The sequence below is a fragment of the Choloepus didactylus genome, chromosome 19 (genome assembly GCF_015220235.1).
Source record: "Choloepus didactylus isolate mChoDid1 chromosome 19, mChoDid1.pri, whole genome shotgun sequence".
Lineage (NCBI taxonomy): Eukaryota > Metazoa > Chordata > Mammalia > Pilosa > Megalonychidae > Choloepus > Choloepus didactylus.
The window spans coordinates 47,961,694-48,104,914 of NC_051325.1; the positions used below are offsets into that span (position 1 = coordinate 47,961,694).

A 143,221-nucleotide genomic window follows, 5' to 3' on the forward strand; every position below is an offset into this window, starting at 1 on the left:
CCTATGCCAGGTAAACCCCAAAACCCAGAGGCAATAGCCTCTTCAAGAACATCAACCAGATGTGTCCCCTTTTCCCATAATGTTGACACCCTTTTCAACATGAACAAGTTAGGGTGGTCACTCCCTAGACATCCCTGAAGGTCAGGAAAGTGAATAAACTGGAGAAAGGGGTAACAACAGACAAGATGGAATTTAACAAAGGATTATGAATACTGAATCTCTGTATAATTTTTTTTTCTTAGTTGCTGGGGTATTGGAATAGCAAGAAAGAAAAAAATGAAATGGCGGAACTGTAACACATAGCATCCTTTGAAATTTGTTCTATAGCTATTTGTTAAATTGTATTTTGAAAGTTATCACCTTTTTGTATATGTTATATTTCACAATAAGGAAATAACAAACTATGGTATTGTAACTCATAACATTTTTGGACATTTCCTATATAACTACTTGTTAAATTTTACTTTGAAAGTTATTACCTTTTTGCATATATGTTATATTTCACAATAAGGAAATAATTGAAACTGTGGAAATGTAACCCATAACATTCTTTGAAATTTGCTCTCTACTTGTTAAACTGCACTTGGAAAGGTATAACCTTTGTGTATATATGTTATATTCCACAATAAAAAAAAATGATTATTTTTAAAAAAAGAAAAGGATCAATGAGATGAGAAATCTGTGAGGGTGGGGGTTTGGGGGAAGGTTTCTTGGGTGATAAGAGAAAGAAGGAAGAGCTTATTCTCCTTATCTGCCTCTGGACCTAGAGGTACGGAGACAGGCAACCTGGCCTGGCAGCAGCCATCTTGTATCGCTGAAGAAGTTTCGCCCAAGTACACATACCTTGAGGGGTCAGAACAGAAAGATGGAAGGACTCTCCATCCCTGGTACGCTCACTGCACTCCTACAGTGGCCTACCTCCAAACTTCATATGCAATATGGTTTTCTTCAAATTATACTGTTAAGGCTTTTTATAAGTTGGGTTTTCTGTTACATGCATCCAAAACCATCTTGACACTGTGTGTGCTCAGAACTCCTGGTTTTTATGTAATACACTTGACGGAGCCTTTGGTCAGGAGATGAATTCTGAGAAAGTGAACAAAGGGAAAAGAACGAGGCTGTGCCTTTTCCTCTGGGGAAGTTGCCCCTTGATGGTCCCTCTCCCCTCTCACCCTCTTTTCTCACTGGAAGCACATAGGAAACACCAGCCTGGCCTGGGCCTCAGCGCCAGCAACCAGGCAGCCCAAATCCTGGGCCCTTCACCAGAGGGTGACGTGGTGTAGTTGTTACAACAACACCTCTGAAGTCAGACTGCATGGGTTTAAATCCTGGCCCTGTCTCACTCAGCATCTTTGACTATAAAATGGGTACAGTAGCAGTGTGTCCCTCACAGATAGGTGCCTGGCAACACTGAGTCTCCAGGAGATGGTAACAGGACCAGTTACATAATGCATGGGACCCAGTGCAAAATGAGAATGTGGGGTTCCTTGAACAAGAATTTATTAAGAACTTCAGGACAGCAACAGCAAAGCATTAAATGAAAATGCAGGGTCTCTGAAAGCCAGCACTGAATGTTGGCAATTTTTAGATTTTTGGATTAGTCTCTGAGCCTCTTGGCAGCTCTGATGGTTGTTACCCAACACGTTAATCTTCTGGCCCCAAGGCCTTGAGCAAGGTAGGGGCAGAAAAAGAGGGAGGAAGGCAAAAGTTCAGCCTCCATGGACAAATGCAGAATTGCACGCAGAAAAAAAAATCTTCAAGCTATTTTAATATCAGCATGTACGCAAGTTTTGTGTTTTACAATTTACTTATGATTTTTATTTTGAATTATATACTTGGGGATGCTTAATATAATGTTTCGGGCTTGGAGCCCCCAGGGTCGCCATCTGGACCTACATCTCTCCCAGCACAGCTGAATCCTCTGTGAGACTGTCAGAGATTATGAAAATGTCCCTCTTGCTCTGAATCCTGAATCTGACTCTCTGAGTTGCTGGGCCCCCTCCCTTTCCCTGCCTGGAAGAGTCTTGCAGAGAACCGAAGGTAGTGGTCAGTGGTCACAGGCCCCAGTAATGCCACAAGGCAGTTTCAAGTTCCGCCATGGTGCAAAACACCTTAAACGAATCCAGGACATGGCAGAGGAGCCACCAAACTTCCTAGACCTGTCGGTTGCTGAGACTGGACGGATGGGCACCAGCCAGGCTGTGTCCTGCGCCTGAGCCACCAGGGGGCGCCAGACACCAACCATCCTTACCTGATTCTGGGTCACCGTCCAGCGATCTGCCTTCTTTTCAAACCATCCAGGGTGATTCAAATGCAGCCACCTACCTCCTCAGCCCTCTCTCCACAGCCAGTCTGCAGACCAGCCAACTGGACTGGCTGCTCATCCCCGTCCCCCTACCCCCTCCTTCTCTATCCCACCACCCCTCCTCCAAGCCCATCCCTCTTCCTTGGGATCCCTGCATCATTTCAGTTTTGAAACCTCCTTACCATCCATAATCAACCTCACTGGATTCTCACAACTGCGCTGCCTGTGAGGAAGGCATTGGGGCAGGGATTACAGTCAACTAGTCAGAAGAGGAAACTGAGGCACAGGAAGGGGGGACACACAGCAAGTCTGGCAATGTTGGGGAGAGAACCTGGGGCTCCTGATTACCAGATCACTCCAGGACCAGCCTTAACTCAGCCTACTCTCCCCAGAGCACCAGCCCTCTTTGAGAGAGGTTTTGAGAGAATCTTGGTGGAAAGTGCTTATCCACAAACAAGCTGAGAACTTCCCCCACTGACCCTGCCGTGAGTTGCTGTGTGGCCTTGGGCAAGTCCCTTCTCCCCTCTGAGCCTCTGTTGAGTAAATGTGAACATGGCCTCTGGGTGCCCTGAGTGAGGCACGCTGGGACTCTACAACTGGTGCCTGAAGCATCTCCACCTGTTTGGGGCTTCCAGAGACCTCAGTCAGAGCACAAGAGGGCTTGGGAGAGAGCTAATGATAGTTTTAGAGTGTAATAATAATGCAAGTCTCCATTTCTCAACTACCAACTGCTGGGCTTTACATGAACTTCCAATATTTAATGTAATCCTCATTACAACCCCATGAGGTAGGTGTATTATTATTTTCATTTTATAGAAGAGAAACCTGAGGCTCAGAGAAGCTAAATAAGTGGCTGCACCAGCACTGGAGACCTGGGTGACCTAATCTCAAAGGGCAGCCTCTTTCTCCTTCCATACACTGCTCAGAGAAGCCTCTGGAAGTAGGCTTTGGAAACTTGGGGGTTCTACCTTGGAAGGTCTGTGGCCTGAGATCTTCCCCTCCAGGACTGAAGCCCCCCCAGCTGTCCCTCAAGAGTGTTATGGGAACTGCAAGAAAGAGAGGACCCCAACCAGCAGGACCCAAAATCTCCTGCCTATCCCTGGACCACTTTCAGCTGGTGCCTCATCCTGGGCCCACAAGGAGACACTGCAGCCCAGCCAGAGCCCGTGAGCAGATGCGGGTTTATTATTGCACAGACTGCAGCATCCTGAACCAAAGCTGGGCCCCGGAGCCCCAACAGCCAAAGGTTTGTCCCAAGCACTGGACCAGACCAAAAGCTGCAGACAGTGACCTCAGTGTGGAGACCTGGAGCCACAGCTCTGAGCAAGGCTCCCTCCCCACCCTCCCCCATCCCCTCATTCCCTAGGAGTCCAGAAAATCCCACAGACCCAGACGCAGAGCCACAGCTCTGATGGGCCGAGGATGGGAGAATCCACAGGCTCCTCTCCGCAGAAATGCAGCCAGGATTCCAACGAAGCCATGAGGCCCAGATGGTGCTTGAAACATCAGGTTTGAAGCTGGGGGGAAAGTTCCCAAGTATTGAGGCCGAAATGGGAAAGCTGACCCCATGAAGAGGCAAACTTCTGGGTCGCAGAGCTGCCCTGGGGAGACCTGGCCACACTGCCAAGGCCCCAAGGTCCAGAGAAGCAAGGCAGGAAAGCAATCGCTCCCTCGAGCTCTCCTTGGATGCCGTCACCGCATCCTTCCTGGGCTTTCCGGGGCCTGGCAGCCCTTTCGGTCTGTTCTCCTTGCGGCAGGGGGATAGCCCTCTCCTCCCTGTCCCCATGCCCAGAGACCTAGTGTGGTACAAAACATCTTTAAGTGAGGTACATGCAAATGTCATTTTCTGCCAAGCAAGCTGAAGGGGCACCCCCAAGCACCCAGTCAGAGCCCCAGACTCCATCCTCTCTTCCTGGGAAGTGCTTCTTGACAAGCAGCCTGTCGTCAGCACCTGCCTGATAGTCGGTCCCAGGAAGGTCTGTCTGGGCTTCCCTGGGCTTCCTAAGAGGGAGCCCTGGGGGAGGAAGCAGACAAGTCAATCCGCAAGGCATCACCCAGTAGCTTCATCTCGCCAGCCTCAGGGGACCTACAGGGTGACCCCTTTCACTCGCTCCCACCCTGAGCCCCCTGGAAGCTTTAAATGCAGCCCCAGTCTCAGGATCAGACACACTCAAAAACAAGGACCCTGGGAACGGCCCCTCCTGGTTTCCTCTCCCCATCGTCTGGGTTCCCAGCCAAAGCCCCCTTTTCCATTGGTCCAGGCTAACTGGACCAGTGGGAAGAGACAGGAACACGGCATTCTGGGATGGGAGCTTGTCCAGTCCTCTATTGTCATCCAGAAAGTCTGTGACCAAGGGGCAAAGGGGAGGGCAGGGGTGCTAAGGCTGCAAAAGGAAGGGTCTCTGCACCGGTCCAAGGGGTCTCCTTGGCCCACCACAAGGGATTTCATCACTCCCTCTGCTTCTGTGGGCCGTCTCAGCCCACCAGCCAGAAGCTTAAAAAAAAAAGGTGGCGGGGGGGTGAATAAGAGAAAGAGGGGTAGGATTTAATATTAATATCTTGGTTCAGTGACTTCTTCCAAAACACACAAAAGCCCAGGGAGGGGGTGACTTAGGGACAAGGCAAGGGAGCGGGTGAGGGACAGGAGCACATCGGGAAGCTGATTCCCTCAGGGCTTTCCCTGCTGCCAGGGGGAGAGCTCCTGGAGGGCCCCCCACACACACACATTCTATTCCTCTTGGCGCTTCCCACCGTCCAGCACTGACACACGGGGAGGCCCCTTAAATGTCTGTGGTGCAGATGTGAGCCGGACACTGGGGCTCCGGGTCCAGACTCCAGTCCTCCTCCCTGCCTGGCATTGCAAAAAGACGGGTCCCGGTGTCCTCAGCAGGAACTCCTGGCTCTGCAAAGAGACAGCAAGAGGGTCAGGTGCAGGGGGGAGGGGACATGAGGGACAAGCCTGTGCTTGATCTCCAGAACAGGATCCCACCTCCCCAGGTCCCAAGGGCAGCCTTGCCTGGGGCTCTGATGCTCCGACAGATCAGAGCCAACACTAAGGAAGCCGCTGCCCCTGCAACCTGCCTGCCCTTCTTTTTCCTTCCCGACGTCTGCCTCTGGTTATTTGCAGGCACTGTTATCGTGGCCCAGTACATGCTCCCCTTCGTTCCTTCTCATCCTCCAGGTCATGAAGCCATCAGTTCTTGCAGGAAGCTTGCCCAGATGCCCCAGTGGAACCCGCGGAGCTCAGCACTCCCTCCCGGGGCAGCGTCTATCAGACTCATTGTCAGCAACTATTTGCAAGGTGACAGGACAGGGATTTCTTCTCCCTCTCTCCCTTGGGCGGGGGGGGGGGGGGGGGGTAGGGATCCAGCCCACCCTAAGCTAGGATCTTGGGAGGGCAATGGGGGAAGAGGCCTCACCAAGCACAGGACTTAAGTGGTGAGGGCAGGTCCTGATAGGGGAAAGGTTTTATCTATCTTGTAGAGCCAGCAAGGGACACTTTCCTTCAGCCCGGTCCCCCACCCACCTCCTTTTCACAGAGCCTTACCCAGCCCCCCGGCTCTCTCATGAGGAGAAGATGGAACCAATTACTACCAGGAGGCTTTCAGGAAGAGGGGATGGAGGGTGGGTGAGAGCTGGGAGTGGGGAGCAGATGGATCAAAGACTAAAGTGGGCTAAGGGAGAAAGGGCAGAGAGAAGAGATCCCTGGCCAACCCAGGTGGGCTCAGTCTAGACTCATGGCGACCTCAGGGAAGGAGCCAAGAGTTGCTTTGTTTGATGTTTTAATTGCAGCTGTGAGCTAAGGGGTTTCCTTCATCGCGTTCATCCCCAGTGTCTGAGGACAGGACTGAGTCCCTGCTGTTTTCCCAGCTCCTAGCAGGGCAGATGTTCAGTAAATGTTGGTTGAATGAATGAATGAGTCAATGAGTGAACGAAGACCTCGCTGCTTCTGCTGGAGAACGGGCATCCAGTTAGGCCCCTCCTCCCATCTCCCTGGTGCCCAGAGCTCCCCACAGGCTCCAACCCGCCTCCTCCCAGCCGCACCTGGCAGACGAGGGTCAGGTCAGGAGGTGAACGAAGAGGATGGCCAGGCCGATGTTCAGCAGGATCACCATACAGATGAGGACAGTGTTGGGGACCTGAGGCCAGTGAAGAGAGTCTGCGTGAGTCCCCCAGGCCTCTGGGACCCCACTACCCCCAGGTCACAAAGAGGTGGGGCAGAAGAATGGGAACTGGAGGGACCCTGCTGAGGGTACCCCCGTTTTGCTCATCCCTGTTTGGCTGTATCCCCAGCATCTGGACTGAAGACCATCAGAGTGGGAAGTGTTCTTGGAAATAATTAACTTCAGGGTCCAGAGACGGCCAGGAACTTGTCCCACATCACACAGCAGCAGTCAGGCCCGGAACCCAGGGGCCTCACCTCCTCTTCTGCTAATTCCTCTTGGTTCACATTCTGCGGTCCCTCTGAATCTAGCTTCGCTCTGACCTGCTGTAGCTCCTGGTTCCCACCTGCCATAGCAAGCCACCTGCCATAGCAAGTCCCGTGCTTCCTTGTGGCAGACGCTGCTGCCCAGCCCACATCCCCCTGACCAGGCAGGTGCTCGGGGCTCACGTGGGCCCCCGTGTCCAGAGAGCTGCCCTCTGCTGATGGCACACCTGGCACAAAAGGCAGGGAGGACTCTGCAGGGGAAGTTATGCTACAGAGGCCCCCTGGATCAGGCCGGGCTGTACTCCCCTAAGCCCACGCCCCGGTCCCAGCTGCGACTGCTCCCCTGCTCCATCCTGCTTCCATCGCCCTCCTAGACCTCACCGCACCGGAGCCCTCCTACCTGTAGGGAAGGCGACCTCCTGCCAACAGCCTCACCTCTTCCACCTCGACCTCAGCCTCCGCCGCCAGCGCTGCCTCCTTCCGAGCCTTCTTCTTGGCCCCGGACTTGGTCAGCCCTCGGGCCTCGGTCTTGCGGGCCTTGGGCTTGGGCTCGGCTCTGGGGACGATGGGCTTGGGCTCCAGCTTGGCCGGGGACTCGGGGCCCGAGGGCGTGGGGACACGCACGGGGGCGGTGGCCGGGGACGGGGGCGCCGAGTCGGCCCCGGGGGCCTCGGGCTCGGGCTCCTCTTCGAAGGGCGGCGGCGCGGGCGGCGCGGTGCGCACGGCGTAGCTGTGGTAGCCGCGGTAGAGGGCCACCTCGGGCTCCCGCGCGGGCGCGGGCGGCGTCTGCAGCGCCTCGATGGCCATGTGCTCGCTGGCTGCGCGCGCCGGGCTGCGGCGGCCCGCGCCCTCGGTCGGCGTGACTGGCCGGCTGCCCCCGCCGCCGGGCTCGCCGTTCCAGGCGCCCGGGCTCAGCAGGCCGTCCTTGGACGCCCCCGGCCTGGGCCGCTTGGGCTCCGGGGGCGTCCCGGCCGGCGACGGGGGGCCGCCCTCGGGCCGCGGGGTCTCGCGCTCGTGCAGCTGCGGGCTCTCGCGGCTCGGCCCTGGGAGGCCCGCGGCGCTCCGGCCCCGGTCGCGGGGCTCCAGCAGGCTCTCCGAGTTCTCCAGGATCTCCTGGAGCAGCCGGCGCTTCTGATATTCAGGACCTGCCAGGGGAGAGAACACGGGGAAGCCGGTATTCTCTGCTCCTCTAAATTCTGGATCCCGGTTAAATCTACCTGATTCCACCACCAGATAATCTTGGGCAAACCACTTGACCTTTCTGAACATCAATTATCTGCCCGACCAGCACTCATACAGCGTTTTCCAAGTGTCAGGCACTGTTCCAAGCAATTTCCAGATATAAACTTATCCTTTTCCAGTGCTCTGACGTTGAATGCTTTTATTAACCTCCATTTTACAGCTGAAGAAACTGAGGCTCAGAGAGGTTAAATCACTTGCCCAAAGTTACACAGCTGACAAAAGGCAGAGCCATAACCAGCACCACAACATTGGTCTCTTCCCATTCCCTTATCTGTAAAATGGGCCTAATGATAGCTAGTACATAAATATTAAGGGAAGGATGAATTGAGAAAATGCATGTAAAAGGGTGAGTTCATGCCTGGCACAGACAGCCCTTGCAAGGCCCAGGCAGCCAGCCAGCATCACTCTTGCCTGGACCAGCAGGGAGAGCACTGGGTCAGAAGCCATGTGTGTAAATGATGTTCCATCTCCCAGGCACAGAACTGCACCCCAGGGCCTTCCACTAGACTCCCTCTGGTTTCTCCTTGCTGCAGCCAGAATAATGTTTAGAAAACATAAATTGAATCATGTGATTCGCCTTCAAACCCTTCAATACCAAGCTACAAATCCCTTGCCCCTAGGGACTGCCCACTGCTTTATCCTAGTGCAAAGTGTGCCTGAGCCAGAAGGCCCTCCTTCCCCTGCAGCCTCCCTTCCCACCACCCACTGTGTATTTCACATCTAGCTTCCTGGCATGCCATTCCGTCTCAAGTCTCTGTGCGCCTGTAGCTCCCTCCTCTTGATTCTCTGGTCTCATCCAGCCCCAACTGATGCAGTGGTTCTCAAAGTGCCGCCCCAGACAAACAGCACGAGTGTCAGCATCACCTGAGAGAGCTTACTAGAAATGCAAATTCTCAGGCTCCACCCCAGACCAATTGAATCAGAAACTCTGGGGGTGGGCCCAGCAACCGGTGAGAAGCTTTGAGACCCACTGGCCTAGTGAACTCCTGTCCAGCCTTCAAGATTCAGCTTCTCCTGAGGGAAGCCTTCCCTAACACCTCCACTTGCCTGTCTGAGTTAAGTGCCTCTGATGAGCTCCTGCAGCCGGATCTCACCACACGGCACTCATCATGCTGGGAGGAATTTAATCATGAGTGAAACAGGAGCTAACAGTTACTGAGAACTCACCAGGGACTGAGCAAAGTGTTTCCCACCTTATGTGCATTTAATCCACACACACACACACACACACACACACAAAATGTAGCCGCTATTCTTACCCCCATTTTGCAGATCTGGAAACGGGTTTACAGAGATTAATTAATTTGCCGAAAGTCCCATGGCTGGTAAGCAGTGGAGTCAGGATTTGAATTCATAGAGTCTGCATGCCTTACCCCTACTACAGTGTTGTCTTTGTATTCTCTGCACCTCTAAATTCTGGATCTATTATATCTGCAGTGCCTGATCCCTGGATGGAGCTCAATTTAATGCTTGACTGTAAGCCTTAAGCAAGGGCAGAAAGTCTTGCTGCCTCCTCATCACCCAGATACCCCTCTCTTCTCTAGCTTCACCACCTCCAACTGTCTGCCGAGCTCTGAGCAGAGAGAAGAGACAGCCTGGAGCAGGGCCAGCCCACTGTTGGGAGCCTCTGATGCTCCCACCACGATCTCAGCAATGTGAGGGCAAGGGTGTGCCCCGCTCCCGGTCCCACATGTGCCCCACATGTGCACTATGCCCAGTTTCCAAAGCTAACAGGCATCCATGAACCAGGTGGGTGACCCAGCTTTCCCACAAGCAAAGTGCCCTCCCATCCCAGGGGTGCCCCCCACCCTGCCCTGCCCACCCGGCCCTGGCCAGCCCTACCTGGCTGGTAGAAGTCTGGAGCCAGCTCCCTGGCCAAAGTGCGGGCAATGTTGGACTCCTGGTTGGCGGCCAGGGCGGCCTGTTCCGCTGCCCCAGCTTTGGCCTTAGCATGGCTCGTCCTAAGGAAACAACATGCTCAGGATCCCTCCAGAGAACCAGGCCTCTGTCCCTCCTCCCCAGCCCACAAAGAGTACATCCTGGACAGAATTCTCTTCACTCCGGCCATCTGTGAATTCTCATTCAGCGCTGTGCCCAGACTGCTGCGATTCCCCAGACCATTTCCTCTTCTTTTGGGCACTCAGAGAGACCGCATTTCCCAGCCTCTCTGGCAGCAGGGATGATCAGGTGACTGAGTTCTGACAAATGCATTGTAGGCAGACATGATGCACGTTATTTCCAGGTCTGGCCCATCAAAACCTCCCCAACTGTCCTCCACGCCCTCCTTTACCCCCATATCTGGTTGAACACTGAGGAGACCAAGGCCCTAGAACAGGGTTCTTAACCTTTTTTGTGTCAGACCCCTGGGGAAGCCTATGGGCTGCTTCTCAGAAAAATATTTTAAAATGTGTAAAATACACAAGACTACAAAGGAGTGCAATTATATGGACACACTGATAGCAAAATATTTAAAAGAAAATTTGTAATATAATCATAAATGTCCTTTATTAGCACATTTTACCAAAAAAGCTAGCTGGTCTATTAACTACTGTAGTTTTAAAGTATAGATGAGTATAAAGGGTAGTGCAGGGATATTTACAACCACAGTAATGTGTCATGAAAACATATGTGATTTCTATTGGTGACAAAGCCACCGACACTGCTAATACTGTTATGGTTTATTGCCTACTTCCATAATTGGAGAAAATGCTAAATTTCAGCTAGAAGTTAGTAAAAGTAAAGTAGTTTTTTTCCATCCACAGCAGACACTTGGGATGCCCTGCCCAGAGCCCTTTGCTGGGCAAATTTGCCCATCCACCAGCTGCTGTGTGTCAGCTGCTAACAGGGCTCACTGCTTCCCCAGAGAATGGCGGCCAGTGGAAGCCCTCTGGTCCCAAGCACCCCCATTCCCACCCAAGCACCCCCATTCCCACCCAGGCAGCCCACAACCAAGGACAGATGGACACCAAGTACAAACCAGCCCTCGTGTCCCAAGGAGAACCGACTCTGCAGTATAATTCTTGCCCCAGGGCCCACTGTGGGAGAGGCTGAAGCTGGACTCCAGCTGAGAACACATCCTTGCTCTGCTCCTCCCATCCTTTCTTGTTTCCCTCTCTCCCAGGAGCACTCCCTCTGTAAATGACTTGCACAAGAATCCCCAACCCAGGCTCTACTTCTAGGGAATCCAACCTAAGACACCATGCAAGTTCATGGACCCCACAGAATTCTATCCACAGAACCACCCATGGACCCCAGGTTAAGAAAGCCGTGGAAGAAACCTGGGTCCCTAAATGATTGCTTAGAGCAAAGCCCCACCACCGACACGCGCACACTGGAGTGTGAGAGGATCAAGCCTTTATTGCATTAGGTACCCGAGATTTCGGGGATGTTGGTTTTGGCTGCTGTCTCACCTAACTAATCAGAGCACCAAGCAAATAATCGCAGCCCTATTTACTAAGGGGGCAGGCAGGGTTCTTAACGAGTTGCATCACAATGCCTTACGAAGCTGGTGCCATAGGATTGTCCTGATTTTGCATATAAAGGACATTGAGATGCAGATTGGTTAAGGACCCTGTCATTGAGTGCTTGAGCTGGGGTTTTGAACCCCCTCACTGAGAGTGCACTTGGGCACTACCCCAGAGGGCTTGCCACCCTGGCCAGGAGCCAAGGACAGAGCTGTGAACAAGACAGACCTGGACAGGCCCTCACCAGGCTCACAGTAAAATGAGGAAGGTGCATAGTCAAGAACAAAGCTTAGTTGATGAAATGCAATTAAATTAAAAGTACTTAACTGCAATTGTGAGAAGAGCCATGAAGGAAGAGTACGGAACACCCTGGAAACGCAGAAGAGGGAGCCCTGATGCGGCTCGCTGGGGCAATGGGTGCTCGGGGAAGGGGAGGGGACATACGAGCTGAGACTTGAAGAATGTGTGAACTGGCTCATGGGGGGAGGGGGTGGAGACACAGTCCAGGTCAAAGGAGGGGCATGTGCAAAGAGCTCGGTGCTCTGGGGAGCTGAAAGGTCAGGTCAGAGTGTCCGCATCCCTGCAGATGAATTACTTCCTGGGGGCTGATGTGTGCCTGCCTCTGTATCCGGGTCTCCAGCACAGAACTTGGCCTCCAGAAAGGAGGGCAGTTTTATTAATCAACTGCTATGTGCCAGGCCCTGGACCTATGTTACCCCTTTCAATCCTCAGAACTGGTTTGAGGTAGTTTTACTGTCCCTCCTTCACAGGTGGGGAAACTGAGTCTCAGAGAGGTGTCTTGCTTGAGGATGCAAAATAATAACTAACACTTATGAAACACTGATGCATGCCAAGAGATTTACAGAAATTACGTCACTTCTTCCCCCCAGTAACTCTATGTGGCAACAATGTAATTACCAACACTTCTCTTTATATAAAGAGGAGGAAACTGAGGCACGGGAAGCTTTTAAGGAACCCACCCAAATTTACAGAGCTAGAAAGTGACAGAGCGGGATTCAAACCAAGATATGCCAGGATCTAGAGCCTGTGCCTTAACCACAGGCTGGACTGCCACTCATTAATGAGCGATGACATAAGATTTTAAACCCCAAACTGTCTGATTTCCAAGCCCCCGCCCTCCCCACTATGCCACACTTTCACAATAATGTTTGCCGAATAGGAGAATAAATGAATGAATGCACACAACATGCACGCATGGATGTATGGCAAGGAGACAGCAGAGGGGAGAATTAAGAGCCCAGCTTCAGAATCAGCAGCCCAGGGTTCCAGTTTTGGCTCTGCCAAAGCTGGGACCAGGGTGAGAAGACCAAGGTACTCGTCTCAGGCACAAGATTTAGGGAGATGCCAAAAGCACAGTAATCAAGATAAAGTTTTAATGCAATATTTTTATGACAGCACATTGTTATAATTGTACTTAATGCAATATTTTTAAAAGTCAAAATTAATGCCAAAGAATCCCTGATGAACAAACTATGAATAAAATTTTAAAGACAAGATCAGACCCTGCACTTGCACGGCTCGCTGCACTCACAGAGGAGACGCAGTCCATCAACAGTAGGGAGGAGGAGGTGGGAGATAAAGAGGACATTTGTGACATCAAAGCGGAGTGTGGTACATGCACATCTCCAGGCTAAGCGTGCCTGCACATGGATGTGTGTGAGACAAAGTCCTTAACTTTTCAGAGCCTCTTCCCTGGGAACATGAATCTCCAGGTGGGGGGGGGGGGCTGGGGGGGGGGGCGAGGCTGAGGGCTGGGCAAACCTTCAAACTGAGAAAACATCCTTTTTTGGTCATGTGAGCTGGGAGACTCATTTCCGGGTGCCCTGAGAAGCAGTGTTGCAGACTCCTTAAGCTTAGAATGCAGCCTCTGCACAGTCCCGAGGGATTCTGGAGAATCAATTATAGACCCTCCGGGTGGCCAGAACAGGGGAGGATCCTCCTGCAAATGGGGGGGGGGGGGGTGGGCACACAGCCCATGGCAATGAGGGCTCCTGTGCAAAGAAGCCGGCTCCTCTGCTTGTCCCTGTCAGCCTGGCCTATGGAATTTCTAACCCCTCCCCGCCAATCCCCCACCACAATCTCTGATCTCAGGAATGGCTCCCCAGCTCCCCAGCCAGGAATCCTAGTGCTCTCCCAGACCCTCCCTCCCCGTCTCCCCACAACATCCACTCTTGTCTCTTCTACCCACTCTGTAGCTCTTAAATCTGTCCATCTCGCCTTCCTTCTGCCACTCCTCCCACCACCTGCCCCCATCCCGCGCCTGTCTCCTCCCCGCCTCCAGGATGGCTCTCTACAGCTAAGTCATACAGGGTGGCTCAGGGACCCTTCTTAACCCATACGCCTGGTGGCCTCACCTCTTGCTTACAACCTTTGAAAGGGGGTGCTCAGAACAAAGTCGAAACCACTCAGCAGCCTGATCACCTGCAAGCTTGTTAGACCTGCAGATTCTTGGGCTCCGCTCAGCCCTACTAAATCAGCAGTTCTGGGGGAGGACACCAGGAATCTGTTCTTTAACAAGCCCCCTATGTGATTCTGATGCTTACTTAATTTTGAGAAGCACATGCTACACACACTACCCAGCTCTGTCTTGGGCTGTCCCCAGCCTGCTCAACCCCTCAGGAGCCTCAAACATTTTTCTTTAAGCACCAGGGTCCCTCCCTGAGTCAAGGCCCTGCTAGAGAAATGTAGGAACCTTTTCTTCTCCCATGGTCACTGACTGTCTGGGCTGAGGCAGCTGAGTGAGCGTCTCCTAAGATGGCCCTGACCCTGCTGGGGGGATGGAAGGGAGCAGTAACTTGGGGCATAGGGAGGGGCAGGGATAAGTCACTCTTCTTGGTTTCATTTGGATTCTCTTTCTTCAGTCGGGTTAAAAATAAGACTGGGGCAATGCGGCTGCGACTGATGTAAGATGGCGACAGTGACCACAGCTGTCAAATGGAACACCTAATCCTTGAATTCATATGGAATTCTAAAATAGCCAAAAGAATCTTGAAACAGGAGGTAGAGGACCCACACTTCTCAATTTCAAAGCTTCCTACAAAGTTACAACAGTGTGGTACTGGTATCAGCATAGACACATAGACTAATGGAATAAAACTGAGAATGCAGAAATAAATCCACACATCTATGGTCAACTGACTTTCTTCAAGGGTGCCAAGGCCATTAAATGGGGAAAGAAGAGTCTCCTCAACAACTGATGCTGGGATAACTGGATATCCACATTCAAATGAATGAATGTGGACCCCTATCTCACACAGTATACAATAATTAACTGAAAATGGATCAACAACCTAAATGTAGTAGCTAAATCCATAAAATTTTAGAAGAAAACATAAGAAAAGTAAGAGTAAATCCTCATGACCTTGGATTTCACAATGGATTCTTAGGTAAGACACCAAAAACATGCACAACTAAAGAAAATTACATAAATAGAACTGCATCAAAATATATAACTGTGCTTCAAAGGATGTTCCCAATAAAGTGAAAAGACAACTTACAAAATGCTGCAAAATATCTGCAAATCATATATCTGATTGTATCCAGAATATGTAAAGAATTCTCACATTCAACAACAAAAAGACAACTCAATTTGTTTTTTTAATGAGCAAAACTTAGACATTTCTCCAAAGAATATATACAAATGGCCAGTAAAACATGAAAAGTTGTTCAATATTGTCAATCAATAGGGAAATGCAAATAAAAGCCACAATGTGACTCCATTTCACAAACACTAAGAAAGCTATAAAAAATAAATAAGGAAAATAACAAGTGTTGCAAGGATGGGAAGAAATTGAAATACTCACACATTGCTGATGGGAATATAAAATGGTTCAGCCTCTGTGGAAAGTTTGAGTTTCTTAAAACGTTCAACATAGAATTAACCTATGACCCTGCAATTTCACATCTAGGCATATACCCCCCAAAATGTAAAACAGATACTCAAACAAATACATGTACATGCATATTCATAGCAGCATTATGCCTAACAGCCAAAAGGTGGAAATAACCCAAATGTCCATTAATGGATGAATAAACAAATTTTAATATGTACATAAAATGGAATGTGATTAATCCATAAAAATAGAGTACTGATACATGCTATGCGAATGCACCGCAAAGACATTGTGCTAGATAAAAGAAGCTGGACAAAAAAGGTCATGTATTCTATGATTCCGTTTATATGCAATACCCAGAATAGATAAAAACATGGAAACAGAATTCCAGTTGGTGGTTCCCAGGGGATGGGGAAAGAGTGAAATTGAGAGAAGCTGCTTAATGGGTAAGGGGATTTACTTTGCAGTGATGGAAATATTTGGAACTACATAGAGGTGATGGTTGTACAACACCACAAATGTACTAAAGGCCACTGAATTGTTCAGTTTAAAATGGTTAATTCTATTTCATGTTTTTACCTCAATCAATTATTTTGAAAATAAATAAACAAATAAATAAATAAAATAAGGCCGTTGGTTCTGGGCTATAACCCAACAGAAGCATCTACCCCTGCCCTTGCCTCCTGTCCCCAGCCCCAGTCCTCTAACTGTCTAATTACAGCCAGCCGCCCAGGCACTGATCACTTTATTGGGCCAGAGGGGGAAACTCACTGAGCTTACTCAGGACTCTCAAGCCTTTGCTCGACCGGTTCCCCTATCTGGAATCCCTTTTCCCCTTCTTCCACCCTCCCAGCCTTCAAGGATCAGCTCAAGTCCCACCTCCATGGATTGATTCATGGACACACGTCTATGGAGTGCCTGCTTTGTGCTAGGCATTGCTCTAGGCTCTGGGTACAGCAGCAAATCAAACATCCCCCAAACCCTCTGTGGAGCTTACATTCTAATGCGTCGGTCAGCAAATAACAGGGGCAGGCCCCATCTACCCAGCTCCCTGTTTTTGTACTGCCCATGAACTACAAATGGTTTTTATATTTTTAAATGACTGAAAAAAATCAAAAGAGCAATGTTTTATGAAAATCATATGAAACTCAAATTTTGGTGCCCATAAGCAAAGTTTTATTGGAACACAGCCATGCTCATTCATTTATATATTTATGTATTGTATACAGTTTTTACCCAATAGCAGAGTTGAGTAGTTGCAAAGAAGACTGAATGACCTGCAAAGCTATTTGCTATCTGACCTTTTACCGAAAAAATTATCTGACCCTGTTATAGTACATTCACTTGACAAATGTTTCTCCTACTACTATTAACAATATTAATCTCAGTTATTTTTGAAAACTTTGTGCCCAGCTCTGTGCTATGGCCTCCTTTACATACATGACCACAGAGAGGTGGAGTCACTTTCTCAAGGTCACACAGCTAGAAAGTGAAGCTGGTGCTGTCCTATTCCAGAGCCCAAACTGTTACCCATGACACCAAGTCCTGCCCTCCTGGCACTGACCCTGGGCCGGGCCACCATGTGCTGGGGAGCAGGGATGGAGATGGACCCATGCAGCAGCTGCCCCGAGAGCTCACAGCCTAACGCAGCCCTGCCAAGTCCGTCATGGAACATCTGAAAGTCAAGGGGAGCACAGGCACTCAGAGCAAAGCCTAAAAACCACATGGTTGCGGGGCTAAGAGGGGGCCCTCTGGCCAGGTTGTGTGGGTGAGATCCTAGCTCTGTCCCTTATAACCTTGGGCAAGTTATCTGACACCCATGCACCCCAGTTTCCTCATCCTGGGGAAAATAATAGCACCTGCCTCAAAGGAATAGTATAAGGATTCTACGAGTTAACAATCATATGGCCCTTGGAATAGTGGCCAGAACACAGTCAATGCTATATAAGTACTTGTTAAATGAAGTCAGTAAGAAGCGCAGTTTATTGGAGAGGACAAGAAAATTCCTTCAGAGCAAGGAGCCCTTTGTAGGTTTGGAAGCCAGGTCCAAGCTCAGGGACAGGGACAGTGCTGCTTGGTGTCTCCCTGAAGTGGGGGATGCTTCAGATGCCCCTGCCCTGTGCTCTCCCCAAAGAGCTCCATGCAAGGATTTGCACCATTTTTGGAGTTCCAGTTGTAGCAGGAGCTGAGGGCTATGCCATTCCTCAGACCCCTGCACAACCACCTCACCCTGAAACCCCCCAGGCCCAGGCCATGCCGTTCTTCCAGGCTCCACCAGTGAGTGAGCATGCGACCCTCCCAGTGTAGATGGGGGCAGGCAGAGCAATAAGAGTTACTGTTGACTGAGCACTAACTATGCACCAGGCACTTGACCTACGTGATAGGCTGAATGGTGGCCCTGAAGATATCCAGGCCCTAATCCCTGGGACCTGTGAATGTTCCTTTATACGGTAAAAGAGATTTTGCAGCTGGGATCACATTCAGGATCTCAAGATGGGGAGATGATCCTGGATGATGCGGTGGGCCCTAAACGTAATCATTAGTGTACTCATAAGAGGGAGGCAGAGTGAGCTGTGACAGCAGAAGAGGGTGAAGCCAGGTGATCATGGAAGCTGAGGCTGGATTGATGGGCTTTGGGTGCAGAGGAAAGGCCACGAGCCAAGGCATGTAGGCAGCTGTGAGAAGCCAAAAAGGCAAGGAAACAGCTTCTCCCATCAGAGCCTCTGGAAGGAGCCAGCCCTGCCGACACCTGGGCTGCAGCTCAGCCTGCTGCTGTCCCATGTGTTCTGCTATGCTGCTTCAGTTCAAGCCCATTTTCCAGAAGGGTCCAACAGCTGTGCCTGACCACAACCCGGCCTCTTCCCCGAGGGGCGCGGTGAGGCAGTGGTCACTTGGCCTGTCGAAGGGCCCAGGGCTGGGGGTGCTGGCAATCACAGTCCTGCCCCCTAAGGCAGGGCTGGTCTACCGGGGCTGGGAATCGCCTGGCCGACGGGGTGTGACTGGAGTAGGGGTGCACTTTGGCAACCAGTGAAATGACAGGGAGGGGGCCTCGGGCCTTGCTCCCCTTCCCCACATGGAGACCCACAGTCCAATCTGGAGCCTGGTTCCCAGCATGGAGGCCCTCACCGAGTGAGCTGGCAAAGGGTGCAGAGCAGCAGGACGGAGCCAGGCCAACTCAGCAGGGTTTAGGGAGCCTTCCTTTTATTAAAAAAAACAAACAAACAAAAACCAAAAATAAATAAATAAATAAATAAAAGTCCAAACTACAGCAGGTTTCAAATTATATTTTTTAAATGTAAAAACACTAATTTAAAGCAAAAGCACTCTGAAGCCACTGCATTAATACAACAGCTATTGTAGCTTTTGAATCTTCCTTTCTAGTCTGTCCATGTGTGTACCGAGTTTTTAACAGGGCTGTGAACACAATGAAGATGCAATTTTGAGGCACTGAAAAATAGTGGTTAAGAACATGGAATCTGAAGCCATACTAACTGTGTTCAAATCCCTGACTCCGACATTTACTAGTTGTGGGACTCGGGGCAAGTCACTTAACCTCTCTTTGCATCTGTTTCCTCTTCTGAAAAATGGGTATGGCAGGCAGACTTCTCAGATGGCTCCCAATCTCCTGGCATTCACACCCTTGTGCAATTCCCTCCCCTTGAATATGGGTTGGACCTAGCGACAGGCTTCTAACAATCAGAATATAGCAAAAGTGATGGGATGTCATGTTGATGATTATCACACATCTGTGACCTCCATCTTGCTAGCAGACTGTCTTGCTGGTTTTGGCCCATGTGGTGAGAAACCGGGAGCAGCCTCAGCCAATAGCCAGCACGGATCTGAATCCCTAGGCCCTCCAACCTGCAAGGAACTGAATCCTGCCAACAACCACGGGCGTGTGCCTGGAAGTGGCTCCTCCCCAGCAGTGCCATGAGATGAGGCCACAGCCTGGCGGACACCTCGGTTGCTTCCTCCTAATAGCCTGAGCCCGACGACCCAGATGAGCTGTGACCTGGTTCCTGACCCACAGAAACTGGGAGATGATAAATGTGGGGTTTTAAGCTGCTAGTTTGGGGGCGGGGCGGATTTGTTACGCAGCAATAGATAACTAATACAACGGGAATAATAAGAATGCCTGCTTCATAGGTTGTTGTGCGCATTGAGTTAACGTATGTTACGTGCTGAGATCAGTGCCTTGCATAAAGTAAGCACTGTAGACTTGTTAGCTATTATTATACCTTTTTCATTAACAAATAATTTTCCATGTTTCCATATATTCATATTTTTAATTTAAATAGCTCAACCCTTTTGTCTTTAGAAATCTAGCATCTACATATTTTTGGCAAGTGATTCCACTTCTGGGAATTTGGCCAAAAGATCCACTCAAATTGTGCAAAATGACACAAATACAAGGGTACTTATTGCAACACTGTTTATAACAGCAAAAGATTGGAACCAAATCCACAGTGCAGAGTAGGGAACTAAATGAAGAGCATAGCCATTTGAAAGACTATCGTGCAGCTGACAGCAAGAATAAGACTGATCTCTATTTACTGATACAGAGTGAATTCCAAGATATGTAAGTTAAAAAGCAAGGTATGAAATGATGTATATTGTATGTAACTCTTGTGTAAACAAACATGTTTGCTTCCCTTGATAGTATATATAAATAACCTGGTAACAGGGTTGCCTACTGTTTGCCTACTGGGAAGGAAACTAGGTGACTGGGGATCAGATGGAAGGGAGGAAGCCACACACACACATGTATGTACACATGTGCACACACAAACATACACGCACACACATGCACACTTGTGCACAAATGCTCCTTTGGGCTGGTTGTGTTCCTTTTGATCCCTCCATCCCCACCCCACCCCATTTTCTCCTGTGCTCTGCGCCTTGGGTGGCTGCACTCTACATCTGCATCTCCCAGGGCACACGCTCTCTGGCTTCTAGCTGGATTCTGCCAATGGGAAGCACCAGCAAGAAGCTGTTGGGTGGGAGGAGAGAGAGCAGGTGTTTCTTCCCCTCCTGGATTTCCTCCTCCAGGGCCCCCCCACCCTCCAGCTGCAGCTCTTACCTGGTCCTGGTAATAACCGTTTCTCACAATTGCTAGTCCTGGGTGTTTGGATGCTCCATTAATTTTCTAACCTTGCCCATATCTCTGCAAACAGCACCTTCATTAAACTCTCTCCAATTAAACCCTTTGAATCTCCCCTGTCCTGCCGGGACCCTGACTGATGCAGTCCTTTCGGCCCCTTTGAGTGTGCAGGTAGTAAGTACACCTCATCCAAAAAAATGTTTTAAAACTCTAGCATCCCAGTCCCATGTCTTTTATCCTAAGCAATTGTGCTTATCTAATGTGGTTCTTGATTTATGTAGAAGAAATATTTAAGAAATTACATTATAAACAGGGACTTAAAGAGAGGAAATATTTCTATAGCTCACTCAAATTGGTAAAATGTCGACACCAGTAGAATGTGGTACGTTGTGTACAGATAATACAATACCAAGAGCACCTATTTAAAAATCTTCATGAAAAGACACACTCAAGAACACTATAAATAAATCAAAATGAAATTCTATTAAAAATGAAAAAAGTATAGAGATGGAGACTAGATTAGTGTTGCTAGGGGTTAGGGATGGTCAGTGGTAGTAAACATGTGTGACTAAAAAGAGGCAGCCAAGGGGGATCTTTAAGGTGATGGAACAATTCTGTATCTTGATTGTGATGGTGGTTATATGAATCCACTACACATATGATAAAATGACAGAACTATACACACATTTTGAAACAGTGTCAATTTCCTGGTTTTGGTACTGTAGCATACTGTGTAAGATGTATTCATTGGGGAAATTATGTGAAGGGTACGTGAACTTTTCTGTTCTATTTTTGCAACTTTCTGTGAATCCATAATTATGATAAAAAGTTAAAAATTTTTAATAAAAAAAATGAAGTAAAAAAAAGCCTCCAGCATCTACATCCCCCAGGGGGTTGGTTATTATCATATCCTCTAAATAGATCGAGGCATTGGGCTCCAAGCAGTGTTATCTCTGGGCAGCCACACAGCCAGGAAGTACTAGGGCTGGGACTGTACCTCAGGTCTGCCTGACTCCAAAGCCTGTGCTAAGCCTCTCTGAGGGAACACCCCAGCCCTAGAGGATATTCCAGTCTAACTTCTCTACCCAGCAACAAGAGGACAAGGACTGGGCTAAAACCCAGCCTCCTAAGCTGGTCCTGCCCTTTCTGATGTGCTCTAATGCCTTCTGGGAGCTGGAAAGCTTGGCTGAGAGGGAGGCAGGGGGTGGTATTAAAAATATCTAACAATGGGTACAGCAATCAATGGTGCTGAAAGCCCCTCCCCCCACCCCCATTGTGCTTGTGGTTAACCATTTAGTTGCTGGATTCTAGGGAAGACAGGTGTCCTGGGGGAGGGAGTGGATAGACTGGACAGCAGCAGGGGACGCTCAGGGGGCTCAGAGCAGCTGATGGTCACAGTCAGTGCACAATGTTCATAAACTTTAACAACTGGCATGCCCTACTGGAGTGGCCAGCTGAATACTGAACCAGGATCTAAGTTTGCTTCTTATGCCCTACCTGGTTGAAGCCACCAGAAGGCACTCCCAAAATTCTGACCTTGACCCTCTGCTTAAAACACCACACTACCTTTCCCAGCACCGGAAGGGTAATGTGGAGAAGCTTCAATGTGACTTCCTGCCAACCTCTCCATCCTGACTGCAAACTCAGTCCTCCAGACAGACAGAAACTTCCAGTTCCTCCAACGCATCCTAATGTTTACCTCTGGAATATTCACACAGCCTGTTTCCTCTCTGAGAACTCTTGAGCCCATCCCCATCCTTCGCCTCTTTATTTGGGGAACTCCTACTCATCCTTCAGGACCCTTTCTCAGGAAAGCCTAGCTCTCTGCTCTTGCAGCCCCCTGCACTTATGTGCCTCTGGCAGGTCTATGAGCCCCTCCGTGGGCTTCATGCTGTGCACCTACCACCCAGAACAGAGGCTGGCAAAGAGAAGGTGCTCAGTAAACATCTGTCGGATAAATACTGACTTACATGGATCACATATACTTGACTGCGAGACTCACAGAACTGGAAGGACCTTCAGAAAGCATCTCTATTAATACCAACATGGTGGCAAGATGGGGTAATTGAGACCCAGAGAAGCCAGTGTGATTATTTTCAATAATTGCACATTAATCACCATGACTGTTACTCTGTTCTAGATATGTTGGAAGGGTCACTTACTGTGTGGCAGACTCTCTTAAACGCTGGCACATGTTACATCACAACCTAAACAACCATCTCATAGAGAAATATATTATTATTATCCTCAGTGCACAGATGAGGAAGCTGGGACCCAGAGCGTTTCAGTCACTTGGAAACCCAGGCAGTCTGGCTCCAGAATCCTTGTTCCCTGACATCTCACTCTGCTGCCACCACTCTGCAGTATGATCACACACCTGTAAAGCCCAGGGCCCCTTCCAGCCTCTTGCTCGAGAACCTGAAGGCTTCACATGGCCCAGGAGTAATGAAATGTCTCTATGGGAAACCGGAGAGCGGCAAAGGCCCAGCATCTCAAACCTCTGTACACAGATTCCAGGAGGGGTCTGGAGCATGCTGGGAAATGGCCTCGCCTTTGCCACCTCTGCTCCATGAATCTGATCCAGCCAGGAAGATGCTACATGCCCCAGGGCCCATCATCACCGTCATCACCATCACTACCATTGTCAACGGGAAATAGTTGCTGAGCCCTACTGGGTACCTGGCACGATGCTAAGATGCTTGCATGTGTTGTTCCATTTGAACCTTACAATGTTCTTCAAGGCAGATACCCTCCATCACTCCCACTTTATAGATGAGAAAACCTAGAATGAGAAGGTTATATAACCTGCCTGACTCACACAGTCAGGAAGGGGGAAAGCCAGGAATGCCGTGGTGGCTTACGCCAACATAAGAAGGCGGAAGCAAAATTAATGCAGGAGTCAGACGACCTGGTTTCAAATCCCAGCTCCTCCATTTCCAAGTTGTGTGACTTTTGCAAGTGATGGAACCTCTCTGAGCCTCAGTTTCCCCATCTGTAAAATGAGCTAATAAGAGCACTTAGCTACCCACCCCTAGGATGATTGCGAGGATTAAGTGAACTCTGGCATGTGAAGTGTGCATTCACTCGATAGTTACAAACATTTACTAAGCAGCTACTGTGTGCTGTGCCCTGGGCTAGATCTGGGAGGTGGGAGGGAGAAACAAGGTCCCTGCCCTCCTCGATTAGCCTGGCACAGTGCCCAGCACATAGTAGGCACTCCATGAATCGTAACTGCTATTTTAGTTATCATTTAGAGGGTGATTTTTCTCCCCAGGTTTGTCCTTTCCACCCTGGGGCCCGGATCTGCAGGGATCGCGTGCCCAAGAGTGCTGACTCGGCTCTGGACGAGCTCCGCCCGCCGGTGAGCCTGCCTGCGGCCGCATCCCACCAGGCCCGAGTCAGCAGACCTCGCCTGCCTAAATAAGGAGAAGGCGCCCAGGAGAGGTGTCTGTGATCTGGAGGAATGTGACAGCTGAACCTCCCTGCCCAGCACCCCCCACCCCCGCCCCCTCCGGCCCCTCCCCAGGTGGGGCTCAGCTGCGGCATTCCAGCTTTGCCCACAGCAGCCCCCAGGGGCACCAACACCCCCTCTTGCACCACCCCAGGCTGCTCTGAAAACTGATGAGGAGCCCAGGGAAGGAATTCCAGGCAGCTCCGTCTGCTCTGGGGGCTGGCTTCTCTGTTGCCACAGGGACAGAGAAAGAAGAGGCCACGGAGAGGGGCCAAGCCCAGCCCCCAGCACTGGAAAATCTGCATCCCTTGGTTGAAAAAGTGTTTCTAGAGATCTCACCTGGCCCCAGGTGCCGTGTCAGGCACTAGGGCTCCAGAGGAGATTCCAACCCATTACAGTCTTCATGTCACAAAACCACTGTCAGACAGGTCATGACCTGGGGGGTTGGGGGTTGGGGGGGATGAGAGACAGGCCCAGCCCAGAGCATGGGGTCAGGGAACCTCTTAGAGATGTTCTTGCCAAGATAGTGGCTAAGCAGGAGAAATCTGCACCTGGGTTCACATCTTACTGCTTCTTCCTAGCTGTGTGACCTTGAGCAAGTTACTTTACCTCTCTGTGCCTCAGTCTCTCCATCTGTGAAATGGGGATAGTAAGAGCACCAACCTCAGAGGGTTGAGAGGATCCAGTGAGTTGGTATTTGCCAGGTGCATAGAGCAGTGCCCAACATGTAGAAGGGACCACATAGGTGTTTGTTAATGACCCTGGCAAGTGTGCAGATTGACGAGAAGTCAGCCAGGCAAGGAGAGGGGGCAAGGGCACCCAAGGAGGTGGGGCTGTGTGAGCAAAGGCGTGGAGGGTGGGCATGACTGCGCATGCGGGGAGCCGATGGGTCCTGCACCACCTGGACAGGAGAGTGAAGAGGGATGGGGCTGGAGGGAAGGTGGGGCCATGTCCTCAGGGTGATCAGTGATTGGAGAGCTTATCTTCGGGACCAGAGCAGCTGAGAGTGAAAGGGGGCTATTAATAACTACACCTGGCTCTGTCAGCCACACCAAGGAGCCAATGGAGGCCAATGGTCACGAAAGCAGGAACTGTCTCTCTCATCCTTGTAAGCAATGACACTGCAGCAATGTACACTGTACACTGTACTCAGCACACAATAGGTACACACAAGTAGGTGCACAAAGCAGATGTACTCAGCACACAGTAGGTGCACACAAGGGTGCCAAGGTTTTCTTTGTTTTAACAGATCTCCCAGGAAGAATAAATAACCTTGAGCTCAAGGACATTTAAAACACAGACTTGACCTGGGGGGGGGGGGTAGGAAAAATTAAGGAATTCAGCCCATTAATGAAGAGCTATTGACTGAGCCCTTCCTTTGGGTCCGTGCCTGGGCCCTGGGGTGTGGGATAAGGGGATGTGGCAAGAGGTGCCACTAGGGAACAAAACGGAGAGGCACAGGATTCCATTTCTGGTGAAACCGTGGCTGATAGAAGGACAGGGAAGGATTTGGTGACAGAGCCGAAGACATAGAAAAAACACCACGAGTGAGCAGTGGAGCAGGTCAAATGGGGAGAAGGCACCCAGAGGAAGGGCAGGGGTGCCAGCTCAGCGAGGGCAGAGGAGAGGGCAGGAGTGGGGCGTGCTGGTGGGGAGGGGGGCGTCGTGATGGCCAAGAACACGGGGCTGGCCCCATCTCCACCCCTTATGCTCTGGCTGACCCTCAGCAACTCATGGAGCTGGAAACACCCGCACCCTTCAGAGTTGCCGGCAATAGAAGGAGAGGATGCCTGTGAATTCTGCTCAGTTTGTGGCATACTGCAAACATAGAATGTAACCTCCATGATGAAAGAGATTTTTGTCTGGTTCACCGACAAATTCTCAGTGCCTAGAGAATTCATTCATTGTTGAATGAATAAGCAGTAGCTATTACCACTGTCACTATCATAATTACTGAAACTTTTTACAGATGAGGAAACAGGGTTTGGCCCAAGGTCACACTGCCAAAAATTTACACAGGAACTGACTGCCTGCTCTCCAACCCCAGAGCTTTCTGTCCTTCTTCCTGACTTCCTGCTGCCTTCTACAAGCATTTATTGGGTGCCTACTAATTGTAGGCATCGGACCATGCAATAGGGATATAAAGAAAATCAAACCAAAGCTCTGGGCATAGGAGCTGACAGAATAGTAGGGAAGATCTACAGGAAAATAATCCAATTCCAGAATGTTCAGGCTTCTAAAAGAGGGAGCCCAGAGGAAAAAGGAACCAGGAAGTCTTCCCTGAAGATGAAATCTTTGAGCTACAACTTACAGCAAAATAGAGAGGAACACATGAACCCCTGGGCTAAGTGGAGTGCTGGAGCCAGCTCGGCCACATGAGCTCAAGACTGTCAATGACTCCATCTCCTCCCAGCTCCGCATTCAGTGACATCAAGCTGGTAGCACGAAATCAGCCATGGTGGTAGTGTTTACACCATGGAAATCGGCAAACCCTACAAATCAGGGTTTCCTCCTCCCCATCCTGGAGCACTGTTTTATCTGAAGACTACTTCCCATAATAGACATGAACTAGAGGAAAGTTCACAAACTCAGCAAATTCAGACCCTGTGTTTCATGTCTTCCTTGGACAATTTCTGTGACCCCCTTTGGAAAACAGGTCAGCAGTTTTCTTGACAAAAAGCTCTTGAAGTTTGTCATCTAGGACCATGAGAACCCCCTCACCTGTGCACAGGTGCCCCCTCTCTGCTCCTGTCTGTAGGTCCTAGAAAATGACAATGTCTTCTTTTAAGTTCTGGCGCTGAGTTCTTGGTTCCCACAACTGTGTGAGGTGGTCAGTCAGAGAAGAGAGGGAAGGGGGTTCTAATTAGGGGGGAACAACAAGAGCCAACACACAAAAGGGTTTAACACAGACACACATAGCGTGCTTAGGAAACTGAGAAAAGTTCAGCCTGGCAAGGTAAAGGCTGAGTGAGAGAGAGGATGGCGGCACGTGATAAAGGGCACCCAATGCCATGTTCACTACCAGCTTCCTCTTCTGGGGCACATGCGGAGCCTGCTTCCCAGCTTCCCTTGCAGGGAGGTGTGGCCATGTGACCGGCTTCTGGACAATGGGATGTGACAGGACATGATGTGCTCCGCTTCCTGCTTGGGCCCCTGAAACCTTCCACTTGCATCTCTCCATGAGTTTTCTCTTTTTACCGCTTGAGGCAGAAGAGGGTGAGGACCCTGGAAGCCCTATGTTGAAGACGGCAGAGTCACAGGTGGAAGGAGCCTGGGTCCCAGAGGAGAGCCTGGAGGACAGCTGCCCACTGATGGGGGCACTCACTTTAGACCTCTTACAGGCAAGAAATAAAGTCGTGCATGATCCAATCTACATTTGTGAGTTTCTTTGCTTCCTACTTAGTATGAAGGGACAGAAGATGAGGAAAGGTGGCAGTGGTGGTCCTGGGATCCTCCTATGCATTTTGGGTGGCTTGCATTCCAGTGCTCCTCCAGCAAGCCTCAGCCGCAACATAAACCATTTGTCAGATGAGACCCAAGTAAGGGGAGGAGATTTGCTCTCTTTGGATGAGACTCAGGAAGGTGGCTCTTGGTCTGGATGTCCATCTGCCTTTTGTTAGAGGACCTCGGACCCACTAGTGGGTCAGTGGCTGACAAGCATTTAGGGAGAGCCTGCTGGGTGCAAGGCTTGTCCACGTGGGGGCTCCTCTCCCCCAAAGCCCCACAGAGTCTAATTCCTGGAGCCCAGGCCCTTCAGAAACTGGCTCTCCCTCCCTCTGAGGCTCAGGGAGGAGGGAGAGGTGGGGCCTGGGTCTGAGGCCACTGTCTCTAACGCGTAGGGTGCTTAATACCAGTGGCACCATGAATGATTAGGTGGGCCCAGGACATTCATTAGGTAGCATTGTTCCTGTAAAATTCTATTTAATCATACTGATTCCACCAGGAAGAGAGTCTCATTCGGTGCTGACCAGTCTTTAATGCCTCCCTTCCACTCCTTTCTTTAACAGAGAAAGCTCAGCAGCAAGCAACCTGGAGTGTGAGCTTTTAGGAAGCAACAGTTCGAAGAGAAGATTTAATGATGTTTTTCTTTCTTTTCTTTTTGGTTAATTTCTTTTTATCCAATACTAGATTTCTAGATTTCTATTTATGGTAATGATCTAAAATTCCTTCATAAAAATAAACTTAGGTTAAAGAAAATTAACGGATTTTTAGAATAGAAAGGAAATAATAATCCAGATGGTGTGTGGATATGGCAAGCCTCAAAAGGCACATCAGTGGCTGGCATTTGGGAAACCTGCCTTGCTCCATATTGTCACACCTCAGCGCCTTTGCCCAGGCCAGTCCCCCTGCTGCTCCCCCATGCTGACCTCATTTGGTTGCCCTGGGCTCTGTCTGGGCTGAGGTCATTTCCCAAAGAAGCCCTGGTGACAATCGCTGCACGTGGCTGGGTCGTGGGAAAGGCCCGGCCCAGAGGTGAACCTGACGCAGCTGCCTCTCCCAAGGACTCGGCAAGGAGAGCTCAGAGCCCCGGGAAATGAGGCTCAGCTGCACAAGGGCACACACCCGGTCAGTGGCAGAGGCCTTCCCACCCTCACGCAACGTGAATCGGAAAATAAAATGCATCAACTACTAGAGAGAGCCACAATTGCCATTGGGGGAATTTATGCTAGAATCTACTGGCCCATGGGCAAATGCTGTGTGTACAGCTTCATCTAACATAGCGTAAGTCTAGAAGCCACCCAAACAACCATGCTCAATGACGGGCCTGACTAAATTATGGCACGGCTATGGAGTGGAATACCATGCAGTCCTAAAGACAACCAGGAAAATGATTAATTTTATGTAATTTCACTCCCCAAAAAGAGAAACTGATAAGTTGGGTATTTGGAAAGCTATGGAAAGCTCTCCAGTATACACAGTGAAGAGAAAAGAGCAAAGCTCATAGCAGGATGTAGAATGTGCTACCTTCCGGATAAGAAAACAAAAAGCAGAATCTAACTTGCACTGGCTTCTTTTAGGTTGAACCATATGAAAGTGCCATTTCATAGTTAAACATGGTCAAGTGTCAGTAATTTCAACTGGTCCAACTTAATCTCTGTGTAAAAGACCCCTGGAAGGAGAGGAAAGAAACTACAGACAAAAGTTGCCTGTTGGGTTTGGAGGGAGAACAAGACACTAAAGGGAGAGGACACAGAACCTACATTTTTGAAACTGTGGCATTTGGAAGCACATGAATATATGATCTGTTCGAAATTAAATTTTTAAAATGAAGAAATACTTAGGGCCTCCCAGTGCAGATTCTCTGTGGCACTTTACAGCCAGCCCAGCTGGAGAGAACTGTGCCAGCCTGGGGCCTAGCGAGGGTGGTCCCAATGTAGCCTCTGACAAATTCTCCTCTAAAGGACCCACTCTTTGGCATGTCTGACCCTCTGCCTGCGGCGTCAAGCTCTGGCAAGACTACAGCAAGTGGATATGGCCTTGGCTACTCTGACCTTGCAGTAATACCCCCTTCCCAGATAGGGTTGCACGGAGCCAGGGCTGACGGGAACAGTGTTTCTGTAGTAACGTGATAGCCCCCTGCAGGGGGCACAGCTTGGCCCGGGTGGCTCTGGGGAAGGAGCCCCACTGCACTGTACCCCCCGCTCCCAATCTGTGGTCTTGTGGCAAGAGACCTCGTCCTGGCCAGGCTCCCTGGTTCTTCACCCAATTACACTGGAAATAATCATTATAGTAGGAGTGAAAATAGTTACAACGATAAAAACGACAATTGCTCCTACCGAGTGGTCACTGTGTGCCAGGCGCCGATTATCACGCCCATTTGGGAGGTGAGGAAAGGCCTCCGGGACGCGTGCCCGGCCCTGTCTGCAAGGCCCCACCACGGCACCGTCCGCCGGGGCTTTCGGCAAGAAGGAAGATGTCCTGGAGCTGCACGTCCCATACTGTCGCCGCTAGCCCCACCCAGTGACTACTGGCACTGGAAATGCTACTCCACGGAGGAAAAGCACTTTTAATTTACTTGATCTTAATATAAGATTAAATTTAAATCATGTGGCTAGTGGTAACCATACTGGACAGCTCAGCGATCTGCCCCAGCCCACCCCGACCCCCACCGCCTACCCCTCACCGCTTCTCCTACTCTGCCCCACCCCCACCCCCACTTCGGCCTCACCATCTCCCTGCTGTTTCCAGAGCACACCAGGCACCCTCCCCCCTTAGAGCTTCCTGGAGTGGATGGCTCTCCCCCAGACATTAGCCAGGGGCTAACTCTTCTGCCTCCTTCACATGTTTCTGTTTGCTTTAAAGTAACTTTCTCCATGAGGCCCACTCTGACCACTTATTTAAAAAGGAACCTGCCCCCTCCACCTGCCTCCAGCACTCTCCACTCCACTGCCCTGCTGGATCCCCCTTTAACATGCCCTGTAATTTATCTCTTATGCCTGCTTTCTGTCTCCCAACAAGAGTAAACACACAGTTGAATGTGTCTGAGGCCTTAAATGAGTAAACAGGCGGGTGCTTCTGTGCTATGGGCTTTTCCCATTATAAGATGCTCGAGACCTAACGTTAGTCAGTCAACAAACACTTCCTGAGTCTTGCCTAAGTGCTGGGCACTATGCCAGTGCTGGCACCTGTCAGGGAACACAACAGACAGGGTCCCTAACCTCAAAGATTTTACAACTAGCAAAGAAGACAGGATAAGTGAGGGCAACGGGAAGTGGGGGGTGGCAGCTGAGACAGGGACACACAGGATGCCGGGGACACAAACCAGGGAGCCTCAACGAGAGGGGGCTCAGAGCTGGCCTTGAAGAAGACACCTTCCAGATGAGCAAGTCCTCACAAACGAACAGGGGTTAGGGAGGTAAAGAGGAGGGAAAAGCATTTCAGGTAAATGGAACAACATACGCGAAGTCCGCAGGCAGTAAAGAGAACGGCTGTTTGGAGGAACTACGGCTGAAGGTGAGTGACAGGGGCAGTGGTGCGAGATGGTGCTGGTGGTGTAAGAAAGGGTTAAGTTCAGCTTTCACATAAAGGCCACAAGGAATAGAGAAATGGAGATTGGGTGGAAGAGCTGGCTTAAACTAGCCCTGTAGTGAGGGGAAGGAAGAGAGAGAGCACTGTGACATAAGTCTAGAATCAGCACCAGTTCCTTATATGGGAAACATAACCTGGTTACTGGAATATAAAAGAATGTGGCGGTATGGTCAAAGGCAGGAACTCTCAGTGGGAAATTTAAACTGGATGAGCTCTCCCGGATAGGCTGTACAATTCAAAATCTCAAAGACGGGCTAGTTAGCTCTCTCAGATAGGCTGTAACCTCTGGAGTACCCAGCCAATGGGGGAACAGGGGAGGGACATGCGTATTAGGTGTAGGATATAACTATCCCCACGTTCTTTTTTTGGCAAGCCTGCCTACCATGTTTCTGGCTGTGCGCCCGTTCTCCTCCAGAACCAAGTGAGCATTTATTACAGGTACTGCTTAATCTCCAACACTTGGGGTAAGCTGGAGCCAGACACGGAGGGTCATGTGGGCCAGAGAAAGGAATCTGGGATTTCTCCTACAAGCAGACACCCCTGGGGCCAGCATCACATCTCACTCTACTCTAATTTCACCCAGAGCCACAACGGAAGCAACTCGTAGGTAATGTCAGAGTCACCTGGCACTGCCAGCATCCTGCCTGTGCACAGCTTTCCACTCTCTGCTAAGAGCCTTCTCTGATGCTGCAGGGGGCTCCTTGCCCCCTACCCGCACCCCAAGTGCAAGCAACCTGGAAGTGCAGGGATTTACACCCCCAGGGGAAACTCTCAACAAATGGGGGCTGGAGCCAATGGGTAGTGCCTTCTCTTGTCTCCACCCTCCCAGTGGGCAATCCTGGGAGATTCTGCATCGAGGCCCGGGGGAGGCCAGGCCTGGGGTCCACGTGATGCCCCCATAATGCACACTGCCGTTGGATGTTACTTCTTTCCTGTCTCACTCCCTATTCACTCCCTCTCACCTCCTCCTTCCTGTCATCAATTCCCACATAAATGACCTGCATCCAAATCCTTGTCTCAGGCCCGGCTTTTGGGAGAACCCAAACTAAGGGCCCCATGAAAGGCCCCAGGGTGCCATGAGAAGCTCACTCTGGCTGCTGTGCGGAGAAGAGTGTGGGGGCAAGAAGAGACATGGAGAAGCCATGAGGGACCCTTGAGGTGGGGCAGGCAAGAGAGGGTGGTGGGACACGGGGCTGGTGGCAGTGGAGAGAGAAGGGACTGGAGACAAATAAAGGGCACTTGGCTCCCCTCAGGACCAGAATCTTGACAGGCAAGGGGACAGACGTGGCAAGCAGGCAGCCGTGGAAGGGGATGGCCGTGGAAGGGGGCGGCCATGGAAGGGGGTGGCCATGGCAAGGGGGCAGACGTAGAAGGTGGTGGACGTGGCAGCAAGAACTAACCTTGCTAGAGTTGCACCCCTCAGGCCTGGCCTGCTCCGAGGATCGCTGTTTACAGGGAGCTGAGTGTTTACTTGAACCATCTGAGGACTGGGCTTCTTTTAAACTCCCCTAAGCTATGGCAGGACTGGCAGGTGAGGACTGAGGAAGTCAAGTGGAAGTTGGAGAGGGCTTTGAAAACCCAGGAGAAGCAGCCCTGCCCTGGGGGAAGCCTGAGGCCTGGAGGGGGAGCCTGGGGCCTCTCCACGTGCCAGCGCCTGAGCCTTGGGAAAGAAGGATGAGGAGCCGGCCACAGCCTCCACGTCCCAAGCACTTGCTGAGTGAGCAGCAGACCACAGAAGCCCCTTACACACATCATCACCTTGGGGGGTAGGGCTGTTATCACCCCTTTCTACAGATGAGGACAGTGAGGCTCAGAGTGGCCCAGGGACACACAGTGGACAAGTGGTAATAAAGCTGGGGTTTGAACCTGAATTTCACAGTCTCCCCAGCCCATGCTCTCAACTGCTCTGCCAGACAAAAGATACAGCCAGGCACCAGGGACCACCCACAGGCTATCAGACGGGCAGGAAAGAAACCTAAAATCCTAGACCTGAAGGGCTTTCTCTCCCAGTCATGATAAGAGCGCAGAGTGTGGAGCAGAGGATTTGAAGCCTGACGATGCCTATTATCTTGTGACTTTGGGCAGGTCAGTTTCCTCATCTGTAAAATGGGCTGACGAAATAAACAGCACTTCCCTCGTAAGGATTAAATGAGATGGTGCATCCAAGGGACCCCAGCCCAGAACCTGGCATGCGGGAGGGAGAAGGGGGCCCTGATTCTGGACCCTGTTTTCACAGTTATGAAGCCCCACCTGGTCCTACACACCCATGAGGCAGGATCTCTCGTGATGTCCATCTTACACATGAGGAAAAGGAGGGACAGAAAGCTTACAGGGAGGCCCTTGCCTGTGGCTGTGTGGGAGCAAGTGTCCAGGATGGAGTCTGCGCTCTCGGGCACCTCCCCATGGTGGCCACCACTGTCCCTCATGACCAGGCCCTTTGCGTGTTGACCCCGAGGCCCAGGCCCTGCTGTGGCTCAGCTCAGAGGCCAGGGCTGGGGCCAAACACCAGCCTGGTTTGGTGGGTCCTTTTACTGAGCAGTGGGGGAAACCTTTGCACTGGGGAAAGCGGCATTTTTCTCCCAAAGGTGCAGGCTGTTGGTAGGTCTGTTCTCTGACTCTTGTCATTTTGGCTCTAAAATAAAGCTGAAAATGTTCCGGACCTGGGCCCCTAAGGTTTGTAGGGCTGAGGGAGATAAAAAAAATGTTCCTTTCCAATGCTCAGGGCCTGCCCCCTTCCTATCTGATATATTAAATGTGACCAAGAAGCCAACTGGGATGTAGCTAGAGCCTCCCACATCTTAACCTCCAGCCTCGCCCCTCTCTGATGCTGTCCCACTGCAGGGCCCTGGGGGTTGCTGCCCTTTTCTAGGCCTTGACTTCTTCGTCTGTGAAATGAGCCCACTGGGCATGTCCTTCCTGAGGGTGCTACCAGCTTGGATGGGCTTTTTCTGAAGGGAGGTTGCTGGATTTCCTCTAATTCTCTACTCTCCAAGCTTGGAAGGCCCGGCTCCCCCAAACGCCCATTTCCCCAGTAGTTTTAACGATGTCCCTGCTGCCAGGGACCCAGCCAAACTCTCATCTCTCTCCCCAGACCACTCAGCGCAGGGGTCGGCCTTGGAGTCACAGCTGCCTCCCAAGGGTCACGAGAATCAGGCTCTGACAACTCAGGAAATTCCATGCATCTTGGTCTTCGGTCTCTGGGAACAAAGGGATTTTGTCCATCTCAGCTCTCCCATTTACTAGCTATGCGACTTTGGGCATGTTAAATGTCTCTGCGCTTCAGTTTCCCCATCTGTAAAATGGGGATTACATGAGTTAAGCTAGCTAAGCACTAAGATCAGAGCCTGCCCATGTAGGAAGTCCTCTGTACAGTTATCTGTAACGTCAGCTAGTATTGTCCGAGCTCTCATGTCACCCTCCCAGGCAGCTGAAGCTCAGAGAGGTGTCAGGGCCTTCCATAAGCTTCACTGCAAATGGTTGCTGGCTGCTAAGGCTGGGCCAGCCCCCGGTCTCCTGACTTTCATTCCAGGGCTCCTACTGCCTCTGTTTGTCACTCAATGTCCTTCTCCTAACAGACAATGAGGAAAGGGAGAGTGGTGAGAAAATGAGGAAACAAAGGATTATCGGTTTCTGTCCCACCTGCTGACAATGCCCTGGATGCCCAGAGAGGGGGAGTGTGCTCGATCGAGAAGGTGACCTGAGCTGCCCTTTGAGTTCGTCAGAGCCCTTCTCTGTGGGTCTCCCCTGCATCTGCTCCCATGCTCTCCTGCCGACCTTTCAGTCTCTATCACCTCCCCTGAGAGCCCTGCACCAGCCTTGTCACTGACCCCCAACCTCAGTTTGGCTCCTGCCACCCGACTCCTCACACTAGCAGCAAGAGTGACGGTCCAGAAACACACATCTGACCAGGTCCCTCCCCTGCTCAGCAGCCCCTCATGACAACTCACTGTCTAGAGAGAGAGGTCACCAAGGGGACCCATAGGCAGCCTAGAGCCCACATATATGATTTGTTTGGCCTGCATTATGTGTGTGTGTGTGTGTGTGTGTGTGTGTGCGCGCGTGAGCATATGCATGCACATATGTTGGTGGGTTTTCATGTGTGGACGTAAGAGCTCTAGAGTTTACTGAGAGATGTGCTAGGTCTTGCTCAGTCTAACTGCTGTCTGATCCTCCCTCTTTTTTTCCCTGCCTTCTCCTTCACCACCCCCCCCCGCTTCTCTCCTCTTTGCTCTCTTCCCTGTTCTCAAACTGAGTTCTCCCACTTTGCTATGCAGAGCAAAAATTGGGCTTCCTTCAGCTCAAGCTCCCAAACTCAGTTCCTCCTTTTGCAAATCCAAGGATTTACAGAAACTAGAAAAGCTGTGACTTGTAATGGCCTGATTAGGTCTGTAGCCTAAGGCCACCCTCTCCTCTCCATGCCCTATGTGGGGTGGGCCACACGAGGCTTTTAAGAAACATGTGAATTTGCTGCCAGTATTTAGGAATTGGAAGATTTTGGATAAACCAATCATTATGCGCCTCCTGATGTGATAGAATATGAAGCATACAGAACCATCTAAGAAGGGACCCAAAATACCCAAAACAATCTTGAAAAAGAACAAAGTTGGAGGACTCACACTTCCCACTTTCAAAACTTACAACAAAGCTACAGTAATCAGGACAGTGTGGTATTGGCATAAAGATAGACATATAGCTCAATGGAATAGAATGGAGAGCCCAGAAACAAACCCCCACATTTATGACCAGTTGATTTTCAACACAGTGCCAAGGCAATTCAATGGAAAAAGAACAGTATTTTCAACAAATAGTGCTGGGACAACTGGACCTCAACATGCAAAAGAATGAAATTGGATCCCTATATCATACCATACAAAAAATTAAATCTAAACAGGTCATAAACCTAAATGTAAGAGTTAAAACTATAAAACTCTTAGAAAAATCATCAGGGTATATCTTTATGACCTTGGATTAGGCAATAGTTTCTTAGACTTTATACCAAAAGCACAAGCAATGAAAGAAAAAATAAACCGGATATCATCTTTTGTGCTTCAAAGAACACTATCAAGAAATTGAACAGACAATAAACAGGATGGGAGAAAATATTTGCAAAACAATTATCTATAAGGGACTGTATTCAGAATATATAAGAACTCTTACAACTCAACATTTAAAAAGATAAATAGCTCTATTTAAAAATGGGCAAAGGATCTAAATAGGCATTTCTCCAAAGAAGATTTATAAATGGCCAATAAGCACATGAAAAGATGGTCAATATCATCAGTCATTAGGGAAATACAAATCAAAACTACAATGAGATACCACTTCACATCCACTAGGATGACCATAATCAAAAGACAGACAATAAAAAGTGTTGACTAGTGTGTGGAGAAATTGGAACCCACATATATTGTTGGTGAAAATGTAAAATGACGCAGCTGTTTTGCAAAATAGTCTGGCAATTCCTCAAAAAGTTAAACAGTTATTGTGCTGGTTTGTATATATATTATGTCCCCCAGAAAAAGCCATGTTCTTTGGTGCAATCTTGTGGGGGCAGACGTATGAGTGCAGATTGGGTTGGAACCTATTGGTTCAGTGTCCATGGAGATGTGACCCACCCAACTGCAGACGATAACTCTGATTGGATAATTTCCATCATGGCGTGGCCCCGCCCATTCAGCTTGGGTCTTGATTAGTTTACTAGAGCCTTATATAAGTTCAGACATAAGGAGCTCGCTGCTGGAGCTGAGACAGACATTTTGAAAATGGCCGATGGAAGCTGATGCAGACATTTTGGAGAACGCCATTTTGGAACGCAACCTGGGGTCAAGCCATGTGCCTTCCCAGCTAACAGAGGTTTTCCAGACACCACTGGCCATCCTCCAGTGAAGGTACCCGATTGTCAGTGCATTACCTTGGACATTTCATGGCCTTAAGACTGTAACTGTGTAACCAATAAAAGCCAATCCATTTCTGGTGTTTTGCATTCTGGCAGCATTAGCAAACCAGAACAGTGACCATATGGCCCAACAATTCCACTCCTCAGTATATACCCAAGAGAACTGAAAGCATACATCCACACAAAAATTTGCGCACTAGTGTTCATAGCAGCACTACTCACAATAGCCAAAAAAGTAGAAACAACCCACATGTCCTTCAGTTGACAAACGGATAAGCAAAATGTGGTCTATACATACAATGGAATATTATTTGGCCATAAAAAATGAAATACTGATACATGCTACAATATGGATAAACCTTGAAAACATTATCCTGAGTGAAAGAAGCCAGACACAAAGGGCCACATATTGTCTGATTCCATGTATATGAAATGCCCAATGCGGGCAAATTCACAGAAATAGAAAGTACATGCGAGCCAGTGATTGTTTATTTAGATGGTTTCCATGGTATGCTAATATACCTCAATGAAACGGCATTTTAAAAAAAGAAGGAAAAAAAAAGTACATTTGTGGTCCCCAGGGGCTGAGGGAAAGGCTGAGTGGGAAGTGACTGATGGCAGATATGAGGTTTCTTCTTGGGGTGATGAAAATGTTCTGAAATCAGATAGTAGTGATGGCTGCATAACTGTAAATACACTAAAAACCCCTGAATTGTATACTTTAAAAGGGTGAATTTTATGGTATATGAATTACATATAAATAATGCTGTTATACAAAGTAAATTCTGGGGGAAAAAAAAGAGAGACATAGCTCCTCATTTGAATAAACCAGATATAAAAATATATTTTGGGTAAAATTGAGGAAAAATTATTCTGAAGGAACTATTATTAATCTGTTAGGTATGATCATGGTGTTAGCGTTATGTAGGAAATGTCCTTATCTTTTAGACGTGCACTCTGAAGTACTAAGAGGTGAGTTCTCACAAGGTCTATAATTTACCTTAGAATATTTCACCAAAAAAAGGAGTAGCAGCAAATATGGCAAATTGTCAAACCCAGCTGATGAATATTTCAGTGTTCATTACACCAGTCTCTCTAGGTTTAAAATTTTCATAATAAAAAGTCAAAAGAGTGAAGACATTATGTCAGAACGAAAAATCCCAGTTTCTCTTGAAAAGTCAGGCGATGTGGTGACGTGGGGTCCACGTCCCTCTAGGGCAGTCGTGAGCCTGAGACAGGGAAGCTGAGGTCCCTTCCTAGGGGACACGCGGGAGCTGGATCCCACTCCCACCACCCTCCACTGACCAGGACACCAGCGGCTACCTGCCTGGCTCCAGCTCTGTACCCTGGCATCCAAGCCTGCCCCCATCTGGCCCCGCCTCATCACTATTACCCACCCCCCACCCCCACCCACCCCCAGCTCTCTCAGTGACTCATGGCTCCCAAAATACCCCAGGCACATTCTTACCGCCCTGCCTTTGCACCTCCCAGTTCCTCTACCTGGAACGACCCCCACCCCCGGCAAACTCCCAACCAGAGTCAGCGACTGCCTGCCCCAAGCTTTCCCAGACCAGCCTGGGGGCAATTCGTTTCTCTTTGCTCTAGAGTCCCACTACTCTCCTTCCTCCCTCTAATCCTAATGGGTTGTGCTGAATCCTGTCTGTCTGTACGGCCAGGCTGAGTCCCCAGAGGAAGCTGACCACGCTGATCCATCCCTGGGTGCCAAGTGCCTGGCACACACCTGGTGCAGACTGAGGACTGACCAAAGCTTGTGAAAGGAAACCCACCGGAGGCCAGATTCCGGTGGAGAGCTTCTAGGCCAGGCCGCTCGGCTCCAACTCCCAGCTCTGCCACTACCAGTTGTAGTACCTTGTTCGTGACTCTTAACCTGTCCTCGCCTCAGTTTCCTCATCTGTAAAATGGGGATAACAATGGTACCTTCCTCATAAGGTTGTTTTGAGGCTTAAATAAGTTAACATATGTAAGGTACTGAGAATTGTGCCTGGCTCCCAGAAACACGGTATGAATGTTTGTTAATAACACTTTAACAGGCTCAGACATGGGTGCTTACCAAGCCCCTCCTCTGGACCTAATCGGGGCCAGTCGCCCTGCCCCGCGGGGGCCTGCACACCCTGGCAGTGCTGGGAATGAGTGCTGACAGCACGAAGTCACAGCCTGACGTGACGCCAAAGTCATTCTTTGTGTTGGTGAAGGAAAGCGCCTTGGCTCGGTGCCGACAGGTCTTACGCGCATCTCCATCTCTTGGCAACGTCTCTTTTTAACAGAAAATGCTCAGCTCTTTGGCCACCAATAGTTTGACCTCAGACTTGAAAGATATTGTTCTGTTTTCCAAGTATTTTAATTGGCCACAACCCCTGATGCTGGTTTCCCATTTACAACAGTGATGAGAAAGTTTTCCTTTTTTCAACATACATACTTAAGGATTTTTAAGTAAGTTGATTTAAAAATAGAGATTAAGTAAGAAAGTAAGTAGAGGTGGTACATGGATGTAGCAAAAACTGGGACTGTGGCACATAGAAGACGAAAGTGTGGGAAACAGCCATAGGGACAGTGAAAGGAGATAGGGCCTCCCTCGGGGCAATTTCATCCTCTCTTGAGACACTTGGATCAGTCCCGAATGACGTGTGCTTCACAATAGCAGCCTGCACCTCCTTGTATGCCTGCAAAGCACCAGTCACTTCACATGGGCTGATACAAAATGAATCGAGTTCCCATGTGACTGAATGGGAAAGGGAGGTTCAGAGGGGTGAGGTAACTTCCCTAAAGGTAACACAGCAAATAAGAAGCTGAACCAGATTCAAACCTGGGTCTGTCCCAATGCCACAGCCCAAGCTCTTAGCCACCACAACATGTGGGCTCTTGCTCACTAGAGAATTTCCGTTCCTAGCCATTCGAAAAGTCGACTATAATACCGGTGCTCGCCTTGGGAATTTCCAGGGCCAGCCTGGGGAGGTGAGGGAGAAGGGTGTGTGTGGAGGATGAACCAGCTCAGAGCTGCACTGATGCCACCTTGGTACAAAATCCGAGATGGTCCAAACCTCACACCCTGGGGCAGCCAGGAACCCCTCCAGGCCAGGCCCTGCCCCTGCCACGGGGCACGACAATAGTCATCACAGCAGCCAATGACAACAGCAGCCGACAGGTACCGTCTGCCTCCTACTTGCCAGTCCCGTGCTGAGACTCTGATTTAACCTCGTGGAAACACTCTGAGGTAGATATCATTGTTTTCCTTTTAGAGACGCAGAGAATGAGACTGGAGAGAAGATGAGATACGGCAAGCAGGAGACAGAGCCAAAGTCCCTGCTTAAACACTCACTCCTTCTGAAAAGGAGCCATTTGTGCGGGTGTTGGCATGGCAACCAGTAAAGTTTAGGCACCTCCCCAATCATCTCAACTTCCCTCCATGGCCCAGTATCCATAACCTTAAAAGGCGTTACAAAAAGAGTTCTTGGCCACAAAATAAGAAGACATAGGTCTAGTTCCCCCTCAAGCACATAATGGCTATGGATACATCTCTTTGCTGCTTTCTGTATCTCAGTTTCCCCATCCAGTCAGTGAAGAGGTCAGACTATCTCCACCCACCCTGAATGGATCCAGAGCAGCACTGTCCAAAAAAAATATGAGTCACATATGCAATTTTAAATTTTCTAGTAGCCACATTAAAAAAGTAAAAGGAAACAGGTGAAATTAGTTTTAATAAGATATTTTATCTAACCCAATAGAGCTACACGATAATCATTTCAACATGAAACCAATATAAAAAAATATATTAATTCTTTTCACACAAAGTTTTCAAAATCCAATGTGTTTCACACTTAGAGCACTTCTCATTCGGATGAACCATGTTCAAGCGCACAAAAACTACTTATGGCTTGTGGCTAACATATTGGGCAGCACAGGGCTAGTACCTTTTTCCACCCATAGTTTATTTTAGGGGAATGAGACCTCACGGTTTTCTCCCTTCCCCCTGGGAAAGCTGTCCTGGTCCCAGGCTCTGAGCCGACAGGCTCCACAAGAGCCTCAGGCCACAGTGGACAGAAACCCCGGCCTGCTGGTGGCTGCTGGGAGGGCTTCCTGTCTTAGTTTACTCACTGTGCCGGTCTGAATGTATTGTGTCCCCCAAATGCCATTGTCTTTGTAGTCTTGTGGGGCAGGCGTTTTGGTGATGGTTGGATTTGCTTGGAATGTGCCTCACCCAGCTGTGGGTAATGATTCTGATGAGATGTTCCCATGGAGGCGTGGCCCCGCCCATTCGGGGTGGGCCTTGATCGGTGGAGCTATATCAATGAGCTGACTCGGGGTGGGGAGGGGACGGAGTGCAGCTGGGAGTGATGTTTTGAAGAGGAGCAAGCTTGCTAGAGAGGAACGTCCTGGGGGAAAGCTGTTTTGAGGCCAGAGCTTTGGAGCAGACGCCAGCTGCCTTCCTAGCTAGCAGAGGTTTTCCGGACGCCATTGGCCATCCTCCGGTGAAGGTACCCGATTGCTGAGGTGTTACCTTGGACGCTTTGTGGCCTTAAGACTGTAACTGTGTAGTGAAATAAACCCCCGTTTTATAAAAGCCTATCCATCTCCGGTGTTTTGCATTCTGCAGCACTAGCAAACTAGAACACTCACCAAAGCCCACGGATGGGGGAAGAGTCTCTGAGGAAGACAACCCTGCTTCTCCTCCTAACCCAAAGATTCCCTTATTTGGAAATTCAACCTGAGCTTAAAACTGGAGCCAGGCAGCCACCCCTCCACCCCCCACCCCCAAATGGTCCAGCCCCGTAGGCACACATGACACGTTCCTGGTACCCACAAGAAATCCAAATCTCCCCTGGGCTACCCTTGCATGGTACCATGTGGAGGAAGCCAGGCACTGACTTCAGAGGATCAGCTCAGGTGTGGGCCTCATGTTCTCGGTGGGAACTCAGCCCCTTCACACTCAAGAACCTGACCCTTGGGGGAGGTGCCAGGAGGGCAGGGGCAGAGAAAGGCAAGATTTTGCTCCCAACCGGCTCTCTGCAGGAGCTTGGGGAAATCCCTCTTTCTCCCCAGGTTTCCATTTCTTCACCTTTAAAAATGAATATGATAGATAGTGACAATGATTGCTTTATTGCTGGTTGCTTGGTGTCAGACATTTTACATGAATTAGCTCATCTACTCCTCAAAATAACCTTGCGAGGAAACAGGTTCCGAACAGTGAGGCAGCTTGGGCAGGTCACGCAGCCCTGACACACAAGAACCAGAGTTCCAATTCATGATCTTCCAAATTAAGAGCCCAAGCTCTTATCCACTCCATTCGGTCACTTCCCAAGGCAACCCAGGACAGTCCAGGCTTGCACTTGTAGTAACTACATACACTTGGAGTAATTATTTAAAATGTTCCTCTTAGAAAAAGAGGCAAATCTTCCTTCCAGAAAAATTCCAAATAACTTAAGTAGCTACTCCTTCTTCCAAAGGTACAGCTTAATTTCCATCCCTTCCGCCCCTTGAGTGTGGTTCCAAAGAAAAAAGTCTGGAAAGGGGAAAACAGTAACTTTTCAGCAGAGAGACCAACCAAGAGATCAAGGTTAGCATCACCAGTGACAAGTTGCATGGATATCATGTGCCCCCGGATGGGATGTAGTGAGAAGGGTGCCTCACCTCTGCGCTTTTTCCCCACAGCCTATAACCTGATATCATTACGAGAAAAAACATCAGACAAGGACACTCTACAAAATACCTTCCCAGTACTCCTCAAAGTGGGCAAGGTTATGGCAAACAAGGCAAGACGGAGAAACTGTCATAGCTCAAAAGAGATTAAGGAGACATGATGACTAAATGCAAAGGTGGGATCCTGGATGGGATCCTGGGACAGAAACAGGACGTTAGTGGAAAAACTAGCGAATTTAAAATAAAGCCTGGAGTTCCATTAACAAGAGTGTACCAATCTTCGGTTTGACAAATGTGTGATGGTAACACAAGAAGTTACCATTAGGGGGAACTGGGCAAGGAGCCTACGGGAACTCTCTGTACTATCTTTACAACTTTTCAGCAAATCTAATACTAGTCCACAAGTTTTTGGGTTTGGACAATAAACTACCCTGATCAAAAGCCTGGCTCTGCCCCTAACCAAGAAGTCTTAAGAAAATCACTCATAGCTTCTTTCCCCTTTGATGATACTACCCACCTACACATGCCTGGAAATTTAAAGTTTACAAAGTTAGAGTTAGCCGGGTGTGCTGGTTAAAGCTGCAGAGAAAACTTCAACCCTAGTTCTCCCACCTGTTGGCTAGGTGGTCTTGGGCATATCGCATTCCCCCCTTCTCTTGACCTCAGTTTTGACTTCTGTAAAATGAGTTCATTGATAATATTTATCGAGCCCTTGCTAGGTGTCCAGCACCACATGGATTCCCCTTCAGGACTGAAGGGAGCACCAGGTCATGCCCCTTCCCTGGAGGGTGGCCTGCATTCAGGACAGAGGGTGCAAAGATCCAGCCCTCTCACCTCAGCTTGGGACAACTTTGAAGGGCCATCTCTGCTCCAGAGCACCCCCTGTGGTCGACTAGGGCCTTTGAGGAGACTGCCGCAGCCTGGCCACTGCTCTCTGCCTAAATCCTCTTCCTTCCCTTCTCCGCCCCAGGGGATGATCCCGAGAGCGCTCGGCCTAAGCTTCTGCATGTTCATCTCCCTCTCAGGGTCAGCTTCGCACAACAGGACTGTGAACCACAGGACCTGCACTCTCCTTCTTAATCCCTAGAACAACTCCAATTCTATAGTCAAGACAGGTGAGTTTAGAAAGGAAAACCGATTTGCCCAAGGACATACAACTAAAAAATTGATGGAGCCATAGACAGGGAAACTGAAATTCAGACAGGCAATTGGTTTGTCCAGGTCACTGAGCCAAAAAGTGGTAGAGCCGGGGTATGGCCCTAGATCTGCTCAACTCTGAAGCCCAAGAGCCACAGCCTCGATGGCAGGCCATTTAGAGCCAGCAACAGGATTGCTACAGACACTGGGACTGGGCGCCTTTGCCACCTTCCTGACACACCTGCTGCTATCCCTGCAGCTCACTCCAAAGCCCAGTTTCCTCTTGTGCAAAATGGGAATAACAGTCTCTCTCTCAAAGGGATGTTGTAAAAAATTAAATTAGTAAATACACCTAAAGATCTCAGGAGAGTGACCCCTATGAGTGGCAGCTTAAAAACAAATCACAAAAGCAAAGTAAACTTGTAACCATGTCCTGAGGAGCAGTCCATACACTGAGTGAGAGTATGCCTGTGACAGGGCAAATGGACCTCAGCAGTTATCTAAGAATGTCAGGCTTGACCTGAGCTCTGGAGGAGGACGAGGAGGAGGAGGAGGAGGAGGCGTCAACAGCGCAGCAAGAGGAAGGAAGAGCAGTCCAGGCAGAGGAATCAGCGTGGACAAAGCCCTCTGGCAGGAGGAACCAAAGAAGGGCTGGTAAAAGGCCAATGTGACCAGCACAGAGGAAATCCAGGTCCAGGGCAAGAATGGTAGAAAATGAGCCTGGGTAAGGGGCAGGATCCAGATTATGAAGGGCCAGTCACTCACTGGGTAATATGGGGGCAAGTCATCTCACCTATCTGAGTTTAATGATCTCATCTGTAAAATGAAAATAAAAATAAAAATAGTACCTATCTGGTAAGGTTAAGAGGATTGAATGAATCAATATTTGTAAAGCACTTAAAATAGTGCCATGCACATAGTTGGTACTATAAATATTTGGAGAAAACAGTAGAGCTTTATCTGAAGAACAATGAGAAGACACGGAGGGCTTTGAACATGATGGAAAGGTGGGTGGTGGGTGGATGGGAGGATGGATATATGCATGGGTGGGTGGATGGGTGGATGGGTGTGGCTGAGTGAATGGAAGTGTGGCTGAATTGTTGAATGGAAGTTTGGCTGGGTGATGGAAGTGATTGGGTGGATGGATGATGGATGTGTGCTTAAATGATTGGGTGAGTGAGTGGGTGTGGATATTGTTTGGTTGGATGGAAGTTTGATTGGGTAATGGGAATGGCTGAGTAAATGGAGGTGATTGGGTGGATGGAGGTGGTTGGGTAGGTGGATGAGTAAGTAGTTGGAAGTTTGGATGGGTGTCTGGGTAGTTGAATGGGTGGTTGGGAGGATGAATGGGTGGGTAACTGGATGCTTGGATGGGTAAAAGGACAGAAAGTTGAATGGTTGGATAAGTAAATGGTTGGGTGGACAGATGGTTATGCAAGTGGATATTAGAGAGGTTAAGTAAATGGATTAGGTGACTGGATGAGTGATTGGGTGTTTGGACGGGTGACTGGGTAGAAGGGATCAGTTGGATGAATGTAGGTGGTGGTTGTATGAGGGGAAGGATGACTGGTTGGATGGGTGCCTAGGTGGTTGGATGGGTGCCTAGGTGGACAGACGGGTGACTGGATGCTTGGATGGATAAACACATAGAAAGTTGGGTGGGTGAGTGGGTGGGTGAGGTGGATGAGTAAATGGTTGGGAGGAGAATGGAAGGGTTAGGTATGGGAAGGGAAGGTATGGGTGAAAGGGAGTAGTTGAGTGGATGGATGGATGGATGGGTGGGTGAACAGATGACTCTGGATCCTGAAGAGGCTGCAGTTAACCCCCTAAAGGTCATGGAGAACTACTGGCTGTCAAAGAAGCAAAAATCAGTTTAGAGCTGCCTCTTAGGTTGTCCTGCCCCAGGACCCCTAACCTGAGGGGGGCTCATCCTATCTGCCCCAACCTGGGAGTCATACCTGGAGGCCGCGATCTCAGCCTTCTGGCGCGCTATTGCGGCTGCGCGCTGAGCGCCCTCCACACCATGATCCACCTTCTGGCGGACCTTGTTGCTCTTGAGCGGCAGCACGCGGCGCTTGGTGCTCTTGACAAGCACGTTGTGGCGGTACTTGCCCTCTTCGCGGTGGCCATCGGGCAGCGTGGTGCAGCCGTAGCCGTGGCGCAGGTTGTCCAGCCACTCGCCCTCGTAGCGGAGGCCGCTGGAGCGCTCGCTAACGCCGAAGCCCGAGCGCTTGTCATTCTTCCACTCGCCCATGTAGGTCTCAGTGGTGGTGGCGTCGATATCAGCCTCGAACGGAGCGGCCTCGTCACCCTCGGCGCCCTCGCCCAGGCTGGTGGTGGAGGCGGCGTCGCTGGCACCTGAGCTGAGGTCGCTCTTGAGGAAGCTGACGCGGCTGCGCTGGCTGCCCAGGGACGTGCGCGACTCGACGCGCCGCAGCTTGCCCAGCAGCGCCCCGCGCTGGAAGAGGCCACCGCCCTTGGACGCCCGGGCGGCCGCCTCGGCGTTGGCCAAGAGGCTGAGCGCGAAGCCGCCGCGCGGGATGGCGGGGAAGGGCAGCGTCGGGCCGTCTGAGGCCGGCGAGGCGGGCGAGTCCGGGGCCACCGTGCCATTGCTGTGCTCGCTGCGCAGGGACGAGAGCGACGTGCGCAGGGGCGAGCGCACCACCACGGCCATCCCATAGGGCACGCTCTGGCGCACACCGTAGCCGTGGCGCATGCCATTGGTGAACTGGCCTTGGTACGTCCCTGTGGGCCAAAAGAGAGTCCGTTAGTGGGGCGGCACGGGGGTCCCTGCGTGTGCACATTGACCTGGGTGTGCAAGGGCAGGAGTGGGTAAGGCCAGGTGGAGATGAGAGGAGGCAAGACATCTGAGAGGCATAGAGTGCCAAGTTAGGAAAGCAGGCGAGGCTCTGTGAGTATGTGAGGTTAAATGAGTGTGAAGCTGCGTAAGTGGGCAAGCCAGCAGGAGTTTGTGCAACGGTGTAAATCATCCAATTGGTGGGAGTGTGTAAGGTCACAAGTGTGCAAGGTAGGGTGAGGTTGTGTGAGTTGGAGCATCAATATGTGAAGTTGGGTGAGCAGATAAGGTGTTGGGAGTGGGTGACTTAAATGAGTGTACAGGGACACGAGTGGGCAAGCCAGAGTTTGCAAGATGGTGCGCATATTTCCATTGGTAGGAACATTTGAGATCACAAGTGTGAGAGGTAGGGAGAGGTTGTATCAAAGCATTAAAGAATGAAGTCATGTGAGCAGGTGAGGCTATGTGAGTGTGTGTATTTAAATGAACGTGCACAGTTTTCGGAACCCACAAGAGAAAATGAGTATGCAAAAGTGTAAGCAGGCAAGACAGGGTGTTTGTGCAGTAGCGTGAATCTTTGCATTTGTGGGAGTGTGTGAGGTAATGGAAGTATGTAAAACCGTGAGTGTGCAAGGCTGTGTGTGCACAGCAGGGTGAATGTTTAAGATCATGTGAATGTGACATTATAGGGCTATATAAGGTTAAGAGAGCTCTTAAGGTTTTGAGTGTACAAGAAAGGTAAAGTCAAGTACACATGCAAGTCCATTAGAGGGCCAAAGAGTGCAAAGCTGTGTGAGCAAGCAACACCCTGTAAGTATGAGAGGTTAAACGCATGTGCACAGTTATCCTAGTGTGCAAGATGATGTGAATATCCAAGGTCACAAATGGGTAAAATAGTGAGTCTGCATGGCAGCACAAAAATTGGAGAGCACAGGACTGTGAGAATGTGTATTTGTGCAAGTCATATGTACAAGAGACTTTTACAGGCATAGGTGCCAGTGTGAGTGTAAGAAGTCTTTTGACTTTGCAAGATCATGGGTGTGCAAACAGCGTGTACAGTGGGATGAGTGACTGAGGTCCTGTGGAGGTGATATTACAGGTGTGTGCCACTTTATGTAAGTGTGTGATTTCTGTGCAAGGTTGAGGGTAAAAGCGCAAAGTATTACGAGGCACTGTGGCTGAGTGAGTCTGTGATAGGGGTGGGCATTAGTGAAACTAACACCACATAAGACCACGTGTATGCAGGATACTGGTGTATACAAGGAGGTGTCAGCAGCTGAGGCCCCTGCTTGTATACGAGGAGGTAAATGGCCCAGGCATAAGCCTCACAAGTCTTACATGAGGAGAGAGGCAGCATAAGTAGTGGTTAGGAGCTCAGATTCTGAGTCCAAATCCTGCCCTCTGCCCCTTACTAGCTGTGTGACCTTGGGCAAGTGAACCAAACTCTCTGTGCCTCAACATCCTTATCTGTAAAACAGAGATAATATTGCATTTTACCTCAAATTGTTGCTTGAAGTTTAAATAAGTTAATATCTCTGAAGAACTCTGAAAGAAAAGGTGTGTCTGATACTGTGATTCTACAAGTTGTGCTACTGTTTGAGATCACCTGAGTTGTCTGAACAAGCTAATATGAAGCTGTCAAAATATCTTCAAACTCCACCCCGGGGCTCTGTCCAGAGCCTTCTCCCCATTCTTCCTCCGTGATCGTATCACATAGTGATTTATAACTGCCACCTGTGTGCTGCTGGTTCCCATAATATATCCCCAGCCTCTTCCCCTCCCCTCTGCAACTCCAGATATCAGTTTGGAGATGCCCTCCTTCATGCGGCAGTTACCTCCAATTCATCATCACCCCCCATACACACACACAAACACACACACACACACACTCACACCTCTTCTACCTTCTTGGTCTTTCTCTCTTGGGACAGCAACACTGAAAACCAGTTCTCTGCCTTTATCTTTGTACCTCCAGCATGGAGAAGAGTGCCTGATACATAATGTTCACTGAATTGAAGTGGTAAATTCAGAGCCTTTGTGTTAAACACAAGTTGATACTCTCCCCTGGTTAACAAAAATAAATAGCCTTCTTCCCAACAAATACCCAGGAACAGATGGCTGGGTACCTGAAACAGCTAACCACTTAAGGGACTGCCACACTCAACCAACAGGCATGCTCCCGTTCGGGCCTCTGCACTGGCTGTTCCCTCTACCTGCAACTCTTTTCCTCCAAATATCCTTCAGGTCTTTGTGCAGTGAGGCCTATCCTGACCACCCTGTTTAAAATTGCAACCTGCCTGCACCTCCACCAGCACCCCAGACTCCCCGTACCTGCTCCCTGATGTATTTTTCCTTTTTTTCCACAGCATTTATCACCTTCTAACATACGATATGATTTATTTGTTATGTTTATTGCTTTTCTCTCCCTGCTAAGAATGGAAGCACCATGAGGACAGGAATCTTTTCCATTTTGTTCTCTGATGTTTCCCCAGCATCTAGGACAGTGCCTGGCACATTCAAGTGCTCCTCAAGTATTTGTTGAATAACCTGCAGAAACTCCATCTCATTCTGTCACCTTGAGCATCTCCCTTCCTTTCTTAAGATCTTGATTTCCCCATTTGTCAATGCCATGTTGGGTGTGAAGCCATCTAGGGTTTGGCCTAACTCTGAGATGTTGAGGTTCTAGAAAGTGGGGCACAGTGAGTCTGGAGGTGAAGGAGGGCACACCCAGATGCCCCACACTGCCAAGGCTACTCCAGCTCAGGGATCCCACCCCCACCCTACCCTAACCCTTTCTGCAATAAGAGCCCCCCCCCTTCAAGGAGCATGTACGGTGCCTCGGGCTCACTTAAACCTCTCAACAGTCCCATGGGGAGGGTCCCCTGATTATGCTCATTTACAGAAGAGGAAGCTGGTGGTCTGAGAGGTTAAGCAACAGACCAAGGAAGCTGGATTCAAACCCTCCATGTGAGCCTGTGGTTGTCAATTCTGTCTGCACTTTTGAAGCACCGAGGGAGCTGTAAAACAAAACAAAACAAAACAAAACAAAAAACAGCCAAGCCCTCTATCATGGGACTTGCCCTTATGCAGCTTGTTACTGCAAAGGAGAGGCTAAACCTGCATATAATTGTACCTAAGAGTCTCCCCCCAAGTGCCTCTTTGTTGCTCAGATGTGGCCCTCTCTCTCTCTAACTGAGCCACCTCGGCAGGTGATCTCACTGCCCTCCTCCCTACATGAGACCTGACGCTCAGGGGTGTAAATCTCCCTGGCAACGCAGGATATGACTCCCGGGGATGAATCTGGACCTGGCATTGTGGGATTGAGAACATCTTCTTGACCAAAAGGGGGATGCAAAATGAAACGAAATAAAGCTTCAGTAGCTGAGAGATTCCAAATGGAGTTGAGAGGTCACTCTGGTGGACATTCTTATGCACTATATAGATAACACTTTTCAGATTTTAATATACTGGAATAGCTAGAAGTAAACACCTGAAACTACCAAACTCCAACCCAGTAGTCTGGACTCCTGAAGATGATTGTATAACAATGTAGCTTACAAAGGGTGACAGTGTGATTGTGAAAACCTTGTGGATCACACTCCCTTTATCCAGTGTATGGATGGATGAGTAGAAAAATGGGGACAAAAACTAAATGAAAAATAGGGTGGGATGGGGGGGATGATTTGGTTGTCCCTTTTTACATTTATTTTTTATTATTATTCTGATTCTTTCTGGTATAAGGAAAATGTTCAAAAACAGATTGGGGTGATGAATGCATAGCTCTACGATGGTACTGTGAACAGTTGATTGTACACCATGGATGACTGTATGGTATGTGACTATATTTCAATAAAACTGAATTTAATTTAAAAAACAAAACAAAACAAAAGCAACAAAACTCTGTTCCTTGAACCCCATTCCCAGAGGTGAAAGGGATACCAGGGCTCTCTTTCCTTCAATGAAAAGCCAAGAAAAACCAATAATCACAGAATGTCAGCTATAAAAGAGTCAAAGAGAAATGGAGGGACGCTGGAAGGAAAGAGAGAATTGGGCATGATCTCATGGAGGAAGATGCAAATATGCTCTCCATTTCATAAGTGGATTAGTGTTCAGAGAGGTTTTGCAACTTGCCCAAAGTTCAACAGCAAAGAAGAGTAAAACTGGGATTTGAACTCAGGTCCAACTCAAGATGAGAAAATAGGAAAATGGGATGGTGTGGGGATTGCAGAGAACAGAGGAAAAAGAAAGTGATACAAAGGACAAAAATGAGAAGATGGATGGATGCAAAACTAATATTTTCCAGTTTCAAAGTCATTTTCATGTGAGCACATTGGATGGAAGGCAGAGAGACAGAAAGGAACATAGAATCAGAGACACCTGGTTTCAAATATTTTCAAAGCTATGGAACCTTGGTCAAGATACTGCTCTGATTCTCAATTTCCTTGTCTGGAAAAGGTAAAAATAATACCCACTTTCCAGGGTTTTTGGAGGATTAAAAATGAGACAATAGCATAAGGTTGATTCCCCATTTCAGAATGGACAGTTTGGGGTGGTCACTGACTGGACATCTCTGAAGATTGGGAAAGTGATTAAACTAGAGGAAGGGGTAGCAACAGACAAGATTGAATTTAATAGAGGATTATTAATGCTGAATCCTTATATAATTTTCTTTTTCTTAGTTGCCAGGGTGTTAGAATAGTCAGAAGAAAAGAATTGAAATGGTGGAACTGCAACCCATAGCATCCTTTGAAGTTTGTTTTTACTTGTTGAATTGCAATTTGAAAGCTATACCTTTTTGTATATATGTTATATTTCACAATAAGGAAATAACTGAAAGTTATATGCTGTACTATGACTCATAATAACTTTGGAAATTTCCTGTATATCTACTTGTTAAATCATACTTTGAAAGATATTACCTTTTTGTAAATATGTTATTTTTCATAACAAATAAATAACTGAAACTGTGGAATTGTGACCTATGATATTCTTTGAAATTTGCTCTGTAACTACTTGTTAAATTGCACTTGGAAAGTTATTTTTATGTAAACATGTTATATTCTACAATAAAAAAATATGATTTGAAAAAATGAGACGATGGAAAATGGAAACAGCCCAAATGTCCATCATCTGGTACATAGATAAACAGCAATAAAAAGTAGCAAACGACTGTTACATGCAACAGCATGAATGAGTCTCAAAAACAGTAGGTGAAAGAAGCCAGAAGCAAAAGCGTACAAACTGTATGGTTACACTGCATGAAATTCTAGGGCAAGCAAAACTAATCTATAGTGACAGAAAGTAGATCAGTGGTTGCACAGGTGTATACATTTGTCGATGCTGAACCGTACACTTAAAATGGGAGTATTTTATTGTAGGGAAATTATACCTCAAAAAGGTTTAATCTAAAAATAAATAAAGTATATATGAGTGAATGAATGAATGAGTAGGCAACGTGTAAGAAAAGAAAACCCAGCACAATGTTCTACAAATATCCTTCTGGAAATCCTGTTATCTATACCTTCTAGATGAATCTAGAATCTGTCACTTCTCACCACCCCTACTGCTATGTCCGAGTCAACAATGTGCCTCACCTGGATTTTCATAATAGCCTCCACATAGGTCCTCTGGCTTCCACCCTTCCCATCTTTCATCTATCCCTAACACAGCAATTGGAGGGATTCTATTAAAATGTAATTGTATGACTGCGTGGTATGTGAATATATCTCAATAAAATGAAGATTGGAAAAAAAAAATGTAAGCCAGATCATGTTATTGCTCTTCTTCTGGAGATTTGCCTTCTCACTCAGAGGAAAAGCTGAAGTCCTTAGTGACCCACAAGGCCCTGCCTGATCTCATTCCTGTCCCACTCTGTCCTCATCCCCTCCCGCTCTCCCCTCCCCCATCATTCCACTCTAGCCACAAGGTCCTCCTTGCTGCTCCTCCCCACCCCACCCCCACCCCACCCCTCTTGCCTCTTCTTGAACTCCTCTCCAGCCACACTGGTTGCCCACCCTGGGACCTTTGCACATCCTTTCCCCTCTTCTTGGAATGTTTTTCTCCTCCCTCTTCCCCTGGCCAACATCTGATATTTCAAGCTTTGGCTCAATGGCCCTGCCTTGGGGCCTTTGCATATGCTGTTCCCTCTGCCTGAAATGATGTTCTTCCTCCCAATAGCTGCATGACTCATTCCCTTGACATCTTCAAGTCTTTACTCAACTGGCACCTCCTCCATGAAGCCTCTCCTGACTGCCCTTTTTAAATTTCTCATATCCCTCCACCCGAGGTTTCCTATCTCCCCTTCTTGCTTTATTTTTCACCATAGCATGTCTAATAAATATACACTTTGCTTTTTATTTTGTTTATTGGTTATCTGCTCTCTAGAATGTAAGCTCTATTAGGACAGGGATTTCTTTCTTTTTTCATTCACTGCTGTAACCTCAGTGCCTAGAACAGTGCCAAATAGGTGATCAGTATTTGTTGAATGAATGAATGATTTAACAGCATGCATTCTATAAAAGCGGATTCTCTTCTTTCTGCTCTTTCAATCTGAAAACAGCCCTGTGAAAATGCCTGGGCAGGTATTTCATTGTTCCTGTTTCTCAGATGAGAAAAAAAACTAATGCCCAGCAAGGACAAAGGACTTGCTCAAGGTGACACAGCTAATGACTATGCCAGAGCCAAAATTCACATCCCTATCTAGCTGTGCTCCTTCCACTTATTCCCAGAAGGAAGAGAAAATACGAAAGGGGAAATTGAACAAGAATAGAACAGAGAAAATGGTAAAGAAAGAGAGAAGACATCTCATCTCTGTGTTGGACCAGCTTGTGAAATTGAATCCACAAACCTACCTTCAGCTTAAATTGGCATGAGAAGGGCTGACATGGTCCCTTTAAGTCCAAGAAAGACTGAGACTGCAACAGGAGAGCAGCTCTGGGCCACCAGTTGGGAGGAAAACAGCCAGGCTATATTAGGAAACTTCCAAGCAAGTGGCAAGAGGCACAGACGCCTAGGGGAGGCTGGGAGTGACGGGGCCCTGGGAAGGGGGAAAAGCCAAGCGCCCAGGCCATCCCCAGCCTGGTTCTCTCTAAGATGGGACAGTTCTCTCTGGGAACGGAAGGGACACAGCCAGGGAAGGAGAGAAGGAGCCCCCGCCCACAGCCGCCTGGCTGAGAAAGACCCTGGCGGAAGGAAGTGCCACGTCCAATGCATCCAATGCCTTTCGGGCTGGCCGCTTGCTAAACTCTGCATGCTTCCCACTGCCCTCAGGCCAAGGGCGGAGATCCTCCGCGGCCTCTGCGCCTGGCATGGGCTGCCCCACCCACCTCCCCTGCCTCCTCCCGAACAGCCTCCACCCTCACCGGCCTCCCACCTCAGGGCTCCTCTCCTTTCTCTTCCCTTAGCCAACTCCAATTGGTTTGTCAAGCTTCCGCTTAACTGTGACTTCCTCCAGGAAGACTTCTAGAATCCCCCTCCCTGAATATTGCCTGAAATAGCCATATTTTCTTGGCACTTTTCCCAATTGCAGTTACATAATTATGATTATTTGTTCACTGTAAGTCTTCCCAACAAACTTTGGCTTCCAGGTGGAGCCCTGTCTAGCTTATTCAAATCTATCCCAGCACCAAGCACAGTTCCCAGGTCCAAGGACACCTTTGGTGAACATGGGATGAATCTGTACCCATGAGCGTCTTCTTCTGAACACCACCCTTACGTTCTTTGAGAGCACACAGTAGGTGCTCAGTAATGAAAGGCAATGGCTGCCAAGGGCGTCTAGGTCTAGAGTCAGCAACTCAAACCCTGGGGGTCATCAGGGTACATGTTAAAGGTCAGTGAAGGTCAAGAGCACAGCAAACACTGCCCTATCTCTCAGACAGGGCATCTACCTTTAATAAAACCTGAGTGGAGTCTTTCTTTCTGGAGTTGCCCTTTTGGTTTAGTGTAGAGGGACCTGGAGTTTTAACCTTAACTCTGACACCAATTAGTTCTAGAACACATTACTTAAGCCCACTGAGCCTCAATTTGTCTCTCTGTAAAACGAAGGTGATGATACCTATTTCATATGGTTATTCATTCTCCTTTTGAATTTGACAGATATTTGCTGAGTGTTTGCTAAGGACCCTGCATTCATTGTGCCGGGTGCTGGGGATACAGCGGTGAACCAAATAAACCCAATCCCTGCCCTCAAGAGGCTTGCAGTCTAATGCTAAGAATAGACTACATGTAATCAGCCAATCACAGAAACAAATGCCAGGAAGCCAGGCCTGGGGTGGCATGGAGGGGGGAGGATTGGCTGACCTGAGGATTAAGTGAGTTAGCATGTCTGAAGCAGCTAGCACAGGGCCTGGCACACAGCAGGTGCTCAATAAAGGCTAGCTTTTTGGCAAGTGAGAGTCTTTGCTCAGAAAAGCTGGCCAAGAAAGGATTAACTAGAAAGCTGAAAAGGAACTAGGGAGGACAGAGAGAACTCAGAGAGAAAGAACAAGACCAGTTGCAATTCTCTGCCTAGGTCTGGGAACTTAGAAGCGAGTGTACCTGGGCTTGGGATGCTGAGCTCCTCCTCAGGGAAGGCCTTGGAGCTTCTGTCCTTGGGAGGAAGAAAATGTGGAGGTCTGCTCATCAGTGACACACACTACAGGGTAGTTTGTACTACCTAAACACACACTACAGGGTAGTTTCTGGATGTCGTGCTTATACTTAAGGATCTACCTTCTTGGCCAGAAATTATGAGTTGAGCGCTGGAGATTTTTTTTTTTTTTAAGTCATCAGATGATTCTTACAGACACCCTGGGTTGACAGCTGTAAAACCTCTCAATTGACCTCCAACTGGTTGGATTAACCAACATTCTAACTAATGCCATTAGCATGCTGATGCTCCCAGCTAGTAGACTACGCTCTAGCAAGCCCCCACACTTCTGCCCCCACATGCGGATTTGTATGTTTATTTTACGCCTGTTCTCAAAGCTGTTTACTTCAGTTGTCCTCATTATTGGGGTTATGTGATTTATTTATGTTTATCATATAAAGCAATGGGATAGAAGTGTACAAAGAGGATTGTTATTTCTCTGAAAACAAGCTTTTAGATCTCTATAATAAAGGGCAGTCCCTAAAATACTGCTCTCAAATTAGGTATGATTGAGATAACTATAAAAGATTGGGGGTGAAATCACAAAAACCTAGATTTTTTTTCCTCTCAGATTGCTTTGCAAGGGTCTAACTTCTCACTACACTCGAAAGAAACCAAAAGAAACTGGAAATTGTAGATGACGTATTATGGAAGTGCAAGAAAGACAATGAGAAACTCCATTAAATAAAGGTTTGCTGGCAAAAGATCAGTGAATGAAACAGAAAGACTGAATGACCATACATATATATGATTTAAATGAAAATAAAAATTATAAGATACACGTATCATTTTTAATGCTTCCCTGGTTCCTACTGACTTATTTATTAACCACCTGACCACTGGCATTGATGGCATCAGCTAAGGGGGCTTCTACTGTGGTTTTTTTTTTTTTTCTTTTTTAACTTTATCAAAAAATTAAAACAAACAAACAAAAACCAACATTTCAAACTAAACAAAACAAAGGAATAAGAAAAATAATTAACCTAAAATAAATACATTGCTTCCAACATGTTCCTACCATACACCCCCAAAATTAACAAACCATAGTCATTCCTGAGCATTGCCATAACATTAAGATTACCCTCCATGACTTATCTGTTTTTATTAGATTATCGTTCCCCCTTCACTAGTTGCTGTCTTTCACTAGGTCCCCTACGTTCTACAATATAAAACATTTATTTTGCATTTTTCACAGAGTTCACATTAGTGGTAACATACAGTATCTCTCTTTTTGTGTCTGCTGTGTTTTTAACGTCAGCCTGAGTGCATTTGCACGGATGAGGAGGTCTGTCCATCTCAGGAGGGAAGATACCAGGTGGATCATCATGGTGAAGGCAAGGAAAATACGCAAATAACCAGACGCCAATATCTTATGTGAAATTTTCCCATAGGGTGTGGCTCCAAGGTTTGGATGAGTTTAGTGGGGAGGAAACTGGACTTTTTCTTCTTTCTCAGGGGAAGGACAGTTGTGGCCTAAGCCACTGGATACTTGGTCATTGAGTTAGTCTGTAGGAATTCTCCCAATCTATTTTGTACAAGTCATTCAGTTCTAACTGCAGGAGACCAAATGGGACAGATAGTCTGGAGAGGACTTTTCCTGGTGTACAACATAATAATCCATTTGGGCAGGATCTCCAAAATGATTTTCTCAAAGCTTGTGTTAACAGATTTTATCATGGAGAAAAAAAAAGGAGTTCTGAAGTCAAATTAGTTTAAAGAAAATCAAGATTAAGTAAAATTAAAGGTTTCCTCCTTACAGAAGGACTTGTCAGAATCCTTACTGTGCTGGTGGGTACCATGAATCTCCAGGAGGGGAGGGTTATTTAATCAGAAGACCTTTTTTTTGTTGTTGTTTTGCAAAGCATCTGCCAGGATTAGTGTTCTATGGAATCCACTTTGGAAAACTACCTTAAGGCTATAATCATTTTTACAGATAGAATCGCTGGGGGACTGAACAGAGATGGAGAGAAAAGAACATGTTAGTATTACATGTGAGAGAAACTTGGCTCACTCTTCAGGGTGTGGTCTAGCCCTCCTGTTACACAGAAGAGGAAGCTCAGGCCCAGAGAGGGCGTGAGGTCACACAAGGCCACACAGCCAAGCGATAGCTCACCCGGGAGCAAAGAACAGACTCCTTTTCCAGTGCTCTTTCAATCCTGCTTTGCCTGAGCTGACTACCCCAGAGTTGGGAGGAACAACGGGAGACCATTTGCACGTTGGGATTCTGAGCCTAGATTCTGGGAAATGCTGCTTAGAGCCCCCAAAGGCTTTTTGCATCCGGAGGGTTTCTTATCATATCTGTACATAAATGTTGCATGTGTGTGTGGTGGTGGAGGGTGCTTTTTAAATAATTACAAAAGTAATACAGTCTCACTGCAAAAAGTTCAAACAATAGAAGAGTATATAAAATAATAGACCTCTGTACTATCTCCCAGGGTAACCACAGTTAACAATTTAGCTCCTTCCAGGCCTTTTTCTACTCACTGACAAGCCTATACATAAACAAATGGATAAGGAGCTGGCTGCTGCCTGCTTTCCTGCTCCCCACAACACAGAGAACACTGCCCAGCACATCCAGGAACTCAGTAAATATTTGTCAAATGGCTTTTGTTTACTTAAAATGGAAAATGGCTTTTTTCACTTGAAATGTCTTGGATTCCTTTCCAGACAAGCTTATGTTGGTCAAACCAACTCTGTCTTTCTAATGAGTTTAGTGTTTTGTCATATGGTCTCATGAATTAATTAAACCATCCCTTTGGATGAGCATTTAGATTGCACTATAGTTCTCCCATGACCATCCCAAGGCCTTGCATTCTGGCCCTCCCGCAAGGCTGGCATCTAAGTCCCTTCTCACAGCTTCAATGCTGCCACCCATCAAATCCAATTTCCAGGATCACAGACAAAGTAGAGGTGCGGGTGGCATTTGTGACCAGCTCCTGGGAGCAGGGGTTGGGTTGAAGCAGGTGTGTGACGTGTCCACTTAGACTGCGGGGCTCTGCCACCCCCACCTCCAGCCAGCTGCTGGTCTGGATGATGCCCCACGGCTCGCACAAGAAGCAGAGGATTAACCAGGTGACATCACGTGGGCACTGATAGCCCTGGGCCTGTGGCCTGGGCAAAAGCCCCTTTGCCAGGCCCTGGGTCAGCGTAGCAACGCTGAGGGCTGCCAACCACCCAAAAGGCCTAGGCAACCAGAAGCAGATGGGAGCAGAAGCAGCAAAGGAATCAGGGGGAGAGGGTCTGGGTTCAGGAGGCCACCCCTGGCCACCCAGGCTGCCCTGTCTGCCCAGGCCGGCCCAACCCCGCATGCCCACAGGGCCTGTCCAGTTGGCATCTGGTACATGTGAGGACCCCCACCAAGCTCCTGACCCTCCTTAAACTCTCCTCCCAGGTCAGTCCTCCCAGGGCTCAGGCCCAAATCCTTGGTACCATCCTTGACTCCTGTCTTTCTCTAACCCGCCTGTCGATTTGTCAGCAAAATTTGCTAGCTATGCTTCAAAATAGATCCAGACACCAACCACTTCTTGCCACCTCCGCTGCTTTTAGGTGGTCCAAGACGCTATCATCTCTCCCAGGTTAGCGCCGAGAACTCTCACACTGGCCTCTCTGTTTCTGCCCTCACCTCCCCCCAACAGTCTCTTTTCAACACAGTGGCCCAAGAAATCACTTTAAACAGAAGGCAGATCAGGTCGTTTTTATGTTCCCCATTTTCCTCCTCATAAGATCCAAATCCTTACAGTGGCCTCAAGGCCCTGCGTGAACTCCCCCTCCCCAGGCCTTTTGGAGGAATTCTATGTAGGTAAGGTGTCCTTTTTGTACATCCCATCAGGGGCACATAATGTCAGTTTGTTCATTGGTATTGTCAAAGGATTTAATTTAACATAAAGTCATTAAAACATTATGCAGACCAAACCGAGCACTGCCTGCAGGGTGGATACAGCCCTCAAGCCTCAATGTGTGGCCATGCTGCACAGGCAGCCAGCATAAGCTTGGATACCTCCAGTCACAGGGTGCTCACTATCCACCTCCTATCAGGCAAAGGTCTGGTTGAGTCAGCTCTGATCAACTCCCCCTTAAGCAGGGAGCAGACGCTATGCAGGAGTGACTAGGGGTCCTGAATGCTTTCCTCATGATCAGACCTGATCCACACCTACCCTGTGGCTTGGGGGTGTAAGGGATCAGGAGAGAACAAGGATGGCCCTCTCACCCATGAGGGAAGCAACTGCCCACCCTCCCACCCACCACCTCCTGCCACAGTATGTCCTCACCCAGGGCCCTCAGAGAGCAAGACTCTACATTCTTCACAAGGGTGTGACAGGCAAGGCGTGGTGGGGGAACAGCTGCTGGAGCACAGAATTAGCAGCCCTGGATGACAGCAGCTCGGTGAATCCCAAGGGCCTGGCGTTGGCCCAGGGCATGTCTGCAGATCTGTGGCCAATCAGACCCATGCCTCACAGGAAGTGAGGTCGCAGAGAGGAAGGACTGATTACATCCACTTCCCAGTCTTGCTGAGGGTCCGCTCTGCTCACCTGAGCACCAGATAAAGCCCAGAAGCCCCAGAAGCTCCTCGGCCAGCTGTCACACTGACCCCTGGCTGTGAACTGGACGTGAGATTTTCAAGATGAGGTTAAATTATGCTGATTCCACATTGGAAATGGAATCTTCCCTAGCATGAACTCTATCTACACTGGCAGAACTCGAGGTAGAATCAGTTTTGGCTTACTGACTGCTCCAAAGTTCAAAGCTAGTTTTTGAGGTTGAAATATTCTCCCAAAGATAGGGACAGTTGTGGCTCAGGCCATCCTGAATTAATTCATCCTTTGGATGTGACAGAAACAAAGGAAGGGGAATATATATTTGGGCCCTTTCTATGTGCCAGGCATTATACAAAGTGCTTTATGTGTATTATCTCATTTCATTGTCTCAACCAAATTTTAAGAAGAGTTTAACATCCCCAGTGGAAAAAAGAAAATGGAAGCTCAAAGATGTTACATGATGTACCCAAGTTCACATAGCTAAGTGGCACAGCTGAGATTTGAACCCAGATCTGGTTACTTCAATCCCCACATGCTTAAGTACTGCATGTCTCTCTTCAGTAATATCAGATTCCCTCAGGACTTCCATACTTGCTTTAAATAGCAATCAAGACATTTTATATTAAAAGAAAATTCTTGGAAATCTGAAAAAAAAATTAAAAACAATAAAAAATCCCACTAGAACAAAGGTATTGATTTATCAATGTCAAAAGATTCAGTCAATATGCAAAATAATTGAATTTTTATTAACAATGAATAATTTGAAAATGAAGTTTAAAATGCCATTTACAATATCATAAAAAGTAAAATACTTAGGAATGAAATTAATGAAAATGTGCAAACACTGAAAGCTCCAATACATTGCTAAGTGAAATTAAAGAGCTATAAAATACACCATGTTCATGGACTGGAAGGCTCACTGCTGTTAGGATATCTCATTCTCCCCAAACTGATCTATAGACCTAATTCATTCCCAGTCAAAATCCCAGGAGGCCTTTTTGTAGAAATCAGCAAACTGATTTTAAAATGTACATGTAAAATGTAAGTGACCTGGAGTAATTAAAACAACTTTGAACAAGAACAAAGTTGGAGGATTTACTCTATCTGATTTCAAGACTTACTATGAAGCTACAGTAACTGAGCCCCAGCATGAAACTGGCTTAAAGGTAGACAAATAGATCAACAGAAAAGGCATTTCCTTGGGGAGCAAATAAAGAAATATGGAAATTCCTTCAAGCTAATCTTTGTAAGAAACAAAAACCCACAGACCCAGATAATCTGGTGCCAGGTACAGCTAAGGCTTCTATCTTGGCAAATTCATTGCACTCCCATGTTCAGAGTAAGTTAAGTTAGAATGAGCTTTGGGCAGGAGAAAAAAACTACATCCAGAGCATAGAAGCCTGGATTTTTGACCCAATTATCAGTCAATCACACAAGTCTCATAGCATGCAATAATAATAATAATAATATAATGTACTACCTAACATGCCAAACCCTGTTTTAACATGTATCAGGTCACCATTTAATTCTCTAAACAAAACAGAAGAGAAAATAGCAAGCGCTGCTTATAGGAAGGGAAATATTGTTTTGTGGTGGTGTGGTTCAGTTTCATGTTTTTATGTAGATGTGTATACGTACAGAATTAGAATGTGAAATACATATTTTACAGTGGGTCGAAATCGAAAAAAGTTATGTAGATAAGTAGTAGGTGAGTAGATAGGGTTATTAAGAAGCCTAAATAATGTAATGCATGTAAGATTCTTAGCACAGTGCCTGGGATGTTGTGAAGACTAAATAAATGGTGATGTGGTTGGCTGTTTCTTGGGCATGCAACCTTCACAGCTACACAGGGTGCCACTCCCAGAAAGGCCACGCACTTGGTTTAACACTCTACCATTGCGATCTTGAATTTCTTAATGATTTTCAAACAAGGGACCCACATTTTCATTTTGCACTGGGTCTCACAAATTACATAGCCGGCTCTGACCATTAGGCATGGTTGTTTATATTTTATTAAAAACACTTATTTATAACATGAAATATTTTATTATCACTTATTATTATCAAATTCCACCTCTGCCTCTTAACAGCTAGAGGCCCTTGAGTGAGAATTCTTAATTTGTCTGTGTCTCATTGTCCTCATCTGCAAAATGGGAATAATAACAGTGCTTCCCCCATAAGGTTGTTGTGAAGGCTCGAATAACACAACACGTGGAGAGCACGGAGAACTGTGCCTGGCACAGAGTAAGCACTCCGAAAATGTTACCCATCATTGTCATTATTAGCTTTAAGACCTTGGAGAAGAGATGAGCCCTGAGCCTGGTTTCTCTGCTGCACATTTTGGGGAGAGGATTACCCAACTAGATCAATGGTTCTGGAACTTATCTGAGCATGGGACTACTTTGAAAATCTGAGAACTATCAGAGATGCCTCCCAGAAGAACACGGACGATCTATACACATACACACACAGGATCTCCCCTGCAGCTTTGGAGTGACAGGTCAACAACATGGGAAAGCAAAGACCACGAATGGCCCTTCTGGTCCCAGAGTCTCTGAGTCTCTGGGGTGGGGAGAGCCAGGCAGCACATTACTACTTAAGGGCCGGGTGAGTGTGTCTGTAGGAGCTTTAAATCAGCAGCTATTTTTAGGTTTGCTATATATGGCCAGGGAGGAATGCAGGCTATGGGAGAAGGGGGTGGGGTGCCAAGAAGCTTAACAGAGTGTGGGAGGCTGGAGCTCCTTCCCCTTCCCATCCTAGAACAGGAGAACCTAACCTGCAGCCAAAGCAAGCAAGCATGGGGGAGCGGGAGGGTTTATTGAAGTAGGAGGGCAGGGGCTTCTAAGATGTGCTGAGGCCAAGACACTTAGAACAGTGGTTTTCAAATATTTTTGGCCCTGATCTTCAGTAAAGAATACATTTTACCTCATGACACATGCATAATCACAGATGTACACATACATATATTTTTATTCCTACATCCACATATATCCCCAACTGAACAAAGGGTTTAGGAAACAATACAAAAACACTTTACCTTATTCTCTGTGAAGCACTCTGATCTTTTCTTTTCTATCCTATTCTTTGGCTTTAAAAATGTGATTCCCCCTACGTGGGACATGACTCCCAGGGGAGTGAATCTCCCTGGAGATTGGGACATGACTCCCAGGAATGAGCCTAGCCCTGGCATCGAGGGATTGAAAATGCCTCCTTGACCAAAAGGGGGAAAAGAAAGGTAACAAATAAGGTTACCATGGCTAAGAAATTTCAAGCGGGGTCTAGAGGCTATCATGGGAGTTTCTCTTATGCAGCCTCCAGCCAGATATCCCAAATGGCCACAGTATCCCATGCCCCAACCAACAGTAGTCCCCAAATCCCTAGGTCCCTATCTGAGAGTCTATAAAAGTTTTACTCACTATGTTTATCTCTCAGAAACTTAAATCCACCAGAGTGTTCCTATGCCAGACAAGTCCTAAAACCCAGAGGCAACAGCCTCTTTAAGAACAACAATCAGATGCAGACCCCTTCTTCATAATGTCGACACCCCTTTTCAATATGAGTAAGTTAGGGTGGTCACTGCCTAGACACCTCTGAAGATCGAGAAAGTGATTAAATGAGAGCGAAGGTAGCAACAAGCAAGATAGGATTTAATGAAGGAATTATGACTACTGAATCTTTATATAAATATTTTTTTAGATGCTAGGGTATTAAAATAGCTAGAAGGAAATAACTGAAATGGTGGAACTGTAGCCCATAACATTCTTTGAAATTAGCTCTGTAGCTACTCGTTAAATTGTGCTTTGAAAGTTATTATCTTTCTGTATACATCTTAAATTTCACAATAAGGAAAGAACTGAAACTGTGGAACTGTAACCCATAACATTCTTTGAAATTTGCTCTATAGCTACTCATTAAATTGTACTTTGAAAGTTATCACCTTTCTATATATATGTTGTACTTTACAATAAGAAATAGCTGAAATTGTGGAACTGTAACCTATAACAGTCTTTGCAATTTGCTCTTTAACTACTCGTTAAATTATACTTTGAAAGTTATCACTGTTATGGATATATGTTAAGTTTCACAATAAAAAAGTATTAATTTCAAAAAACGCAGTGATGATCCACTAAATTGATTTTGTCACCTATCAGTGGGTCTGTACTCCAGTCTCTGGCTTACAGCTGGTGGTCACCTGTAACTGGACTGCAAGGCAAGGTGGGGAGTGGAGGAAATGGGACAGTTGCTTGCCTCCTTTGATCGGTACCTCTCCATATGGGGGATAAGATATAAGTTTCAGCTTTATTTCCTGCTGGACAGCAAGTTTTGGACCTCCTGGCTTTTGCACATCCTGCTATCTCTACCTGGATGTCAACCTCCACCCTTTCCACCTGGCTTAACTGTGCACCTACTTCAGGGCTCAGCTGACTGGTCACTTACTCCAGGAAGCCTCCCTGGAGGCCTCCGCCTGGTTAGCTGTCCTCTTGCTCCCTTCGTCCTGCCCAGCACACTGTCATCTAATGTCCTGAAAGTTCCCAGTGAAAGCAGGGACCTTTCTATTCTCTTCATTTCTCTATACTCCAGTGTCCTGAAGTTCTGGCTTCATAATAGTAGCTCAAAAAATGTTTCTTGAATGAATTAATAACAACTAATGGTAATAATAGCAGCTATCCCTTGAGAAATCTTCTGAGAGCTCAATAATATTGATCCACTTTCCGAATGAGGAAACTAATGTTTGAAGAGATTAAAGAACTAGTGCAAAGCCACATGGAGAGTAAGTGGTAGGGCCAGGGTAACAGCCCGGCAGGCGGCCCAACTTCCAATCCTTCCAAATCACCAGGTCTTACTTGTCCACATTCTCCTCAGCACTCCCCAGGACAGGGCAAAGGGCAGGTCCTTGGCAAACCCTCAAGAAACTGATAACAAGTTGATTAAAGAGATTTTTCCAAAGCAGTGACCACATCTAATTTTGGAGCGTTGCAACTCGTGTGGCTTGGGAGAGAGGATCTGTGAAGCTTCCAGGCTTCCCGGGTGTGGGGCCAACTCATTCGGGAGAAGAGCCTGGGCTCCGGTTACCTGACCTGAAGAGGTCCTGGGCACACCTAGGATAAAAGCAAGGGCCCTGCCAAGGCTATGCTACCTGGCTCATGCCTGCGATTACGACCTCAACTCCTGCCGGCTGCGCCCACTCCCTCTGGTCCTGCCCCCTGCCATTCCTGCTGCTCCTCAGCCACTCCCAGCCCAGCCCTGCCTCAGCATCTTTGCAGCTGCCACCCTCTCCACCTGGATGTCCTTACCCGCTTGGTAGTCCTCCCCATCCTGCTTCTCAGATCACCCAACTTAAAACCACCATTCTCTTCCCTCTGTTATTTTTTTCATAACACCAGTAACTTCTGGAAATTACATATGTGTAATTACAATTGTGTTATTTCGGTCTCCCACTAGTCAAGAAGCTCCTTGAGGACCTTGTCTTGCTTGTGGCCCCGGCCCCGGGAACTCACCATGATATAACACCTGGCACACAGTAGGCGCTCAGTGATACTGGTTGCATGAATGAATGAATGGTCTTCTCCCATTACAGTGCATAGCTTCCCATGCTCACCACGACCTGGAAAAGCGTGTTCCTGTGACTTGTGTCCAGAGCCCCAGCACACACACACCTTGGTTTGGAGCGCAGGAAGGGGGAAGGGAGCTGACATTCGGCGTAGGCCTACTGTGTGCCCTTGGCACAGATAACTGAGACCCTGTCAGCCCTCAAGGCTTGTCTCCATTTTATAGTTGGGGAAACTGAGGTTCACTCTCTGCTGTGTCCCCCATGCCTAGGCCAGGGCCTGGCATATATATCCAGTGAACTGAACTGCACTGAATTGGAGAAGTTCTGCAAACAGCTCAAGGTCAACAAATTAGGAAGTGGTAGGCCAGAATGTGTCCTTAGCGCTGTCCAATTGCAGCCAGCGCTCTTGCTACTGCACTGTGCAGCCAGCATGTGTGCCTGCAGAAACTCTAGGGGCACAACCTTGTTAACATCCAGACACATTCGAGGACAGGCCCTCATCCAGACACCCACTAACTGGCAGCCCACATGCGAGTCCGTGTGTGCCCAAGGTTGCTTTCCACCTGCCTGTGCCTCAGCTTGAGCAAATCTTCTCCCCTGGGCTGGCTGGCACCCCACTTAACCCACCCATCCCAGCCCTGGCCCCAGTCCACTGCCAGACTACCCACTTCCTGCCCTCTGTCATCAAGAGGGTAGGCTAGTGACAAACCAACTACACATGCCTTCTGATTCCAAATATATATATATATATATTGTTTTAAATAGCCACAGTTGTGAGTTATTGGTGTCAGCTCCTCTTTCCAATGTGGCACATTAGGAAGACTTCACAGAATTACCCTGAGCTAGAAGGGAACTTAATGGCCATTTAAAGAAGGAACCAGGAAACTTTTTCTAAAAAGGACCGGATAGGAAGTATCTTAGGCTTTGCGGGCCAAGAGACAAAATCAAGGATATTATGTCAGAACTTTCATATAATTTCTATGTCAAGAAGTATTGTACTTCTTTTGATTTTTTTTTCAACCATTTAAAAATGTAAAAGCCACTCATGACTCGTGGGCTGTACAAAACCAGATGGCAGGTTCAATTTGGGCTGTTGGTCTAGAGTTTGCAAACCCCTGATTTAAAGCAATATTTCTTAAACTCTAATGTGCATAACAAATCACTTGACAACCTGGTAAAACAGATCACTGGACCCACCCTCAGGGGTTCTGACTCAGTAGGTCTAGAGAGGGGCCCCTGAATTTACATTTCAAAGATGTAGATAGGTGGTGCTGGTGCTTGTCCAGCCCCCAGCCCAGCCACTGCCACCTTCTGAGAAGCACAGATAGTCTAAGCATCCCATTCTATGGATGAGGAAACTGAGGCCTGGAGAAGTGATCTGTCCAAAGTTACAACCAGTGGACAAGGTAAGGATATCTACTCTGCCACTTAACAGGGCTGTTGTGCCACGGAAAACTCCTCTGCACTTCCTTAACCCACCGTGTAGTCTGCACACATCCTCTCTGCCTGGACTACCCCCACTCTCACCTCACAAACACAATTTTCCCATCAAGATCCAACTGAGACATCACCTCCCCTAAATCATCTCCTGACCTCCCATCTCAGGGCACCCTGGACATACTGGTATATGAGTGCCCACAAGCCCACCTGTGACACCAAGGACTGGATCTTATTTCTCTTTATATCTAACCCCTTGCACAATGCCTGGCAAATAGGAGACACCACGGAAACAGGCATTGACTGAAAGGATGGATCGATAGGTGGGTGGATGAATGAATGAAGTCTTCATGATCTTTCAATCAAAAATAATTTTCATGGCAAAGCTGAGACTAGATCCCAATTCTTCTGGTGCCCAAGTGAGAGTTCATTCCACAGCTATTTATATACTTAGTATGGAAACAGTCCCCATTGCATTTTCTTGAGTGTGTACCATAGGCCAGACCTTCTTCTAAACACTGCCGCAGTCCTATCAATAACCCCTTTGTTTGGTCCCTTTTTTGCTGACAAGAAAATGGATACTCAAAGGGGTAGAGCAGTTTGCCAGAAGCCACACGGGAAACAACATTCTAGCCCTTCTGATCCAACCTCTTCCCCACCTCTGCCAGCATCCCAGGCTCTGTGGGCCCCCAACCCCAGCTCTACAGGCCCGGGGCTGGGCTCACCTCCATCCGCATAGGTCTCGGTGCCATAGCCATCCTGCAGGCCATTGTTCCAGGTGCCCTCGTACTTGGCGCCGCTGCTGGTGCTCTGCCGCGTCCCGTAGCGCCCCTTGAAGCCGTGCGTCCACTCGCCCTTGTAGAGCCAGCGCCCCTTGGTCTCTACGCCCAGCCCGTGCCGTTTGCCCTGGCTCCAGTATCCCTCGAAGGTGTTCCCGCTGGGCCAGGTGTAGACGCCTGCCACCTCAAAGCCAAAGTTCCAGGAGCCCGAGTATTCGCCCTGGCCCTTGGGGCCAGTGCACAGTCCGTGCCCGTGGGCTTTTCCCCCCTCCCAGCCCCCGCAGTACGCCCCGCCATCGTCAAAGTCGAAGCGGCCCCCGCTCATCTCATCATAGCCCCCGACAACCTCACCAGTCTCCAGCTTGGGTGGCAGGGGTATGGTGGTGCCAGGGCCACTCTCCAGGCGTGCTCGGGGCTGGGCCCCCAGACTCACCACCGCGCCCCGGGAGGGGGAGAGCAAGATGCCGGCAGAGGCTGAAAGGGCCCGGCCAAGCCAGCCCTGGGTCGGCTGCTCAGTGCCATGCCTGGGAGGCCTCCACTCAGTCAGCTGCCAGGTGGGAAGGAAGCAGGAAGGAACTATTCAAAGTCCCCAAAATGTCCCAAGTCGGGCTTCCATGGAGTCAAAGGGGAAACGGTGGGATCCCTTTAAGCAGCACAGTTAAAAAAAGGGGGGTGGGGGTGGGGGTGGAGGGGACTACAGTCCGTTTCATGGAGGGAAATTCCCCGTTGGTGGCAGCCCCCAGCCAGAGTCTGAGTTCCCCCTTCTTCTGCACCCCAGTGGGCGTGAGGGGCTGTCGCTCTCCCCGCCGCCGCCCCGCCCCCTTCTCCGATCCTGCCCTCCTCCCGGGACGGAAAGGTCAGCGTTGCCCTAACAAGGCCATTGGATCTCAGAAGCTGCTCCCAAAATAACCCCCCTGGCCAGCCCAGCCTCCTTCGAAGAGGGAGGGGGTGTTTCAGAAGGCGCTGGTGCTCAGAGCCAGGGAGTGGCTTGTGGGATGAGGAAGGGAAGCCGCCCACGGATCGGATCGTAGGCACCGCGGGCAATCTGGTGTCTTCTTGCATGGGTGAGAGCCACCATCCACGCTCAGCGTCCCCCGAGTCTGCAGGCAGAGAGTGGGGAGAGGAGGCGTCGGGGAAGGGAGGGAGAGGAAGACTTGCAGAACACCCCGTCCTGGAACACCGCAAATCCGCCTGAGGGCAGAGGTTGGCAATCTCAGCCCCGCCACCACTTGCGTGCCTCACAGTCCCCGAGGCGACAGCACCCCTGCCAACCCCGAAAAGGAATCCGGTGACTTAAAGAGAAAACAATGGGGAATGGTTTCACCTACACTTTTAAAAGCAGAGGAGGGAACTCTGAGAGGTGAAGCTCTGCAGAGGCTGGAAGGTACAGCAAACCTGAGTCCCGCACTCACGCACAACGCCTGAATTCCCTGCACTGTAGGAGCCCCGGGGAAAGCCTGGGAAGAACCCTGTACAAAAGGCACCTATCCGCTCCCTTTCTCTCTCCCCCAGAAGTCAATACCGCCTCAGAAGGGCGAGGAGCCAGTCCTCCTGCTGTTGGTAAGACACAGGGTTGCAGGTTGTGTTCGAATGAGGTCCTCTAAGAAACACTTGTGGATCGTAATTCTTTTATTTTATTTTCCAAGCTCTTTTTTGCTCTAGTGTCCTAGGAGCCTGTGGGGCCAGACTTCAGAAAGCTCTTGGAGCAGGGTCAAGAGGGAAGGGCGTGGGTGGATTCCCAGCATTCAGGTTCTCACCAAACTCCAGCAAAAGAGACAAATAGATCTCCATTGACATAAAGCTGTGGCCAGGGCTAATGACTGGAAATCCCACCAAATGCAGTGTTAACAGGAGTGTAGAGTACCGCTGGGAAAGGTAAGAACCACCAAGAACTGGAAGCTGGGGTTAAGGGCACGGGGGTGGGGGGTGGGGTTGGGGCAGAGATAGAGGGAAGGGTGTGAGAGAGAGAAAAATTATCAAAAAAGCAAGCACAGGAGGTGCTTGAGAACATTAGACTTCAAGTTATCTGACATATTCCAGGTCCCATGATGACTTAGGCCATTCAAAGTCACTGCAGAGGTTTTTTCTTTGTTTCAGAAATGGGTAGAAAATGTTCTCTCGCCTCAACGCAGCTGATCACCAGTTCTTAGGACCTGGTTCCTTCATTGTTTACAGCCCCCAGTCTTAAAGAGGCCCTCCTGTGTCCACTTCCCAGTAGAAACACCGAGCCTTGAGCTTATTCTCGTAGCTGTCAAGTGGACAGTCAACAACAAATAGCAGTCGCTAAAGACTGTGTCAGGTGGGTAGTCTGACTCTCTGCCTAGCAGGTTGACTGACAGCCTGCTGCACAGTCACCCCTGAGAACTCCTTGATGCTGCCCCCAGAGAGTTCTGCTTTGCCACTCCTCACCTTGGTTTTCAGAGAATCACAAGTTTCCTTCCAGCTCTGCTCTCAAGGGGAGAGGGAAGAGAATCTCAAATTGGAAGCTAGAAGGGTTTGGGTTGCCTAATTCAACCCCCTTTGTCATTAAATGCTGAGTGGATCAGCACAGACCTGTTCTAAGGCTGGGAGGCTGCTGTGTCCTAGCAAGCCGTTCTGCCTACATAAATGTAGCCCCTTTTCACCCGTAGCAGCTCCCTGTGGTGGTTTCCTACCAGTGTGGATATGTGTTGAACCATCTATAGAACTTAAAAAAAAAAAAAAAAAAAAAAAATGGATTCCAGAGCCCTACCCCCAGATCCACTGAATTAGATTTCCTGGGAAAAGACTTGGGGAAGTCCATTTTTTTTTTTAAGCTCCTCAGATGATTTTGAAACTCATGCCTGGTTAAGAATCACTGCAAGTTTTCAAATCAAAAATCTGTTTCCTTTGTGAGGCATGCAATTAGGTGAATGGACCTTGAGGACAGTATGTTGAGTGAAATAAGCTAGAAACGAAAAGACAAACATTATAACGCCTCACTAATATGGACTAACTATAATGTGCAAACTCTGAGAATTGAATCTGAGAGCATAGGTTATCAGGGAAAGGCTTATTGTAAAAGTTCCTAGACTGTAAGCTCTTACAGCAGTCACATCTATTCCTGAGTTGTAGTGGTTATTTCTAAATTCTAAGATGCTGAGTTTTTTGAGTATAACCTGGTCGGTCCCTGGAACTTCGGGTATCTGTGTGACACCTGAGACTCAGAGCCAGAGTTTGGTAGCTATGAATGTCAGCATTACCCCATACAACTGTTAAAGAAACTGAAAAATACTTCAGACTTCACTTAGAGAAATGAATGAGATGGACTTTGTTAGGACTAAGGTAAATCAGACTAAAGGGCAAAGGATGATATTGACTGTGTTTTAAAACTTCAACTTCTGTGTGAGACTAAAGAAAAAGATGTTTATTTGGTACAAAATCTATATTTTCCATAGCACACTATATAATGTAACTTGTATGGGCAGTTCATTCAAACACCATTATTACATGGAACCTTGAATAGGGAGTGAGATCTGGTTGACTTGTACAGGTTAATGTGAGGCCCCAATATATCCCAGAGTAATTTTGGCAGAGAATATGAAAGTATTTGCAAAGCCTCCTTGAGGGACTGGGGAAAAATGTGGAAATATTAAACTTCCCCACTTGGGGAATTCCTGATATTTTCACAAGCACTGGGGACTGACAATTTAGAAGGTTGAGCCCTTGATCTTAGGGCTTGCCCTTATGAAGCTTCTTAGTGCAAAGGAGAGGCTAAGACTCCTTATAATTGTGCCTTACAGTCACCCCCAGAGAACCTCTTTTGTTGCTCAGATGTGGCCTCTCTAAGCCAACTCGGCAGGTGGACCGGCTGCCCTCCCCACTACATGGGATGTGACTCCCAGGGGTGTAAATCTCCCTGGCAATGTGGAACATGACTCCCAGGCATGAGCCTGAACCCAACATCATGGGATTGAGAAAGCCTTTGAGACCAAAAGCGGGAAGCGAAATGAAACAAAGTAAAGTTTCAGTGGCTGAGAGATTTCAAATGGAGTCAAGAGGTCATTCTGGAGGTTATTCTTATGCATTATATAGCTATCCCTATTTAGTTTTTAGTGTATTAGAATAGCTAGAAGGAAATACCTGAAACTGTTGAATTGCAATCCAATAAGTTGCCTGGATTCTTGAAGACAATTGTGTAACTATATAGCTTATAACAGTGTGAATGTGATTGTGAAAACCTTGTAGCTCACTCCCTTTACCCAGTGTAGGGAAAGATGAGTGGAAAAATCGGGACAAACAGTAAATGAATGATAGAGGGGGATGGGGGGATGGGATGTTTGGGGTGGTCTTTTTTACTTTTTATTCTTATTTTAAATTTTTTTTGGAGTAATAAAATGTTCAAAAATTCTGGTGATGAATGCACAACTATATGAGGATACTCTGAACAACTGATTGTGTACTTTGGTTGATTGTATGGTATGTGAATATATCTCAATAAACTTGCATTAAAAATCTATTTCTTAATAATATTGACAAATCATAAATCCATTTATTATAGACTGTGTAGGAAGGTCTTTGTGGAGTTAGATATGTGTTCAAATCCCCATTCTGCCCTCATGAGCTGAGTGAACTTCGGCCAATTTTAATTTTTCTAAGCTGCAGTTTCTTCATTGTAAAACAGGAAGCGTAAGTGCACACACGTCAAAGGATTATTAGTATTAAGAGAGATAGTATCTACCTTATAGGGCCCGTGAGGATGCTATGAGCTAATACTGTAAAAAGACTTAGAACACACTAACCACCTAATAAGTGTTAGCTATTATTAATGTTATTCTCACAGGAGAAGGTGCTTTGCAGATCACTCTGCTTAATAAAATAGTCATCAGAGAAGGAATAGAGAACATTTTTAAATACCTTGGCACTGAAGCACTCCTTACCCTCCCCAAACATGTTTACTTGACATTACCCTGTGGTTTCTCATTTTTTACACTGTTAAACTAATTTACTGGCATAGGGTCACTTTTAATTCTTAAAAGTTTGGATAAATTCTTTGCCAAATTTGGTACTGGACTTACCTGACCAGTGCTAAAGCTTTTTGACATTTTCATCATTCCCTTTAAACCAGAGCATTTCTTTCAGGGAAAGGGAGACCCCTTGTGGCCTAACAGATATTCGTTAGGTAAACAGTCTGTCAAATCAAATGGAATTTTCTAAAGGTAAAATGAATTTTAAACTGTTTTTCAAGATAGCTATCCCTTTCTCTCTTCTTTCCAGGTCTTTTCTTACTCCCTGATTCTGCTTGTTCAGAGGGGTCCCGGAAGTCAAGTCCTTCTCAACTTCTCAAGCTTGGCTGCTTCCAGGGGAACATGAAGGAGAGGGAACTGAAAGTTCAAATCAGAGAGGAGGACTGCACACAGAAAGCCATTCGAGTTCTTCCCATCCATTGAAGAGTTGGCTGAAGAAGCCTCACCCCAGTTTCACCTCACCTTCCCAGACAACAGTTTCCTGGCCTTCCCACATGCTTCCTGAACTTTATCACTGCATGCAAAAAAAGAAAAAGCCAGTTGTCTGGCTCCTCCTCCAAACTATGAATTATTTGAAACAAGAATTATCTTCATTCAAAAAAATAAATGAACATCTACCACGCACCTGGCTCTCTGGTCCATCTTTTAGGTCTAGTGCCTGCTCAGTGGGGTGCTTCCTCACCTTTTCCTCTCGGGAGCATTTGGCAGCTTGATGACTTCCCTTCCTGAAATGCTTTTTCACTTGATTTCCAGGATGTCTCTTGGTTCTGCTCCTCTTCACTGCTGCTCCTACTCAGTCTTTTGCTGTTTCCTCCTCATTTTCCCAAACTTTAAGCCTTGGAAATGTCCCAAGGCTTAGTCCTTTGACGTCTTCTTTATCCCCATTCACTTCCTGGGTGACTTCATCCAGTCTTCATGGCTTTAAATAACCTCATATACACTGATGTCTCCCGAATTTGTATCTCCAGTCTATACATCTCTTCCAATCGCCAGTCATATATCCAACCACATACTCAACATCTCTGTATGGAGAACTCATAAACTTCTCAAACTTGACAAGAACAAAATCAAACTCCCAATATCCCCTCCCAATTGGTTTCTCCAGCTGACTCTCAGCTCATGAAAACTTTTGGGGGTCTCATAACCCCCCCCCCTAATTCCTCTCTCTCTCACACTCTATGTTCAATCCATCAGCAAATTCCTTCAGCTCTACCTTCAAAATAATTCCAGAACACATCTTATCTCCCACACTGCCAAGGGTCCAAACCACCAAACCATTGCCTGATTTGCTGCAATAGCCTCCTCACTGCCCTCCTTGCTTCCCCCTCCCTCTGCTCCCCTATTATTCTACACATACAGCCAGTGCTCTTTTTAAAAGGCAATCTGATTATGCCTCTCTACTGTACTCCAAACTCCCCCAGTGGCCTGTATGTCACTCCAGGTAAGAAACAGAATCTTTAAAATGGCCTACAAGGCCCTCCATGACCTGCAAACACCCCCCCACCCCCCAAATTTGTCTGACCTCACTTGCTCTAGCCACATTGATGTCCTTCCTGCTCCTTCTGCTAGACATGTTTTCTCCCATCTATATGCATGGCTGTTTCCCTCACTACCTTCAGGTCTCTGCTCAAACGTCACATCAAAAATAAAGTAGCAACCCCTACCCCAGCACTTCCTATCTCCTAATCCTTTTTCTATCTTCATAGCACTTATATACCATGTATATGTCCGGGGCCTTTCTCCACATGAGGACTAGGATATTGTTCTGTTTCCTGTTCTATTTCCAGCACCAACTACAGTGTCTGGTATGTAGTAGGCACTTGATAAATATTTGTTGAGTAAAATGAATGTTCCATGAATAGTTATTAAATGAAGTTATGTGAAAATCAGGATGCTACTTCTTTTCAAAACATGAGAGTAAAACTATACCTTAATCCACAAACTGAATACATTTTCCAGGATGCATTAGAGAAAGTCACCCACAAAAGATCAAATGTTCTGGAGTGACATCATCAACATGGCGACATAAACAGCTACTGAAAACTTCTCTCGAGATTCAATTAAAAAAAGGACAATTTCTGAAATGTTTGAAACTCTGGAGGAGGATATAGAGTGGAGAAGGGCCCTGCAGATGCCAAATTGAAAAAAGAGAAAATATATCAGGTAGGAATCTTCCATTCTGGACCAGCCAGTCCTCTCCCCACCCCCTCACTTGGTTCAGTGTGGGAAAGGCACAGAATCAGCAGACAGGACTCCTTCCACCAGGGACACAGCAGTGAGACATACCCCCACCATTTGAAGGCCTGGGCGACAGGGGAGGACATTTCAAGGCCCAGGTCAGTGAAAGACAAAGAGTCTGAGAAAACATGGACAGAGACTGTTTCCAGCCCTGGGTCTGAAAACCATTCACCCACCCTTGAGGGAAGCAGCAGCCAGCAGCCATTTCCTTGCCTGGCGGATGGCTGGAGAACTGGGTCAGATGAGGGAGTCCTCTGCCACAGGTGGAACCCCACATCAAGCCACATTTTGGCTAGCAAAGTGATGGCATGGGAATTCCACAGTTTCAGCTCACCTGTGTAGTTGCAGCCTGTGCTCAGATAAAAAAGCAGCTTCTGACAATGATTAAGTTACCAAACTGAGCCATCTGCTGGATGGACTGGAAAGTGCAATGAAATTGAAACACTTAAAAATATGCTCCAGACCCTCTTACAACCACAGATGTCTACACACTCTGTACGGAAACCTGGCCCTGTTTGGGCTGAGAAATGCAGAAGCCCCAACTGTTATATCAAAGCTATAAAACAAACCCAGGTGTCGCTGGCTGGCAAAAAACAGAGCACCACTGGAAGCCAGCAGATTTGTATTACCACACACAGTAAGCTTGCTGGGGTGCTCAGTGCCTACCTCCCATCCCTGTGGCAGGCCACTGTGGGCACTTGATTTTGAAGGGAAGACTGGGAGGCAGAGTCAATCTGACAACTGGCCAGCAAGAAAAACAAAGAACAGAGAGAGCTCAAAGACAACCAACAAGAAAACCCTACATACAAGAAAGAAAACGACCTCCAGAATAAACTCATCAAGAAAATCAGATACCTAGACAACAAAAAATCACAAGCTACATCAGGAAATAGGAAGATATGACCCAGTCAAAGGAACGCACTAACACCTCAACTGAGATGCAGAAGTTGAAACAACTAATTAAAGATGTTCAAACAAATCTTCTAAATCAAATCAACGAGTTAAAAGAAAATGTGACAAAAGAAATGAAGGGTATAAAGAAGACACTGGGTGACCATACAGAATAATTTGAAAGCTTTAAAAAGCAAATGACAGAACTTATGGAAATGAAAGGCACAATCAGAGATGAAAAACACAATGCAAACATACAATAGCAGACTCCAAAAGGCTGAAGAAAGGATTATTGAATTAGAGAACAGGACATCTGAAATCCTAAAACAAATGAACAGATAGGGAAAAGAATGGAAAAATACAAGCAGGGTCTCAGGGAACTGAATGACAACATGAAGTGCACAAATATACGTGTTATAGATGTCCCTTAAGGAGAAGAGAAGGGAAAAGGAGCAGAAAGAATAGAAGAAATAATCAATGAAAATTTCCCAACTCTTATGAAAGACGTAAAATTACAGGTCTAAGAAGTGTAGCATACCCCAAACAGGATTGATCCAAATAGACCTACTCCAAGACACTTACTAATCAGATTTTCTAATGTCAGACAAAGAGAATTCTGCAAGCAGCAAGAGAAAAGCGATCCATCATATACAAGGGAAGCTTGGTAAGACTAAGTACAGATGTCTCAGCAGAAACCATGGAGGCAAGAAGGCAGTGGTATGATATATTCAAGATACTGAAAGAGAAAAATGGCCAACCAAGAACCCTATATCCAGCAAAACTGCCCTTCAAAAACGAGGGAGAGTTTGAAATATTTAGATAAACAGACATAGAGAGTTCATGAACAGGAGACCTCCTCTACAAGAAATACTAAAGGGAGTGCTACACACAGATAGGAAAAGATAGGAGAGAGAGGTTTGGAGGAGAGTGCAGAAATAAAGATATCAAAGAGGGTAAAGATTGTGCACTTGAAGCTGAAGGAGTATACAATGTTCAACAGTTTGATTGTATAGACCCAGAAATGAATAGCACAGTATTGTAAGTACACTGAACAAAGATGACTGTGAGTACAGTTGAAAGAGGAAGACTAGGAACATGTATGACACCAGAAGGAAAGATAGAAGATAAATACAGGGACTGTATACTTTAGTGAAACCTAGAATGGTCAATGATTGCAATTAAATGCACAAATGTAAGAATTTTTTACATGGAGAACAAATGAATGCCAACTTTGCAAGGTGCTGAAGATGGGATGGTAGTGGGGAAAAAATACAACCAATGCAAACTAGTAACAATATAATATGCTTCCATTAATTGTAACAAAGGCAATATAACAAAGCTAAATGTCTATGAGGGGGATATAAGGGAGGGGTATGGGATTCTTGGCATTGGTGGTGTTGTCTGACATTTTTTTTGTATTGTATTTTTATTTTTTTTATTCATCTTTTTTTTTCATTTTTTCCTCTTCCTCTTTGTGGAAGAAATGGAAATGTCTTCATATAGACTGTAGTGGTGAATGTATAACTATGTGATTATACTGAGAAACACTGTTTACTTAGGAGGGAAAGTATGGTGTGTAAATAAAACTTTTTTTAAAAAAAAAAGGTCAAATATTCCAATGAGGAACACTAATATTTAAATTGGCCAAACTGGGTGTGAGCAGAGTAATTTTTAGCTTCAAGATTCATGGTTTGGGGAAGATTTTGACTGAAATGTAGATACAATACATTCCCACAAATCTGGATCACCCAAACTTTCATTCAAATTTGGATTCCCTCGATGGGTTCCTAGATCACTGGAACTTTATCCTTTTCAACATTTAGACACTGCCTCATAACAACTTCCTATGAAAGGAATATGCATCACTCTTCATTCTCTGATGACTGTTACATTAACATACAGCATTAATAGCCAGACCACTGTTTGAAAAGCAGACTACAAAGGGATTAAAGACTTAGTAACCCATTTAATTCAAGTAACACGTTGAGCCCTATCTGTTCTCCCACTCTCCAGTAAAAAAAAGGTGAGACAAAACACTGGATAGGGCAGTACATTTACAACCAGAAGTGGTAGCTGCCTTGATCAGTGGTTCTCAAAGTGTGATCCAGGAATTCCTGCCAGTCCCTGAAACCCTTTCAGGGGGTCTACAAAGTCAAAAAACTATTTTCTTGATACAAAGACATCAGTTGCCTTTTACACACTTTCTCACAAATGTACTTTAAGCAGTTTTCCAAGAGCCATTCAATTGAGATAACATGAGACTAAATGCAGGGGCAGATACAAGAATCCATTGTCTTTCCTTAAGCTAATCATTAAAGAAATTTAAAAAAATGTAAAAAAAAACGACTCCTCTATTTTTTTTTAAAAGAATAATTTTCATTAAAAAATGTTACATTAACATGTGATGGGCTTATTATTTTTAAGTAATAAATATTTTAATGTCTTACTTTTAATTTCTAATATTGGTATTAGTAAATATTGATGGATAATTGGTAAATATTGATAGACATAACCCACATAAACAGAAGCTCTTTGGAGTTCTCAATTTCTAAGTGTAAAGGAGTCCTGAGACCAAAGTTCAAAAGTTGCTGCCTTAGATAATATCAAGTAACACATCTTCTATTCCCATTCTTAAATATGTTACATTTCTGAGTGCTGTGAGGGCAAGGTATTCTACTCCCTTGCTCTAATCACAGCCTTCACATGTGTTATTAAAGCCATACCAAACTAGTAACTAGCAGGGGAAGTTTGGGGCTTTTCTAGTAAATACTCTTCCTCCCTCTCCCAAGTACAAGTCACCTATTTGTGAAGCCCAAACCCCAGTCATAAATCAACAGTACAGCCAGTAGGGATGTTTCAAGAAAATAGTAAAAACTTATTTTACAATCTAAATAAAACAAGCTTTCCAACTACATTATATTATATTTTCACTCAATTGAGTGGGTATGCTTACGATGGTCTGAATTAAAATATAAGCTGGCATATGCAAAATTCATTTTGGAGCCACCTTAAAGAGAAGGGATTTGTTTTCCAGCTAAAACTGAGGATAGATTTTTTAAGAAATTTTGGATGGAACTTTGGGATGGTCTACCAGAAATACAGGATATAGCATATACAAAATTCACTTCTGGGGTTGCTTGGCAGTGGAAGGGCAGTTCAAAGAGATAATCATCTCGAACTGAAGGGGGATGAAACTGACGTATAAGAGATCTATGTTACAACTGACTGAAAAAACATGCCACATATATGAGAACATCAGAGATGGAGAAGACACACTCATTTCAAATATCACACCCCTCCCTCCAACTGAAGCAGCCCACTTCATACCCATTTCTCGGGTATGAAGCTGCTTCATACCCGAGAAACATTGTGTAGGAGGCCTCAAGGGTTGACTAGCAGCAGCAGGGGTCACTTGATGAAGGTTAATGACTCTCAAGCAATATAGGGCAGGCCAGTTAGTTTATTCATATTGTGCCTTAGATTTCTGGCTTAATATAACATAAGAAACCTTTAAAGACACAATAAATCTTGATTAAATCAGATACGGTTCAAATCAGTCATATAACTTCTAATATCTGGGATGGCAACTATGGCATGAAAAAATGTTCCATCCAGTTACAAAACCCACATTTGATTTTCCTTGACCACCAAATCTTAAACAGATCTGAAAAAACGGCACCTGTTTTCCACAAAGGCCTTTACCATATACCCACCACTCCCAGTTTCAAGTAATTATGGCTTCCTCATCACCCAGAAACATTTCTAAATGAGAAGGATTTTTTTTTTTTTAATCTGCTTGCTTTAGTGGTATGTAAGAACACGGAGAGTAAGTTTAAAGAATGAAACTTAACTGAGATGCCAAGAAATGTTTTTATTGCAAGCACAGTGAGCAGGAGATGTCTTCTCACACAAAGTGGCCGCAAGGTCTGCCATTAACTAAATCTCTTTGACAACCCTTCATTGGTTTAAAGCATATTAATTAGCTTCTTGCTCTCAGGTGTACATCATTTCTGCCATGTGGGACATTTTCTTGGGAATATACAAGTAATATTCCATGTAGCCTGATAGGTCCTCAATGGTCACATCATCCACATAGACTCGAGCTTGCTCAGAACAAGAGCGGGGAGAGCCAGACAGAGTTCTGGTGTGGAGCGACTGAGAGTAGTCCTCAAGCATGGATCTTCGCTCTGGGGCCAAGGGAGGGACATTCTGCAGGCCTGAAAAGGAATACACTTCCATATCATGCCATCTCTTACAATGGCACTCCTGGCCTATGCATGCACATGGCTTGCCTTGGTTTAGCTTGGAAACAGACTGAAAGTCAGAGAGATCATTGGCTTTGAGACTTGCTTGGGAGACTCGGGTAGCCTCAGAGTAATCTTCCTTCTTACTCTTTGATGGAAGCCTTGGAACTGAGGTTCTCAAAGGCTCAACGACTGCCCCTGTGTGATTAGCATCAAGAGGAGAAGTACAGCATTCTCCTGCACTGAACTCTTTAGAGGATGAAATTCCCAGCCCACTGCTGCCATCAGGGGAGTCAGTTTGGCTTTTGTGCTTGAGCTGGTTGCTGGAAGAAGTTATTGTACTGCAATGTATAAACTTCGGAGGATGAAGGACAGGAGATTTAGAACGTCGACGACGCTGGGTTCTCACTGCTCCTCGTGAAGACTTCCTTGTAGACCTAAGAGAAAAAAATACACAAGGTGTTGGGATACGGAACCCACCTAAGTAGGTTCTTTATGATAGTTTGGAATTTATCTCCCCTAGGGTTTACATGTCCATTTTCAAGCTACCTAAGTCTCTTTTTGTCTCACAAACTTCAACATCCCCTTATTAGCAAGCTGTGGGAACAGGTGAGATAAAGGGTAGTTTTTACTGAATCACCTGGGCCAAACATTTGGTGCAGAACAGCTGCCCTGCCCCATCCCTAGGCTGGGGAACCTTTGACAAACGAGTGAGAGAGAAGCACCTGCAGACAACTTAAACTGAAAATGTAAAACCTAAATATTGTGCCACAAGCCCTGAGTATAGCAACTTCAGTGCCACTGTGAAGCTAATGCTGCAAATGAACATAAGGCCATTATTAATAAACAGAGCAGCAGATTTAAGATTCATTTCTATCACTGGCACCTGCTGACAGAGTTAGACTTCCTGAGGTTTTCACATATGGGGAATTATCAGACACAGTATACACTACATGCTACGTAAGATTACTTCTAAATATTTAAATAAATAAAAGACTTAATCAAAGAAAAAAAAAGAGTACCAAAACTGCCAAACAAATTTGGAAAAAAACAAATAGGACATTAATAAAAAAAATTATTTTTGAAATTAAACTAAACAGGTGGGGTAAATAGCAGAATACTTAAGCCCAAGAAAAAATTAGTGAACTGGAAGACAAATCTGAATTATATACAATTCAGGTGGGCAAACTACAGCCCATGGGTCAAGTCTATCCTCCCATCTGTTTCTGTACAGCCAGCAGGCACTGCTCCAGTAGGCTAGCATTGTGATCAACAGTGGGCAGCCCCTCCCCCCATTCTCCTCTCTGCTATGTCAGGGCTCTACTGTCGGCAACTGCTGGGTACTAAGAGGTAGAATCTCAGTCTGAGAGTCCATCCAGCTGCCCAAATTGAGACAGACTGGCTCTCCAGAGGAGGGAAGGGCATGCTGGGATCCAGATGTCACTGAAGCAGAAAGTAAAACTGACCCTGGCATGGTCGCCCATCCAACCATCCCACCAGGTCCTTCTCCCTTGGGCTGGTCATTTCATCCTGAGAATGTCTCAGCAACTGGGCACAAAGTGTATCCACCAGCCAGTACAGCCCACTGCAGGGAAATGGGGCTGGGCAAAGTTTTCTCTCTTTATATTAAGTATCTCGATTTTGCCTCTTGGCCTCCAGAACCTAAAACATTTACTATCTGGGCTTTTACAAACAAAAACAAAAACAAAAACAAAAACACCTCAACCCCTGATCTAGAACGCAGCATAGAGACAAGGATTTGGAAAAAATGTAAAAGAGATATGAAGAGAGTCTGGAGTCTCTCTGGGAAAGAACAGAGAAATGGAGGACAAGTGATTTTTGAAGAGATTATGTCTGAGAAATTTTCTGACTTAGTGAAAGAAAATAAACTATAGATATAGGAAGCACATTGAAGCAAGACAAAATAAGAACTCCACATCTAGATACACTGTGGCAAAACTGTAGAATACCAAAAACAACAAGAATATCTTAAAAGCAGCCAGAGACTAAAGACAGATCATTTCCAAAAGAACAACAATTAGACTGAAAGTAGGTTTTTTATTATCAACAACCAGGCCAGATTTAATGGACATAAATAGAACCCAAGACACAATTGTTAGAGAGACCCATTTTTCTCCAGCACACAAAGAACATTATAAAAATTGACTATGAACCAGGCCATACAGCAAGTCTCAGCAAATTCTCAAAATCAGTATGACAAAATATAACTTTTAAAATAAAGTGACTTCCATCACTGTTTCAATCCTACTAAGATTCATAACATACTCTTTCCTGGACACTCAAGAAAGAAAATCCATTATTTTCAGGTATTGGATTAAAAATCATCTGCAATCAGAAGCTCTTACCCATGCCAACTGTCTTTAGATGCACATGTGGTTTTAGGTTTGGTATCATCTGCAGCTGTTCTGACTGATGCTCTAACACTTGTGCTGTCTCCAACAGACAGAGACACTATGGACCTAAAAGACAAAAACAAAGTTTACTGCTATGGAAAACAGTCAAATGAGGAGAATTCATTGCTCTCATCAACCCAAATACAACTTTTATCAATAACTTTTTCTTTCTAGTTTGGACTTCTCTGCTCAGCTTTTACTGTAAATTTCCCCCCAAATCCAAATTTAGAAGGATCCCTGAAAGCCCAAAGAAGCAAATGCATAAGCCAACAAATGATTCTTAAGTATACCCATCAGCATGATATAAATAGACTTTTAGGCTATTTATCTGGGGCAGATCAGGCCTTATGTCCAGGGAGAATGCTAATGACACTGACCACTTATTTTATGCTGGCAAATGAGAGCTATGAGAACTAACTCTAGGAGCAAAGATGAATACATTTTCAAGTATTAAATAAATTTTAGGAACATATTCTAAATTTTGCAACTAACCAACTTGAAACATTACTCAGAATTAAATCTTTGTGATTTAAAATTGCACAGGTAATATGGGTTCCCAGAAAAGAACATGAAAAAATTTAAAAGCAAGAAAAAGAGCATCACCTATAATTTCACAATCCAGAGATTACCAACAGTTAACATTTTGGTGTAAAGCCTTCCAGACCTTTTCAAAACACACACACACACACACACACACACACACACACACACACACACACACACCCCGTGGGCTCCTACTATACACTGGTAAAAATCCTTTAGAAACAGACATGAATCTATTAAAGTATAAAGATGTTCACTGAGACATAATTTAAAATAACAAAAAAATGGGAATAACCTAAATGTCCAACAGAAAAATACTGAAGTAGTATTATATAAATTATGGCATATCTTTATAATGGAATATTAGGAATTTATTTTAAAGCATAAAAAGAATTTTTAATTATATGGGAAGTACTTGTAATATCATATTAAGAGGAAACAGGATGGATAAACACCTGTGTGTGTATGTGTGTGTGAATATGTATCAACTATGAACCTAAGTATATGTATGGTATTAGTACAGTGGTCCAGAAAGGAGCCACCAAAATGTTAACAGCAGTTATGGCAAGCAGTGACTTACTTCCTTTTTCATATTTTTGTTTTTGTAAATTTTTCTATAGTAAGCATGTACTATTTTATAGTCAGATAAAAGGGATTATGTTGTTTTATAGAAAATATATAGAGATTTGTCCTGATAAGACACATACCATTAACAATCAAAACCTGTTGAACAGGATCCATCTAAATTCCTGACAAGGCTTGGTTATGAGTCAGTCCCTCAAATGTCCCATTTGTAAAGCAGCAAAATATGAAACAACTACCAAGTCTTATTCTGCTTAGTCACAGTAATGATTCACGCCTTCCACTCTACTGGTTCCCTCAAGTGTTTTCCACTGCTCCTTCTCTTTCTATAATATTATCTCAGGCAGATCACATGCTACAAATATATACATTCAGATCATATGGTACAGATAGTACTTTGAAAGATTTTTTTTTTTTTTAGGTTCCAAGTATAATTTTTAGGGCCACCAAAATAGCTTAATTTTGCATTCCAACTTCTTAAACACCAGGAAAGAAGTTCTGGATACCAAGAATTATTTATATAAGTTTATACACTGAGGGATGTCATATGTATATGTATGTGTGTTTACATGTCTAGGATTTTCCTGATTTAAAAAACTGATTCTATACCAAAAATCCAAAGAAATACATTATGACCAGAATCTGAAAACTACTTGCTTCTCTGCTTTGTTTCCCAGCTTTCCAAATGTTTTATCAAACTATAGATCAATTAATGACAAGAGGACCATACTGAAGGAGACACTGGGAGGAGAAAGGAACTTATTCGACATAACATGGGAACAAAATGTGAGCACCTGTAACATCTACTATGTAAATCTATTAGCATAAATCTCATTTGGTAGGCCAAAAATAGCACTAGCAATAGGCAGACAGTCAAAACAACTCATATCTATTTAATTTTTACTATGTGTGAGATATTGCATGCATTCCTTCATGTCATCTTCTAGGTATTGTTTGAAGGAGTGGTCAAGAGAACAGGTTTTGGAGATACACTCCCTGGATTCAAAATCCTGGGTCTGCCACTTCTTAAAAATGTGACCTGTAGCAAGCGACTTAATCACTGTGTGTCACATCTATTAACTGTAATTACAGTAGTAACTACCTTTGAGCATAGTAATGAGGATTAAATAAAATAATGTGCACAAAGTACTTAACCCAGTATTTAGGGCATAGAGTAAGTAGTAAATGTTAGTGATTATTATTATTGCAAGTTGTGGAGGGTTCTACTAAGAGCTTCCAGTGTTTGGTTTCCACTCATGAAGAAAAACTGTCATATCTATTAAATATTTGTGATTTCTTCTGGCATGGAACAAAGAATGGGGGTGAGAAGAGTCCTGTGCAGAACATCTCACAAAGGATGAAATATTAACATTCAGACAGCAGCTGTTCTGCAAGTGCTCTAATTAGTCTGGCCAAAGAGTCCAAGATTATTGATCTCAGTGACAGAACCCCACTGAATAGAGGTTTCCATAGTGATCAGCTCAGCAATCAGAACCCACGAGATCTACAATGTCTTCACAGATTTCTATTTTAACTTATAGTAAAAAATACTGTGATTCCCTTGAGGTGTATAAGGAAATCTCTCATGGGACACTGATAACCTTTGATTAAAAAGAAAGAGGGAGGACATCCTCCTCCAAGTTAAGTACAAATGAACTGCTACTTTTCAAATTTAACAGAAGGGCTTCTTTTTAAAGTTAAACAATGCTGGGCAGACTTTGATAGAAGGTCACACTACTGATGCATTAATATCTTACACAAAAAATGAGGAATTTTAGAAGAGGAAGAGCTCTTCAGAGGAAAAGGACTACTTAAATCTGGTAAAAAAAAAAAATAATAATTCCCCAAACAATTTATTACATATTTAATTACCCTGATGCATCCACTCTTAATTTCTTGAAAGCAGTTTGTAGACTCTCCTCCTCTCCATCCTTGGCTTCAGATTTCATTGTGAAAGTTTTTACACTACTATGGATGTTCCCGTTAACACTAAAAAATAAAAATAAAAATAAGATAAGCAGAGTGAAAACAGAAGGGTTCAAAAGTACACCTTGTGGAAAAATCTATATTCCAGATATTATTACTGCTTGTTATGGAAAAACAAAAGCAAATTTTTATTTTTAAAAGGAAGGTTCACTGTATATGATTAGGAATCAGGTTTTATTTCTTAAGACAAATGAAATTAAACAGAAAATGTGTATTTATTACAGTAGAATTAAAAATGTTCCAATAATTGATGCCAACATCCTACTACACAATTCTGGAAACTAGATTACCTAAAATCTGTGTTCTAATATACTTTTTAACAAGGGGGAAAATCTTAATTGTAGGAATCTAGAATCCTACAGACAAAATGCCCTTTGCATCAGAAATAAAAGGGGAAAAATCAACCTATAGTACTCTGTATCTTCAAAACCCTAGTGAGTGTTTGTCGTGTCTAACCCTAACAGTTCCAGTTAAATATAACCTCAAGGCACATGACAAGCATTTCTCTAAAGCCATCCTGACCCAGATATCAATACTCAAGAAGACATATTTTAGAGAACAAGATGTGACCATTAAGACAGGATTAAAGCAAGATTAGAAACATGTTTCAATGATTACTGATTATTCCACATTCTACATGTAAGGTTAATATCCTGATTTGGGTTTTTCATCTCTTTGAATACTCTATTAAGCAAAAAAGATAGAAGATAAATGAACTACACTTGCAACTCATAAAGAATAGAACAAAATTAGCTAAAAGAGGCAGGAAGTAAAGAAAAAATACAAATTACTGTTCTGTAGATGCACCCGTAAATAGTCTCCATTTAATCAATTAGCTTAATTAACCAAAGTTCTCCTTTTCTTTCACTTTAATTTTTTGTTTATACAAAGAAAGGGAGGAGAAAGAACTAACTAAAGTCCAAGAATCACAACAGAGAAGCCTGTTAGTAAACTCTTTGGATTTAGTCTCCAAATTATTTTTTACCCAGGGTAATAAATTAGTTAATACAAAATTCTGAATAGAAAATAGGTAAACCAGTTATCTATGAATATATCACAGGGAATAAGAAAAAAGAAAAGGGGGAAAAAAGATGGGGAATTTTTGAAGCAAAGGATTCACTTCACCTCTTCTTTATTTCTAATCTCTTACCCCAACCCCATCCCCCCACCCTTAGGCACTCCCAGAGGGAGCAGTGCCTCTCTGCAGACCCTCAGGTCCTCTCTGATTTCATATCTGCTCATTTGATTGATGTTATTGTGAGACCTCTAATATTCCAAGGTCAGGTCAGGGTGTCACAATGTTTGATACAATGTAACCAGTGGCAGAATAAAACAGCAAGGAATCAAGTCCATTCCACTTTATTTACTTATGGAAGTTAAGATAGTTGGGGAAGGTCTCCATTGGGAGCACTGAAAACTGTCTCAAAAGAATTCAATTAGCTTTCACACCTCAACTTAAGACAAAAAATTTAAATACACTCTCCACGCGTATTTTGTTGGTTATTTAACCGGAACAAAAAACATGAGGAAGCATTATCTATCCAATTCTGTATTTCACCAGTCCTTAATTCTTCTGGGTATAGAGTAGGCACCTCCAAATACACAATAGTATCCTAGATACCTAGGGGAGGGATCAGCAAAGATCATGTATTCTAATATTTTCGAAGCTTCACAGCATCTAAATGAGTGTTATTGTAGACTATAAACAATTTTTCCTGCTGGCAGAACTAAACTAAAGTTTGACTTACAGTTTTCCTCAATTACCTTACCACCAGTCAGTCAAATGCTCAGCCCACTGGCCCTTACAGAGTTAATAAACCATCTGAGCCAGTCTCCCCATCCACCAGCTCGCACACAGACCCTCTTCTGGCCTCTCTGGAAAGCAGTCAATATTTAAGTACACATTACATATAAGTACACACTGCTGAATTTTATAGGTAGAAATTTATTTCTTCCGCAAATATTTACAGAATCCCTACCATGTGTTTGGCACTAGACTGGATGCTAGGGACATAAGGAAGAAGGGTGAATCTGACATACAGTACAGTGAACTTCATTCCTGTAAGGACTGGAATATTACTCCTGCCCTCCAGGAACTTACAATCTAACATTGTGCTAAGATGCTTTGCACCTAGATATGTAACTTTTAATTATATAATAATGCTGACTTAAAAGCCCTGCAGGTGACTCTATCAACATCTAGGAGATATAAATTCAGTTAACATCCTTATAGACACACTGAAAGAGCTATCATTTAATAAAACAGACGAAAAGTAAAAGCTGACTACACACTAAATTAACTGTCATGTTTTGATTACCCACCTTTTTTTCCTCACTTAATTTAACCCAGAGCAATGATGAATCCTAGCCATGACTTAAGAGCTATACCAGAGCATGTGTGTAATTACAAAAGGCTTATTGTGCCCCTCTGTATTTCTAGCTTCCCATCCACTCGAAGCAAGAGGTGTACAACTAACTCCGGGTAAACATATAATTGCTTTATCCTTCATTAACATTAAATTTGTGGGAGACATTCTTGGTGTTTTCACTGCACTAACAACTTGAAGTTGAACAATACCCAAAGAGACGGAACTTTAGAAGTTACTTTGTATTGTTTTAAGTCAAATCACATCAGGCTATTTATCTCTGCCTCGGAGTTTCCCCAACCTTTTAAAAATGGCAAAATAAAGTTCTAAGTTCCGCCATTAAAAGGGCAAATTCCTGGTTTTTCCTAACTTCTACCGAATAGCGTGTCACAGTTTTATTTATATCTTGCAGCTTTAACCAAGACCTCCTTGAACCGCAAGCGTAGGCCCAAATTTCCAGGACCCACAAAAGACCCGAGAATGATCAATAAAGGATCCGCACGTAAACATGTCATCACAACGTTAGAGATTTAGAAACTTGCCCAGACCACCAGGAAACGTGGAGTCTGCGGAAGAAAACCCAGGCCAGCAATTCTCCAAGAGGTAAACAAAATGAGGCTGAAATAATCAGCCACTAGGACAAAAACAAATCCGCACGCCTTTCTACACGCCCACTCAACCCCCGCATTCGTAACGCTACAGCCCAAGAAAGACGTCAATTCTTTTCACTCGGAACCTGGATCTTTCGCCAGCTTAACAGGATCGGGGGAAAAATCAGAACCTGGAGAGCCCTCGGAGACTGGGGACACCGCCGAGAGGTTTCCAGCTGGAAAGTTCTCTCCTCAAGATGCTTCTCCCGCCCAAACCAGAGACTACAGTCGGGCCGAGGATAAAGGGATGAAGAAGGAGAGATGAGCGGAGCCGAAGAGCAGCCAACGAGATTGGACAAGCGGGAAAGGGCGGGAAGAGGCAAAGGGCGCCGAAGGAAAACGAAAAGGGGAAGCTAGGACTGGGGGGGAGACGACGGAGAAACGAGACGGGGCGGGGACCGCGAGAGGACAGGAAGGCGGGAAGGTCCGAGAGAGCGGAGCTCGGGGTAGGTCCAGGCCGCGACTGCTAGGCGGGCGCGGAGAGGCCCAAGCGCGGCCCAGTCAGAGCCGGGAGGCGACACTACGAGAAACGGGCGTGTCCCGAGGAGGCCCCCCGCGGCGAGGCCGCGCCTGGAAGCCGAGGCGCAGTGCCACGGCCCCTCCCCGTCACGTCAGGGCCCTTACCTCCTCGTAGCTAGGGCGCTCCGGTGATCCGTTCTCGTCAGTTCAGCTTGCCTCTCCCGGGTCGCGGCGCCTGACTGACCCGGATACAAACCCGCGGAGGGGGCGGCGCGCGCCTCCGGAGTCGCACTGCGCCTGCGTCACTCGGGCAGGCGCCCCGCCCCCTGCTCATGCTCCTCTCACCCTGGTGACTAGGCAGCGCGACATGCGGCAACTGCGCAGGCGCGAGGAGGTGCCCGCGCCTCTCAAACGCCTCGCACCACCCCTCTCGGAAGCACGTGCACCTTACATCATTTCCTGTTATTCTTTTCGCTCCCTCCTCCATTCTCAGTGTACTTGCTCTGGACCGGCTTTTGGGGCGTGTCCGATTCCTCCTCCTCTCTGTCAGATGAGTGAGTAGGCGTTATTCTTCGCAGTCGCCAAGCAGCCTCCACGTCCCTGCGATCTCTTTGTCCCTGATCCTTTACGTGGAGTCACCAAAACAACGGAGTTCCTCGGGAAGAAGGCGGGGTGGGGAAATCTTCAAGACTATGGAGCCCTGTCCGGGCTTTTGGCACTACAGTCTCCTTGATGCTGGCACCTGGACCGCCTGCGACATTTCCCGGGCTCGACACCAGCCCTCGCCTCCTAGGGACCTGCAGGGCCTGCAGAGAAGAGAGGAGGTATTAGTTTGTTGCCGGGCAATGAATGTGAGACCGGAATTGAAATAGAAATGCCTTCGGTTCTTATGTCCCAGCTATTTGTTTTGAGGCAACTGCCTTTCTTTCTCTAGGCCTCAGTTTTCCCATCTGTTCAGTGAGGAAGTTGGATTGTATCAGCGAGCCGTGGTTTTTTTCAGTCATGGACTGTGAAAGCTATAGACTCTCTCGCAAGGAAGTGCACATACACACCAAATTTTGCAAAAAGGTTTAGGCAGTTCGCCTAAGCAGGTGATTTTTAGGAGTCTTTACATTTTTGTGATTCAGGTGGCAGGCAGGGAAGGGGTGGTAGACAAATGCACAAAAGCTGCGGCTCCCTCCATCATCAGAGCTGGTGCTGCTGATCTTGTTGTCCCTCTCACCAGCCACTTCCCAGTTGCCTGTCGGCACTTCTCAGAGCTTTGTGGGAAAAGATGGCTTTCCTCGGAGTTGGTTCTGGCTCAGCCCTAGGGTAAGGGCTGTTACCTGGTCCCTCCTAGTTATAGTCACTTAATTACAGATAGGCTATTGAAGAGAATCCAGCTAGATTAATTACAGCCAGACCTTGGAATGTCTGACCCATGTCTGAGAATGGAATCTACTGTTCGTTTTATAAGGTTGTTGAACATAAAGCATGTGGTGGGTCCTGTGTAAAAACTTTAAATTCTCCTTGTGCATTAGAGAGGCTAAATAACTGACAGGGGATGAAAAAAAAAACTGTTAATTGAAAAGTTTCAACATCAAGTCTAATTATGCTAATGCTGCCATTTGCAGATCAGCAGTTATGTACTTCTCTCATTTAACATTCCTGTCATTTTACACATTCTACAGATGAAGATAACTGGGATGCAGATAATTGTTCTAGCTCCCCTTTTCCTATGTCACACAGTGTGAATAAGTGGATGAGTCAAGATTCAAACTGTCTCAAAAGTCTTCTAATCCGCTGCTGCCCAATCTCTCAACATCTCTTAGAAAAGATTAAGAGAGAGGAAAATGTGATACATTTTTTCTCAGAAGTCTCCAAATGAATTTACCAAGACTAAATATGTATTTTTAAGTTGTCATTCCAAAATATAGTTTCAGACAAATTGTCATATATCCTTGGGAACAATTACTGTGTCTAGATCACTCGAGAATTCCCAGATACCCACACAGTTTCTGGGGGCATAGTAGACACTCAGCACACTTTTGGTGAATTCACATTTACCTTCTTTTCCACTCTTTATGGCATTAAATACCAAAAAGCTAAAAATTGGAAGGAGGAAAAGACTTGTGTTTTATGTAAGCAGGTCTCCATACTAAAGTTATATGCTTTCTGAGGATGTGACTCATTACTCAGGGACTACTTGGAAGGTAGTGAGATCTCTTAACTCACACCACCTGATGTGGGCTGAAATTCCGGTCATTATATATAGGCCTGGTTCGGTGTGGGGGACATCAAGACTTGGAGTGAGATCAAAAAGCTATAGAGTGTGTGATTTGAGTGAACAGAAAGCCAGACCTCCCTCCTGCATCAGCAACACAGGATCTTGTGAGAAAAAACTCAGAAGTGTTGACTTTATATTCAGGAAATTGACTTTGTAGTAAAGCCATTTAATAAGAAAGCTATGGTAGGTGTGAAATTCCTTTAATAGTGCTTTGTTCTTGTTACAAGTGTCTTACAGGTGACTGAATAGGGGAGACTTAATTCCCATCTAATTATACCACAGAACAAACCTATATAGAAGAAGATAACATTTGATTTAAAAAATGATGTTGGAGAAGATAAGTTCAGAGCACTAACTATATTTGTATATCATCCATTTCCCTAATGATGTAGCTGCCATCCTACCAATTTATAGTCTGGAAAAGTAGTCTTTCTGTATGTTTTAAGACTCAAATAAATTAATTTAATCCTTATCTGGAAAAGTAGTCTTTTCTTATGTTTTAAGATTCACATAAATCAATTTATTCCTTACCTTGATATAATTTAAAACATGATTTGGGGGTGAAAGGTGATGGTGAACATTTGTGAATTGATTTACAAGGGTTATCTCATCTAATCATCATAACCCCCTTGTGAAGCAGGTACTTTATTATCCCCATTTTATAGCTGAGGAAGTCAAGGCTTAGAACAGTTAAGTAATTTACCCACAGTTACATGGTGACAAAACTGGGATTCAAATCTAGGCAAATCTAACTCTACACTCACTGTTGTAATTTGAAGCTGAATGTACCCCCAGAAGATCAGGCTCATAAAGTTAATCCATTCTTGTGGGTGTAAACCTATTGTGGATAGGACCTTTTGATCTGGTTATTTCAGTTGAGGCATGCCCCCGTGGGTTTTAATCTTCTTACTAGAGTCCTTTATAAATGGAATGAATACAGAGAGAAACACACAGAAGCTGAGAGAGAAAGCAATGGAAACAGAGAAAGCCACTGAAGCCAGAAGCTGGAAGCAACAAAACCTGGAAGAAAAAGGAGAGACCATAAGACGCTGCTCTATGCCTTGCCATGTGACAAAGGAATCCAGATTCACCAGTAGCCTGTCTTCAGAAGAAGGTGTCATCTTGATGATGCCTTGATTTGGACATTTTCATGGCTTCAGAACTGTACTCTTGTAAACTAATAAATTCCCATTGTTAAAAGCTGGTCCATTTCTGGAATATTGCATTTCGGCAGCTTTAGCAAACCAAAACACCTGCCCTCCTGATCACTGAGTTCTCCAGCTTGTCTTAGCCTCCACGCCCCCATAAACTAACTAGATCAGGGTTACCTGCTTCCACCTGAGAAATATCATTGGCCTTGAGGAAATTGGCTGCCCAGGGTGTGGGACTGTGTTCTAGCTCCACATGCCTTGTGTTTCCTTGAACCCATCAGGCATATTTCCATCTCAACTCATTTATACTTGATGTTCCTTCTGCTTGGAACATTGTTTACTCACAACTCATTTCTTCATTCAGATCTCTGTTCAAATATCAATTTCTCAAAAGGGCCTTCCCTGGCCACCCCATCTAAAACAGCAGCCCTTTCATTTTATCTTTTTTTCCTACTTATTTTTCATTATAGTACTTCTCACATCCTGTCAATGTATGTTTATTATCGATTCCCCTCACAGGAACAGAAGTTACCTGAGGACAGAGACTTTGTCTCTTGTTTTTCACTGCTTGCTTCATTGAATCTAAGGTATACGTTTTCCCATATTTAATACTCTGAAAATCTGGATGCATCCTATAATCAACAATGTGTCCTACTTGAATTGGTAGTATTTTTTTTTCTTAATCATACCTAAAATAAATGAATAGTCTTCAAAATGATGGTGTCTTAGAGTTGATGAACATAGAGTATATTCCCTGGGCCTAAAATCTTCTTTGACATCTAGTTGGTATTCAGTAATTATTTGTTGAATGAGTGAAATGAATGTTTACTGTATGCCAGAAACTATTTAATCATTTTTGCCCTGTTATGAAATAACTTTCTGTTACCAGGGCAGGATGGTAGTGGGAATTAAAGTGTTTTGATCATTTTGGAAGACCAAGAGAGTGACATGAGCTACATCCTAGTCCACTGTGCTGTGGGACGTGAGCATGTCAGTTGTCTTTCATGTCCTCAGCACTCCCAGGCCCTTTCCACAGACCTTAGTCAACACCTGCAACTTACCTGTGCTGGCAGAGAAGCCCTTGAGATGCTCTTGGTCCATCTGAGAGCCACAGAGGAGCCGGAGGCACAGGATGCTGTGCGAACACAAGGCTGGCCTAGCCCAGTACAGGGTGTGCAGGGCGGTGTTTCAGAGAAGACTTCCTGAAGAAGGTTATGTCTGAACTGGGTTCTGAAAGTCAGGTATTGGCCTGGAAAATAAGAAGGAATGAGACTGGAAAGAGAGTCCGAGCCAACTGAAAGAAAGAATCATGTTAAGGAGTTTGGATTTTGTCCTGAAGGTTGTGAATGATTTTAAGCAAAATAGTGATGTGCCAATTTGCAGTTTATATTACTCTGGCAACCACTTGGAAAGTAGATTTGAGGGCAGGGTGGATGTAAGAGAGGCCAGTTAGAAGATATCTTGAGATAATTTGAGTGCGGACTAGAACTGAAGCAATGGCCAAAGGATGGTGAGGAGGCAACGGCTTCTAAAGAGATGAGCAGACAGCAGGGCACACTGGTCAGAGCTGTCTGGCTTGAGTTGATGAGTGGCCAGTAAGTGGCATCACTCACTAAGGCAGGAAATCCAGGAAGAGCAGGTTGAGTGGGGGAGAGTTCAGTTTGGGACATAGGCGTTTGAAGTGCAACTGAAAGCAGGAATCAGGTCATGAAGGGTCTTAAAGGCAATGGTAAAGGGTTTAGGTTTTATCCTAAAAATCGTGGGATCTATGGGGAAGAAGATAAATGACCAGATTTATTTTAGAAAGATTAGTCAGGTTTCTGCATGGGCTAGTACAGTGATCCAGGATTGAGATGGCAGTGATGTGAAAAGAACAGGTGGCTGCAGGAATGAGCACAAAATTAACAGATTCAGAAGTTGGAGAGAGCTTGGTTGTGAACAGGAGGGGCAGTTAGAGAGGAAGTCAGGGATGACATTTTGCTTTCCAGTTTGAGCAACTGAATGGGTGGTGGTGCCTGTTTCTAATTTCATTCTGTTTAATCCAAGTGGCAGGATACAGAGGAAGAGCAACATTTAAACAGGGTAATAATGACAGATAATACTTTTAGAGCTCCATCTATGTCCCAGAAAACTCATTTTAATTCTCACAACACTCCTCTGAGGTTACCATCATCATCTCCATTGTCCATATGAGGCAACCGAAGCAAAGTAGAGTTGAGTAACTTGCCTAAGGTCCCACAGCTAGTATGGGGTGGAGTAAGAATTTGAACCAGGGTGGTCTCGCTAGAGTCTGAGCTCTCACTGGCTCCCCACAGGACCCGATAGCTTTCTAAATGAGCTCAGTGGGGACATGAGCTTGAGAGATCGGTGGGGCAGCCACACAGAGGTGTCAAGGGATGCAGGAAATATATGGGTCTAAAGCTCAAATGAGAGACTTGGGTCAGAGATGGAGATTGGAGTCAGCATGCAGGTGGTCACTGAAGCCACAGGAGAAGATGAAGGCACCCACAGAGAGGGTCGGCAGTAAGAGGAAAGAGTCCAGGGACACCTTGGAAGGCAAACGCAAGCATTCCCTTCTGAAAACTAATAAATCGCCATCTGGTTTAAAGTTCTCAATCAACATTTAATGAGCCTGTCCCATGAGCTTGCTCAGCTCTGGGTATCTTGACAAAGTAGAGTTCCTGGACCTGCACACCTAAGGATCCAGCCTGGATGGTAGAACCCTTCCCACTCTCTTCTACCACGAAATTCCACTCAGTGTGGCCTGGTGGCTTCCCTGAACATCTGTCATCGTCCCTCTCCACGACTTAAGAGCCATCAACTCCTCCACCTACCACCTGCCAACTTTGCCAGCCCCCACGGCCCCTCCCCATCTCCAAGACTCCAGTAACCCTCCACCTGGGACTTCAGATGCCTCCTCAGGTTATTTCTTAGCCTTTTACCCATACATTGCTTGTGTCTCCAGCTAGATTCTAAACTTCTGGAGGTGAAGAAGCATCTGTTACATTTTGATCCACAACTTTCCCCATCCCACCCTTATCCCTTCTCGTTCTCTGTAGGTTAAATGCCCCTGCACTGCGTGCCCCTGTAGCACTTCCTACTTACTCCATCATAGCAGAGACTGCATCTTATATCCCTGGTAACTAGCACAGAGCCTGCCACAGTAAATTAACAATAAGAAATACATGTTGAATGGGTGAGTGAGACAGTCTGTTAATAAGTCAGTCATCTCAGCAAATTAATTTTCAGTTGCCCACTGGCTTCTTACAACTGTAACTGGGGGCTTTTGACTCCTTTGACATTTGGTTTTAGCAGCTGGGTCTTTTACAACCATCTCTTGGTTTGGGAGCAGATAGGGGAGAGCTGAGGAAGTGGAGGTTAGCTGCTCTCTCCTGTCATCCTCTCCTTAGCCCCAAGGATATATTTGTCCTTTATTTTGATAGTTGTTTCCCTGAAATATTAGGGAACAGAATGGGTAGTGAATGAGGCCTTTGGGATGCTTTAATATGTGACTCAGCCATAGTTCTTGCTGGTTTGGGTTAAGTGAGTTCAAAGACCCCTCAGAGCTGGAGCAAGTAGGGGTCTTTTCCTGGCTGCTGATCCCCAGCAGAGAGCCCAGGATGGCGCATTCCCTCTCTCCTTGTTGGAGAACCAGGATTGGTGAATTGCTTGCCTTCTCTGTCAAATTTTCATTTATTTGTACTTTGCAATTTAAACTGTGTGACAACATCAGGAAGGTGTTAAGGCCAAAACATGGAAACAAGACGTAAAGTTACAGAAGAAAAGAGTCTGTACATGGCGAGGGCTGGATGGGAATATTGAGAGGGGCTTCTGGGGGGCTGGGAATATTCTGTTTCCAGATCTGAGTTCTGGTTACAAGAGTGTGTTCAGCTGGTGAAAGTTCATCAACCTGTATACTTAGTGTATGTCCATTTTTTTTGTATGTTTAAACTTCAATAAAAAGATGTAAAAAATTAAAAAAAAAAACCCTTTGTATGGATGCCACAAAATATTTATTGGATTCAAAAGTGATCTGTTCTTTTTCCCCCATACCTCTTAACCTTGTCTGAGTCAAGAGACCCCCTAACAAAGCCACAGACCTCAAGTTAAGAATTCTTACAGCAACATAATAGAGAAAATGAGCAAAAGATGTGACAGAAAAAGAACTCCAGATGGCCCATAAACACAGGAAAGATGCTCAACCTCAGTCTTCAAGAGGTAAATGCTTATTATAAGTGTGCTGAGATGCCATTTTTAACCCCTCAGATGGGCAGAAATCCCAGTGTTTGACACACTCCGTGGCTGGGGCTGGGGTTGGGGGCAGTCAGCAGGCACTTTCATACATTGCTTGTGGGATTGAGAAATGGCCAAACCTTTTGAGGGCAATTTGGCGATATCTATCAAAGTTACAAGTCTAGAAATACACCCTGTAGATGACTTGCACATATACAGCACGACTTAGGTAAAAGGTTATCCATTTCAGCCTTGGTTGTAATAGTAAAAGATTGGAAACAACTGCAGTGTCCATCAGTGGAGGACTCGGGAAATAAACCGTGGCATATCCCCACAGTAGAATTCTAGGTGCTGGGGAAAAAGTTCGAGAAGCTCTCTGTGTACTGAGGAAAGCACTCTAGGATGTAGTAGGTGAGAAAAGCAACATGCCCTGCTAAGAATATGTATTTTATCTACATAAAGAAACACAGGAAAGTCAGGCAAGAAACTAATAGCGTTTCAAAGACCAGTGGTTTGAGGGGAGCTAGGCTTTTTAATGTGTCCTTTGGGTTCTGACTTTTGAATCATGTGAATGTGTTAACCACTCAAAACAAAACAAAATTTTAAAGAGTCCCTGCTCTAATGCCATTTAGCTAAGCCTTTAGCCATTCGTACTCATGCTGTCTGTCCGATTTCAGAATGGTTGGGGTTGTTTTTTTTACGTTGAATTAAGCTGCGTCTTGGTAATAGTCTTCAACATAGTCTGCATTTGAACTGTTGTAACACCGTTTCCTGACAGCCTAACTCCCAGGAATTCTTTCCTTGCCCTGTGTGTGCCCCAAACTAATCCTTACCCTCCAGTGTTGACATGCAACCATAATTTTTCTGAGTATTTCTTCGTTCTCTGTGTATACATTCATGAGCACATGATTCAACCTGAGAGAAAAGGCGACAACAGAAAGATATGGCCGGGCCTGAGAATCCCTCCGGTGAGCTCCCGCTCTGTCTTTTCACCTCTGCCCGGCTCTCTGCCCACTCGCCCACTCTTCTGCTCTCCTCCTTCTAAGACCAGTCCCTACTCTGACATCCTTCGGGTCGCATCTCTCCCACCTTCTCAGGAGACTCACACTCTCAGTTTCCACAGATGCAGGCACTGGTCGTATCTTCTCTCATTTCTTAAACAAAAACAGAAAAACAAAACCCAAAACCCAAACCCACAAAGCCCACCTTTCTTCCCAAGTTCCCCTAAAGCCCCTGCCCTGTCTGAGGGTGTGGGGCACGGGCTTTCATGTTTTCGGCATCCTCCCTAACCACTCGGGGCTTCTCAGCCGCACACGGGATCTGGCTTTAGAGGGGAGTGGACCGGAACGCTCGCATCTGAGACCCTGTCCTGCTTTTCCTCCTCGGTGGGACCAGAAAGGCTCTTCTCTTCCTGCTGTGTGGAAACTTCTCTTTAATCTTCGGCTGCGTCATCTCATCTCTATGCTGTGGCTCACAGAAAACCTCTGTTCTCTCCCCTCCAGGTTTTGCACTTGACCTGCAAAGGGAAGATTTGGGGAATTAGCAAACCTTTTTCTCTCTCTGGATTTTAAGCTATCACCTCACTGTGGACTTAGGAAAGGCCAATTTGAAACTCAGGGCTGGGCAATGACTCCCTGAGAAACAAAGGCCTTTGGTGGAATGGTTGGGGAGCTGCGGGTTAAGTGGGAATTATGAATTACAGGAACAAAGGTACATTGGTTTTTAGCCCAAGAAATTGTCTCCTTCACACCTAGATTGACACTTGTGCTCTCTCGGTGGCAGGGTACCTTGACTGTCTCACCATAATCAGATGGCCTGGGGTGGAAGAGTTCTCCAAAGGAGACAGTGAGTTGCTCTTACCCAAAGGAAGGGGTAAGGGGTGATGGGCAAGTAAGAGCAGTAAATGCCTTTCACAGCTTCCATCTGCTGTTGCCACTACATCAGTATCCTCCAGCACATATGTCTTGGAACTCCATTCCTCTCTGTCTAGTGTCCTGCCTGGATGTCCCACCAACAACTGGTCGAACTCGTGTTCAAAATTGAATGTGTTAGCTTTCCCTCTAAGCCTGTTCTTCTCCCACATCTCTTTCAATTTAATTGAATCAAATTTGGGAATAGGGAGTGATACTACCACTTTCCATTCCTCCAGCTTGTAGGTTATTTATATCCCCCTGTATATTGGAAGATGGTATTTTTAATGCGTTAATATATTATTTTTATCATGACAACTAATTTTAATGAAGGAAAAACATCTCTATAGAAAATTTGTAAAAATAAAGAAGAAAATCACATGCCCTTTTGGCCCCCACACTCAGGGATGCCCACCATCACTGTTTTGTGCTAGTGTAGCAAAGTACCTACAAGCATGGGCTCCTCGGCCAGACTGGCTCTGGGAGCAGCCATGCCTCACCACCCCGCCCTGCTGTGTGCCCTGGAAGTGCTGCCCAAACCCCTGTGTCTCCGTTTACTCCTCTGAAGAATGGGTACGAAGATAGGTACCTGCTAAGGTTTGGAGAGGATTACATGAATAATGTGATAGAACACCACCTGGCTCATAGTAAGTGTCCAATAAATGTTAGCGGCTGCTGTCATTATTTTTTTGATGTGTATTTTTAATTGCTGATGAACTGTGTATAGTTTTATGTCTTTTTTTTTTCATTTTCCATTATATTGTGAGCATTTAATAGTCACAAAGTAGTCCTCAAAAACATGATCTTAATAGCCGTATAAGAGCCCATAATTTAAACATAACCATAATTTATTCTATATTTAACTATTCCTTTATTTTTGGACAATTAAAGATGTGTGTATGTTTGCCATAATAATTCTGTTCTGAAAATCTTTGTATGTGTATATATACATATAAATGTGTGTGTGTGTGTCTACAACTGACTGTAAGTCTGATTCTTTTCTTGGAATAGAATTTTACTCCCTGGAACTCTTAGAAGGTGTGAACTGTTTAAAGTCTCTTGAAAAACATTAATAAATTGCTTTAAAAAAAAGGTTATCAACCATTTACACACTCAGTAGTGTGTAATAAGGGCCCACCTTGCCCTTTTTAGCATGAAGTTGGCTTTTTTAAAAGTCTTTGCAGTTGTTAGTGCTGTTCCTTTAGAAGGCCAATTTGACCACATTTCCCTGGGATGGCAGGAGGTGGTTCCATGCCCAACTTGCTTCCACATTCCATTTCTCTCTTTGTAATGTTAATGAATTAAGTGAGCCATCCCATGAACCCTGGATGGACCTTTGAACCTGTTTCCTGTGGATGGAAATATAATTCATCATGCTGGTAATACAACTGATTTTTCTTGTTTCCATAAGACATTTAACATCGTGGCATGTCTCCCTGGTGAGAGCACAGGACCCAATGCCCAGTAATACGGTCAAAAGGAACCTGCTCAAGTAAGGTACAAGTTTGAATGAACTCTGTGTGACCTTTCCAACTTACATCGCCAGTCCTTGTGCCATATTTCAAATTCAAATTTCCGTTCACTGCACTCTCACTTGAAGTTCTCCTACTAGTATTACTCTAATTAAAGTCAACTAATAGTTTTAATGCTTTGTAATTTAAAAAATGCATTCACACACACAATTGCTTTGATCCTCCAACAATTCTAGAGGTTAGGTGTGTTCTCTCCATTGTACAGATGAGGCCCAGAGAGGTGAAGCCACTCAGCCAAGGTCGCTGAGCTGGTGTGTGACACTCAGATCTCAAATCCCTGCTCTCTTTAAAGCCTGTCTTCAGAAAAGGAGAGCCAGAGGATGAAGATACCTTGGAGCAGAAGAGTACCAGCTTTGGGTGAAGGAATAGAAGCTGAGGAGGAATTGGTGGAGTAGAAGCCCGTGAACAGGGATGGGTGTTCGGCTCATGGTCATGAGAACCGTTCCCCTGTTGCTGGACCAGCTCCCATTTCTTGGTGCAGCAGAAGGAGCAGCAGCCTGGGACTCCAGAGACCTGGGTTGCCTCACTCTCTCCAAGGCTGCCACTTCCTGGTCCTGGGCCCTTGGGCAAGTCACAGCACTCTCTGCTATGTTTGCTCACTAATATATTGAGCTTGTTTCTGAATACTCTTCTGGCAACTTCTGTTTCATTCTGAGCATGATTTAACAAATTTCCTTTTGTGCGACATTTGGGATATTTTAGTAAACTTGCCATTGCAAAGAATATAGTACAGATAAAAGCTGAATAAAAAAGAATTAGAACTTAATGAGAAAACAAAAATGTGGAAAATTTGAACATCTGACAAAAGTGCTTGAAAGGGTACAAGAGGATGCCAACATATCCTACAGAGCATGAAAATCATCAATAAGACACAAAAAAGAGATTAATACTCAATTTCAACCATTACATTTAAGTCAACAGATCCATATTGGGCACCTGTTATATGGCAGACCCTGTGCCAGGTGCTGGAGGCTCGATGGGTTAGCCCCGTCATCGACTTCTCTGAGCTTGCCGACTAGTGGAGGCCAACGTGAAACCATTCTGTATACTAACAATAGATCATGTTTAACCAGACCACCTTCATGACCAGTTAACACTGGCACAGGAGAACCCTGAATTATCTTGCTCTGCATGTTCCCTTCTCACTACATGACCTGGTCTCCCTGCCTTTGAGGAGGCTGCTTGATTCCAGCCTTGAAGAAAGGCCTACTCGAGGCTCACATCCAATCCAGGGGTTGCCTCTGCGTTGCCCCTGGATGTAGGCCATTCACCTTCTGCTTGTACTCTTCTGGGAACAGGAAGTGCACTGCTTTCTGATTCAGCCCCTTCCTGCTTATTCGAACCTTTTCCTTATATTAAACTGATAACTCCCTCCCCGTAACTTCCTTATTGGTTCCAGAACTTTGTGGAACAAGCCTGTCCTCTTCTCCAACCTGCAGAGATCTAAAGATACAGATCTTTAGATCTTCTTTAGGGGGAACATCCAATCCCCTGGTCTGGTCCTCCAGTGAATATCTTTGAGTCTGTGATGTCCTTCTCTGGCAGGAAGGACCTGGGAGCTCCCTGTTGATTCATCATCTCTTGCACATGCCCAGACCTTCCAACAAAGTATTTGCAAACAGATGGCCACAGCATGGGGGCAGCGAGGCCTAGATCTTTGAGGACAGACTCTGCTGATGACACTAGAAATGGTTATGCAGCTTCAAGAGGTGGGTGGCATGGGAGAGAAGATGGGCCAGCCCCTGATTGGAGGTTCTAATCTGTCCTTCCAAAAGGAGCCTATGTGCCCTAAAGCAGTGCTTCTCAGACTTAATGTGCATGCTAATCCACTGGGGGTCTTGTTAACAGGTGGATTTTGATTCAACAGGTCTGGGGTAGGGCCTGAGACTTTGCATTTTTTATAAGCTGATGTGCTGATGCTGTGATCTGCAGACCTCATTGAGTAGCAAGGCCCTAGAGCAGTAGTGAGCATCAAAACCCCCGGGGGATAATTTACCAGACAATTCACTGGGAAAGAATTTTAAATGGCTTTTAAACATTTGAAAGGATGGTCGACTAATTTCATAGTTAATAAAATTCGACTAAAGAATGCCAGTTGATAAATGCGCAGATGAAAGGACAAAATTAGAAAAACATCATTTCTTAACCCCCAATAACTGAGTCAATCAAGGATCATCAGTGGATGCGGAATTGGATGCCCACATGGGGCTGGTCAAGTATATTAAGGATGTTCACCATGGAGAGAACTGGCAGCTGCCACCTTAACCCAGTAATCAAACTTGGCATCATCAGTGGTGGGAAAACCAGGCAGTATGCACCTCCTGATGAGAGGTAAAATGAAGCACATGGCACCACCCATGAACCACTACACTTTTGCCAAAAAAAATTAAAAATAAAAATAAAATAATATATATATATATGTTCTTAGCCTGAATCTAATCAATCCTTGAGATCTAAATACTAGTTACAGAAAATGCAGGGGAGAGAGAACAAGTTAATGGGCAGCACAATGATGCAATTGTACAAATCCTGGAGCAGAACACTGTGCAAGACAAAGGGCCCGGTGTTCCAATTTGTTAACGCTACCATTATGCAAAATACCAGAAATGGATTGGCTTCTATAAAGGAGATTTATTAGGTTACAGATTTACAGTCCTAAGTCCATAAAAGTGTCTAAACCAGGGTAGCAACAAGAGGATACCTTCACCAAAGAAAGGCTGATGGCATCCGGAACACCTCTGTCAGCTGGGAAGGCATGTGGCTGGTGTCTGTTGGTCCTTTGCTTCCAGGTTCTGGCTTCAAAATGGTTTTCTCCAAAATGTCTCTGGGCTTCTGTCTCTCTTAGCTTCTTTCAGCTCTCTGCTTGATTCTCTTGGGGAGTTTCTCTCTAAGCTTCTGGGAGTCTTCTCAGCTTCTCCAGGGCAAACTTGGCTTCATCTCTTAGCTTAGCATCTCCAAACTTTCTTCTGTCTGCATCTCCCAGTGTCTACAAGCATCTGTGTCTGTGTCAGCTCTTAGCTTCTCTCCAAATGTCTCTCTTTTCCTGAGCTCTCTTAAAGAACTCTAGTGATCTAATTAAGACCCACCCTGAATGGGCGGGGTCCACACCTCTGTGGAAATGATCTAATCAAAAGGTCTCACTTACAGTTTGGTGGGTCACATCTCCATGAAAACAACCTAATCAAAAGGTTCTACCCTAATCAAAAGACTAATAAGTCTGCCCTGACAGTATTGCATTAAAGAACGTGGCTTTTGTGGGGGACATAATAGATTCAAACCAGCACACCCAGTCACTTCACAAGTCAACACTGTGGGGAAAAAGAGATTAAAAGAGATTTAGGAGGTGGGATGACAAAATTCATTTGGTGTTTTATTATTGGATCTTGGTCGAAATAAACCAGTTATAAAAGATGTTTCTTGGATAACTGGAAAAATTTGAATATGGACTAGATAATAAGGCCTTATTGTTAATTTTTTGAAATTTGAAAATTGTGTTGTTTTATAAAAATGACCTATATTAGACATAAAACATTTAACACTGAAATATTTAATTGGTGAAATATCGGGAGGCGGGGCAAGATGGCAGACTGGTGAGCTGTATGTTTTAGTTACTCCTCCAGGAAAGTAGGTAAAAAGCCAGGAACTGCGTGGACTGGACACCACAGAGCAATCTGTCTTTGGGCATACTTCATACAACACTCATGAAAACGTGGAACTGCTGAGATCAGCGAAATCTGTAAGTTTTTGCGGCCAGGGGACCCGCGCCCCTCCCTGCCAGGCTCAGTCCCGGGGGAGGAGGGGCTGTCAGCTCCAGGAAGGAGAAGGGAGAATTTCAGTGGCTGCTCTCATCGGAAACTCATTCTACTGATTCAAACTCCAACCATAGATAGACTGAGGCCAGACACCAGAGACTCTGAGAGCAGCCAGCCCAGCAGAGAGGAGACGGGCATAGAAGGAAAACAACACGAGAAGCTCCAAAGTAAAAGCAGAGGATTTTTGGAGTTCTGGTGAACACAGAAAGGGGAAGGGCGGAGATCAGGCCTTGAGGCGCATATGCAAATCCCGAAGCAAGGCTGATCTCTCTGCCCAGGGCACCTTTCCTTAATGGCCCTGGTTGCTTTGTCTATTAGCATTTCAATAACCCATTAGATCTCTGAGGAGGGCCGTTTTTTTTTTTTGTTTTTTTTTTTTTTTTTTTGTTTGTTTTTTTTAAATCCTTTTTGCTTTTTCTAAAACAATTACTCTAAGAAGCTCAATACAGAAAGCTTCAAAGAATTGAAATTTGGGCACGTCAAGTCAAGAGCAGAAATAAGAGAGCTCTGAGACAAAAGGCAATAATCCAGTGGCTGAGAAAATTCACTAAACAACACAACTTCCCAAGAAAAGGGGGGTGTCCGCTCACAGCCACCATCCTGGTGGACAGGAAACACTCCTGCCCATCGCCAGCCCCATAGCCCAGAGCTGCCCCAGACAACCCAGTGTGACGGAAGTGCTTCAAATAACAGGCACACACCACAAAACTGGGCGTGGACATTAGCCTTCCCTGCAACCTCAGCTGAATGTCCCAGAGCTGGGAAGGGGGAGCAGTGTGAATTAACAGAGCCCCATTCAGCCATCATTTGAGCAGACTGGGAGCCTCCCAACACAGCCCAGCAGCCCAGAACTGCCCTGGGGGGACGGCACTCACCTGTGACATAGCACAGTCATCCCTCAACAGAGGACCCGGGGTGCACAGCCTGGAAGAGGGGCCCACTTGCAAGTCTCAGGAGCCATACGCCAATACCAAAGACTTGTGGGTCAGTGGCAGAGACAAACTGTGGCAGGACTGAACTGAAGGATTAGACTATTGCAGTAGCTTTAAAACTCTAGGATCATCAGGGAGATTTGATTGTTAGGGCCACCCCCCCTCCCCGACTGCCCAGAAACACGCCCCACATACAGGGCAGGCAACACCAACTACACACGCAAGCTTGGGACACCAATTGGGCCCCACAAGACTCACTCCCCCACTCACCAAAAAGGCTAAGCAGGGGAGATCTGGCTTGTGGAGAACAGGTGGCTCGTGGACGCCACCTGCTGGTTAGTTAGAGAAAGTGTACTCCACGAAGCTGTAGATCTGATAAATTAGAGATAAGGACTTCAACTGGTCTACAAACCCTAAAAGAACCCTATCAAGGACAGCAAATGCCACGAGGCCAAAAACAACAGAAAATTATAAAGCATATGAAAAAACCAGACGATATGGATAACCCAAGCCCAAGCACCCAAATCAAAAGACCAGAAGAGACACACCTAGAGCAGCTACTCAAAGAACTAAAGATGAACAATGAGACCCTAGTACGGGATATGAAGGAAATCAAGAAGACCCTAGAAGAGCATAAAGAAGACATTGCAAGACTAAATAAAAAAATGGATGATCTTATGGAAATTAAAGAAACTGTTGACCAAATTAAAAAGATTCTGGACACTCATAGTACAAGACTAGAGGAAGTTGAACAACGAATCAGTGACCTGGAAGATGACAGAATGGAAAATGAAAGCATAAAAGAAAGAATGGGGAAAAAAATTGAAAAACTCGAAATGGACCTCAGGGATATGATAGATAATATGAAGCGTCCGAATATAAGACTCATTGGTGTCCCAGAAGGGGAAGAAAAGGGTAAAGGTCTAGGAAGAGTATTCAAAGAAATTGTTGGGGAAAACTTCCCAAATCTTCTAAACAACATAAATACACAAATCATAAATGCTCAGCGAACTCCAAATAGAATAAATCCAAAAAAACCCACTCCGAGACATATACTGATCACACTGTCAAACATAGAAGAGAAGGAGCAAGTTCTGAAAGCAGCAAGAGAAAAGCAATTCACCACATACAAAGGAAACAGCATAAGACTAAGTAGTGACTACTCAGCAGCCACCATGGAGGCGAGAAGGCAATGGCACGATATATTTAAAATTCTGAGAGAGAGGAATTTCCAGCCAAGAATACTTTATCCAGCAAAGCTCTCCTTCAAATTTGAGGGAGAGCTTAAATTTTTCACAGACAAAGAAATGCTGAGAGAATTTGCTAACAAGAGACCTGCCCTACTGGAGATACTAAAGGGAGCCCTACAGACAGAGAAACAAAGACAGGACAGAGAGACTTGGAGAAAGGTTCAGTACTAAAGAGATTCGGTATGGGTACAATAAAGGATATTAATAGAGAGAGGGAAAAATATGGCAAACATAATCCAAAGGATAAGATGGCCGATTCAAGAAATGCCTTCACGGTTTTAACGTTGAATGTAAATGGATTAAACTCCCCAATTAAAAGATATAGATTCGCAGAATGGATCAAAAAAAATGAACCATCAATATGTTGCATACAAGAGACTCATCTTAGACACAGGGACACAAAGAAATTGAAAGTGAAAGGATGGAAAAAAATATTTCATGCAAGCTACAGCCAAAAGAAAGCAGGTGTAGCAATATTAATCTCAGATAAAATAGACTTCAAATGCAGGGATGTTTTGAGAGACAAAGAAGGCCACTACATACTAATAAAAGGGGCAATTCAGCAAGAAGAAATAACAATCGTAAATGTCTATGCACCCAATCAAGGTGCCACAAAATACATGAGAGAAACATTGGCAAAACTAAAGGAAGCAATTGATGTTTCCACAATAATTGTGGGAGACTTCAACACATCACTCTCTCCTATAGATAGATCAACCAGACAGAAGACCAATAAGGAAATTGAAAACCTAAACAATCTGATAAATGAATTAGATTTAACAGACATCTACAGGACATTACATCCCAAATCACCAGGATACACATACTTTTCTAGTGCTCACGGAACTTTCTCCAGAATAGATCATATTCTGGGACATAAAACAAGCCTCAATAAATTTAAAAAGATTGAAATTATTCAAAGCACATTCTCTGACCACAATGGAATACAATTAGAAGTCAATAACCATCAGAGACTTAGAAAATTCACAAATACCTGGAGGTTAAACAACACACTCCTAAACAATCAGTGGGTTAAAGAAGAAATAGCAAGAGAAATTGCTAAATATATAGAGACGAATGAAAATGAGAACACAACATACCAAAACCTATGGGATGCAGCAAAAGCAGTGCTAAGGGGGAAATTTATAGCACTAAACGCATATATTAAAAAGGAAGAAAGAGCCAAAATCAAAGATCTAATGGATCAACTGAAGAAGCTAGAAAATGAACAGCAAACCAATCCTAAACCAAGTAGAAGAAAAGAAATAACAAGGATTAAAGCAGAAATAAATGACATAGAGAACAAAAAAACAATAGAAAGGATAAATATCACCAAAAGTTGGTTCTTTGAGAAGATCAACAAGATTGACAAGCCCCTAGCTAGACTGACAAAATCAAAAAGAGAGAAGACCCATATAAACAAAATAATGAATGAAAAAGGTGACATAACTGCAGATCCTGAAGAAATTAAAAAAATTATAAGAGGATATTATGAACAACTGTATGGCAACAAACTGGATAATGTAGAAGAAATGGACAATTTCCTGGAAACATATGAACAACCTAGACTGACCAGAGAAGAAATAGAAGACCTCAACCAACCCATCACAAGCAAAGAGATCCAATCAGTCATCAAAAATCTTCCCACAAATAAATGCCCAGGGCCAGATGGCTTCACAGGGGAATTCTACCAAACTTTCCAGAAAGAACTGACACCAATCTTACTCAAACTCTTTCAAAACATTGAAAAAAATGGAACACTACCTAACTCATTTTATGAAGCTAACATCAATCTAATACCAAAACCAGGCAAAGATGCTACAAAAAAGGAAAACTACCGGCCAATCTCCCTAATGAATATAGATGCAAAAATCCTCAACAAAATACTTGCAAATCGAATCCAAAGACACATTAAAAAAATCATACACCATGACCAAGTGGGGTTCATTCCAGGCATGCAAGGATGGTTCAACATCAGAAAAACAATCAATGTATTACAACACATTAAAAACTCGAAAGGAAAAAATCAATTGATCATCTCAATAGATGCTGAAAAAGCATTTGACAAAATCCAACATCCCTTTTTGATAAAAACACTTCAAAAGGTAGGAATTGAAGGAAACTTCCTCAACATGATAAAGAGCATATATGAAAAACCCACAGCCAGCATAGTACTCAATGGTGAGAGACTGAAAGCCCTCCCTCTAAGATCAGGAACAAGACAAGGATGCCCGCTGTCACCACTGTTATTCAACATTGTGCTGGAAGTGCTAGCCAGGGCAATCCGGCAAGACAAAGAAATAAAAGGCATCCAAATTGGAAAAGAAGAAGTAAAACTGTCATTGTTTGCAGATGATATGATCTTATATCTAGAAAACCCTGAGAAATCCACGATACACCTACTAGAGCTAATAAACAAATTTAGCAAAGTAGCGGGATACAAGATTAATGCACATAAGTCAGTAATGTTTCTATATGCTAGAAATGAACAAACTGAAGAGACACTCAAGAAAAAGATACCATTTTCAATAGCAACTAAAAAAATCAAGTACCTAGGAATCAACTTAACCAAAGATGTAAAAGACCTATACAAAGAAAACTACATAACTCTACTAAAAGAAATAGAAGGGGACCTTAAAAGATGGAAAAATATTCCATGTTCATGGATAGGAAGGCTAAATGTCATTAAGATGTCAATTCTACCCAAACTCATCTACAGATTCAATGCAATCCCAATCAAAATTCCAACAACCTACTTTGCAGACTTGGAAAAGCTAGTTATCAAATTTATTTGGAAAGGGAAGATGCCTCGAATTGCTAAAGACACTCTAAAAAAGAAAAACGAAGTGGGAGGACTTACACTCCCTGACTTTGAAGCTTATTATAAAGCCACAGTTGCCAAGACAGCATGGTACTGGCACAAAGATAGACATATAGATCAATGGAATCGAATTGAGAATTCAGAGATAGACCCTCAGATCTATGGCCGACTGATCTTTGATAAGGCCCCCAAAGTCACCGAACTGAGCCAAAATGGTCTTTTCAACAAATGGGGCTGGGAGAGTTGGATATCCATATCCAAAAGAATGAAAGAGGACCCCTACCTCACCCCCTACACAAAAATTAACTCAAAATGGACCAAAGATCTCAATATAAAAGAAAGTACCATAAAACTCCTAGAAGATAATGTAGGAAAACATCTTCAAGACCTTGTATTAGGAGGCCACTTCCTAGACTTTACACCCAAAGCACAAGCAACAAAAGAGAAAATAGATAAATGGGAACTCCTCAAGCTTAGAAGTTTCTGCACCTCAAAGGAATTTCTCAAAAAGGTAAAGAGGCAGCCAACTCAATGGGAAAAAATTTTTGGAAACCATGTATCTGACAAAAGACTGATATCTTGCATATACAAAGAAATCCTACAACTCAATGACAATAGTACAGACAGCCCAATTATAAAATGGGCAAAAGATATGAAAAGACAGTTCTCTGAAGAGGAAATACAAATGACCAAGAAACACATGAAAAAATGTTCAGCTTCACTAGCTATTAGAGAGATGCAAATTAAGACCACAATGAGATACCATCTAACACCGGTTAGAATGGCTGCCATTAAACAAACAGGAAACTACAAATGCTGGAGGGGATGTGGAGAAATTGGAACTCTTATTCATTGTTGGTGGGACTGTATAATGGTTCAGCCACTCTGGAAGTCAGTCTGGCAGTTCCTTAGAAAACTAGATATAGAGCTACCATTCGATCCAGCGATTGCACTCCTCGGTATATACCCGGAAGATCGGAAAGCAGTGACACGAACAGATATCTGCACGCCAATGTTCATAGCAGCATTATTCACAATTGCCAAGAGATGGAAACAACCCAAATGTCCTTCAACAGATGAGTGGATAAATAAAATGTGGTATATACACACGATGGAATACTACGCGGCAGTAAGAAGGAACGATCTGGTGAAACATATGACAACATGGATGAACCTTGAAGACATAATGCTGAGCGAAATAAGCCAGGCACAAAAAGAGAAATATTATATGCTACCACTAATGTGAACTTTGAAAAATGTAAAACAAATGGTTTATAATGTAGAATGTAGGGGAACTAGCAGTAGAGAGCAATTAAGGAAGGGGGAACAATAATCCAGGAAGAACAGATAAGCTATTTAACGTTCTGGGGATGCCCAGAAATGACTATGGTCTGTTAATTTCTGATGGTTGTAGTAGGAACAAGTTCACTGAAATGTTGCTATATTATGTAACTTTCTTGGGGTAAAGTAGGAACATGTTGGAAGTTAAGCAGTTATCTTAGGTTAGTTGTCTTTTTCTTACTCCCTTGCTATGGTCTCTTTGAAATGCTCTTTTATTGTATGTTTGTTTTCTTTTTAACTTTTTTTTTCATACAGGTGATTTGAAAAAAGAAGGGAAAGTTAAAAAAAAAAAAAAAAAAAAAAAAAAAGAAAAAAGACAAACAAGGGAAAAAAAAAAAAAAAAGATGTAGTGCCCCCTTGAGGAGCCTGTGGAGAATGCAGGGGTATTCGCCTACCCAACCTCCATGGTTGCTAACATGACCACAGACATAGGGGACTGGTGGTTTGATGGGTTGAGCCCTCTACCATAAGTTTTACCCTTGGGAAGACGGTTGCTGCAAAGGAGAGGCTAGGCCTCCCTGTATTTGTGCCTAAGAGTCTCCTCCTGAATGCCTCTTTGTTGCTCAGATGTGGCCCTCTCTCTCTGGCTAAGCCAACTTGAAAGGTGAAATCACTGCCCTCCCCCCTACGTGGGATCAGACACCCAGGGAAGTGAATCTCCCTGGCAACGTGGAATATGACTCCCAGGGAGGAATGTAGACCTGGCACCGTGGGACGGAGAACATCTTCTTGACCAAAAGGGGGATGTGAAAGGAAATGAAATAAGCTTCAGTGGCAGAGAGATTCCAAAAGGAGCCGAGAGGTCACTCTGGTGGGCACTCTTATGCACACTTTAGACAACCCTTTTTAGGTTCTAAAGAATTGGGGTAGCTGGTGGTGGATACCTGAAACTATCAAACTACAACCCAGAACCCATGAATCTCGAAGACAGTTGTATAAAAATGTAGCTTATGAGGGGTGACAATGGGATTGGGAAAGCCATAAGGACCAAACACCACTTTGTCTAGTTTATGGATGGATGTGTAGAAAAGTAGGGGAAGGAAACAAACAGACAAAGGTACCCAGTGTTCTTTTTTACTTCAATTGCTCTTTTTCACTCTAATTATTATTCTTGTTATTTTTGTGTGTGTGCTAATGAAGGTGTCAGGGATTGATTTAGGTGATGAATGTACAACTATGTAATGGTACTGTAAACAATCGAAAGTACAATTTGTTTTGTATGACTGCGTGGTATGTGAATATATCTCAATAAAATGATGATTAAAAAAAAAAAAAAAAAAAAAAAAAGAAATATCATGATGGCTATAATTTACTTCAAAATTCTTCAGCCTCCTCCCCAAATACTAAGCAAATATGAAAAATTTTAAGTAATGATTATATCTAGGTGATGGATATATGGGTATACATTAAATTATTTACTTTTTAATATGCTTGAATTTTTTTACAATAAAAAGTCAAAAAAATGCAAATAAAAACTACTGTGAGATACCATTTTTCACCCGTTGATTCACCAAGAAAAAAAAAGTTTGTAAATACACTTTGGTGGCAAGAGTATAGGGAAATGGGAGTATAAATTGATATAACCTCTTCAGAGGGAACTTTGGCAAAGACATCCTTGGATATCCTTTGACTCAGCAATTCTATTTCTAAGATTTGTCTTACAAATTATACTCAGACTAGTATATGTGAATAAGAATATTTACTACAGCGTTACTTCTGTAACAAAAGATTAGAGACAGCAGGTATGTCCACCAATAGGAGTTGTTAGGTAAATGTATGTATTATGATGTCTCCATACAATGAACACTGTACGGGTTAGACCTGTTTGCGGATAGGAGACTTTCTCCAAGATGTATTGCTAAATGAAAAACACAATGAGCAGAACAGCGTCTGTCTTATTTATCACTAAATCTCCAGTGCCTAGCAAAGGGCCTGGCACATAGTGGGTGCACATTTGTTGAGTGAATGAAAATACATCTGAGGATGACTCCTGTGAGTCAGGCTCCCTAGATACAGTCGGTTCCAAGACATGGACATGGGCCAAATGTCCAAAGTTCCAAAGTCTTCCTTTCCTAGATTCACGGACATCTGAACTTTCTCTAAGACATAGCATATCCTTCTTTGCAAAATCAAAAGGTGAACAATAAGACATTTTGAAGAGAAATGAGACAAAAATTTCAGAAAAAGGTGAAAAAGTTTGCCGAACCAGGAAACTGAAGTGGCAACTGGCATTTAATAGAAAGTATAGCTGCAAGCTTCCTGGTAACCAAGGGAAAAATGGGCCACAGAGCTTTTGTTATCTGGTAGAAGGAAGTACACTGATTCCTCAAGAGCCTTACCTGTCTGTCTAGGCGATGGTGTGCCCAAGGGCAATTAGTAACACGACTGAGGGGCAAACTGAGAAGCTTATCTTCTTGGTGCATGTATTTTGATCAGTGGTACATAAAATAAAACATGGTATTTATAGTAAGGGTGGAATGGGTGTATTAAGGGACTTTATGTAAAGTAACCATGAATATTTGGGATAGACCATATTACAGCAAAGGCATTACAGGCTTTTTTTTGGATTCCTCTCAATCTCTTGGGGTGCAGGTGTGGCCTTGGACCAGTAACTTTAGCTCTCTGAGTCTCATCTTCCCCATCTGGGAAAAGTAATTATTGTGCAGATGGAATGAGATGATGCATGAAAGTGCCTGGATTGGTAAATGCTTGCTGTGTTGTTCGTTATTATCATATTATCGTGAGCTTATGGCTAAAAGCATAGACTCTGGGGCCAGACTGCCCAATTCAGATCCCACCTCTACCACTTACTAGGGAAGACCTTGGGAAGGTCACTTAACCTCTCTGTGCCTCAGTTTCCTCCTCTGTAAAATGGAACAAATAGGATCGTTGTGTGGTTTAAATGAGTTGATAGCTGTAAAACCCTGAGAACAGTGCGTGGGCACCCAGTAAGTGCTATGTACGTGTTGGTTAAATAAATCCGAGTTTGTTCCCCTCTGCCCTTAGAGGCCCTTCAGGAGAAAAGTTCGAACATCCCAGGTTCAAAGAGAGACACGCTGTTTCCAGACATTAATTTCCAGAAGGAATGGATTTCTCTGGCACCAGTTGTCCTAAAGGTATTTGCTTCTTAGAAGGCAGAGAAGCAGGAACGCCTTTACAATGGTGGAGTCTCCCGGCAGCATGACTGGCCAGATCTGACTGCTTGGGGGGCGCGGCCCACTTCCCTCGCTGCCAGCACCCTTTCTCGGCGCCTGAAGAGAGGGCCCGGTGGCTTCTCCGGCGCGGGCCGGGGGCGGGCTCGGAGGAGGAGGAGGAGGAGGAGGAGAGGGAAGGCGCGCCCGGGATCCCCTCGCCCCCTCCCGCAGGCGCCCAGCGAGTGAGGACGTCCACCGCGACGGGAGGGAGGGAGCGGAGGAGACGGGCAGGCTCGGCGAGGCCATGTGATGCTGGGCGAGAGAGTCGCCGCCGCCGGAGCCGCCTCCTCTCCTCCCTCCGATCCCGGGCTGTCATGGCGACCCCCAACAACCTGACCCCCACCAACTGCAGCTGGTGGCCCATCTCGGCGCTGGAGAGCGATGCGGCCAAGCCGGCCGAGGCCCCCGACGCGCGCGAGGCGGCCAGCCCCGCCCAGTGGCCGAAGGAGAGCCTGGTCCTGTACCACTGGACCCAGTCGTTCAGCTCGCAGAAGGTAGACCCGGCAGGGAGCGGGGAATCGGGAATCGGGGTGCGCCCGGTGGCCAGGGGGCCTGGGGGAGGCGAGCCGGGAGGGCTTGGGGGTCTGAGGGCTGGTGAGAGACAGGAAGGGGGTAAACCCCAACCCCAAAGGACGGGAGACGCTGGGGTTCCAGGGCCCCAGAAGCACCGTCCCCAATTCTAGGCACATCCGTTCTGCTTCTTTCCCTTCCAGAGAGCCCTGGCGTGTTGGGGGGCTGAGAGGAGAGACAAAGGCCAGGGGAAGGACAGGGCGCTGCTAGGAAGGTGGCCTGTCTTGGAGGTGGGGGGGGGGCAAATGTGGGGATGGAGGAGCGCTTCCTGGGGTCCAGCCTCCAGTCCCAGTAGCCCCATGGCAAGCCTGCCTCCACACTGCCACCTTGGCCCCGTAGGCCTCCCACCACCCCTCTGCCCCTCTGCCCCTCTGTCCTGGCTGGAGGCCTTCCCCTGGCTGCGGCTTGGAGGGCCTGTCCCCAGTTTTGCCCTCTCTCCCTTATCTTGAGCTGGGAATGAAGGAGTTAACCCACCCCCTCAGACCAGCTAGGCTGGTTCCAACCTATCTGTGTTTTGCTCCTAAAGGCACCGGGGTTGTCCCAGCCTCTCAGACCCCGGGGAGTTGGGGGTCAGTTGGAAATCCAGCCTGGTGCTGAGTTCTCAGGGTTCCCACTTTCTGGGGCTGAAGGCCAGGGGCTGCACCTGTGAGACAAGGGCACCTCTAGGGGCGCAATCTGCCACCCTGGGTGAGCGTCCCTTCTCTGGGGCTCGGATTCAGCACCATGGCTAGGGACCAGTACTGGGTCCTGCTGGGGCCTAAGCGGCGTCTGCTACCTGACCCTCTGGCTCCTCTTCTCGCTGGAAGATCCTTTTGTTCCTTTCGCTCATTTTCCAAATGGAGAAATAGATTCTGTAAAGAGGAAAGGTCTTTGGACCAAAAGACTTGTGTTTGAGTCTTGGTCCAGGATCACTAGTTGGTTATGTGCTCTTCTGTGATCCTTAGTTTCATTATCTGGAAAATGGGAATAATAATAATAGCTAGTTCTTCTAATTCCAGCCCCTTCTCAGGGTTGCTTAGAGGGTTATTGAAGAGGCAGTTTAACTTAGTGTTCTAGACTGGCACTACTCAAACTGAGTGTGCATCAGAATGACTGCATGACCCTGGCTAAAACACAGACTACTGGGCCCCACCCCCAGAGGCCCTGATTCAGTAAATCTGGAGTGCACCCCAGATGCTGCATTTCCAACAAGCTCCCAGGCGGTGCTGATGCAGCTGATCCACAGATCACCCTTCTAATAGCCCTGGTGTATAGTCTAGGCTCTGAGGCCAGATAGTCCACAGTGGGACAGCCATCTTCCCCACTAACTTGCTGTGGGGTCTTGGACAGGTCCCTTTGCCTCTGCAAAGCCTCAGTTTTATAATCTGTAAAATGGGGCTGATGACAGTACATTCCTCAGAGGGCTGTTGTGAGGGTGGAATGAGATGTTGCACAAAAAGTGCTGATGGCAGTGCCTGGCGTGGATTCAAGGCTCAGTTAATAGTGGGTGTTACGATGTCATTAGGCAAAGGACGGTCTGGGTCAACCAAGGTCACACTGGGACTCCCACGAATTCCATACATGCTTGCTGGGCCCCACTGCATGACAGGTCCTATGCAAGCAGCTAGTGGTTTGGAGACGAATCAGATTGCTCCTGCCCTCCAGATTCCAGACCCTCTCTCACCCACACCTAAGGAGCCAGGCTGCAGTGGGAGGGACAGGGGAGGAGGTAGGGGGAGACTCCTGCTCTTCCCCTCACAGAATATTTTCTAATTCAGCCTGAGCTCAGGGCTGACTCGGGGGGCCCTTTCGTCAGGGATGGGGCCACCCACTGCAACCCCAGTTGTGACTAAACTAGCCTGGGCATCCTCCTGCCTCCCTTGCCAGGTCTTCCCCCTGCTCAGGGGCCCATGGTGGGTTCTAGAGTCACTGTGGCTTGGCAGAAAGGGCATGGTCTCTGCAGTCAGACGTTCCTGAGTTCAGCCTGATCGCTTACCAGCTATGTGACCTTGGACAAGTCATTTCACCTCTCTGAGTCTCATATTGGAAAAAGGGGACTTTGCAGCCTACCCTGCAGAATTCTGGGGGATTTAGAGGGCATAGGTGAGTTCTCTTCCTTCCCTTCAGTCCTAAAGGGCCTTGCTTACACACAGGAAGCAGTCCCAGCTGCAGAGCATCTGAGAGCCTGACCTTAATGGCACACACACCCTTAATAGCTGAAAAATAGCCCACCTCCAGCTGTGATTGCAACCCCAGAGGGGCTCTGGGGCTCTTCCAGACCCACAGGGCCGCAGGACAGTGTGGGAGTTAAGAGCCTAGACTCTGGAGCTAGACTTCTCCCAGCTCCGCCACTGACCAGCAGGGTAACTTGGGCAGGCTGCTTAACCTCTCGTGCCTCAATTATCCTCATTTGCAGATTGGAAACAATGCTAGTACTGCCTGACAGGGTCTTTGTAAGGCCCAAGCAAACTGATCCGTGTAAATCACCTGGCAGAACACCTGGCACGTAGAAAGTGCTCAGTAAATGCTGGTTGTTGCTGTTAAAGACATGGACTTTGCTATCAGTCAGACATGAGGTCAAATCCCAACTCTATCACTTCCCATCCATGTGATTTTGTGCAAGTATCTTCACCTCTCCAGGCCTCAGCTTCCTCATATGTTTGGGGGTAGTAGCAGTACCTCCCTCAGTGTTGTGAATACTAAAGGATATCATGCACAGTCACACACTTAGCACAACGCCTTTAAAAATGCATGCTAATAATGGATTTTCAAACACCATCATGGACGATTGTTGGGACCAAGGGGTTTCACAGAGGCTCTAAATATATGATGTGAATGTTAGCCTGCTTCTGAGACTGCTCCTGCATCCAACCTCTTCCTCCTTTGGAGGGGTGAGATTGGGGAGGGGGACAAAAAATGCACGGAGTCAAGGGGCCTTAATTCTCGTGCTGGCACTCCCACCAACTGGCTGTGTGACCTCAGATAAGTCCTGCCACTCTCTGGGCCTCAGTTTCCTCAACAAAAAATGGACTAGATATTCAATACAGCCTACCTCTTTCCCTCCCCTGGCAGGAAGAACTTGCTACTTACTTGCTGTGTGATTTTGAGCAAGTTATTTACTGCCTCTGTGCCTCAGTTTCCTCTTCCATAAAATGAACATAATACTAGTACCTACCTCTTGGGATTGTTGTAGGGATTAAGTGAGTTAATGTGTGAAGCTCTTAGAATAGTGCCTGTAAGTGTTGAATAAGACTTAGCTACTATTATTGTTGTTTCCACCAGAGTGAGAGCCTCTGAGGGCCATCCCTGGCTCCCTGAAGCAAGCCTGGTTCAAAGTTTCCCTTCTCCTATCCTCTCGGGGTCTGCCCTGTCCCAGATGTGCCCAGAGTGAGTCCCCAGCCCAGCCCTTGGCACCCAGGGATAAGAGACACAGCTCTGGTTCTGCCACTTAGGACCGAGCCAGCCTCCTAGAGTCCCCCCGCCAGACAAGGTGGGAGGAAAACAGAAGCTGATCTCTACCTCCTACCATGGCTTTGCCTTTCAAGCTCTTGGGCACTACCCATCCCCCACCCCCAGCCCTGACTGGATGGTACTTGATCACTTAGCCACCCCACCACCAAGAGGAGGCCCACAGATGAGAACTGACGGGGGCAGCAGTGCTGCCAGACCCACTGGACTCACTGTCCTCAGCTCAGACACCAGCAGTGGCTCCCCAGGTCCCTCCGTGTAAAACCTAGAGTCTCCACATTTGCCTCAGGCCCTTCCGCAGGGTCCTGAACTTATTTGGCTCATTGACCTCTCGACAGGTGTGGGAAGCCTGTGGACCCCTCTCGGAATGATGTTTTTAATTAAATAAAATAAAATACATTTTGAAGGACAGCTATCAAATATTTTAAGGACAAATTTGCTATATAATAATAAATGTGTTCCTGTATTAATCTATTATATAATACAGTCCAGTGGCCGCTCTGATAACTACTGTAATGTTGAAGTCATGATGCGTGGCAGTGATAGTTTGAACTAACTGCAAGTATAAAGTGATAAAAAAATATCTGTGACTTCTGGTGGTGACAATATTCCAGGCACTGCTGACACTACTGTGCTTTGTCGCCTACATTCACAATTGAAGAAAATGCTAAATGTCAGTCTGAGATTACTGAAAATAAACCTGCACTGTCTCCCACACACATCGAAGGATTCCCTAAGTTTATTCATGGACGCCCCTGCTCTGGGCACCTTGATTCGAAGGCCCTGTGCACGATCCTCGCTGACTCCTCTGTGCCTCGACTTCCCCATCCAGTCTGCTCCAGCCACTCTGCCCTCCTTGCTGTTTCAAACATGTCAGACATGCTCCTGCCTGGGAGCCTTTGCACTGGCCGTTCCCTCTGCCCGGAACACTCTTCCCTCTGACATCTGTGGGGTCCCCTCCCTCACCTCATTGAAGCCTTTGTTCAGATGTCACCGCAGAGAGGCCTGCCCTGACAGATGACCCTATTTTCAGTTGCCACCCATCTCCCTGGCCCTCTGGCATCCCTACTACCCTGACCATGCTCTATTTTTCCTTTTTTCCAGTGCACTCACCATCTTTTTTTAATTAGAGAAGTAGTAGGTTTACAGAAAATACGTGCAGAAAATACGTGCAGAAAATACAGGGTTTCCATTAGTGTGGTACTTTTGTTACAATTGGTGAAACAATATTATTATCGTTGTTCTATTAACTGTAGTCTATCATTTACATTTGGGTTCACTATTGTATAGTCCTATGGGTTTGGGTTTTTTTTAAAATTTTTATTCTAGTAACATATATACAACCTAAAATATCCCCCATTTAACCACATTCAAATATATAATTTAGTGGTGTTAACTGAGTTCACAATGTGTGCTGCCATCACCACCATCCATATATATATATATATATATATATATATATATATATATATATATAATATATATTTATTTACCATATACTTTTAACTATTTATGTCCGTCTGTCCCCACTGGACTGTCAGCTTCCTGCAGGAGGAAGCTCTGTTTTGTTCACTGCTAGTCTCCAGCTCTTAGAACATGACCAGGCACATAATAGGCAATCAATAAACAAGTGTTGAAAAGTGATGAATTTATAAACATAAGAGGTCACATTAAAAAAAGAAAGAATTTGAGATGAATAAACTGAGGCTCTGAGACTCTAAGTGTCTTTTACAAAGTCACAGTGCAGCTGGATGGCAGGGCAGAGATGCCACCTCAGCCCTTCACGGTGGCCTCATAAACAAGGGCCTAGAGAGGAGAGGGGCCGTGCTTGACTCCTGATCATGAAGCACCAGTGGGGGAATTTCAGGCCCCCACAGCGAGGATAGTTTACCCAGAGACCGCCGATGTCTGGTAGCACCGAGTAATGACCACTGAAGTCCGCTCCAGCCTGCTGGCGGCACTGATAGCAGATGGCCTTGGTGGCTACATGCCCTTCCCCGGGGACTAGCTTCCTCCCTGCACCCTCCCCTCCCCTGCAGGATGGCACATGGCTTTGGCCTGCAGCTCAGCCAAAGGAGAGAGTCTCCTTGGCCACCGGCACCAGCGGGGTGACCCGGAGGCAGCTCCTGGCAGCACTGTCATGCCTCTTTAAGATAGTCCCATCCCCAGGCAGTAACCCCACCCCACACCCTCACTGGAGCCTCAGTGGTTGCTGGGGGAGGACGCCCTGCCAGGAGAGAAGGCCAAGTGTCTAGACCTGCCAAGGACAAAGGCCTGGTTTGCCCTCTGTTTCCACCCCATCATTTGGAGGTCCCAGCTTGGCCTGGAGACTGGACAGCTGGGCAGGGCCTGAGTGCTAGGGCCTGAGGATGCCCAAATAGGGGCGTGGGGGGGGGATGGGGCAGCTTTGCTCCTGCTACAGCTCTAACTCCAGCCTCGATTGCACTGGGGTTTCTCCAGGGCACAGGTACCAAATGTACGCTCACACATACACTCTTGCTCATGCACACTCACACACACACAGGTGCATGCACTCTTAGACACACTAATGCAAATGCACCCATGCACACACTGATACAATGGACACTTGCTCACTCACATAGTTGCCACTCACACTCATGTGCACACATTCACACTCACTGACACACACCTGCACACTCACACAAGATGCAAACAGATGCCACCCTGGGGCTGCTTGCTCTCAGCAGCTGTTCCTCCTCCTCTCTCAGACAGAACCAGCACTTCCTCCCACTCCCGAGGAGAGGGACGGAGCCAGCCCCCTCCTGCGTGCTCCCGGAGACCACGTTGCCAGCTCACACCAGGGCTGCAGGGCTCTCCGTCAACACGGAGCCCAGCTCCCTCATTTTATTGTTGGGAAAATGGAAGCCCAGAAAGGGGTAGGGAAAGCTCCAAGGTTGCAAAGCATTGCCGTGGCAGAGTCAGGGCGAGCATCCAGGGACTCTGCCTGCAGGCCGTGCTTTTGAATCTTTATGAATGAGTGTTGGGGGTTCAGGGGCTAATTACCTCTCACTCCCCATAGTTCACCAAATGGAAGGGGGTGTCCATGTTAGCTGTGAGATTGGGGCTTGGGGCCTCTAGGACATCAACCAGGGGCGAGGGGCAGTCTGTGTGTTTATAATAACAGTGATGGTAGAATCCATGTATTATTAACCTCCTGCGCTGGGGCTGTATCCACATCGCCCCATTTCAATCTTACACCAGCCTTGAAGGAATAGATTACGTTCCTCAATTCACAGAAACTGCAGATCAGAGATGCTGAGTGACTAGCCCAAGGTCACCCAGAAAATAAGCAGCAGAGCCAGCTTCAAGCCCTGGTCATCTGCCTCTAGAACCTGACGCTGTTCCGTAGGAACCAATGCATTTACGCCCCTCAACAGCCCTCTGAGGGACTCACCAGTAGGACTCCCATTGGACAGGCAAGGAAATTGAGGCATACAGAAGTAGATACATGTCCAGATCAACCAGGAAGTAAGTGGTAGAGCTGGGGTGTTCTAGTTTGCTAATGCTGCCGGAATGCAAAACATCAGAAATGGATTGGCTTTTATAAAAGGGGGTTTATTTGGTTACACAGTTATAGTTTTAAGGCCATAAATTGTCCAAGGTAATGCATCAACAATTGGATACTTTGGTACCTTCACTGGAGGATGGCCAGTGGCATCTGGAAAACCTCTGTTACCTGGGAAGGCATGTGGCCAGCATCTGCTCCAAGTTCTGATTTCAAATGGCTTTCTCCCAGGATGTTCCTCTCTAGGCTTCAGCTCCTCAAAACTGTCACTCTTAGTTGCTCTTGGGGCATTTGTCCTCTCTTAGCTTCTCCAGAGCAAAAGTCTGCTTTCAAAGGCTGCCTCCAAAATGTCTCTGTAAGCTGAAGTTCCTCTCTCAGTTCTAGTGAGTCCTTCAAAGTGTCCCTCTTGGCTGTAGCTCCTCTTCAGAATGTCACTATCAGCTGCACTGAGTTCCTTCTGTTTGTCAGCTCATTTATATGGCTCCAGTAATTTCATTCAGACCCACTCTGAATGGGCGGGCCAACACCTCCATGGAAATTACCCAATCAGAGTCATCACCCACAGTTGAGTGGGGTGCATCTCCATGGAAACACTCAAAGAATTACAATCTCATTAACACTGATAGGTCTGCCCACACAAGATTACATCAAAGATAATGGTGTTTGGGGGGACATAATACATTCAAACTGGCACAGGGGGTTTGAACTGAGACAGTCTGGCACTTGGTCCAAGGAACTGGCCACAGCACCACACCCTCTTCCGGGTGCCTAACTCCTGGCTTCTGGGAGGGAGACTGGGGATGCCCAGTCACAGGATTTGCCACCCCAGTTGTGTCAGGGGGCATTGATGCTCAAGGAGAACAGGCCTTTGCCTCTCCCAGGGGTGCCCTCCTTCTCCCCTGGACTGGAGCCAAAAGATGGGGAGGAGAGTATGGGAGTGGGGTGCTTGCCATCCTCTTGCTAGGGAATCTGGTACAAGTCCATCCCCTTCTCTGAGTCTTGGGCCACAAAGAGGGGGCAGTCGGTCTAGGTGCTTTCACCTGGGACTTCCAGCTCAGACACACTGGGCCAGGTCAGGAGCATCCATCGCCCTCAAAGCCCTCCTCGAGCTCCCATCAGCCCAGAGGTTTGTCTGGGACCCCCTGGAGACAAAGAGAAAGGCTCAGAAGGGGAAAGCCCAGGACTCTGTAGAAAGGAGGCATTCCCCAGGGTGGAAAGCACTGGTCTGGGAGTCAGGAACCATTGCTTCCAATTTTAAGTCTGAGGCTAAATTGCTGTGTGACTTTGGGTAAGTTACTTGCCCTCTCTGGGCTTTAGTTTTCTTGTCAAGAAAACTAGGGAGATCCTCTCTGCTCTGCCCATTTCTGGGGGGCTATTGTGAGCATCCAACCAGGCAACCAGCTGGGAAGGGGCTTGGGGTACTAAAGGGTTGGGCTGATGTTGGCAAACTTATTTTTCACCTCGCTTTGTTCCCCTAAATAATTTGAGAAATTTAGCTATTGATTATGATGATGATAAGGTTTTCTGTGATTTTCTAGTCAGATCTACCCCTGGAGGCCAGGCTGAGTGTCCACTGATGAGAATGATGGTCATGAACTGAACACCTCCTATGTGCCAGACACTGGCTGGTACTGTTTAGTATCCCCTTTTTGCAAATAACGAAACTGAGGCTCAGAAGGGTTGAGGAATTTGCCCAAACTCACACAGCAGAGCCAGGAATTCTAACCCGGGTGTGTCCAACTGTAAAACCCAGGCCTTTAACCACCCGGCGGCACTGCCCCTTGTCCCCAGATCAGGGCAGCATGTCCCCCAACGCCAGGCATGTGCCCCTGGGAGATAACCCCCTGAGTGCCCAAGCACAGACTGGAAGCAACAGTGTCCCCTCCTGTGTGTGACCTCTGACCTCCCTCCCTGCACGCTCCGCCCCACCTGGGCAGAGCATCCCGGTGTGTCCGCCCGCCTTCCCTGCTCTGACCCTGCACCTGCAGGTGCGGCTGGTGATCGCCGAGAAGGGCCTGGTATGTGAGGAGCGGGACGTGAGCCTGCCGCAGAGCGAGCCCAAGGAGCCCTGGTTCATGCGGCTCAACCTGGGTGAGGAGGTGCCTGTCGTCATCCACCGCGGCAACATCATCAGCGACTACGACCAGATCATCGACTACGTTGAGCGCACCTTCACAGGAGGTACGTGGGCCCCAGGGCCCAGGCCTGGCTGCAAGAGCTCAGGACCTGCGAGCTCAGGCAGGGCCCCAGGACCTGGGAGGCCTGGGGAGACCCGCTGGGCCACAGGTGGGGCCTGGTCTCCCCAAAAGGAGCCATGGGGCTACAGGCAGGGCTCAGCTGCTCCCCCTGCCCCAAGAACCACAGAGCCCAAGCACGGCCACAGATCCCAGGAGCCACACACACACACACACACACACACACACACACACACACACACACACGAGAAATAGCTTGGCCCAGATTCACCACCCCACCCCACCCTGAGCATCAGGGTCATAGTCTCCCTCCCCCAGGAACTCTGGAGTCATAGGCCTCAGAACCTTGGGAAACCTGCAGACATGGCAGGGCAGGGCTCAGTTTCCCCCACAAGGAGCCAGGGGGCTACAAGCAGATAGCAGGTGCCTCCCAGGATGTGCAGAGCCCAGGCAGGGCCACAGATTTGCCACAGATCGCTGGGAATTCCACAGAACACCCCCATCCCTGGTACTTGAGAGAAACAGCATGGCTCGGACACCCCTCTAAGAGCACTGGGGCTAAAGCCTCACTCCACCAGGAACTCTGAGGTCACAGGCAGGGCACAGACCCCCCATGAGGTCCCCCAGACAGGGCCAGATCTCCCTCAGTCCCCCCTGAAGCCCCAGGAACCCATGGTCATGGTCAGAGCCCAGACGCCCCAGAACCTCACAGATGGGAGCAGAGTCACTAAGTCCCTGTGGACACACAAGGACCCAGAGGTCCAGAGTCAGAAAAGTCTTGCCCAAGGTCACACAGCCATTAGTACCAGCGCCAGGACTGGCCCAGAGCTCTGGCCTCTCCCTGTGTCCTCTCCCTCCCTTCACCCCTGGTCAGGCACCTGGATCCCGCAGCCCAAGACGGGTCTCCGCCCTGCAGGAGCTCACTGCCCACCGCAGAGGCTGCCCACAGCCACCGAGAGGGGATCAGGGCCCAGGCATTACTGTTCAAAAAGAACAGGAATTAGCTGCCAGGTGTAAAAATCAAGGAGCGTTCCCTTTAGAAGCCCCCAGGTTTCCAGCTTCTCTTGAAATCTGGCAACACCAGCCCTAGACGCCTGCCCAGCAACAAGTCTGAAGGAGGGAGGAGCTGCCCCCTTGGAGGGACAGCTGGACAGGGCTGGGGTGAGAAGAGGTGGCTGGGGTGGGGGTGAAGGGACCACGCAGGCTTCCTTCAAGCCCAGCAAGAGTACCAGAAGGGGGTGGACCCGGGGCCTCTGGGCTGCTTCTTCCCGGGGTGCTGGGGTTCTGGGGTGGGCGGCGCCGAGGCTGCCTGGGGGGATCAGGGGCGGGGCGGTGAGGGGGGTCCGCCTCCACCCGGCCAGCGCCCCGCGGTGCCCCGCAGAGCACGTGGTGGCCCTGATGCCCGAGGCCGGCAGCCCGCAGCACGCGCGGGTGCTGCAGTACCGCGAGCTGCTGGACGCGCTGCCCATGGACGCCTACACGCACGGCTGCATCCTGCACCCCGAGCTCACCACCGACTCCATGATCCCCAAGTACGCCACGGCCGAGATCCGCAGTGAGTGCCCGGCGGGCTGGGCGCCGCGAGCCTCTTCCCAGCCCCCTTGGTCGCCCACCTGCTTCCCTCCCACGGGGCTGCTCCCTCCTCCTCCTCTTCCTGCCACTCATGGTCTCTTCCTTTCTTCCCTTTCTTCCTCCTCTTCCCCCTTCTCTCCCTTGGCTGTCTGTCTGTCCCTTCCTCCCTCTGTCCCTTTCTGTCTGCGTGTTAGTCCTTGTCTCCCCCTCTGGGTGCCTCTCACTTTATCTCCCTTTTCATCTTCTCCCTTGCCTTCTTTCTGTCTTTCTCTCTGTCACTGTCTGTCTCTCTGTCTCTGGGGTCTTGCTTGCTTTCTCTCCCCTTCTCTTTCTGGCCTTCCCTCTTGCTTACCTGTTTGTGACTGACAGTGTCTTCCCTCTGTGCAGTCTCTCTGCCCTCCTCCTCTCATCCTGCCACTCCAGACAGAGGCAGTGGGGCTGTCTGCGCCCCCACCCTCACCCCACTCCCGGAGGCTTGTCTTGTCCATGGGAAGCTGGAGCACCTCCCCAGAGGAGTGCCAGCCCCAGACACTTGAGGTCAGAGCCTGGGGAGGGTCCTGGACTGCCAGGGTTGTGGTCGGCGGCCCGGGGTGCTGAGTGATAACAGGGTTGGGGTCAACAAGGAAGACTGCCCCGATATGGCAAAGCCCCCGGCAGGATCTCTGATTTCTGCTTCAAGGGTTACCCATCTACTGCCCTGACTGCCATCCTGGACATTTACAGAGCCTAGTTCATCCTTGTGTTTCCACTGCCCAGGAAATGGATGTTGGATTAAATCAGATGAACCACCAGCATCTGTTTACAGACGTTGGTCCTGGCTCTGTGCAGACACCATGGGTCCTACAAACAGGCAAGATGTAAAGCTGCCTCACAGATAATATGTGCTCAGTAAATGGTCGCTTCCTCCCTCCCCAAGGAATGAAGCTGATGTCCCGAGTTGGGGAGAGGAGCAAGTTATGGAACTCAGCCACGTCCCTTTAGAGTCCCCTTGAACAAGACTCATGACTTGCTTATACTGTCCTGTCCCTGTTCAGTCAGTAACATTTAGTTATTTATACTGTCCTGTCCCCATTTAGTCAACAACAGGCTCTGGGCAGAGGGCTGGGGACAGACACAAACTCTGCTCTCCCAGTTTTGTAGGAGCAGGTAGACAAGTAACCAGGCAATTACAGTGCAGGGCTAAGTAAATTTCAACAGCTCTCAGAAGGCAGTCTGGCACTCTAGATCAAACATGAAAAGGCCCACTCCTTGGAGATTATCCTGCAGTTACATTTGGACATGTGTATCAAGAAGTACTTACAAGGATTGTCACTGCATCATTGTTTGTAATGGCAAGAGGTTGGAAATAACCTAGCTGTCCATGGGTTGGGAACTGGGTAGATAAATTATGGTACGTCCATACAATGGAATACTATGCAGCTGTTAAAAAAATAATTGGCATAGGAATGCTCTTAAGATATATTAGTGAGTGTGAAAAATGAAGGGCAAAAAATATGTGTCTAGTGTGTTGCCATTAATGTACTTAAATGAGAGTTAAATGGATACACAGATGCTTGCAAACGCCAGGAGTGCCTTTGGATGGGATACACAAGAAGCTGACAGTAGTGTTTGCCTGGAGAGCAGAAGTAAGGGATGGAAGAATGAGAGATTTACTTTTTGCTATTTGAAATTTTAACAAGTATGCCCTGCAACCTGTTTAAAATATAAATAAATCAAACCTTTTTTTTTAATTCATTTTTATTGAGATATATTCACATACCATACAGTCATCCATGGTGTACAATCAACTGTTCTCAGTCCCATCATATAGTTGTGCATTCATCACCCCAATCTATTTTTGAACATTTTCCTTACACCAGAAAGAATCAGAACAAGAATAAAAACATAAAAGTAAAAAATAACACCCAAATCATCCCCCCATCCCACCCTATTTTTCATTTAGTTTTTGTCCCCATTTTTCTACTCGTCCATCCATAAACTGGATAAAGGGAGTGCGATCCACAAGGGTTTCACAATCACACTGTCACCCCTTGTAAGCTACATCATTATACAATTGTCTTCAAGAGTCAAGGCTACTGGGTTGCAGTTTGGTAGTTTCAGATATTTACTTCTAGCTATTCCAATACATTAAACCTAAAAAGTTTAATCTATATAGTGCATAAGAATGTCCACCAGAGTGACCTTTCGACTCCATTTGAAATCTCTCAGCCACGAAGCTTCACTTCGTCTCTTCTCGCATCCCCCTTTTGGTCAAGAAGGTGTTCTCAATCCCACAATGCCGGGTTCAGACTCATCCCCGGGAGTCATATCCTGTGTTGCCAGGGAGATTTACCCCTGGGAGTCAGAACCCACGTAGCAGGGAGGGCAGTGAGTTCACCTGCCGAGGTGGCTTAGCTAGAGAGAGAGGGCCACATCTGAGCAACAAAGAGGCACTCAGGGGGAGACTCTTAGGTACAATTATAAGCAGGTTTAGCCTCTCCGTCAGGCAACCACTTTTGTACTTTCTAGACAATATATATTTGCTTTGCTTTCAAACCTTTTTTTTATATAGTACCAATGAGTGTTACGATAAGGGGAGGCTGGAGGCTGCAGAACTACAGAAGATGTCCATCCCAGCCTCTGGGGCTGTGGAAGGCTTCTTAAATGCAGCAGCATCCAAGAATGAGTGGGAGTTTGAAGGAGGACAGGGCAACCCCTCTCAAATTCAGGGGTGGAAGAGGATTGTTGGAGGAACTGAAGAAGTTCAATGTGGTTGAATTATAGCCGAAGGCAGGAGACTGGTCATGGTATGGCCTGGGAACAGGTCTGGTGGAAATTGGGTTTTATCCAAAGCTCAATGGAGAAACAGGGATGAGAAGGGACATGCTCAGATCTGCATTTTACAGACATCATTCTTTCAACCTGGAGAAGAGTGGATGGGGCAGTTAGGGGGGTCCTGGCTGTTGTCTGGATGAGCAATGGTGAGGGCGGAGGCACCTCTAAGTGCTTCTGGGGGCTGGAGGCAAATGCTTCTGGGGGCTCCCGTCCTGTCTTGAGCCATTTGAAGATGCCTAGGAGGCAGGGGGATCCAGAGCAGGCCCAGTCTGCTTTCTCTTTTGAGGGGGCAGGGAGGTGCTCAGGGCTTCAGCCCAGGCGGGGGTGCGGTGGGGACAAGCCTCAGAGATGCAGAATGAGCGGAATCCAGCCTGCAGTGACCCCCCACCCCAATCAGTCTGAGGTATCCCCTTGGCCTGGCCTGCCCTCCTCGAGTCGGAACCGAGCCACATATACAGCCCTGGAGGATGCTGTACCTGACCTTCACACTCATAAAACACTGATGAGGCTTAATATAGCCCCAAAGCTGAAAGAGCCAGGAGTGTGTTTCCTGGGGTTTGTGTCAGGCAAGGAGTGGTGGATGACGAAACCTCAGAGGCGGGAGGCTGAGCAACTGTGACCATTCATTCACTCGTCTCACTCACTCATTCATTCATTCAGCAGTCACTCAGATCCTGTTCTGTGCCAGGTTTCAAGGACACAAGAATGAATCTGACACAGCCCCTGCCCTCCAGAAGCTCACATTCTAGGGGGAGAGACACACATCCAGAGATAAGTAGGTTAGCACCAAAGTCTTCATATACAGCTGTACCGGCTGTCCCTGCACAAGCCTGTGGGGTGCTGTTCAACTAGAGCACAATGTGAATGGGGCTGCGCATAGTAGCTTCTGGCAGAAGTCTGTATAGCGTACACTGGGGCACAAAAGCACTGAGTGGTCAGACCTGGAGAATCGGGAAGGGCTTGGTGGAGCAGGTGATCTTGAGCTGAGTCTGGAAGGGGTTTTCAGGAATAGAGAAGGGTATTCCAGGAAGAGGGAGCAGAGTGAGCAACAGCATAGAGGTTTAGAATGGTCTGGTGTGTTCAAGGAATGGCAAGCATTTGGATTGGCTGGTGCGTTACTTTCTAAGGACAGGGAAGTTGGGTGAACTCAGTGAAAGATAAGTAGGGGAAAGGGAGAGAAGCAGGATCCTGCAAATCTTTTGGGCTTGGACATTACCTGGGTGCTGCACGACTGAGCCAGGAATAGATTTTAAGCAGACAGTGACATAGTCAAGGGCGTGGCTGAGGAAGCACTCTCTGGCAGAAGGATGGAGAAAGGCTTGGGCTGGAGGGAGTGGAGGTGGCAGTGGTGAATTAGGTCGTCCAGGTGAGAGATGATTTGGGGTCTGAACTATGGCACAATCTAAGGGTTGAAGGGGGGAGGTAGAAAATGGGAAAATATGAAAACAATTAAGGTGGAAGAATCAAAAGGACCTTAAAATAAAATCAGGGACTGATTTTATGTAGTGAGCAGTTGTTGAGGATAATACTCAGGCATCTGGCTTGGCTTGGTGTGGGGGTGGGAGGTGCTTAAATTTAGGGAGAACATAGTGGGAGGAGCAAGTGAGCAGGGAAGATGATGAGGTCAGTTGGGCAAGGATGAGTCTGAGGAGCCTGGGGGATGTCCAAGACCCCAGGATCTCATCCCACTGAATTATTTCACCTCACTCTTATAAAACCCATAGCTTACAGTTAGGTTGATTTTCAAAGTTAGTTTATAGGACATTTCCTTTCTCCCATTAATAATAATTCTCAGTGTGTTGCCTTGACCCACTTTCCATTGCCCTTGACCTTTTGGCATCTTTAAAAGGCCAGTTTTCCCAGGAAAGATGGGTCATCAAGTCCCTGAATCTTTAGGGACATTGCCTCACCAGAAGCAGAAGTTTCAAGGCACCGAAGGTCTTCTGTATTTTTTCTTGCATTAAACAGGTTTTTCTGAGTGGGGTACAGTGAGTGAGAGACAGATCTAAGTTCAGAGGCTGTTCGTCACTTACTAGTGTGGGACTGTACTTAGCCTCTCTGAACCTGTCTCCTCACTGTAAAAGAAGGAAGGAGGGCTAGGAGAAACTTGAAGTATGAGTTTGTCCAGCTTTAGGGCTGTATCCATTTCTGGCTAACTGCTGCTCAGTGAGGTGCCTTGACCCCTTGTGCCCCAGGCAGATGACCCTCTGGGTCCCGCAGCATTCCGTCATTCTTCCTTTGCAGCATCAACCATGCTGTGCCATAGAGATTTCTCTATGTGTCCCCCACTAACCTGAGCCAAAGGCAGGTGCTAATGTTGGATGTTGCTATTGTTACTTCCCTGACCAATGTTTGGATGGAACCTATTTCAAGTCGTGTAGGGGCATGGATGAGAGAGGCACTGGGTGTCAGAGGTAGTCCTCTCTCCCCAGGACACTTAGCCAATGCCACCACGGACCTCATGAAACTGGACCATGAAGAGGAGCCGCAGCTCTCCGAGCCCTACCTTTCCAAACAGAAGAAGCTCATGGTGAGTGCCCGCAGGCCTTCTGACTCCCCTCCCCCACCATCTTTTCCATGGAAAAGAACTACCTGGAGAAGCGGTTTCCAAGTAGAGGATCAGCTGATGACATGAAATGGCAAAAGCATTGGCTTGCTCTCCAAATCCTGCCTCCTCTGCCATTTATTGGCTGTGTGACCTTGGGAAAGTCATATATCCCTGGAGCCTCTGTTTCCACATGTCCTAGGTTGGGTACCTAAAAGCAGAGCACTGAACACAGGTACTTGGCCAAGTGAGGTATTGGGGGAGTGCCCTGAGGAGAGCACTGTAAGGAAGGGAAGGATCAGGAAGGGGAAGGAACCCTGCTTCCACCTGACCCCACAGGGAGCTCTGGGGCATTAAGGTCACCATGAGTTTGATCCACCTTGAGGCAAGGGGCCAGCCTTTTCTACCCCCATTCCACCAGTCATCGTACAGACTTCTAGGGGACAGGAGTGGGCACAATCTCCCAAGTATTTCTGAGCAAGGCAGCTTCTCATTGGCTGAGAGTAATTCTCTGGAGAAGAGGGCAGCTATGAGCCATGAGCAACCAAGACTCCCAACCTCAGGGATGAGTGTACTAGCCCTGTAAAAGGAATCTTGAGTGGGGCAGCCAAGCTCACAGGCCTTTTGTGAGCACGCGATGATGGTGCCTTGTAATGGTGGGGCATCCTGTACACTTGGAGACTGGGTTTGCAGGATGGGGTTTAGGTGAATCCCCTGCCATCCCTGGTCATCCCCAGGTCCAGTGAGACCAACCCAGCCTCTCTGGCTCCTACCTTTCCTACCCCCAGGCCAAGATCCTGGAGCATGACGACGTGAGCTACCTGAAGAAGATCCTCGGGGAGCTGGCAATGGTACTGGACCAGATCGAGGCCGAGCTGGAGAAGAGGAAGCTTGAGAATGAGGGTGGGTGCCAGTCCTGGGGTAGGTGGAGGCTGAAGCCCACCCGGCCCACCCTACCCCTGTCCCATCCCAGCTTCTTTCTTTCCAGAGATCTCAGAAGACCTCCCAGGTGGTTAGGGTCATGGGCTGTGGAGTCACAGAGATCAGGGTTCAAGTCCTAGCTTGACCACTTACTATCTGAGTGCCCTTGGGGCCAGCTGAGTTCACTTCTCTGGATCTTGGTTTCCCATCTGTAAGATGGAGATAATAACAGGACCTACTCCATAGAGTTTTAGAGAGATGGCATGAAAAAATGCATGTAGAGTGCTCAAATCAGCGCATAGTAGGTGTTTAATAAAGGTTGGTGACGATGATAGTGGTGGTGGTGATGGTTGTGCTGGTGCCGGCCTACCACACCACCTCACCTGTCCCCTGCTCAAGGATGTGCTTTGGCTCCCTCATACTGCAGCCAGACTTCCAGCCTCACCCAGACTCTGACCTTGACTCTTCCTGCCCTCAAGTTGGTCTCTTCTCTGGACTGAATTTGGACATGCCAAATTCATTCCCATCTCCGTATCTTTGCTCCTGCAGCTCCTCCAGCCTGGTGTAGCCTCTCCACCCCATTCCCCTCTCTTTTCCTTGTTACACACCATCTTTGCTACAGCCCTTCTTTAAATTTTATTCTGGACCTTCACATCTTGCCCCGTTTTAGGCCCCGATTACTCCTGTCTCCCCAAGAATGCAAATGTGTACATCACATGCAACATGCACTGCTACACTCACAGCCTCATGGATACACATCTAGCGGGGAAGTTTGTCAAGCACAGTGCTTCAAAAGATGGGGTTAGAGTCAGGAAGATTTGAGTTAGAGTTTCAGCATTGCTGCCTGTACTGTGTGACCTTGGACAGGTTGCTTTCCCTATTGGAGCCTCAGTTTCCTCATCTGTAAAGAGGGGTGGTAATAATACACTTTAAAACCTTAACTCCATCTTGTTGGACTCTTGTGAAAATTAAAAGCACTCAGCACAGTGGCTGGCAGGTACTAGGTTAATACATTTGCCAGCTAAAGGCATGCACAGTCCCCAAGTGAGAAGACAGAAGCTCAAAGAGATGAAGTGACTTGCTCAAGGTCGTGCAGCTCAGAAACGGCATAGTTAGGGTAAGAACCATTCCTTCCGGGTGGGTCCAGTGTTCCTTCTAGCAGGAATGAAGCAGGAGGCGAGGCCATCATCTGAGAGAGAACTATGGATCGAGTTGTGAAAAGTGAGGAGACAGGATGAAAGATTTGAACTTCTCTCCAGCAGGAAGCGCAGGGATGGACTTCTGTACCACCTCCAAATCAATATTAACCCCAGAAAACAGTCCTCTCCTCATACCAATAGGAGTTTATGGACCACTGCCCCCAAATACCTCTGGTACTTGCTCATTGGCCTCCTGGCCCTACTGTTTGCGGCCGGATTGGCTACTGTTGCCCCACGTTGGGCGCCAGTTTGTCCCGGCCCGCGGGACGTTCAACGGAGGCTCGGAGTCCTGTGAGGGAGGAATGGTATGGGACAAGAGACACGAGGAATGACAGCAAGACAGGTTTCTGATCAAGCTGCAAAATTTTATTGAAGAGGCAGGTTATATATACTCTAAGGGTGGAGGGAGTGGCTAGTAAGGACGGGTGGCGATCTAGGATTGGCTGCTGCTGCTAGGGTGGAAGGCAAACGTAGGGGGATTGGCGGTTGCTGTTGCTGGGGGTCTGGGATTGGTGGTAGCTGTTGCTGGGGTGGATGTCCAATGGGCGGCTACTGTTTAGGCGCGAACTAGCTACTGCTTGGGCGGGAACTACTGTTACTTCCTAGAAGAAGGCTAATTATAGCTTAGGCTGTTCTTGCATCAGCCCTGGCGGCCATGTTGCATGTTACCGGTATCGCTGAAGGTGAATATTATATATGCTACCTTAATTGTCCCCAACACTCTCCCTAGGGAGTGGGGAAGCGAGCCTACTCAGACACATAATAGGACATCTGGAAGTACTGAGTCCCTCCTGGGCTCTGTGGCCATCGATTTAAAGCTTCGCTGGTCATCTTCATTGGGAGATTGTCTCTAGCAGGCAAGGTGGGCAGACTCCAAGAAGGCACAAGGTGGAGTTCATCCAGGGCTGGGGCATTGCAAAGGGAACATATAGCTGACAGAGAGGGGGACTCAAAGGGGCCAGGGCCTTCACCAACATCCGGATGGCTCTACACATTCACACACATATATAGTCATGACAATCCGTATTGGATGTGCTTAAATACTGACACACACAGACATGCTTGTAGCCATCTGTCTGCGGGCAAACAGCCAAAGGGATGTGGGCATACACTTTTCTTCCACACCTCTGTGGACACAGACATCCATGCATGCGGATGTCCATGTGCATGCATACAACCAGTTGCATGGATCTGTGCAGCAATACCCACGGGGAGACTCAGACCTCAGGCATAATGTAAACCCATCAACAATCTGCACAGAGACCCAAGTACAGATTGTGGCTATTCAAAGGGCCCTGCATGTGGAGATACATGCCCCTGTCCATGTTCATTTGCACATGGAAAGAAGCAGTGTTCTGGAGTGGTTATGAGCATGGACTGTGGAACCAGATGGCCTGAGTTCTAATCCAGGCTCTTCCACTTACTAGCTGTGTGGCTTTGGCCATGTTATTTAACCTCTCTGGGCCTCAATTTCCTCATCTGTAAACTGGAGAGAATAATAGCATGTTATGTCACAGTGTCATTGTGAGGATTAAGGGAGTAAACATGTGAAGAAGGAACAAACTGCTACAAAGCAAGTGCTATGTAAGCTGAAACTACTTAATAATAATAATGCTGTTATTTTATTATTTAGATACATGCACTTAAGAACACAGGACATATAGCAAGGAATAGTGATATTAAATTACCGACATGAGTCCTTGGAATGACCTCCCAGAATACTAGCCAGGGCCAAGCCCTAGACTGGTGATGACCAGGGGTCACTGGGATGGGATATCAAACTCACCATGGCTCAAAGCAAACCCCTCACATTCCTCCTCAAACCTGCTCTTCCTCCTGGGCGCTCATCTCAGGCCACGGCCTCGCCATCCATGCAGGGTCGTGGACATGCCTCCCAAATGCCTTTCAGACTGGGCTGCTCCTCTCTGTCCCCTCTACTGTCCCTGCCGGTTGCACCAGCCTCCTCCCTGGTGTCCTGGATTCCTCGCCTGCCCAGTCGACCCTCTGCCACAGTGGCCAGAGTGACTTCTTTAAAACATGGCCACCCCGATGGCCCCACGATCGAGGTCCAGTCCCTTCATGGGGCATTTTTGCTCTCCTCGGCAGTCCTGCACACTCCCTGGTATTTCGCACCTCCCCCTAATCTCTTCAGAGCCTCTTGGCTCTAACTGAAACCGGCTCTCCCCTGAGCACTCAGACTCCCCCACAGTCCTCTAGCATTGTGATCAGTTTCTCCCCCAAGAGCCTGAGGTGGGGCAAGGGTCTTCCTTGCTCCTCATTGCCACTTGCAAACTATTCCCCTCCTCCATAACTGCTCACCCACGGTTTTGAATCTCTTTGTTATCAACCATGCCACTCCCTGCCTGCCCCATGACAGTCATCTTGACTCCTCCCCGCCCAGGGTCCCTCCACCTCATCCCCTCACCCTGTCTCTGTCCCTCTCCACGGTCCCACCTTAGACCATGAATGCATTGCCAGTAACTGCAAACCCTCCAGAACCTCAGAGCCACCATCCACTTCCTTCACTTCCTGATCACCACCTTCTTTGCAGCTTCCTTGCTCTAGAACCCAAAATGCCAGCAGCCCTCTTACCCTCTGGGGACTTCCGAGCCCTGAGCCTGCCTCTGTTTCACTGCTCCTCTCTCCTATCATGATCTCGCTGCCCTCCCTACACAGCTGTAATTCCCTTATCTAAACCTCCAGCTGCCTTGCCCTTCTCTTGCTCCATCCTACTCCAAAACCTCAAACCTGCTTGAAGCCGACTCTCCACCTACTTGGCGCCTGCACCTTTGAGGCTAAACATGGCTGAGAAAACACGCAAGGATGGTGCCTGGTCTCACTTTGGATTCATGACCACTAGCCTTGGATGGCCCTCGATGCCTCCTGAACCTGCCCCTCTCCCCCTCTCCGTATACCGTCCCTCTCCAACTGTTCTCCCCATCCTCACGCTAAACCAACAGCTTTCTTTCTATATCACTGGTGGACCAGGTCCTGTCCTCACTCATCCTTTCAAGGACATCACGTCAGTCATTCTCTCACTCTCCTAATCGTTCCCATCAACATAATGTTCTTTTCCTCCAAACTTAAGGAGAAAAAAGAAAACAAAGCACTCTTGACCTATCTCAAACTATTGGCCTGTCAGGAAATTTCCTTGAAAGATCATCATGGCTCGCCGTCTCCCACTCCTCTCCTCCCTTTCTCCTGAATTCCCTCCAATCGGGCTTTCCTGGTCAGCACTCTACTCCCACCACCCTCGTCAAGGGCACTAGTTGCCGCCTGCAGTAGGCAGTTCTCAGGCTTCGTCCTAGTAGCATTTGGACACAGCTGAGTGCTTTCTCCTCCTTGAAACGCTTTCTTCCCTTGGCCTTCAGGACACCACACTCTCCTGGTTCATCTTCTCCCTCACTGGCTGCTTCTTTTCATGCTCCTTTGCTGGCTTCTCTTTGTTGCCCCATCCTACACCTTGGAGAGCCCCAGGGCTCAGCCCTTGGTCTTATTCTCAAATCTGTCTACACTGGCCCTTGCTGGTATCATCCAGTCTTGTGGCTTTCAACACCTCCCCAAGTGATGAACCTCCCTTGAACTAGGTATATTCATATCACTGTCTCCTCTGGGATGTCTAATGGGAATTTTGAAGGTTAGTATTCCAAAACAAACTCTGATTACACCTGATTCCAGCTTTTGTTACATTTTGTCCCCTCCCCTGATGAAACTGTGAGCCTCTCGAGGGGAGACATTATGTCTTGTCATGTCTTCATGCCCAGGTCATACTACCAGATAAACATTTATTGAATGAGTGAATAAATGAATGAGAAGACACAGAGTGCAGAGGGGGCTCAGGCCTTGATGGTGGAGTGCTTAATAGGGCGTTAGATTCACGGAATTTCTGAACTGAAAGGAACAGCCTGTTCAAAGGTGCAGAGGCAAGCTGCGCAGGGATGCAGACCTTACGAGAAGTGGGGAAGAGGGAGAGCATTCCAGACCTGAGATACAGCAGGAGCAAAGGCCCAGGGTTGAAATGGGCGTGACTTGTTTGAGTGGGGGCAGCGGGCAGATGGGGATGCATGAGAAGACAAGATTAGAGAAGGGTATTGGAGCTAGACTATTGGAAAGCCTTGAAGGCCTGGCAAAGGAATTTGGACATTAATATGTAGTCGGGGGGTTAAAGATTTTGAGCAAAGAGGTGATGTAGGGGACCAAAGGAGCTCCAGAATTGGAAGTCTAAATGACTGGGAGAAGCATGTTGTGCAAACCAGTGCTTCCTAAATATGCAGGCTGATTTTAGATGGCATGGGAAAATGGCAATAAATAACCAAAAACCAGATAATGAGACCTATTCCCTTTTCAATTCTTTTGATGATGTCAAAGAAAAAGTCTCTGCATGATGCTAATATTTAACTCTTTTATAGTATATATTGATATCCACCCCTTTCTTTTATAAAGGGGAAAAAAAAAAAACCAACAGATTTTGGTGGGCAGTAGTATCCTGCCAGAGTATGATAGCATTTTTTTATTATACTTAGTTTTATCATAGTATAAAATTTATGGTATGTTACCATTTATGGCAAATGATGCTGTTAAAGATATGGGGTTAGTTTCTTTTTTCATGCATCCAACAGTTCAGTAAACCTTTATTGAGCACCTACTACATGTTAGGTGCTGTTTTAGGTGCAGGGATGCAACCTGCACGAGACATACCGAAGTCCCCACCCTCATGAAGCTTCCATTCTAATAGAGGAACAGAGCCAATAAACAAAATCAGTATGTAAAATATATGTTGCAATAATGGTGCTATGTTCAATGAAGAAGAACAAAGTGGAGGAGGGAGATAGTGACTACTGGGATTGGGAGTTTGAATTTTAAATAGGTGGCCCAAGAAGCCCCCTGAGAAGAAGCCATTTGAGCAAAGACCTGCAGGAGGAAGGGGAGTGTGTCATGTGGCTCCGTAGTAGTGGAAAGTGACAGAGGGAGCAGCAAGTACAAGGGCCTGAGGTGGGAATGTGCCTGGCATGTTTGAGGAACCGCAAGGAGCAGCGTGCTGGGGAAGAGAGATAGGGGGAGAGAAGTAGAATCCAAGGTCTGAGAGGTTCCTGGGGGCAGATCTCATGGGGCCTTGTAGGGCTTGGAAGGACTTCAGCTTTTACTCTGACTGTGACAGGAAGTCATTAGAGGATTTTGAGCAAAGAGAAGTGATATGATCTGACTTACATTTTAACAGAATCTCTCTGGTTGCTGTGCTGAGAATAGATTTTGGGGTACAAGGACAGAAGCAGAGACTTTTTAAGGGGATGTTGTGAGAATTCAGGCAGGAGATAATGGTTTGGACCAGGATTTAGAAGTGGAGGTAACATCAGATTCTGGATGTACTTTGAAGGTAGAGCTAATGGGAATTACTGACAGACTGTATATGGGGTATGAAAGAAAGAGAAAAATTAAACATGATACCAAGGCTTTGGCCTGAGTGTCTGGAAGGATGGAGGTGCCATTACTGAGATGGGGATGAGTGTAGTGAGCTGGGGTGACAATCAGGAATTCAGATTTGGATACGTCAAGTTTGAAATGCATAGTGGACATCCAAGTGGAACTGTCAAATGGGCAACTGGATATGGGAGTCTAGAGTTTAAATACATGTATTTGCATTTTGTAGTCAGTTGATTTAAAGAAAAAAATAACTAACAGAAGTAAGATAAGGATATAGCAAAAATTATTAGAAGTTGTATAGGAATGAATGACCTTCAGGAAACAGCATGGCAAAGAAAAGCTCGAGGAGTTAAGGAGAAAAAAGTGAGTTGGTGGGGAGGGGCTGATTTTCTCCCCCCACCCACCCACACCCCCCCACCCCCACCCCATGTCTCTCTCTTACACTCTAGGGCAGAAATGTGAGCTATGGCTCTGTGGCTGTGCCTTCACCCTTGCTGATGTCCTCCTGGGAGCCACCCTGCACCGCCTCAAGTTCCTGGGACTGTCCAAAAAGTACTGGGAAGATGGCAGCCGGCCCAACCTGCAATCGTTCTTTGAGAGAGTCCAGAGACGCTTTGCCTTCCGGAAGGTCCTGGGTGACATCCACACCACTCTGCTGTCGGCCGTCATCCCCAATGCGTTCCGGCTGGTCAAACGGAAACCCCCATCTTTCTTTGGGGCGTCCTTCCTCATGGGTTCCCTGGGAGGGATGGGCTACTTTGCCTACTGGTACCTCAAGAAAAAATACATCTAGAGCCGAGCCGGGGGCTTGGGTCTGACTGTTGGTGTCTCTGTGCTGTGTGATTCCAAATGAGCTCTCAGTAATCACTGTCTCTTGAACACTTGGACAGCCCTTTCCTGCCCCTTGTTCTGAGTAATTCTATCGTCAGTGTGAAAACGTCCCATAGTGTAGAAGTAGATTTGCGACTGCCATGAGTTGAGGCCACGGCTCTATTAAAGGAGAGAAAGAGAGAGGAAAAAAAAAAGAGAGAAAAATAGAAACAAAACATGAATGCCTTTTCTTTCAATTCAAGATCTCAAGATGGAACTGTGAGGACTGGTTGGGATCTGAGGTGAGTCCCAGGCTGCTTTATCCATCAGAGCCCAGATTCTGGGAGGTGCTGGGGACTAAGCGAACCTGACCTTGCCTCCCCTTCCCTCTTGTCCAGGGAACTCTTGCACAGGACAAAGCCAACATCAAGACTTGACTCTTCTAACCGGTACCTCCGGGTGGGGCTGGAGATCCAAAGACCCTATGGGCAGCCCCTGAAGATCAGAAGGGGCTTCATTCTTCTCCTGAGCATGGACTGAGACAGCAGTGAATTGAGTCAAGACAGTGACACCCAAAAATCAGGCTGTGGTTTGGGGCCAACACATGAAAACTCCCCTCTTGTTTCGGCCAGTGCATTTGGTTTGGCACTTTAATAGAAATCCCTGAAGGCAGCATCCACCGTCCTCTTCCTCCCGTGAGTTGAGTTTTCCTACCACAAGAGGTGGGACTTTCACTAAAAGCCACACTGGCCTTTTCTGAGGTCAGTTCCATTCCAGGTGCGGGGAAAGGTCCAGAGGAGGATGCACCTAAGGTCCTTTTCCCAGCCTCTGCCAAAGCCATCTCCTTTAAGCTCACCTTTCCCATCACTCATGGGCTCTCTCCATGTCCCCAAAGGGGTCTCTGCATCTCTACTGCCCACCCTGGTCATGTTTCACTTTCCTGTGCCTTTAGCATGTTGGGAAAGGGTCTGGGTGTCACTGCCGCTCTGCTTAGAAACCACTGAAAGCCCCCAATAAAGCGTCCAGGAGGAGCAGTTTCTTTTCATTTCTAAACCTGTGTTGTCCATCTACCTCTCTGTCTCCAAAGATTGGGGTCTGAAGGGTAGAGATGCATGGTTTCAGACTCAGTTCTTCTGCAAGAGCGGGCAGAAGGATTCTCAAGTTGCTGGGCCTGGGGATGGCTTCTGAATAGACTTGAAAGCTCTGACCTTGACATAAACTTGCCTTTCTTGGGCACAATGATTCACAGTTTACAGAGCACATTCACAACTCATGTTAACCAATACCTGGACCTCCTTAGGGGTCCCCAGTGCACATGTCCCTTCCATTTCCAAGAGTAAGAAATTTCCCAGGGTTAGAAAGGCACAAAGAGCATGGAGCCAGCAGTATAATATGTGAAACCCAAGGCATAGTTTTGCTTATTTTGAGAAAAGTATAATAATTTGCACATTTTTTTTCATTGAGATGAAAAGAAAAAGTAGCCAGGGCCAAGACAGGGCAAGGGTAGAACATAGAGACCATAGACATTATCTACTGCTGTCTACCCCTTTGGCTACTCCAACATCCCACAGACCCTTCTACTCATAAATGCACTCCCATTCAAGAATAAAAATGTCATGCTGAGTCCTAACAGGATCACTTGCCCCCCTAAAATGAGGACATACTCACGTTCTCTCCAAAAGTGAGACTTACAAGCCACCAGTTAGTAACATCAATCTGGATGATGGGAGTTTTCTCTTCTAGTTCCTCTTCTAGATGTCACAAGCATACCTAAATATACTGCCATATACCAATTAAATTGTAAATTTAACTATTTGCAGCATTCCTTATATAACTGAACATACACATGCACGCACATAACAAGCCAGGAAGAAAATACTTGTAACTGCTATAATCTTTATTTCCTCAATTGTGTAATTGAACACAGGCCATTGTTGTTATTGATAATTTCTGTTTTTCCATCAGCTTTTCTAAGTTCTTTATGTTCTCAGCCAGACCTCAGCTGTTTGAAGTGAGTCACTGGTGAAGTAACTCAAATTTTAGTGGTCCCTGGGTTGCTATAGTCTTCTGTTAATCTTTTACAATTAGACAGGGAAGTACTATGGCACTCCAGAGAATCCTCTGGTTTCCATATTGTATCAGTCAGGGTGCTCCAGGGAAATAGAATCAATAGGACGGATAGATGACAGATCAATAGATCAATACATAGACATAGATTTATTTTAAGGAATTGGTTCACATGATTGCGGAGGCTGGCAAGTCTGAGGTCTGTAGGGCAGGCCAGCAGGTTGGAAACTCAAGCAGAATTTCATGCTGCAGTCTTGAGGCAGAATTTCTTCTCCAGGAAACCTCAGTTTTTGCTCTTAAGGCCATCAATGGATTGGATGAGGCCTACCCGCATTATTGAGGGTATTTTCCTTGATTTAAAGTCAACTGATTGTAGATGTTAACCACATCTTCAAAATATCTTTACAACAACACCTAGATTAGTGTTTGATTAAATAACTGGGTAATACTAACCATCACAAATAAATAGTCTTCCTTGCCACCATGATGTAGCAGCAACCCAATTTACACTTGGTAGTGAGGATCAATCAACCCAGCCAGTAGATTAACCAACTCCTTTGCCTGTATGTTCCAATGGTATGAGGATCTCAAAATGGCCATGTGATAATTTCAACTTTTAAATAAATTGAACCATTGATGTATTCCCTAATAGAAGCATTCTTCTCTTGGAAATTACAATCTCTAAACCATCAAAGTCTAGTGTTTCAGAGATGGGAAGAAAATTTTGGTACTACAATCACTTCCACTCTGCTGGGCCTATGTTTTCTGGCTGTGGGAGAAACAGCACTGAGTATGGATTGTTGGTGTAAAGCATATACTTTGCCCCAACAATGCAGTGCCTCCCAGTTGTAGATCCATTTCAATGTTCTATTAAGTTCACCTGCTTCTAGCTAATAAAGTACATGGTAAAATCAGAAAATTCCATAGGTGTAACCCACTGCTGCATTTATTTGCTATAATATCAAGTGTTTGGTCATAAGCAATGCTGTGTGGAATATCAAGGTGAGAACCAAGACATTAATAAGTGCATGGATGTAGTGGTCAGAGAAGGCAGATCCATATATAGAGTAAGTACAAATCGCTGCTCGCTTCATGATGGAAGGAGTTCAATGTAATCAACCTGCCACTAGGGGACTAGTCCCTATGGAGAATGGTGCCATTATCAGGGACTCTGTGAAAGCTGGGTATTCAACAGTGGTATTAACTATATCACTCTTGATTAGAGGAAGTCCATGTGATTGAGTCTATTATAACCTCTGTCTCAATTACCTTGGCCATTTTACATATGAGCCTATTGAACAAGCACTAGGGTGGCTGAGGAAGGGGAATGATTGACATCTAAAGAATGAGTCATCTGTCCATCTGTTTATTGAGAATTCTCCCCTGCAGTACCTTTTGGGGAACATTAACGTAGAATGTAAATATTCCCCCATTCTGTGTCCATTGTTAGAGGTCCATCCACATACTTTCTCCTTCAAACCTCCGTGTTACCAGTCCCTCTCTTGTTCTCTCCATATTCCTGATCATCCATCTAAACCATCCATCCCATGAACATGTGTAGATCCATACTTCTGGACTTCTGTCTCCATCTAGACAAAATGAACAACCAGAGATACTGCTTGAAATTCTGTTTGCTAAAAAGATTCCCTCCCCCAACATCTTCCAGGATGTTTCAGTAGTACTGCAACCATCCATTTCCAGTTGATGCCAGGCCTGAATTTTTCTTCCTCCATCAGCTAATGATAGGGAACTCACCACAGGGTATTGACTGAGGAAGAGGCAGCAAAGGAGCAGGAATAAGTGTCATAGTCTGAGCTATATCACTTTCACTTGATGATAGGATGCTGCTGTACATGCCTAACTTTATGGCTTGATGGATCAGATGACATCCAATTTATGATGGACAGACCAAGTTGCATAATCACTTGATGTCCCCTGTACTCCGTCTCCTTTGTTCCCACTTCTCCAGGCCTGTGTTACTTGCTGTCTCTGTGCCGATGCCCTTGGAAAAGCCACAGCATGTTAGGCATTTGGTGGAGACACAGCTCAGCTGGGGAGGACAGTAAGAGCTGCTGAAGGTCTTATCTTCTTCAGTTCATTGGTTCCCCACTGGCAGTCAGACTCCATTGCCCAGGTCACTCCAACATATCTAATACATTATTTCTAACTCTGCAAAGCAAAGATTTTTATGCTTCACTGATAAGGAAACTGAGGCATAGGGACTTAAATACCCAAGGACAAGGTGGTTGATTGGATTATTGGTCCTCTCTAACAGAATTATACATGCACAGCCTTTACCACATAACTTTGAAGCTCCTGCCCTAATGATGCTGGGCTTGTTCATGTGACCAGCTTGAGCAGGTGGAATGTCAGTAGGATGAGATGCAAGCAGAGGGCTTGAGTGGTAGGACTTAGGCTTTGGTGCCTGTGCCAGTTTGAATATATTGTGTCCCCCAAACGCCATTATCTTTGATGTAGTCTTGTGGGGCAGACATTTTGCTGCTGATTAGATTTGCTTGGAATCTGCCCCACCCAGCTGCGGGTCATGACTCTGATGAGATAGTCCCATAGAGGCATGGCCCCAACCATTCAGGGTGGGACTTGATCAGTGGAGCCATATAAATGAGCTGACTCAAAGAGAAGGAACTCAATGCAGCTGAGAGTGATGTTTTGAAGAGGAGCTACAGCCAAGAGGGACACTTTGAAGAAAGCACAGGAGCTGCAGATGAGAGACAGTTTGAAGACAGCCGTTGAAAGCAGACTCTTGCTCCGGAGAAGCTAAGAGAGGACCAATACCCAAAGTGCAACTAAGGGTGACATTTTTGAGGAACTGCAGCCCAGAGAGGAATGCCCTGGGAGAAAGCCATTTTGAAAACAGAACTTTGGAGCAGACATCAGCCACATGCCTTCCCAGCTAACAGAGGTTTTCCGGACATCATCGGTCATCCTACAGTGAAGGTACTTGATTGCAAAATTCTCAGAGGAGAATTTTGCTTTAGGACTAGAACAGTGCCCCAGTGATCATCACAAGAAGAGCATGTCCCAG

The 143,221-nt window shown here is 46.6% G+C and overlaps 3 protein-coding genes and 1 long non-coding RNA gene across 13 annotated transcripts; 2 read left to right on the plus strand and 2 right to left on the minus strand.

Annotated features, from left to right (window-relative positions):
- Positions 1–3,450: 3,450 nt before the first annotated feature.
- On the minus strand, positions 3,451–68,548 carry JPH2 (junctophilin 2). 6 transcript variants are annotated; one of them, XM_037812116.1, is made up of 6 exons: positions 67,235–68,548; positions 45,522–46,308; positions 9,819–9,937; positions 7,170–7,879; positions 6,350–6,444; positions 3,451–5,207 (listed from the first exon to the last, which is right to left on the minus strand). In XM_037812116.1, exons 1-5 carry the CDS (start codon positions 67,611–67,613, stop codon positions 6,364–6,366), a joined length of 2,076 nt encoding a protein of 691 aa, XP_037668044.1. In that variant the 5' UTR covers positions 67,614–68,548; the 3' UTR covers positions 3,451–5,207; positions 6,350–6,363. The 6 variants fall into 6 exon arrangements, with proteins under 6 accessions (XP_037668044.1, XP_037668045.1, XP_037668049.1 ...); XM_037812117.1 differs by lacking the exon at positions 3,451–5,207 and adding an exon at positions 5,858–6,257; XM_037812118.1 differs by lacking the exons at positions 3,451–5,207; positions 6,350–6,444; positions 7,170–7,879 and adding an exon at positions 9,075–9,088.
- Positions 68,549–68,908: 360 nt separating this feature from the next.
- Positions 68,909–72,895, plus strand: LOC119515884. Its single transcript, XR_005213169.1, has 2 exons — positions 68,909–69,163; positions 72,524–72,895. It is a non-coding gene; the product is annotated as an uncharacterized LOC119515884 (long non-coding RNA).
- Positions 72,896–79,253: 6,358 nt separating this feature from the next.
- Positions 79,254–88,923, minus strand: OSER1 (oxidative stress responsive serine rich 1). Of its 3 annotated transcripts, none has more exons than XM_037812173.1 (4): positions 88,812–88,923; positions 85,058–85,174; positions 82,013–82,126; positions 79,254–80,083 (listed from the first exon to the last, which is right to left on the minus strand). In XM_037812173.1, the coding sequence occupies exons 2-4, from the start codon at positions 85,132–85,134 to the stop codon at positions 79,396–79,398; spliced, it is 879 nt and encodes a 292-aa protein (XP_037668101.1). In that variant the 5' UTR covers positions 85,135–85,174; positions 88,812–88,923; the 3' UTR covers positions 79,254–79,395. The 3 variants fall into 3 exon arrangements, with proteins under 3 accessions (XP_037668101.1, XP_037668102.1, XP_037668103.1); XM_037812174.1 differs by lacking the exon at positions 88,812–88,923 and adding an exon at positions 88,319–88,797; XM_037812175.1 differs by lacking the exon at positions 88,812–88,923 and adding an exon at positions 88,274–88,797.
- Positions 88,924–113,222: 24,299 nt separating this feature from the next.
- GDAP1L1 (ganglioside induced differentiation associated protein 1 like 1) lies at positions 113,223–139,383 on the plus strand. 3 transcript variants are annotated; one of them, XR_005213136.1, is made up of 7 exons: positions 113,223–113,582; positions 122,569–122,812; positions 124,208–124,381; positions 129,645–129,742; positions 130,546–130,660; positions 137,748–138,410; positions 138,507–139,383. XR_005213136.1 is itself a non-coding variant. In XM_037811897.1 (6 exons), exons 1-6 carry the CDS (start codon positions 113,403–113,405, stop codon positions 138,089–138,091), a joined length of 1,155 nt encoding a protein of 384 aa, XP_037667825.1. In that variant the 5' UTR covers positions 113,223–113,402; the 3' UTR covers positions 138,092–139,383. The 3 variants fall into 3 exon arrangements, 2 of the variants coding, with proteins under 2 accessions (XP_037667825.1, XP_037667826.1); XM_037811897.1 differs by having other exon boundaries at positions 137,748–139,383; XM_037811898.1 differs by having other exon boundaries at positions 122,620–122,812; positions 137,748–139,381.
- The last annotated feature ends 3,838 nt before the right edge of the window (positions 139,384–143,221 follow it).

Excerpts from the sequence above, each read along its gene's own strand:
- JPH2 (XM_037812116.1), bottom strand. The coding sequence starts at position 67,613 with ATGAGCGGGGGCCGCTTCGACTTTGACGATGGCGGGGCGTACTGCGGG. Across the intron at positions 9,938-45,521 it reads GCTGAGATCGCGGCCTCCAG|GACGAGCCATGCTAAGGCCA; the intron begins GTATGACTCCCA and ends TTGTTTCCTTAG. Across the intron at positions 6,445-7,169 it reads CTGAGGTCGAGGTGGAAGAG|GTCCCCAACACTGTCCTCAT; the intron begins GTGAGGCTGTTG and ends CACTGGCCTCAG.
- OSER1 (XM_037812173.1), bottom strand. The coding sequence starts at position 85,134 with ATGAAATCTGAAGCCAAGGATGGAGAGGAGGAGAGTCTACAAACTGCT. Across the intron at positions 82,127-85,057 it reads TTAAGAGTGGATGCATCAGG|GTCCATAGTGTCTCTGTCTG; the intron begins GTAATTAAATAT and ends TTTGTCTTTTAG. Across the intron at positions 80,084-82,012 it reads TCTAAAGACAGTTGGCATGG|GTCTACAAGGAAGTCTTCAC; the intron begins GTAAGAGCTTCT and ends TTTTTCTCTTAG.
- GDAP1L1 (XM_037811897.1), top strand. The coding sequence starts at position 113,403 with ATGGCGACCCCCAACAACCTGACCCCCACCAACTGCAGCTGGTGGCCC. Across the intron at positions 129,743-130,545 it reads CCAAACAGAAGAAGCTCATG|GCCAAGATCCTGGAGCATGA; the intron begins GTGAGTGCCCGC and ends TCCTACCCCCAG. Across the intron at positions 130,661-137,747 it reads GAGGAAGCTTGAGAATGAGG|GGCAGAAATGTGAGCTATGG; the intron begins GTGGGTGCCAGT and ends CTTACACTCTAG.